This window comes from Passer montanus, unplaced genomic scaffold (assembly GCF_014805655.1).
Source record: "Passer montanus isolate IOZ18808 unplaced genomic scaffold, ASM1480565v1 scaffold20, whole genome shotgun sequence".
Classification (NCBI taxonomy): Eukaryota; Metazoa; Chordata; class Aves; order Passeriformes; family Passeridae; genus Passer; species Passer montanus.
The window spans coordinates 5,151,073-5,295,251 of NW_024366592.1; the positions used below are offsets into that span (position 1 = coordinate 5,151,073).

At 40.9% G+C, this 144,179-nt stretch overlaps 1 protein-coding gene across 1 annotated transcript; it reads left to right on the plus strand.

Moving 5' to 3' along the window:
• Nucleotides 1–4,284: 4,284 nt before the first annotated feature.
• Nucleotides 4,285–93,415, plus strand: ATXN10 (ataxin 10). Its single transcript, XM_039708249.1, has 11 exons — nucleotides 4,285–4,370; nucleotides 8,761–8,952; nucleotides 10,380–10,462; nucleotides 30,023–30,119; nucleotides 31,009–31,173; nucleotides 40,827–40,907; nucleotides 47,456–47,621; nucleotides 51,284–51,392; nucleotides 53,113–53,282; nucleotides 76,012–76,075; nucleotides 92,666–93,415. The coding sequence occupies exons 1-11, from the start codon at nucleotides 4,285–4,287 to the stop codon at nucleotides 92,851–92,853; spliced, it is 1,401 nt and encodes a 466-aa protein (XP_039564183.1). The 3' UTR covers nucleotides 92,854–93,415.
• Nucleotides 93,416–144,179: the final 50,764 nt, after the last annotated feature.

The window sequence follows — 144,179 nt, forward strand, 5'->3', positions numbered from 1 at the left end:
TAACTCATATTTCACAGGTGGAATTAACAAATTAAATGGACTCTACACCGGCAGTGAATAATACAAACTCTGCAGCTGAATGCTTTTAGGCTGAGTTCTACTGCCCACTATTTTACCTCCACTAGATGTCAGGCTTTTGACAGAGCTGGAGGGGTTTAATCTCCATTTCTTAGTAGGAAGCTGGTCAGGATGACAGCTACAATTCTCCAATTCCAAGCACCAGCACTAGCCCAAACCAGGAGATATTCTGAGTTGCTAGATGGGTTTTTCTTGCTCTTCATTCTTTTGTGCCTTGTTTTTTCCCTGCAGCAAATTCCTCAGCATTGACAAGGTACACCAATGCTGGTAAATGGGAGCACTTCCAAGTAACGTGGGATTCCCTGTGGCATTTCCCTTTGCTCCTCCATTCATTGGCTTGACACATCTGTTCAGGAAGACTAAATATTTGGTGAGTTCTTCAAAAATATTCAAGCATGTGCCTCTTCACTCTCTGAGAGCAACCAAGTGATGGGGAGCTTTTCAGTTATTTCTGCTCCCTAGCAGGGATATTTATTTCTATTTTATGGGAATGAGATACAATTTCAGAGAGTATTCCCATCTCTCCAACAGCATCTTTGTGAGATATCTGAAGGAGCCAGGCTGGCCTCCAAGCTCAGCAGACAAATTACATTTTCCAAGCAACAGAAGGCAGATGGCACTTCCAGGACTTTACACAGGATTTTGTAAGACTTTGCTCACAGATGCTAAGCAGTGGCTCCACAGTCCCTAAAAGGTGAGCTTCCCATGTGGAGCTCTGCAAAAGCAAGGAGTCTGCTGGAACTCCCTGTCCTGTGCCACCGAGTGACTCCATGGAGGCACAAAATCCTGGTGAGCTCAGCATAGAGCACAGAGGTGATTTATGTGCACTGGCTTAATAGCACCTTTTTTTCTTCAGCTGTCTGGGCTGCTGAAGTCCAGAAAAGCTATTGCTGCAATGAAAACCAGGAAAAGCCAAGATTTGCACATGAGAGATGAGACCTGATTGCATTTATATGGGAAATTTAGATTATATGGCACAACTGTCACATCCAGCCCCCATTCCACTGCTTGTGGGAGCATTTTCACACTGGCTTCTAGGACTTAAAGTAACACTGGATAGTGGAAAAGGTCACAAGAGGAGACTAGAAACTGCATGTTCTCACCTTCACAGTCCTCCTGGAGAATCCTTCTTTACCACAAAACCTTAAACAAGACCTGGGAACTTATTTTTTGTCCCTGTGCAGCATTTCTGCAAGTTCATTGCTTACTGCCACATTCCCCACATCCATTTTTCCTTCAGCCTCATGACTGGTGTCAAGGGCAGCCTGCCTTGTGGAGAGAGATGTCCTTCCTTGCTTTGTGTATGTCCCTGCACATCCCTGTCCTTTTCTACAGAAATTAAACTGTGGTAACCAATTTCTTTCCCCTGCAGCAGTGTCAAACTATATACCACTCACTATCACAGAATAATGGGTGGTTTGGGTTGGAAGGGACCTTAAAGAGGATTTAATTCCACTCCCCTGCCTTGGGCAGGAGCACCTTGCTCTAGAACAGGTTGCTCCAAGCCCTGTCCAACCTGACCTTGAACATTTCCAGGGATGGGGCATCACCTGACACTCAAGAAGGGGTGGAATCAGTGACTTTAAGGTTTAGTTTTATCCAAATTTGTATTAACTCTGTAACAAGGACATTCTCTATCCATGAGAATAAATTTCTAAACAGAAGGAGGCCTCTCCCTGGCACCTCGTAGCATGGGAAAAGCTGCAGGATGACACAAGTTAACACACACAAGACAAAACCCTGACTCTAAATTCTACATATTATAAATCAACTGGTACATGAATTCACATGCCATGAAATTCCCCAGGCTACCAGGGAATTAGACTTTGGGTACCAGATACCCTCAGCAGCATCTCTTTGACCCAGCTGACCAGGGCAAGGATAGTGTCTTTCCACATGCCTATGCCATTGGCTGATATGATGAGGATAATGCTGATCCCAACAAAAACACTCCATGCAAATGTGGCATAAAACCTTTGTGAAGGGCAGATGACAGTCACAAAATTCCTCATTGCCTCCAAAAATTGGACTGCATCTAGCAAATGAGGCAAGAGTCCCTGCAGTGACTCGGAGCCTGACAACTGTGCAGCTGACAGCATTTCATCTGCATCTCCTTCTCAGAAGACATCATTCCTTTCCAGGACAAAATGCAAGGGCTTTGAACATCTCCTCTGAGGCCTTGTGGGCTTTTTTTTTTTTTTCCAGATGGAGGGATTACTTTCTTATAAAGAATTAAATTTATTTATGATATTACATAACAAACGAGTGACACATAAATCTCAACATCAAAAATAACTGCTCTTTTATGGCCTTCAGACACATGTGTAACACCTCACCTGAAGCCAAATAAACTCTGCAGTTGGCTTCAGATTGCAGTAGTTATTCCTGGGTTTGAGACATTCTGCAGTATCCATTTCATATGGATTCTGATTCACCTCTGGTGTTTAAAAAGATGGTGCTACCTCCTCTCAGATCTGCTCTTCCTCATCTTAATATAGGTGTTCAGAATTCCTTGGCAAGGTAATTTACCCAGTGTAAGCAGGAAACTGAGGGCACGATGGCAGGGTGTGCTCCACAGATTTAGCAACAGAGGCTAATGAAAAGCATTTTTTCCAAGTGCATCGATCAATTTCACTAGATACTATTAAATAACAGAACAAAAATAAAAGCTTTTGGTCTACAGCTTCAAAGCTGTGTGGGCTAAGTCATACTTAATATAATGCAGGCCCAAAATAAGAGTCAGAAAACTAGTATTTATGCCGGAAACATATAAAATATTTATGCCGCAGGATTGCTTCTTTACTGTAAATTTTTTCCAGAGCCCAAATTCTATCTTTGTCCCCAATAAAAAAGGGGCACAGTCAGTACACCTATTGTGATTGGAACAAGTGGCCCTCTCACAAAATTTGAGATAGGAGGGATTGACATCTTTGACCTGCTTTGCCTCCTGCAGAGCCAGTATTTGCTGGAGTGGGGCAATTGTCTTCCAGAGTCTAAGACAGGTCGTTCTGTGTTTCCAGCTTCAAACACTGTTGCCTCAAGAGCATAGTCTATCTCTTAATTTGATGGAGAATTCTTTAAAATACATTCTGCATCAGTTTATTTTCAGGTGTGGTTGGCTCTAGGTGGAGTGTTTCTCTTTTTGTAGCTCCCTAAAGCTGTGCTAAGAAAAATAAATGTTATTTCAGCTCTAAACTCTCTGGGGGAAAAGCCGTATCTTTAAAGGATCTGCCTGTTGTTCACAGAACTAGGCAGATCAGAGGAGCTTGAGATACAACATCATGAGTAATCTGGAAAAAATTATTAAATTTTATAATCTATATAAGAATTGGCTGGATGGTTGAACTCTAAGGGTGTTTCCCCTGTGAGGATGGTGAGGCCCTGGCACAGGGTGCCCGGAGAAGCTGTGGCTGCCCCTGGATCCCTGGAAGTGCCCCAGGCCAGGCTGGAAGGGCTTGGAGCAGCCTGGGACAGTGGAAGGTGTCTCTGCCCAAGGCAAAGGGTGGCACTGGATGGGCTTTAATGTCCCTTCCAACCCAAACCAGTCTGTGATTTGATGATGACTGTCTAATAAAGCTCTCTATAGTGTTTGGCCACAATTAGTCTTTTTTAACTATTGGAAGCTGATTTCCCACCCACACACATACAGATTAATTTTTCATACATGTTTAGAAAAAGGTGAATGATATTTTTAGAAAATAAATATAAAAAATGTAGCATTTAATTTAAAAATGTTTTAAATCCTGAAGTCAAGTAGTATTTACTTCACAGAATCACAAGTCTGGCACTGGGAGGGACCTTAGAAATCATCTATTTTCACATCCCAGCCACAGGCTGGGAAATCTGTATATAATTCTGATATTACACCTGAAATAATTATCCCCGCAATTTATGTATTTTTATATTAATTTTTGTTTTGTTTAGAGACGGGTATCCCCAAGAGCACCCGGGGCGCTGTGTGGGGCGCGCAGCAGCAGCAGCTACGTGACGGGAGCCGGCTCCGCGGCGAGCTTCCTACGGGGAAAAAGGCGTGGGGGAGGAAAGGAAAAACAACGGAATGGGAAAGACAAAGGAGCCGGTAAGGAGACATTAAGGAAAGGGAACTCGTCCCTCAGCCAGAGCAGCCATTTTCCGGCCGGGCCCGCGCCCCTCCCGCCCGGCGGGGCGGCGCCGCCGCCATTTCCGCGCGCGGGGGCGGAGCGGGCCATGGCGGCGGCGGCGGGAGCCCTGCCCGCGGCCCGCCTGGAGAGCGTGCGGGCGCTGTCGGGTCTGTTCCGGGAGGCGCAGCCCAGGTAGTGGGGAGCAGGGAGCCGCGGTGCCGCTGCATGTCGGGCGGGACTCGCCTCGGCTGCTGCCAGCGTGGTCCCGCCCCTCGTGGAGTCGGCCGCGGGCCGGAGCAGGGGCTCTCCGCTCCCCCGTCGGGGTGTGAGTGCAGTCCCTTCGGGGAGCTTCTGCACCCCCAGCCTTCTCCTGGGGCTGTGCTTTTGGGGGTGATCTGTCCCTTCGGTCCTGCCCCAGGGGGTCCATGAGAGTGCCCTGTCCTTGTGCCTGGAGCAGGGAGGAAAGGTGTTTGTCTCTTAATCGTGGATGGCATAAAGTATCCTGGGGATGCAGAATGGCTTGGGTTGCAGAAAGGTTAAAGCTCATCCCATCCCAGCCTTGCTGTGGACAAGGACACCTTCCACTATCCCAGGTTGCTCCAAGCCTTATCCAGGCAACCTTGGATGCTGCAGGGATGGGGCAGCCACAGCTTCTCTGGGCACCCTGTGCCAGGACCTCACTGCCTTCTCTGGGAAAGATTCTTCCTAACATCCACTCTAAACCTACTCTGTCCGGCTGAAACCATTGCCCCTTGTTCTGTCACTTCAGGCTGGTGTAAATAACCTCTGTGTTCCTTGTAGGCTCCCTTCAGGAGCATCATTTAGGTCAGCCCAAAGCTGCTCTTCTCCAGGCTGAGCACTCCCAAGTTTCTCAGCTGCTCCATCTGTCTAAACAACTTGGTGCCTTCTCTGGATTCTCTCCAACAGCTCCATGTCCTTCTGATGCTGGGGACCCTCAGGCTCAAGGCAGTTCTGCAGGTGGGGTCTCACCTGGGCAGGGCAGAGAAGCAGAATCCCCCTCCCCTGCTGCCCACGCTGGGGCTCAGCCCAGCACAGGGGGTTCTGGGTTCCAGCACACCTGGCCAGGGCATGGCCAGATCTCACCACCAGCACCTCCAAATCCTTCTCCCAGGGCTGCTCCATCTCCTCATCCCCAGCCTGGATTGATCCCAGGGGTTGTCCTGATCCAGGTGCAGCACCAGCACTTGGTCTTGTTGACCAAGTTGTTGACACTTGGCTGTGTGATTTACTTGAGGCTTCCAGTGCCTTTAGTTGATTTCTTTACGCTTCCTTTACTAAGCTACAAAAACCAGAAAATGGTTTTATTTTGTCCTGGGAGTGTTGTGAGGATAAGTATTTTAAAGGCTTTTTAGCAGGAATGGAGTTGTGCAAGTACCTAAAACTTGTGGAAATACAGAATTGTAAATTTGTGGATTTGTTCCCATCATTCCTGACTAATTCTGTGATTTTTTTGGAGTCCTGGTCTTTTGAACACAGTTTCCTTACTGTTTCTAACTCCACGTTTGCTAGAGTGGTATCTTGTAAGAGTTTCAGTTTTTAACAATCAAACAGGTCTTACAAGGAGTGACAGTAATCTTTCTTTTGGCATGGGTGCAGGAATTCTGACTCTTTGTTTTGACTTAACAAGAAATTGTGCATGTCTTCCTTGTCCAAGAGCTGGGCTGCTGTACCCTTTGCCTCTGCTTCCTTTTGTATTCCTGCAGAACTTGATGTGGAAATGAAGGACAGGTGGCAATAGCAAAATGTGGAGCTGCTGTGGAAACAAAAGTTTGTGTAATATTCACAAAGCTGTTCTGGATGGATTTCAGGGGCTGTTTACTATGCCTTAAATTCATTCATTTCTGCCTGGAATGATTGGCTTGAGCAGTCTGGATCTTCTTTCATAGTGTTTAAGAGACAGATTTGGAGTTCTGTCTCTCAATGATGTAAAAAAATCAACATCTCCTTCCACATTGACACCGAGGACAGACACTTCCTTGTGTACCCTACACTTGCTCCATTGGGACACGCAGGTTTTCATCTTTGTGTTTTACTGAAAATGTCTTAGGTTTTCTTTTACTTTCAAGCTAATTTTAAAAGAAAAATTATCACAGCAGCTCACCATGCTTCTGATCCAGTGTATGACTAAAAGTTCTGTTCTGCTGCATAGCTCTGCCAGGAGAGTGGAGCTTTTCCAGCACAAGAATAACTGTAAGGTGTCCTTTTACCCATTTAGTAACAAAAATGTGCACAAAAGTTCTTCTGGCTTCTTTAATGCCTGTTTTACCAATTTAAATAAGTGAATGTTGTACAGTAGCATGTGTTGCACTGACCACTAGGTTCTGTATTTTGCAGTTGTGTCAGGAAGTTATTGGTTTCCTGGGATAATCCAACAAAAGGCACAGGCTGATATGAAGGAACTACAGTGGGCTGAGTGGTCCCATTTTAATGTCAGAGTTTAAGAACTTGGAACAGCTAATGGTTCTGCTCAATGTAGAAAGCACTCCCTGCCTGGAGACTGTACTCCTTACCAGACTGTAGCTCTTCTGACATTTAGAAAAACTTGTCTCTGGTGCATTTCCCATGGGGATGTGGTAAGTCTGCCACTGAGTCTTCTCTTGGCACATCACGAGGTGGCAGGAGCTACACTGCTTCTTGAGAGTTGAAGGTCCAAGTTCCATGAATATATTTTCTGCAGTCTTGAAACCAAAACCAAATTCCAAACTTTCCTTCTGGTTGTGTAAGCTCCACTGCTTTCTTTAAGACTGAGGGCCAGCTCTGCTTTTGGTCATTGGTTATTTGTGCCACTTTGGTATTTTTCCCTTCAGTATTGCACCACTGTAAACTGTAGCTTCTTCCCCGTTATTCTCAAGTGATGCAGTGGTGGGCTTTTTAATGTTTCAGTGTAGATGGAGGATGTATAAATAAATGTATTGGTCTTGATCAGCTGTGAGGGTGCAGAATAAAATACATACTTCCTGGAGATCTGAAACCTAATGTTGTGGTAATTTAGTGACATTTGTGTACCTTGTCTTTCTTTCTGCACTCTCCCTTCTTTGTGAGTCTCCTCCACACCCTAACAGACCTCAACACTGGAGACACTGTAATGTCAGTAAGATGTAGCCTAGCATAAAAGTGTCACTATTAGAGCAACAAATCTGATAAGGAGCTTAGAAAATGTGAACGCTGAGTAAAGATTAAGAGAGTTTTGTTTAGTCTAGGAAAGAAAACATGGCAGGAGCAGAGGTGGGAAATAATGGCTCCAGTCCTGTCTAAGGGTGTGCTTAGGGACAAGGTGGATTGGCAGTGTTTGGTTAATGTTGACCTTGATGATCTTAAGGATCTTTTCCAGCCTTGCTGATTCTGTGGTTTGATTTATGGACGTGATCACTTACGAAAGATGAGGTAGAATTTCTGATTGTTCAAATATGTAGGTATTTGAGTGATCATCAGAATGCAGGTAACACCTTCTCACCCAATAGTGTTTGACCAAGAGGGATTTTAATTCTCCTTTAGGAAGTTTTCTGTGCGAACATTTTGTTTAATGGTACTTTACATTTCCTCTCATCTCACTTCTGTTTGATCCTGAGTACAGGACAAGTCTATTTAAAGTTCAAGGAGGCTGCATCTGAATTTCCTTTTCCTGACCCTGGTCAGAAGTATTGGACAAGCAGATTTATTGAACTTCCCTGTAGCAGTGCCATAAACACTCTCTGGTGTGGCTTTTCTCCACCAGCACTTGGTATCAGAACTGAGTAAGCAACATTGGTCATGTGCTGCCCTCATCGCTTTTGTGGGCATAAAATCAAGGCAGAGTGTGAACAAATAGCTATAGTTTGGAAATGTTGTTTATCTCTGTGTGACAGATCATCTGCAGATGTTTGTGTCAGTCCTGGGAGGCTGGTGCATCTTCAGGGAGCAGCAGCATCAGCTGTCATCTTGAAATTGTCATATGGATTTCTGCATGTGCTCATGGTTTGGTGGTGCTGTTTGCCTTGGTCCAGGTGCTCCTGGAAGTGGCCTGGTACCTTCTGTGTTGGGTAGCTGTCTGCTGAGGTGGGACAGAGTTGGCTTTTTCCCTTGACTGTGATTCACACACTTCAGGATGGTGCTTGTGCAGCCACCAGCTTTCTCCATGACCTGTGTCCCTCTGAGGAAATCTGCAGCAGGCTGGAGCTTCTGATACCTTATTCTTCTGAAACACCTATTGCTGGACAGCTAAAATGTGTTCATTACCTAAAGCAGCATGCAGTGTCATGTATAAACCTCCCAGCTGTATGTATTAGGGAGAGTTTTTTGTTTCCTTTTCATTAAAATTCCAAAGAGCTGTTGAAAAGTTATGAGGAATACTAAGGCAGCACCACTCTTTACAGCTCCTTTTCTGAAAAGCTGATGGGAGGATTGTGTGATGTTTTTGTTCCTTCTACTTAAAATTTTGACTATGAGTAGTTAAATACTCAGAATAGTTAAAGATTGCTGAAGAAACATCTTCAGGTTTAAAATAAGAAGTGCCAATGTCTTATAGGCTTTTTGGTAGGAGTGCATTTTTATTTTTTCTTCACCACAAATTTATGTATTTCAGAGAAACTGCAGAAGAAAGTGTATTTCGGGATGTCCTGGAAATCCTGACCAGCACCTCAAGTGCCATTGAGCAGAGCTGTAAGGACTCCTGTGGACTGGCAGATCCAGACACCTGCCTGCTGCTTATAGCAGAGTGCTTCAGGTGTCTGAGGAATGCCTGTGTGGAGTGTGCCAAGAATCAACATGTCTTGAGGTACAGTCATGAACCCTTTTAGCCCATACCAAAGTACCACCTTCTGATGTTTCTGTGCTTTTATAAAAGAGATTCTTCCTTTACACTGTTCTGTTGGTTGATTTATTAACTGGCATTTCCTGCTTGATGGAATCACTTGAATTCAAATATGCAAGAAACAAAAATAGCTGGCCTAATTGTAGATCAGTTTGGGGCCCTGCTCAGGAACAGAACTAAGTGTTTGGGTCCACAACACAAGTTGATTACATAAATGACACAAGCCTGTTGGAACCCTGTCTGTAGAACTATCATTTTTTTCTCTTTCTGTAATTTTTTTATAACATAATGAATAAGTAAATGGTCTTAATAATTAATAAGAATTAGTAAGTCTTTTAAGGTTCATTTAAATCTGTCTGGCTTTCCTGGCAAAACACAGCATGTAGAACTGTGCATATTGATCCTGATGCATATATACAGGCAAGTTGAGGTTAAAGGACATTAAATCAATCTGGTTCCTTAAGTTATTTAGCCACTCTATTCTTTGCCTGTGTCTATTGCAACTTGGAAGGGATGCTTGTGATACAACCAGCTGTAGTTAGTGAAAACCTGACAGTCTGGTTGATGTTTTTAAAAAACCCAGCAAAATAGCAACAAATACCCTCCTTGCCTGGATGCCCCATGAGAACCCCAAACCAACCAGCCAACAAAAAAGGTGCCCCAACGTGACACAAATTGGTTATTTCAAAAAATTACTGGGGACTACAGTATTAAAAAATGGCTTCTTGGGACGTGTCAAATTTGATTTATTGAACTAAATGTAGTTTTGACGTGGGACCAAGTGTTACTTTCTGTGCTGGGGCAGAACTCTGTTAATGCCACAGAAATTGCAATGCAAATAATTCTGAGAGTCTACCTATGATTCCTCCTTAGTGGAGAAAGGATAAATGATTACTTGGCCTTTTCTGCTTCTCACTGAGAGTTGTGTATGTTTCCTTTTGAGCTGGCCCTGTTGTTTTTTGGTAGCTGTCACTAATTGCTTTGTTGGCATTGAAAATCCTCCAGGTTTATTAGGAAGTAAGATACATGACTTTTTCTGGATGCTTGACCTCCAGACAAAGCCAAGTTTTAACAGAAATAAAGCTGTTTAAATTATAGGAATAACTTGCTAATGTTTAATGTCTGATAGGAAGAATAGCAAAAAGGGAGGAAAGGGTACTCAGTAAATTGGTAAAATGCAGAATGATGCACTAAACCCCTTTGATCTGCTTGTGATGGTAGTAATGTGGCTGCTGGTAGGGAGGCAGTAATGTAGGAGAAACTATTTTTGTTTCAAAGGTCCTGAAGATGCTAAAGATTTCCTGTTAACTTCAGTGAAAAACCTTCTAAATTTTTTTGTGTGTATTTCATATGAGGTGAATTACTGTGTTTTATTCCCAATTTAATACCAGGAACTTGGGTCTCATCTCCACATCTGTCCATTTGATAAAGTTGCTTCATGGAATAGAAATCAAAGAAGAATTGTTACTGACTGGTAAGTGAATGTATAGCCTGCACTATATTTTTACACATGTGGTATGATGGTCACTTTACTGATTCATTTGTCTTATAAATAGGCTTAATTTTTTCTTGAATTGCAGTTAAGAATTGGCCCTCTCTTAGACTGCTTGAAAAAGTTCTCAGCCGCAAGTCTAGTTTAGCTGTATTTTCACTGAACTGTTCCACATAGATTGCTAAAGGAAAGATATTTGTAAACTGTTTAATATGAAGCAGAATAATTGGGTTTTATAAAAGGAAATGTTCCTGTAGTACCTCCATTCAGAATACATTCTGCTGTTTTACTGTCTTTTTATTTGCTGATACTTAAGATAATTTATCTGATTCAAGGAAGCAAATTTTGGCTGTGACTTCTTAAAAATTATTTTTAATTTTCATTTGGGTACCATGGTGGCTGGCCAGTCAGAATGGTATCTGCCAAGAATTAAGTAATGTTTTGAGTAGTGTTCACATTTCCTCAACAGGTGAATTTTTTCTTTCAAGGCAGTGAAGAGAAAATGTGACCCTGTAGTACTAGTGGTAGTTATTGCTACTGATTTCACTGGATATTAAGGGTTTTCAGCAATTCTCACAATCTGTGTTTCCCTGTGTGTGCATGTGGAGCTTATACATTGGACTCCAGTTGTGACTGTCTGGGGCTGCAGACAGTAGAGCATGTTTGTTTTCTTGTGTGTTTGTCTTATTTCTTTTCACTCCTGTTCCTCATGAGGTTTTTTGCTGGATTCCTGCTTCTGCTTTTCTGCTGTTCTGTGAAAGCAGGTGAAACAGCTTTCATGCAGTTACTTACCCTCAAACCCCTTTATGAAGCTGTGAGGAAGCAGAGAAGTCAGGAGGCTTTTGCTGCTATGTTTGGCTCAAAATGAAGCCCTGTGGGCACATGAAGGTATTGTGCTTAAACCAGGCTCACTCCTGGACCTGTTGCTGGAATCCTGCTGCCAGGGAGGGGTTGGTGATGCCAGCACAGCCCTTTGGTGTGGGAGGAGCTGGACTGTAAGCTCAGTGGGTGGCAAAAAGGGCTTGCTCAGTGACCCTAAAGAGGAGGAACTGATGGCACACAGGAGTGGCTTTCAAGCCATGTTACAGGAAGGACTGGAAAAGGTCATGGAGGGCAAGTGTCCTGCCCCCCCACAGTTGTGAACTGCTTGGCAGACCAGCAAGATAAAAGGAAAAGTGGTGGGTGCCAAAATGTTGCTGCTGTCCAGCCTGTCATTGTCCATGCTGGGGACTTGGAGAGCACTGAGCTCAAAAAGCTGTACTGGGGAAGTGGGCTTGTCACCTTCAGCCCATTCAAAGCATCAGGAGCTGTGGTGTAAGAATGCCACCTGCCAGAGGGGCTGCCCAGCTCCTGCAGGAGAGGGAGCAGGGTGTGCTCACTGCTGGATACAGGCATGGCCTGAGGTCTCCTTTGCCTTGGTGGCTGCTGGCCCGTCCTTGCTGGTCTGCCACATGTGTGTGCTCTTCTGTGCTCATGGGTTTCAAGAAGAAGAGGGAGTGCTGTTGAGCAAAAAGGAAGGAGGGTAAACCCCACTAATTTATCTGCTTCAGGCACTTTTTCCTAGCCAGAGGATGGTGTAAAAAAACTCTGTTTATCAACACTGAATATAAGGGTGGCATTGACAGGACAGTTTTTAACAGGATTTCAGTAGAAGTTGTTTTGTGACTGTTACTCTTCGTAGCCATCCAGTAAATACATCAGAGTTATAACTAAGATTTGCTCTATTGGCCCAGAGTAGGTGGGTCATTTGATGCTGTAAGTAGCATTGATCTCCTTGGGGAACCTCTGTGATGAGCACAGTTTATGTATTCCACTTATGTTAGTACAACAACAAAAAAATTGTAGACAAGAAATGTTGCTAATTCCTTGCTGAGTGATCTGATGAACTTGGTTGTAAGTGGAAATTAATGTTGTGCTTAGAGCACAGGTTCCTTCTGCTGGGTTTACCTCAGAAGTTAACAGTTCAGTTTGGCTGTTAGTTGTACTGAAGTGAATTGCTAAACTGGACTTGCACAGCCCTGTTGAAACAAAAGAGACCCATGAAATTAGTAAATGGTACTGTATGTATTAACTGTAATTCTGTATCATGATTCTCCTCACATTTCATACAGGAAATCAGGTCACAGGGGTAGGGTAACAAGTGTGTTTTGTTCTTGCAGATAATTAGGTGTTGAGTAGTTCAGGTTGTTCATTTGGGTGTGTGTCATTTCCTCCCTCAAATGGCTGCTTGGATTAGATAATCCTTCTTGGTCCCTGTGTATATTCTTAAGGTTTTTAAAATACCTTCATATTGCTTCCATAGCAACAAAGTACAAGGAGGAGGAGGCAAGGCTGTACTGCAGGGTGAACAGCACTAAGTAATGTTTCAGATCACGTTCATGTGAAAAATTCCTAGAATGAATTATTGTAGGCTAAATAAACTTGAAGTTGCAACATTATCGTATTTACAAAGATGAGACTGAAAATTCTTTCTGCAGACTGAAAAATTCATTTAACCTGATCTATGGCAGGTTTACACTCTAATCCATTGGTAGCTGCTAAGGCTAGTAAATGAGTGGTGTGCTAATTTTTTTAAGAAAGTTCAGTGTAGTACAATTTCAAATGGGTAAAACCAGAAATTAAATAAAAGTATGTATTGTTTGACCACTGATGTGACCAGTGTGATGGTTAAGGGGGAGCACATGATCAAAGAAACAAAAAAGGAGGTGTTGTGCAAAGTGATATGACTAAAAACTGTTGCTAATATTTATTCAAATAAATATTCTGTGCTATGAGTAATACTTTAAAAATAGTTGCCCAAGGGTTAGATACATGGTTCATTTGCCTTATCAATTCAGTATATTTACTGAAACAACTCTACTGCATGTTTTAACCATACATCTTACTTTTTCATTTTTCAATGCTTTAAAAAATGAGATAAATTACTCCATGTTTGTAATACTTGTCCCAGCTAGCTGTGGAAAATGTTACTGTTTTGATTACATGATATACCACTAAGGCAGTGGGCCAGAATCCTTGAAGGTGAGTTAGAATGTCTGTCCTGAAATAGCTCTTTGAAACTTCAGGCAGGTTGAAAAATAGTTAATTCATACATACAGCATTCAGAGATTGTTCAATCCCATGTACAAGCCAGATTTCCCTTTAATAAGAGTCTCCTTTTATTTTTTAATACTTGCATTAAAAAAACCCAAACATTTTTAGTAATTTCTTTTATGGTATTGCTAGAGTTACCTGTTTGTCTCCACTCTTCCTCCTTGCTTACTTCCCATGTTAATTTGAGTTGAGCTTCATTTCCTGGTTTTATTTCCCATCATTGCTTACATAGTAATCTGTGATAATCTAAGACATTCTTAAAACTAATCTTTTTTACAGCTAATCTGTTCTGAGCAGTGTGTATTTTGTACTGCCTGGAGAAGGGAGCCTGCTCTGAGGAGCTGAATGAAGAAAAGTGCCAGGCATTTCCCAGGGATAGTGTGCAATGATGCTAAGCAATTGATTAGCAGCTTGTAGCCCTTCTGTGACAGATAATTCACACCTATTTGTAAATGTGCCCCCTGTTCTTACTGCTCCAGCAGGCCTCCCTCTTCCATTGTGTGAGGGATGAAATTTCTCAGTCAAGGAGAAAACAATTTGTGTACTACGCCTCTTGGACAGTATCTAAAGACTGGACTTTGTTCCAGTTAAGTTTGCTTCTTAAAGCTATACATGCTGAAAATCTAGGAAGCAGATGATTGTGAAGGGAGGTAGTTAATGCTTTAGATTCCAGAGCTTGCATATTCCAGGTGGGAAGACAGGCAAGATGATGAATGCTGCCCCCTTTGCCCAGTTCAGAATTAATTTGGATGGGGATTGAAGATGCAGAAGCTGTACCTGCTCATGCAGAAATGCAACATGCAAGGTCTTCTGTGTTTCTTAATTGATTTGAACCACAGTCTTCCAAAAAATAGCTAATAAGATACTCAGTTATTTAAGTCTGAAGGAAAAAAAGGAATTCCCTGCAGGATATAGGTTTAATGGAATTTACCAAGTACCCTCTCCACATCCCTTTTGTTTTAGCTATTTTTTTAATTTGATGAGTCTCTTCATAACAACCTTTTTTTTTCTTTTTCCTGCATGGGTATGAAGACCAAGAACACTTGACAGAGGAGCAGCTGATGAAGCTGCCAGATGAACTTTAACTGAACTTAAAGCAGACCCAGATCTCTTAAGAGCTCAGAAACAATTCAGTATGTTTGGGATTGCAGCAGACATAGGAAATATCCTCGTCAAAAGCCCAAGTAGCAAATCTCCTTCACGTCACAGCATGTGTCTTGGTTTGACTTTATAATGCTTGTATCTCCATTCATCTGTTTAGCCCAGGAATAAGTTTTGCACCTTTCAGACAGGTTCTGAGAGCAAAGGGGGAGAGAAGAAGCAGAGTTTGTTTTCAGGGACTGCACTCACTGCTCCACATCCTGCTGCTGGACTGTGCTGTCTGCAGATGGACAGACAGCAGGACAGGGCTCTCCTTGGCTTTTAGTTAGTTTTTAGCCAGCTGAGGCAGAGAAGTTCCCTGGACTGTGGTTTTTCTTTTCCTTGGACCTGTTCAAAGCTGCTCTGCCCTGAGCACCAGCAGAGCAGTGGCAGCTCCACCTGTGGCCACCGGGCCGGGCTGGGCCGTGGCATTTCCAGCCCTGAGGGGCTGATCAGAGCCTGAGAGAGCTGAGCCACAGCCCACCCAGGGACTGGCTGGGTTTGGCATCTCTCTGGAGCAGCAAGAGCTTTTATTGTTTAATATTGTTCATTTTTTTTTTGTGCTGGTGAATGCTTTGCCTGTTAAATAAACGGGTTTTCTCCACTTTTCTACAAGGAAATCTTTTCCTGAACTTGTTGGGGAGGGACTGCTTGAATCTGCTTTCTAGAGGAGTCCCTTTGGAGGTTTTCTCCCAAATTTGCCCTAAACCAGGCCAGTTTGGTTGTAGGGTTAGGTTTTTTGGGTTTTTTTTTTCCTTTTTCTTATGGCAAATTTTAAGTTTTCCATTGGAATGCAGCTGACCTTTGGGAATGTACATTGAGGTTTGTCGAGATGATGGATCTTTAGATTCCAGAATGTGAGAGCTGGATTTAGGATCCCTCTCCCAAGTCTGTAAAAGCCCCAAACGATAGCCTTTTGTATCCTTGGTAAGTTGAAGCAAAGATATGCCTGTTTTGCAGCAAGCTCATGTTCTATAGGCAGTGTCTCATCTGATCCTTTCATTGATTCCCACCCCAGCTTGGATGGAAGGAGCTTTAATGTTTTTGTTTGTAAACAGGTCTTCTCAAACCTTTCACCACTTCCAAATACTGCTGATTTTGAATTCCAATATAATTGCTTAAAAATTATTTATCTGCCAAAATGTGTTTTTGTCCTCTTGGGTGAAAAGGTACTGAATGCCTTGTAGCTGCCCTGCATGAGACAACTTGTGCAAGTTCTCTGTATGAGGGGATTGTGCTCTCTGAGCAGAGCTGGGCTCTCAGCTGCAGAGCTTGCCTGAGAGGTGCTCCAAGCATCCTACCAGTATTCCTCACGTCCAGGCTGCTGGCACAGGTATTGTTATTGCTCTGCTGTGCTGATGCCAGGCCTCCGTAGTTCTGAGGGGTTTAAACCACCCAGGGAAAGCTGGATAAAAATGTGTTAACATGGGAATCATGGAATGATTGGGGTTGAAAAGACCTCCAAGATCACCATGTCCAGCCTGTGACTGATCCCCACCTTGTCACCCAGACCAGAGCACTGAATTTCATATCCATTCATTCCTTGGACACCTCCAGGGATAGGGACTCCACCAACTCCCTGACAATGCCTGACCATATTTTCCATGAGGAAGTTCCTCCTGCTGCCCAACCTGACTCTCTGCTGGCAGAGCTTGAGGCCATTTCCTTTCATCCTGTCCTTGTTCCCTGGGAGCAGAGCCTGACCCTCCCTGGCTGCCCCCTCCTGTCTGGGAGTTGTGGAGAGCCAGAAGTTCCCCCCTAAGCCTCCTTTTCTGCAGGCTGAGCTTCCCCAGCTCCCTGAACTGCTTCTCATCAGACTTGTGCTCCAGACCCTTCCCCAGCTCCATTCCCTTCCCTGGACATGCTCCCAGCTTTTCAGTGTCTTTTTTTTTTAGGTAAAGGCCCAGAACTGGGCACAGCATTGGAGGTGCCTCAGCAGTGCCAGCACAGGGGACAGTCACTGCCCTGCTCCTGCTGCCACACCATTGCTGGTACAGAATGTTTTTGGTACAGAGTGTTTGGAGCCTGTGTTTATGTCATAGGCACTGCTAAAGACTTCCTCTTAACTTTGATGAAAAGCCTTTTAATTTTTTTTCATATATTTCATATCAAGTGAATTATTGTGTTTTGTTCCCAATGTAATAATTGGAACTTGGGGATATCAGCCAAAAGCTGTGTCCAGGTGTGCTGCCTGTTAGAGCAAGGTTTGGGCTGTTCTCTGCTCATCATTCTACAAAGTCCAGAAATTTGGTTAAAATGTATTGGATTGTAGCTTGAATCTGTGAATAGGAACTTGACCTTGCTTGCAGTTTTCTGCAGTGTGTTCAGGTGTAGTTAACCAGCTACAGATACTCTCTTCAGAACAGAACTTACAGCATGCCTTTAAAAGCAGTGATGAAAGATGACTCTATGTAAATTTATTAATACTGCACTTATTATAGTAACCTGAGCATTTTCTGGTAGGAAGTTCAGCAGCATGAATATCATATGTCTAACACCTGTTCATGCTTCCTTTTGTGAGGGAGGATGTGTGGGAAAATATGTGATATTTTAAACATTTTTCAAGTACTACAAATGCCATGTTCTTATAAGGGAGCTATAAAAAATGTTCCTTCCTTTGAGCTTTTTTTATTCTCCCCCCCCCTTTTTTTCCCTTTTCCTCTCTCTCCATTTTCCCTCTCTCCCTTTTTCTCTATTTTTCTCTCCTCTTTTTTCTCTTTTTTCTCTCCTTTTTTCCTCTTTCCTCCTTTTTTTCCTCTCTCCTCCTTTTTTCTCTCTCCTATTTTTATCCTCCTTTTTTCCTCTCTCCTCCTTTTTTCTCTCTTCAGCCACCTTTTTTTTTCTTCTCTCCTCTGTTCACCAGGACCATTAATGTACCATGGATCCATCCTCAGTCAGTGTTGTTGAACTGCTCCAGCTGTTCTGGTCCTGATTGGTTCTCATGCATGTTTTTCCTTCAGTTAATGAAAACCCAGTTGTTCTTGAGCCATGGGTGCTTTATGGGTTGCTCATGGTCTGGGAAGAAAGTGCCTTGGGAAGTGTTTTGTGATCCATTAGTGTGGAGAAGCACTCTGCAGATGAGATATCAATGAGTAACCTTTGAATTCAGAACTCTGTATAAATAAAAATATCACTCCTTCATAGACACTAACAATAAATTTTAAAAAGCATAGGGGTGTGCACGTGCTTCAGAAATGACACGTAAGGGACCTAGGCCTATCTGTAGTTTCCAGAGATTGTTTCTTGCAAAAGCCAAATGGGATGGAAGCATTTCATCTTTGATGAAGTAAGAAGACAAAAGCTCCCCTGAGATCTACAGGAAAACATCACAAGACTGAGCAGAGAAGGATACTTCGTTTTTTTGTAAGCTTTTGAAGGTGAAGACATGCTGGGTTTCAAAAGCCACTAAATATGAGCTGTAGGTGCTTATGTAGGACTAGAAAATCACGTTGACATTTTCTCAGGAGAGATTGCTGAGAGTAAATGGCAAGAGGAAATAAATTTCTGGCTGCTAAATTGGATACTTTCTCAGTTCTAAAAAGTTGTTAATTCAAAGTACTTTTCAAAGGTTTACAGAAGAGGAGATATTTAATCAAATGTTTTTGTTTTTCTGAAGAAGAACATGAGTAAAACAGGGTTAAATTGTTATGTTTGCAAAAGTATTCCTGAAAACAAAAATGAGTGAATTCCAGTGAAGTGATTTCTACATTTTCAGGAGGGTGTAGAGGAAACAAAACTTTCAGTTCTGTCCTCACTTAGTGAAAAAAAAACAAAAAAAACCAAAACAAAACAGGAGATGTTTCTTTGCGCTGACCTTTTCCACTACTGCACTCAAGGATTGGCAGTTTGGAATTACAGTGGAAAATCAAGACTGGCTAATTTTGAAGGTACAGAAGAGCAAGGGAAGGAAATTCTTTCAGACCTGCCAAAGCACACGGAGTTGCCTTTCCTGTATTCCTTCTCAAATGGGCAGCCATGTGTCCTTAACTGTTTACTGTTTCATGTCAATATTTATTTATCTCTTTATTTTCTTCCCCTAGAAGAAAAGGGGACGAAGCATTCCCCTAAGGCTATGGTCCCCTTAAAAAGATTATTTTGACAGTAGGAGAAAGAGCTAAAAGTAAATACTTGGACTTTTGGAAATGAATTGGAGTGGTACCTTTGCAGAACCAGTGAAGAGAAGAATCTGGGCATTTAAGGCTTGGTTAGTTTGAAAATCTGAGCATTAGAGGCTTATGTACTGGCATCACAGTCTAACTAGCTTTCATCTATTCTTGAAATTATTTGAAATGTCTGGTCAATCAGCAAAATATTTAAAATCAGCAGGAAAGAGGAACAGAGTGGTCAGGTATGGAACCTAAATGTTCTTAAATGAATAGCCAATACTGGCCAAAAGAGTCAGCTCTCATCTCTTTTGCTTCCCTTTTATCTCTTGTCCAGTATTTTTCATTCTTCTGTTTTATTCTTTTAAAAAACTGCATTTTGCTTTTGCTTCTTTTTGTGGTTCTTTAATCATGTTGCACTGAATGGTTCAATTTACAAATTACTGCTAACGCTTTCTATATAAAAAATAAATATTTTAAAACTTGCTTACAAAGTGTGGTGGAACAGAGGTAGTAACTTTTTGCTAGACAGACGTCATGGCAGAGCTCACCCAGTGCGTTGGGGGAAACCATTGTCAAGTTTTGTTGTCTATAAAAGAGGTCTGTAAATGTCTGAGCAAGTGTCTTCACACAGGTTTGTTTACAGGGATTTGGAGAAGGTGTAATTTCTGAATTGTGTCCTGGAGACTCTCACACACAATAGCTACTAAATTTAAACCAACAGGATTAAGGAAGGAAAGTCAATCTTCCCTGTCTTCCCACGTCAGTGCCCCAAATATTTATGTATGAAGGAGGAGTCGCACTGTTTTGTTGGAGGTCTTGGGGGTGTTTGTGAACAAACAGAGTAAATTATTGTGCTGCAGATTCTTTTGTGCTAGTCATATTACTTTCTGATTTACATGGAATGAGTGAGTGGTTATCAAGTTTGCATCATTTTAGCTGTCATACAGTCATCATGAACTGTTGATAGGTGACAATTCTCAATTTAGGTTCACATTAGCTTTTCTTCTGAGGGAGAGAAGGAGGGAGAAAGCAGGTCCTGAGTCTACCCACAGTCCATGGGATTAATTCCCAAAAAACAGCATGAAAGAACCTGCCTCAGTTGCATTGAAGAAAATAGAATTTTAAAATCTGCACTACCATTTATTTTTGTATTTGGGGTTTCCTTTTGCTTACAGCTAGCATAATTAAGACTACAAACAGCTTGAATAATCCAGCTGCTAACTTAAACAGACTTTTTTTAGACATGGGAATAAAGGACAGCCCTGACCTTAAGAGTTACCAGTTTCAGTGTGTGATCTTTGATTTGTCTGTTAGGATTTTTGTATGGGGGACTGGTGCCAGTACTTTGCTGCCACTGTTAAAGTAAAAACTATAATTACATTGTCAAAATAATATTTATAGTATTTTCGGGGAATAATTGTGGGAGTGTGATGAATATATTATACTCATCAAACTTTTATGTAAACATAAGCATGAGTTTTTTATTTGAGTTATTGGTGTTGTTTTTGGCCCTTGTGTTTTTCCAATCTGTAAAAATAATATTGGGATTTTCATGGTCTCTAGCATTTGCAGAGTGTGTACCATAACAATCAGTTGATATGCTATCTGGTAGAAGTAAACTGCTAGTTGCACTTGTATTGGGATTTTGGTTTCATGTTTCCATAGCTTAAGAAAATCCTCTGTTTTTTGAGTTTTGCTATCCCCTAATTACTATAGCTCAGAGGATTTTGCTGCTTTACCAAACAGGAAAGTTTTAAGTAATTGGTGTGTTCTTTTGTACAGTTTGGGGTTTTTTGTTGTTGTTGTTCTTCCTTTATGTTTACCTCTTTTTTTTTCTTTTTTTAAATTAGTCTGAGTTCCTCTTAAAAGTGAGTGTGAACATCTCCCAGAAATATATATGGTGAGAAGCAGTTGTGAGGTTTTCTAGCAACAGGCAGTTGTCCTTTGGCTGGCTGAAGGTACAGGCAGAATGTGCTGCTGGTCACTGGCAAGTTACCAGTGGCACAGATGCTCCAGTGCTGCCCTATATGCAAGTTTTAACTGAACAATTGTTGTCTCTGCTGTGTTTTGGTGAATATTGCCCCAGATTTTTAATTAACTGGCTTAGAACAGTTCACCTGCAGCAGGGATTCCAGCTGTGTGACTTCATGTTCCCAAATCATGTCAACCTGATGCAACCTCCTGTGGACAAGAACGTTCTCTTGGTTCTTGTAGTTTGGTCCAAAACTCATTGAAGGCTGTGGAAAGACTCTGGTTTAGGTGGGTCTTGGTTCAGGTCATTGTTCCAAGACTTTGTGCTTTGGCCTTTTTGCAGGAACTCCAAGATAGGGAACCAACCTTCACACCACTTCCAGCTGTCTGTGAAAGAAAAAGAGCCAAACCAGGACCAAAACCACTCAGACTGATGAGTTGTCCTGAGTTGGCAAATACAGAATTCTCTTTAGCTCTTGTGCATGTAGTACTGACCCTGCCTGCAGTGGTTAACTCTTGCCCCATCCACTGGGAGTTCCCACACTTGGATCTTGCACAGTGCCTACAGGCACAGCTCCCTGTGCCCTGCAGGTCTGGGGTGTTTGTGTACATTTGTGCCATACAGCAGGAACTGGGATTTTGAGTAAATGCCAGGGTTACCAGTGTTTACAACCTGACACGTCTCTGTAATGCTGGCTCTGACTTCTGGTATTAATATGGGAACTTGATGCATGCCTTAATTTCTTTTTTCACTTTTTAACATTTGGAGTAGAGTGGGGTTTGAGAGAGTTTAGATCCACTGAAGAAGGGCATTGTAGGATCCATTGTAGGACCAGGGACTCTACCTAAATGCAGCACTTTATTATCTTAATGGCAAAAAAAAAAAAGGAAGAGGGACTTCCAACTTCCAGCAGGGTTCAGATCCTCATTGCTACAGGCAACTGTAGTTGTAGGCTCTTGTGTCCACATATAGTATGTTCCAATTTGCTGTGTTTGTCCCTATTAGTCCCAGGGAAGGCTCTCATCTCATTTTAAAACCTTTTCCTAACTCTGGTTTGAATGCAGTGATTCGTGGTAGTGGGTTTTTTCCTACTGTGGACTTGATTCTCTCCCTGGGTCTTGCTGCTTCTGCAGTAGAGGTCTGATTTAGAATCACAGAATGGCCTGGGTTGGAAGGGACATTAAAGATCATCTTGTCCACACCCCCTCCCGTGGTTCCACTATCCCAGGTTGCTCCAAGCCCTATCCAACCTGGCCTTGGACACTTCCAGGGCTGAGGCAGCCATAGCTTCTCTGGGCAGCTTGTGCCAGGCCTCACCACCTTCACAGGGGAGAATTCCCCTTATGGCAGTGGGAAGCCATTCCCTCTGGTCCTGTCAGTCCAGGCCTGTGTAAGTTGTCTTTCTCTGTTTAAGCTGTGCTGAACTGAATTATTTTATTGTCTGTGTATATGTGAGTATAAAAATATTTTATTGCAGCAACTTGTGGAGGCACAATTTGAACTACAGACCAGGTCCTGCCTAATGAGGTTTGCCTGTCAGGTACTGATGACGTGGTTGGCATTGTAAACAGACTTTGAAATAGTGATTTAAAAGCTGGTGCTTTCCAGCAGTTTGATACTTGTACTGATGGTCAGAACTGTCCTTCTTATGGTACTCATGGAAAGATGTTTGGATTGCTGTCCTGGGAGGCAGAGGCAGTGACTGTCTGAGTGTCAGTGTAAATAATTTTGTTTCTTCTAGGGGAGAGAGTAACCTGAGGAAATATCTCTAAATCAGAACAATTTGTAGGTCAATGGGCTGCCCTGGTCTGATTGCTGGTACAGCTTTTAGACAGTGTGTAGAGCTAGTTTGTTTTTTTCCTGCTCCTGCAATTTGGAGGCTTTCTAGTATAGCCTGCCAAGATGTTGCTGATTTATGCCACATGCATAGTGGTTTTATAATGTGGACTGATATCCACTTGGAGCACAAAGGAAATAGGAGTTTGCTGATGTCTATTTAATTAGAATGGTTTCTGGTTACTTTGGTTGAGGCTTGAAATGAATGGTAATGCCTATATTTCTGTGGATCTCTAAATACAGTGTTCTGTAAGTCCTTTCCTTCCTTCCTTGCTCTTTAGTGTCCCCTACCCAACCCCAGCAAATAATGTCAGCAAGATTCATAATGAGGCAGGTTTCTGTTCTCCACAAATACATGTGAATCAAACCTTGCAGAAACGTCCCTAGGTTTAAGATGGTCACAATGTTTTTTGCAGGGACATTAGGATCTCAAGATAAAAGTGGGAAGAATGGGGCAAACAAACCTTTTAATTGCAGAGAGCTTCCTAAAGACAGAGCATCATAAATTTAATGCAGGGAGAAGAAGCTTTTTTCGCATGTGCTGAGAGGAAGTATCCCTTTTAAAGTCTCCCACAGTGGTCCCAAGGTTTTTCCTCCAGGGAGAGTGAAGATGGAAAGAAGATGGAAAGAAGCTAGAGGAAGATCGGGGCAGAGGAAACAATGGGAGGCGTCTGTTGCCTGTTGGGATAAAAATCCAGGTGGTTATAAGTATGTAGGAGTTACCCATGTCATTCTCTCAGCCATTTGATTATCACTGCCATGGCACAACTTCCATACTCTCCAGTTACAGGAGCATTGTTCTGGTGGAAAAGAGGGAGTTGTCTAACCTTGGCTTCCCAGACACAAAGCTACAAAACTTTTATTTCCCATCCTGTAGCACCCTTTTTTTGCTAGCAGCTTTGGGCTTGGAGAGAAATGTGTCTCTCCCTTTTTGTGAAGAAGTTGAGGGAATACTGCCAAGTTACATGATGTGTAGAGACATCAAGAAGGTTTGTGAGACACATGGAGCTCTTTCCTTTTCCTCCATCCTCTGGGCATACACCACGTGTGGTACAAAAGGGACCATAATGTGGCAATGAGAACAGGCAAGCTGCCTTTACAGGTATTAAAGTAAATGATAATGCCCAAAAAGGTTAATGCTAAAACAGTTGCTGTACATGAATGTGGACATGCAAGTAAAAATACTAAGTGTAAGTTTGCTAGTAATTCTGTATTCCAAAAGGACTGTGGTCCATTTATTAGCCAGGTACAGAATATAAATGGTACCAGTAAGTGGGGGGAAGTCTGATACTCTCTGCACAGACTTAGAGAAGAAGACCATTCAGCTCTTTGAGGGCAAATATAAGCACTTCAGTGGAAAATCTGGGTTAAATGAAACAACATACACTGTATGCTGTCAAAAGTAAGTGGAGAAATTTGTTCATAACCTTGGTTAGTACTTTATGTGTTAATAATTTTTTCTTCTTTTTTTTTTCAGACCTGTGCAAAGTATCATGTAGGAGGAGTGTGTCTCTCAGTCAGACACCACTAATAGTGCATAGTGGGTGGCCAGTCCTTCTTATTTTTCTTGGTTTCCTGGTATGGTTTAAGCCTGGTTTGAGACTCCCCAGTACTTCAGACTTGCTGATTTCACTGCTGCAGGACCTTTAAAGAGACATTGCATTAGATTTAGGCTCAGCTTTTCAGCTAATTCAGGAAGAAGATTTTACATCCTAAAGCATGCAGAAATATAATAAAGATAGTTCTCAGGTCTGCAAGGACTTAAAAGTGTTTCTGCAAGGACTTAAAAGTGTTTCTGCAAGGACTTAAAAGTGTTTCACTTCATGTCAGAGAGCCATCTCAGGCTTGTGCTTTTGCTACTTGTGGGGATGTAACAAGAGTCCCATTTCATATGCCTTTAGATTTTAATAGATAATTTGTTAAAGGAATGAGCACATTTATGTTTACTTTTTAAACTGAAATGATGCAATTAAAATTACAGGAGATAGAGAAAATTGTTCTAGTGCTGTATTTAATAAGCCTTGTTAGTGCTTGTGAATCAGAGTTGGTTTGAACCTGATCTCAAGAGGTCTGTCAAACTGACTCTTAGTAAATGCACACTTTATATTTTAATCTCTCATTATGAGACCTGTTGGAACTTAATTTGCATCAGAGGCTAATTTGATGTGTGGTCTGATGGTTTCTTCCAGCTCCCTTCTAATTTATTTGTAACTCCATGTTTTTAATAGCATGGCAAGAATTTTACTTGTCTTTAAATCAAATTCTCCTTTTAAGTCAGAACAAAGTGTTGATGTTTTGCCTAGACATTTATCTTCCAAGAACACAAGGGTTGTCCAATCAATGCATATAATGTTTTTTTTAAAATTAGAGTTGGCACTTCTAAAGGGAAAGAAAAAAAAAAAGAGTCCAACTTGGTTTCCGAGGTAGAGGAGATGTTGGGGAGGGTGAGCAGAAACTTAATAAAGACAACATTCTTGGTGTTCCACAGATGGTAAAAATGGGTTACTAGTCTGCACTGCAGCAAGTGCAGTAACACCAAGGTGGAAATATAAAAGGTAGCTAGACAATAATTTCATTTACAGCAATAAAATACTAAGTACTATTTTAATAACATTAAATGACAGAGCCCATATATGTATTGTACATTCAATTTCAGTAGTCTAGACAGACTGTTTTCCAAGGAAAATACATTTTCATCAGTATTTGTGGTATGATTCATGGTGGTGAAGAGGCAAATAACTCTTTATGACTGGAAGTTGCTTTAACTTGCAGCCACAAGGAAACAAGTCAATGACCGGATGGTAGTGGTGGAAACTCACATTTTATAGTAATAGAGGTCTACACCTTATGCTGAGTTGGAGGTTTTATTTTTCCGGGACAGGCAGTTTGTCACAAAGCATTCTGCCTTTATGTACAAACAGCCAGGGCTGCTCTGCAGGACGGCTCAAAGCCCACAGTTCAGATTTGCAGAGCTCACAGCCCACTCTGAAAGTGTGCAGGCTCTTGGGAGCCTGGGATGTGGTCCCAGGATTTACCAGGCTTTGTGTCTGCCCCAGTGCAGAGGGGGCACTCCAGCTCTATTTTTCCTGTGTTGTTACTGGTTGGAGCATTAAGAGAGATGCAAGTTTGTAAGTCTTATGTTTGCAGTCTGACAAACAGTGTTGTACAGTTTTGTATGTGCTTTGGTTGGATCTATTTTATATCTCTATTTGTTTTATAATTCCAGTAAAGACAGAGGCTTTTACTCACAACTATCACTGTGTTGTCTGGCCCAAATAAAGAGAATGGAAATCTCTTAGGACTGTTTTAAGACTCTACAATTGCTGTCAAGGTTTTTTGAAATGATTGCTGAGCATGTTTGTGGGCTCCTGTTGTAACCACGTGGAACAGAAGTAAAGAAGTATTGAATTTTGAAATTCTAATGCTTAAAGTGTTTGTCTTCAGAACTTCAGGGATTTTAATTTTCATCTAATACACAGTCTGATTCTGCAAATGGCACTGCGGAATGATGTCTTTGTGTGGACTGGAGCATCTCCCTGCCAGGGAAAGGCTGAGGGAGCTGGGGCTGTGCAGCCTGAAGAGGAGCCCTAGCTGAGAGGGGCCCTCAGCCCTGGGTGTCCCTGTGTGCAGGGAGGCTCAGAGCAGGGCCCAGGCTCTGCTCCAGGGCCCAGCAATGGCACCAGAGCCACGGGCAGGGACTGATCCCAGCAGGTTCCACCTGGACATGAGGCAGAACTCCTGCCCTGGGCAGTGCCCAGGCACTGAACAGATTGTCCAGAGAGGGTGTGGAGTCTCCTCACTGGAGATGTTCCAGACCCCTCTGGACACAACCCTGTGCTCTGGGATGGCCCTGCTGGAGCAGGGAGGTGGGACCAGCTGGCACCACTGTGGTCCTTTAGACCATATCAGGTAATTGCTGAATGAGATCATGTCAGTATAATAATTAAATTAAAAGCATGCACTGGAGTCTGGCTCAGTTGTTCTGTGATAGTAAGGGATGGGAAGGAGGAAAGGGAGCTGTGATCTTGAAGGTACTGAACTGCTGGAATGCCTTTAAACCATCTTCATACAGGGCCATCAAGTATCAGCTGTCTCACCTTTGTCATGGGTGGCCTTGAGTGACTAAATGTTCAGTTTACATGTATGCAAACATTTAGGTACCAGAATTCCTCAGGTAAAGAGTCAGTGTTTCTGCGTGTACCCTCTGCCCTGTTGTGTAAAAATGTTATTTTTGTAGAACCTAGAAAAGTCTCCTTAAGTCATTGCAGACTGGTTGTGAAAGCAACATGTAATTTGTGTATTTGCTAAAGAACACCTGCTTTTACAGGAGCTGTTGAAATCTTGGTGAGGGGAAATCTCTTCAGCTGCAGGGTTGATTTGTGTATCAGAAGTTACATCTTGGTACATGCAATTTCACGGTGGTTGACCATCAGGTTAAAAATACTCTTCTTGACCACACACAGAGTAACCTTTTTTTAAAAGTAAAATTCAGCTATGCTGATAGCTACAGAATTGTTGAAGAATATTGTTTTTAGCTTTGTAAAAGTCTATACATTTTTGGGGATAAGTGAAATTGTCTTTTTTTTTCCCCTCTCTTTTTTGTTTTTCTTTTCCCCTCCCACCTTTCAGAAAGCTCATGGCTTATTGGTTGCATGGCAGAATGAAAGTCTGTCTTCATCAGCTCCTACATTTTCTTGCTTTTGTTGTAAAGACTTGGAAGGGCCATGGAAGGAAATTGTCTCAAATTGTGCCTGGGAAAGTTCACATTAGATATCAGGGAAAATTTCTTCATGGAAAGGGTGGGCAGGCATTGGAATGGGCTGCCCAGGGAGGCAGTGGAGTTACCATCCTGGAGGTATTCACAAAAGGTGTGGATGTGATACCTGAGAACATGCTTTAGTGGTAAACATGATGGTGCTGGGTTGATAGTTGGACTTCAGGATCTTACAGGTCTTTTCCAAGCTTAATAATTCTAGTTATGTGATTTTATGATGAAGAAATTCTTAAAGAGGAGAAAAGCGTATTTGCATCGTACAGATACCCAAGATGCTTCAGTCATATGTTGTAGCAGTCAAGTCCAATAGAGGTAAAACAGAAAAGAAAAAACATGGAAATTGAATGCTAAGAAAAGAGTTCCATAGTTTGAAATGTAGTTTATACTACAGTGTATTTTGGCAATGTTTGCATTTTTTAACACACACATACCTCGCTGTAAGTTAACTTCTCTAGTTGGATTTTTGGGGAATTTCTTATTTAAAGCATAAATACCATAGTATAGATTTTCAATGCTCTGTCAATACTGACTGTCTCTTGGTAGCTTGGTGCTAGGCTACTACATTTTCCATGGAGTTATATTTGGAGAGAAGCACTGCATGAGATATTTAGTATTCCAAGACCACCACCTGTGGAGTTCTGTGGGGGAGGTGTCAGTTTTTTAAACACAACCATACAGATATTGTTGTGATGAGCTACTCTAGGTGTGGTATGATGGCTTTTCATGCTCTTTGTGCCTCTTCATCTGTGCCTTTCTATCTCTGACTGCTGGATGTGGTGTGTGACCTGGACCCTGTGCTTTGCTCAGCTGCCTTGGTGCTCATTGCTGTTTGTGGAATCACATCTTCCAAATTGCTAAGATTCTTCATGTGAGAGTATTTGTATGCAAAATGTTGCATTATCAAGGCATCCTCTTTCTCTGCTTAGTTGGGAATAGATGTGATAGGTTTTGTCTTACAGAATATCCACTTGCCCATATATTGACTTGTGTCCTCTAATTAAAAGAAAAATCCTAACTCTTACTGGTTAATAATAAGCATTTTGTGATGAAACTGGTTTTCTCTACAGGTATATCCACAGAATTGTCACTTTTTCCTGTATCTTCCTTCCTTGTTCAGGACATCACTGTTGGACAAGGGCAGTGTTGGTTGGTTTCACAAATATTGAAATTCATAGCCATTTATTACTGTGTTCATGGCATTTCCTCTTTGGTACAGTAAGAATGGTAGCTTTACAGGATCTTGAACATTTTTCCTTCATCTTTTGGACAGACTAATCTCTAACAACCAAGGTGTAATAGCTGAAAAAGGTCAAGCAAATTTCAGGGAAAGATTGGTTGACTATATTCCAATCTTCTGCTCCTTTGGGTGACTTTTCTTATTGCTATATAGGTAAGGAATTCACCAAGGGAAATAATACCCTGTTCCTAGGATTTACTGCCTAGTTTTTTGGGTTTTTTTTCCTAGCAGGGAAGTATTTCCATAAAATGTCTGCTGGCATGCCCATGCTTGCTGTCCTTCAGAAACTCCTTGGTCAGCAGGATGGGAACCAGATGGGTGTGAGAAACGGAAGCACAACGATGAGCAGAAAATAATAAACCAATACAGATGTGCAGGGGGAAACAACAGAAATCTGAATAACTAGAGGAGAATATAGTTCAAGATGCATTATGGGGAATACATAAGTATTTTGGGCTTTTATATATATATATGGCCAAAAACAAGTTAGTTACTTTTTTCTAAGCCCAAGTGACCACTTCTTAGACTTGCTTTCTTCTTGTTCTCAAGAGGACATATGCCCAGACCTGTTTAGGAAATCTGGCTGCCAGCTCTCCAAGAGGCCTAATATTAGATGTGCAGAACCTGGCAATACAAGCCACCTCCATCTGTATTGGGCTGTTGTTTGTCCTATCTGTTAAACTGAGTTTGAACATGTAATTTCACGTTTCTTTGCCAACTTATTAATAAGGGCTAGGCTATTGAGAACTGTTGATAAGTGTTTTAATTTTGTGAAGTCTTTGGGTTCATGCTGTTTCTTTATGACTTTGCACTTTTTGGTGGCTGCTCTAGGATATTGACTTGTGTGGTGAAATATTTTCTCATATTTTAAATCTATATTGAGAGGAGGCTAAAAGAAATCCTTTGGAATAAGAACAGAAATCAGCCCTATTAAAATCAGTGTCAAAAATGGAGGCAGAGCTATTTGGAGACTTGGCTTTCATTTTTCTAGAATAGAAATTCTGGGATAGAAGGTATTGAGCACATCATAATCATCTATAATGGCCTGTCCAGCTAACCAGAATATAGTGAGAAGCAAGAACCCGTCAATTAGTTCTTGTAATCACTAGTAGCCAGTGTGTAATACTCAGACAAGTCTTGGGTGTAATTCTAAAATACTTTGTAAAATTATTTGTATTAGAAGAGAAAATGCAAATATTTATGTACAGTACCTTTGAAATACTGCACCTAAAGCTTCCTGGAGATGGATTCTGCAGTGTGTATCTGGAATATTGAAATACGTAATTTTTGTGAAATTTATTAGTTAAAATTTACTTAGTTTAAATTTTGTGAAATCTATTATTGCTTTGAATTCTTGTTAATATATTTTCTGGATTTCTTTCAGCTCTTCGTTGTAGTCTTCAGTTTCTTGGAAACATTGCAGCAGGAAATGGAGATTCCCAGAATAGCATTTGGAAGTGTGCTTTCCCAGATCTCTTCTTGTAAGCATGGATGCGGGTTTTTTCCTAGTGTCATTTCTGTGGTTGTATTCACATCTTTTGTACATGGTAGTTGTGCCTTTGCTAGCACCATGAAACTCTGAAAAATAACTTTGGTGAGAATGGGCTGGTTGAGACCATATCCTGTAGATGTTTTTTGTTAGTCAGCCGCAGGAGTCAGACCCTTTAAAAATCTGCTTGTTCTGAACTATCAGTAAATAGATTTAATTTAACAGAAACTGGAAGAAAACTATTTTGAATTATGAGCTTCAAACATAAGCTTTATTTCAGACATGTTTTCAAGTAGTTACACTCATTTGCAAGAACACAGCATTTTCCTTTCTCATGTTGCTGCTGTGCAGATCTGTCAGTATTGGTGGATCAGATGTAATCTGTAAAAGTTCCTTAATTTTCATCTCTTTCAATCCTTCCATCCCCCTTCTAACCTCACCAGAATATCTTCCTGGGGATTTGATGATACACATGTAAGGAAATATTACATAAACTATTTTGTGCAGACGCATGACAGCCCTGTTGATGTGTTCAGCCAGATTTTTTTGTAGTGAGCTGGTAACAAAGGCACTTTGATTCAATTTGATAATCATTCTCATGGGTTTTTGGAGCCCACTTGTCAGCACTGAGGGTAGGAAGATCTTGCAGTAAGAAAAGCAGTTCCAATTTAGCATTAGTTTTGTAAACTTCCTGTAAAATTTGACCTTCAGCTGTGAGTTGGATGTATTTCCTTGCAGGTGACTTCTGTCCTTCTTAGGCAGTGACAAACTTGTGGTTCTCTAAAAGCCAGCAAAGGACAACTCAGCAAGCTCAGTGCTCCTCGCCTGTTTTTCCAGGGTCCATTTCAACTTGCCCTTAACTCCTTTATTTTCTCTTGAAGGACATGTCTGACATACAGTGATGAGAAAATTGTCACCTACTGCTGCATGGTTCTGTTCACCTGCCTGAATTCAGAGCGAGTGAGAGACCTGCTGGATCCTGGAAACTTGACTGTGGCTCTTCATGTCCTGAGAGTCTACAAAGAACAGTTGGATTCTGAGTGGTCGTATGTATTGTTAAATTTCCTTTTTCCTCACCCGTTAATTAGGTGTTTTTCTGGTGTAAATCACCGTGTTAAAATGTCTAAACTTGTGACACTGCAAAGTAGTAAATGAAGACCAAATTAGAAATTAGTAGTTTATAAAAGAGAATTTCCATGGTAGTTTCATGACTCTTTTGATTGTTGCTAAATTAAGACTCCATTTTTTGTTGAGGACATAGGAATTTTCCAATCATGATCTGGTTTTCTTTCATTAGTGAAATGGGGTTCTAGAATGCAAACTAATTTATACTTGTGTGCTGGTTTGTGGAGATTTTAAAGTTAGCACAGAATAGTTTCACAGACAGGTCATGCTAGGAAGACTTGTATGTCTGTTTCTTGGGAGTGCTACATAAAACCTGGGGATTTTCCTTTTTTCCTTTTTTAACATAGCCATTTTCTACTTCAACAATATAAAAATGACTTCAACATGAAGTCATTTTTATACCAAAACAGGGAAGATTTTTTTTGTGAATCTTCATTTCATACTTTAAGAGCACCTAATCAGTGGTTTTATCCCTCTGAACTTTTGTATTTTTTACTAGTGGCCATTCTTCTAAATATTGTTGTCAGTTATGCCTTTGATAAATGTGCTGCCCTACATAGCAAGGGTGCACATTCAGCTAATTGTTACACCATTTCCCCCTTCCCAAGGGGAAAATAATTAATTGTATGTTTTTGTAGGATTCTTTTTAAGGTTGTGTTTAAATTAAGAATTTAATTAGGAAAAATTGTTGGTGTTTTAGCAGCGATATAGAAAGTCTCAACAAGGACTTAAGATGACTGAATGAAAAGTAAATGTCATTTTATAGTTTACTTTTGTACTGAAAAAAATTAGCCAAAACTTGTTTGTGACTGGGCTTCTTTAATGGCAAGGGCAGTTTGCTTATGACACAAGTAGTTTTCAAAAATCAAAATCTAAGTTTAGGGTCAGACAATGAGACTTCTGTTTCAAAAGTGCCAAACCAAGTCCTTAGTTTTGTCATCTGTCAATAACCCATGTGTAAAGTTGCTTTTCAGATAATTATCCTCATTATCCTTAATTTTTGAAATTTGTTTTGACTCAGATACCAAAGTCGTAGTGGCAAATTTATGTTTTGAAGGTAAATGCAGAATAAATGCAGCATCAAAATAAGTGCTGAGGGATGCATGTCCCTGATCTCTCCAGTGTGAAGTAGAGTCAGTTGATGTTATGATGAAAATGTCTTACCTCCTCTGTGGATGTTTGGTGTGGGTGGGGAATGGTCTCTTTTCAGGGTAGTCTTGAAATGAAAAAGGGGCAAACTCTTAACACTGAAAATTTGCAATTGTACTTGAACTCTCACTGAAGTACGTCTGCATCCCAATAGGATTGCTGAAAGGAATTTACATGGCTGTGGCATTTGCAGGGAGTCAGTGTCTTGTTGGAAATGTTTGGGTCTCTTGTGCCACAGCTGGCAACAGTGCTCAGTAACCATTCTGTGCTATTATATGACTGGACTGAAATACAGATTATTCTTGGTTATGCTCAATGCTTACTCACTGTGACTGAAATTCAGATGTTCTTACCTAAAGTTAAAAGTACCACTTAATTCCTGCCTACCTTCTTGTCTCTGAGCTGGAGCATCTGATTGCGTGTTACAACAAATCAGAAGTGACTGCCACATGTGTGTGTTTATTCTTCCTCTTGATTGGGCTTTCTTGCTGACAGTTGCTGCTTTTAGGTGTTGGAACTCTTTGTTTGAATAACTAGGCAAGTTTTCATCATAGGCAGAACTTCTATTCATTATTTGTGCACTGAAACGTATGAAATTAATATTAACATAACAAAAATTGCCTTAGAACTTGAAAGAATGAGAGATAAGAGTTCTGTGATGCACATCTAAGTGTGTTTCTTGAGTGATACACATTCTGTTAAGTATTTTTGTGGCGTGCTGCTGTAGCTAAGAAATAGTTAATGAAGGAGGAGGTCAGTTTTGTAAGGAATGCCCTGGTCAAATTGTGTGTTCAGTTCTTCTGTGATTATGTTTCTCTGGATCAGATGGTCTGAAAGCTCACTTCATTAAGCTTGTGGTTACTTGTCAGCCGCAGAAATGCTTCTATCTCTGAAATCTGTGAAGCTGAAGAATGTAATACACACTTTTAATAGATATTCTAATGATTTAAGAACTGATGCATCCTTCTTTCTCTTTTAGAAACTTGATCTTCTCAACAGCTCCAGGATTATTTGCATATTACTGTCTTTGTAATTTTTAATGTTAAATGCTGAATGGCACATTAAATAATATTAATTAACATATATTAGACAATGTATTTTTACATTGCCACTAAACTTCTATTCAGTATGGATCCTCAGCTTGTGTCAGGCTAGCAGTCCTGTAATCTTGAATGCTGGGAGCTCATCTGAGGTTGCTGCTGCTGGTCTGACTCTCAAGAGCAATGGCCTGAGGAAGCAGATGGTATTGAAGTTCTGAGATGGTATATAAGTTCTGAGGTTCTAAAATATATTTGTCTGACTGGCTCGTACCCCTTTGTAGCTGGCCTTGTGGAGAGTGCCCAGAGCTTGCTCCTTTGGAAGGTTGCAAGGTGTAAGATGTTACACAGTGTACTTCAAAGAGGAAGGCTTTGCAAAGGCACGAACTCTGCAGAACCAGTTTTGCTTCCTTTCTTGGATCTGATTTCTGGCATACCCTAATTAACTGATCCTATCTCCTCCATTGTTCTTTGCTGTGCAGTTGTCTTCTAGAAAACATGCTGTTCTTCACAAAGTAAGCTGCTGTCTCCTGAACTCTTACTGGTTTTTCTGCATCTTTTGTGTCTCCTTCTTCCATCCCTCTCTTCCATCTTATATTTCTATTCAAAGAGATAAGCGTGGTTATCAAGCCCATGTGTGACAGTAATTTATTTTCTGTGTATCTTCCATCTTTCTGAAGTGTCTCTCATGATACACAAATTTAATTCTGAACTGTTGATATAATGAGTTGGATATAAAGAATTGAAGGATGGTTTGGGTTGGAAGGAGCCTTAAAGCTCATCCAGTTCCAACTCCCTGCTGATAAGGACAAATAGAACTGAACAGCATTTTACTCATTTGTTAAGGATAGCAGAACAGAACAACATTTTACTCTTATCAAATAAGAGCAAATATAGCCTTGGAGAAGCAGACAAAACAGAATTCATGCAAAATGCAAGCAGGATGCCAGCTCAGCTCTGCAAGGCTGACAAAGTGGAAGTTAATGCAAAACAATGATACTGCACTTGCTCAAGAGTGGGGGTCAAGGAGCAGCCACCTAAAAATGACACTGGGTGTTGAAGACAGACCCCAAAGAACCATCTAAGGACTTCCAGTAAGGGGTGTGACTGTGTCAGATAAAGTCAAGGAAGTGGAAATAGCTGATGAATATGTAATCGGTGTATGATAAAAGTTCTGTTCATCTAATGCTTGGGGCACTCAGTTGAAAGAAGGATCCCCCTGGATCCCCAGTGCTGCCATAAAGAATACCTGCTTTCTGATACTCAAACTGTGTTAGAAAGTTTCTAGTGGGCCAATTTTGGTATCAGTGTCATGAGCAGGGACACCTTCCACTATCCCAGGTTGCTCCAAGCTCTGTTCAGGCTGGCCTTGGACACTTCCAGGGATGGGGCAGCCACAGCTTCCCTGGGCAACCTGTGCCAGGGTCTCCCCAGCCTCATAGGAGGAATTTCTTCCCTATGTCTAATCTAAACCTCCTTTCTGACAGTTTATATCCATTCCCCCTTGTCTGTCACTACAGTTCCTGATGAAAAGTCCCCCTCCAGCTTCCCTGTAAGCCTTTCAGATGGTGGAAAGTTCTCTGAGGTCTCCACACAATCTTCCCTTGTCCAAGCTGAACAACCCCAACTCTGTCATCTTGTCTCCATAAGGGACAATCCCTTTATCACCTTTGTGGCCTCCTCTGGACTTGCTCCAACAGTTTAAATGTGTTAGTGTTTAAATATCTTAAACAAATAAGCAAACTTGCTCCATAGGCTGATTCTTGTTCTGATGCTGCTTGCTTTCAACAGACTCTTCCTACCAAAGGATGCCATCAGGAAATTGGACACATCCATCCTTTAGGAAACAAAGCTGGAATATAACTGACTATTACTGTTCAGTAACTGATATGTATTTTCTACTCTGTTTCTGTGTGAATCCTACCAAGACCTGAAGAGCCCTCTGTTACAAATTCCTATGCAGTTCCAAAGAAATGGTCTGTCTTTTTTTTTTTTTTTTCAGTAATAGCTTTTTCTAAACACATGCAGAGAGCCTTTGGCTCTGGAAGATTGTGGAGCCTTTCAAAAATTGTTTCTCTGTGTTTCCATCTGCACTCACTCCCTCTTGGGTTTATGTTAATCAGTAGCAAAGTATGTCACACAGTGTGGAAGGTACAGTATTGAGAAGAGAAACCAACAGAGAATGCCACATGAGATCTATTTTAGAATGTGAACCTGGAAAAATATGTGTTTTTTGACGATAATTAGGAAAAAGTAGTAAAAAAAATACATTGTAATTTGTCCTAACCAAGATCAATGTGTGTTCTACAAGCTGTTTATTTTAGAAATACCTTGGTGGCTCCATTAGAGATGAGAGTATAGCTTGTGTCATCAGTTTTTCCAAGTGTGTGCATGGGGCAGTTCAGCCAATATGGATAGGAAAAACAGGTTGTATTTTTGATTCCTGAAGAGCAAAGTACAAAAATCCTCCATTTTAAAATAAGAGGCATAATGTCCTTTTTGGCTTTCAGAAAACTGATATTAGGAGTGTGGTCAGCTGTTTGGCATTGAAATAAGTTTTGCTGAACATCCACTTTCTCTTTTTGAAACCACAACTCAATGATTACTGTAAAGATTAGGATGTGGGGCTACCCCTCCCCAGTTTTTTGCCTCTGGGTTTTTTGTCCTGGCTTATGGAAATACGTGTGGACAGAAACTGGTACTCCTGTGGCAAGGAGTCTCGCCTATGGGCACAGATTTAAAGGCAAGGATAGAACTCTTCAGTACTGCTCTTTTTGATTAATTGGGGTGTGCGGGTGTGTGTGGGGGGTGGTGAAGTAACTTTTTTTTTCATTGGGCTGGCAACTCAGTTTCTTCTCTCGGACAGTTTGGGATGTCCTCCACCCCCTTCTTCTGTTCTCCAGAAAGTAATTATTTTTTAATTCCAGGAAAGTTGAAGTTAACATTGCAGGTTCCAAGTTCAGCTGTGGTTTTAAATAGTACTGACACTTGGAAACGTTTCCTTAATTTTAGATATCTGAGTAACTTCTACTTTCTATTTGCAGTAGCAGTGAATTGGCACAGATTTCCTCAATCTTTCAAAGCTCAGCCTCATATATTTAATTATCTTGTCACCTCTTTCTTCATGTGTATATTGTGGAGAGGGGGCAGCAGCAAGTGCTATTAGCCATTGCTAATCATCTTCCATTTATTTCTTGGTAGCTCTTCAGAAAAAAATTATTTCAGTTTTACATACAAGTTAGATTTAATCGCTGTTTAGTGCCTTTCTGATGTAGCTGTCAAATTCAGTGGGAGTGTCTTCTGAATCAGAGAAATACTGCACATAATTTGAATTAAGTCTTCTAGACCTCAGAGTTTACTTGCTGGGGGCTATCATGGCCAGTAGGGAGGATGCTTTCATTGGGGAATGCCTTTGGAAGATGGAGGGATGCTCACTGTTGTGCTTGGTTCAGCACAGGAGAGGAGTATTGTGATGTTTGATGCTAGGACCAAGCCTTCCATATGAAAATGTGTTTCTTTTTCCTCCTTCTGAGAGAGAAGTGCTGGTGTGGGAATGGGGTGAATTACCTCTTTTCTAGTGAATTTATGATAGCACACGTTCCATTTGTTATTGAATAGCTTTATACTTTTAATTGTTTATTTAAATGGTTTTGGTAGTGTTCTTCTATTCTTGTACAAGGATGAAATATGTTTCTTCTAAAATGTGCTCTGATTCCAAGTAATTCCTCATGAGGCATATTGCTTTTTTAGCATCTAAAAAGGCTGGTGATGAGAGTTTGAAGGTTGGCTGAAAATAGCTGAACTTTCTTCTTTACTTTTCTTCAAAATGTGGATGATTTATTACATTTGTTTGTTAAATTACAGTAAAAAGATAGCTATTTGGTTCTTACTGAATGTTTTGGATAGAGTGGCATTATTGTAGGGTGATGAAAAATGCTTTTGGTTTTGAGATTGAGAAAGAAGGCTGCTGATCAAGTAGAGAATTGCCATGTCTTGTTCTTTCTACTTGGAAAACATGTGGTGTTGTCTTCCTCCTTTTTTGAGACTGAGGAAATTGCTCCCTAAATTTGCTAATGGGATAAAATCAACTTAATATGGAGCATGACATTTGATGATAAAGTTGATTGCTTACTCCTAGCTTTGATTGGAGCAAGCTTAGTGGCCATCTGGAATATACCAAGTGCAAATGTAGCTCATACCACTTTGTCTTGGCTGCTTTGGACTTCATTTTGGTACAATACAGCCCTTGTGCTGTTTTAAAGTCTTTGAACATCTCCTCCTGTATTTATCTACTATGGAAGCACTTGATTTTCTTAGGATTTTAGCCAGTTTTTAAAGAGTTGAGAAGATTGGCATATTTTACACTATTCATTTCTTACTGTGTTACGCTTGCATAACAGCTTTAATTGTCACGATTTCCTTCAGTAAATTACAGTGGTCTTCAGTTTATTCCAGTGGTTCTGCTGTTGGCCCCCAAAGAGAGTTTAAATCTCCTACCAAAGCCTTTTGTGTGCATTTGAAATGCCATGTTCAGTCAGTAACCCAAAACTGAGTATCTTTTTATATTTCAGAATTGTAGATGATCTTACTTTTCCTCTTCTTTTCCCGTGCCACAAATGAAAAACAGGAGTGCTGAGAGGACTTAAGATAGTACATTGAATTTGCTGCATCCTTGCTTAGCTACCCAAAAGTGCTAGGCATGGTGAGGGAGTTGGAAGTGCTTGACTCCTCTGTTAGTTCTTCTGTTATCTCTGGGTGATGATGCTCATGCTCTGTTCTTCATGGTACAGTAGTGCAGAAAGTAGATAAGGTAAAAAATATTTATTCACTTAGATACAGAAGCAGATACTTCATAGAATCACATGCTGGTTTGGGTTGGAATGGGCCTTAAAGCTCATCTCCTTCTACTCCATACCATGAGCAGGGAGCCCTTCTATTATCTCAGGTTGCTCCAAGCCCTGTCCAGCCTGGCCTGGGGCACTTACAGGGTTGGTGCAGCCAGAGCTTTTTGTCTTCAGAGGTGTTGCATCACATCATGAAACCAGAAGGTAAGAATCAGAAATTTTAGTGTTAAAATATTCCAAGCTCCTCAAGCAGTAGAGGTCTGGTCCACAGAATGTGCAAAATGTGTGTGAGGAAAATACAGGAGCACTGACCCAAGGGACACACTCCTATCTTCCACATAGCAATAGTGATCAAGAACATGAACCTAGTAGCAGCAGATCTTTTTCTGTGATAATTATTGATCACTTTTTAATTATAAGACAAATAGGCAAGAAGGTTTCCTCAATGTAGTCTTAAACATGAAAATTAAGCTTTAAATTAAATAGCCCCAGTTGCAAAATAGAAAAATCGGGCTTCAGGCTATCTCCTGAATGCACTTTTTACTCTACTGCATTGTCAGCTGAAATTTGTACGTTCTTAGGCCGAGTTCTGTGTTCTGCACAGCACTGATCTGTGCTATTTTCTTCTGCAGCTCCACACAAACGTTTGTGGTTCTGCTTAAATCCATGGAAAATGAAGTTGGTTGCGACGATTCCGAAGGTTTGACTGTGGATGACTGGGAGATGTTAGGAACTAACAGGAGCTGTGGAAGAGTTGCCCTTGACTGCCCTGCTGATGGCTCAGCTTGGGTGCTACAGCTGAGTCTGTGCAGCTCAGTTGGATCCATTCATGTTGCTGAATTTGAGTCTTCGTGTTTTTTGAAATTTGCATTGAAAAACTCTTGGATCAATGCTACACTCCTCAGCATGCCAGTTTTAAGTTAATGATTCCTTACACCTCTGCATATTTTTTTTCATGAATGAATGTGCAAATATCAGTAAAAAGAAATGCAGTAGAAAATAGTTGTTCTTCCTCCCCCTCTTAAAAATGTCAAGTTTTCAGTAACTGAATCAGATGCTGGCTAAGTCCACAGTTAGGATTAGAAATATAATAGCTATTAATCTTTTGGGCCTCTTATTCTCCTGTTTGCCCAGTTGGCATTGAGCATTTGTCCAAAAAATACCTAGTTGCAGCTGGAAGGCTTCGTTGTGATCTTCTTATTAGCTTTGTAATAGATTATGGCTATGCAAAATAAAGGCTGTCAGCAAAGGGAAAACTAGGGAGGAGGTGGAGGGGGAGTATTGAAATCTCTTGATTTTAGTATTATTTTAGCTGTTCTTTCTCTGTAACTTCATCAGCTCAGGGGATGCTCTGAGACTTCACTTGTAATTACTGTAGCCTAGACAAGCTTTAAAAATGCATCATGTAGTTTTAGTGTACCTATGCACCATAAATATCATTGCTAGTGCTCCTGGGGATGTGATTTGAAGAGCTAAATACTTTTGCCTACTTTGTTTTTTTTTTTCCCATAACTGGGATTATGAGTCTGGGTTGAAATTAAATGAGTGTCACCTGCTGAGGATTGCTGTGGATGGTGCTTGGGAGAGCAAATAGTGAAAATACTGGCATTAGCACAAGGCCAAAGCTGACCATATTTTCCAGAGAAAGTATTAAGAAGAAAGAATGAGCCATTGCCGGTTTTGGATAGATTGTTTTTTAAAGAGAGTATTTTTTGAGGAAAGTTGCTATCATAGATCCCTTGCAACATTTTAGTGAAGAGAAAGAGGTTTGTCAGCTTTTAGTCATTTGTTGGTCTTCTTGTATTCCAGACAGAATATGGTGTGAGAGAGGGAAGGTGATAATTTATTACAGAATATCCTTCACTGGATTTTGACTGGCAAGATCCTTATGTTAAAGTTGGGGGTGTCTTGTGCAGGGCCAGGAGCTGAACTCCAGGATCTTTGTGTGTCCCTTCCAGGATATGAGACTCCAGGATTCTATATCTACCTGCCTTGTAAAGCAAGGACTTAGAATTGCATCTCTGCTTAGGTCTCTATTACACAAGGACAGCATGTTTTTGAAGTTGAGAAAAGTATTTTGCTGCTTGCGTCTGACAAAAGTTCCTATTTGCTTTGATGCTTTGTTCGATTGCCTTTTTAAAAGAAAAATCAATATATTATTTGGGCACTTTTTTGACTGTTTGGGCTTACAGACAAAGTTGTGATGAATAGAATAATAATTTTCAAGTACTTTGTCTATGCATAAACCATTGGATGAGTGTTTCATCGTTTGAATTGTGGTGTATATAGCTAAGACTCCAGCCAGCTTTCTTTCAAGCATGTGAGTAAAAGTGTGCTGAGCTGTTGAGAAATGGTCATTGCTATGTTAAGAGAAAAACTGCAGGACAACATGCAATTATTTTGTGCCAATTTGTACCTATTAGTGAGTAGGACCAAAAGCACAACATGCATTAATCTGCAAGTAAAACTAACCAGCACCATTTGGAGTAAATGTGGATACTGCTTTTATAGCTCCAATAAGACTTTCTTTTTCTTTTCCCTTAGGTTCCTGATTGTTACAGAACATTTGCTGAAATGTCCAGAGCTGGTAAAAGCCCTCTATGCCAAACTGAGCAATCAAGAAAGGTAACCCCAAAACCAATGCGGCTTTTAGTATTTAGCATTCCATATAGAGTATCCTGTTCACATGATTGAAAAACTGTGTGGTTTCATAGTTGGCACAAAATCTCTAAATACATGTTTCTATGTCAGTAATGGTTTTAAATTGGTTGGTTAACATTACAGCTTAGCCACAACTGGCAGTGATTTATGTAGGGTTGCAGAATCCAGGTTGGCGCCATTACTCGGTAAAGAAATACTTCACACACAAAAAAGGACAGGATTTCATGCCTGGGTCTTGATTTCATAAGAGCACCACACCCTGCAGAGTTTTACAGCTCGATTAGAAATGTCCTCAGCTCTTCATACTTCTGTTGTTATGTCCAGAAATTAAGAGGAAGCCTTTAAGAAGGATGGAAGTGTGTTTCATACTGGTTAGCAGAACCTCCAAAACACAGATGAGCAGATGCCTGTGATTACTTAGTCTTTAATGTTTTCACTTTTGAAAAGCTTCAACAAACCTTCACCTTGAAAAAGCATTGTTAGCTTCCTTCAAGTGTTTGAGTAACTGTGTGCTGAATTGATGGGAAATGGCCACTGCTATAATGGAAAAATGCTCATTGTTTTAATAGAGAATTGAGGGAGATTAAATAAGATATTTTATTAAGACAGTCAAATTTGGGAAACACTGCATGAATTCTGCAGCTCCTCCAACTGCTTGAAGATTTTGTGGTCTCATTTATGTGTTTAATGAGCATGTGCCTATGTTTTTCTGCATCCACCTAGGGAAGCTGCAAGTTCCTCTCTAGTTTTGCAGGTGAAGGACAAAGCACTAAATGAAACAGTGCCTTTGTGGTTTTTTCTGTGTTTTGTGTTGCTTCCAGTGTTACCATAGGTCAGGGTTCAGGAGATTATAAGAAAACTGAAAGGATATCAGACAAAGAAATCATCTGTTTGAACCATAAATAAAATATCATTGCTGTATAGGGGTGGGATGGGATGGGAATGGGAAGGAGGGAAATACTGTTTCCCTCCATCATTCAGGATGACCAAGTGGGAACAAATCTAAGCTGTGTGCTTCGTGTACTGGGAGGTAGGTGCTGTGCAACTGTTCTAAGTGAATGAGCTAGATTGAATTCTTTTGGGGAATATAATGAATGGCATGTTTTCATAATGCCTTTGAGGATAGTGTGGGCTGGGTTCAGTTGTACTTAAAAGTAGGTGTAACCAGTTTCTAGAAAGGTCTCAGTATAGTACACATTGGTCATCAGATTCCTCACCTCAAAGGCTTTTGGTATAAGCATAACAGAGATGATCACAGGGGATCACCAGTTACAGCATATCTGCTGAATTTATTATTAATCCCAAGAGTTCTGCCGGTCAACTCCATTAAGTTTTTCAAAGACATAATCACAGTACAGTGTGTTATGAATTGGACCCTGCTTAATTTCCTGACAAACATATGAAGTACTGTGAAATAATCTTTTTGCATCCCAGCTATAGAAGAATACCCTGCCTTGGCATCTTCTTAGGTGGTGTTAGTGTATTTAAGAATGCTTTCTTTTGAGATACATGAGGAGACAAATCCAATTCAGGTAAAAACATTTTGACTGTCATGAACTGGAGAAAAAAGTAGCCATAAACCCCAAAGCATAGGGAATTCATTGTTTCAAAGCAAGATGAGAAGTCTTCACCACAAGCTGGATGTCCAGTGAGGCTGACCAAGTCCTATAAATGAAGAATGGTATTGAGGTGTCTGGGGAAGGCAGCTGGAGCTCATTAATGCGTGGTAGCACTCAGTTACAGTGTCCTCTGTCATGCACATTAAATACAGGTAGTTTAAATGTATTTGCTGAAATGAAATTAGCTGTGCTGAGGAGGTTTGTGAATATGCCCATCAGTGGTGACTCCCAAAGCTTGCAGTTGTCTGGGATGCCCGGAGTGTAAGTGGCTATGCAACTGCAGTTATTTGCACTATTCACATTATTTGCACTATTTAAAGTATTTCCTGCTGTTGAAATCCAGTGCATTTGTGTTGCAGTGGCCATGGTGCCTCCCTCAAAGCAGTTCTTGTACAAGTGGATTAGCAATTTGAATTTTCAGTTAAAATTCCTGACTTCTGGAGAATTTTCTCTTTCATTTCCTAACAAGTTTAATGTGTTGCATGTCTAAGTGTGCAAATGGCCTGAAACAAATCCTGTGTTAATGTGATCAGGTTTTTAGTGGTATTCTGGCCTGGAGAAGTGCATGGTTCTGTGACAATGCCTGCTGGTTCTCTGGAAGGGATTACTGTAGAAGAATATGGCCATTGAGGTAAAAGAGTGTAGGTTCTTGAATTCTTTGCCAGACTTGAGAGTTTCCTGCATGTGTGTGCAGGTATTTGGCAGAAATATTAAGAAAAAGCCTGCTTTGCATTCATCCAAGTTAGCCTTGAGCATGGACACACTAAGTTCATGCCTTGCTTGTCTTAATTATAAAATTCTCAAAAATGAGCACATCTGTTGCTGCCCCTTCCAAGAAGGGGTTTTCCTTTAGTTAGCAGCATGAAAAATTGCAGCTGAACAGCTTCATGTGTTTTTAAGATGCTCAAGTACTTGAGCATCCCTGGGTTTGATTTTAGTGCTGTCAGGTGAAGTGTCCTGAGTGAAGGATGGAATTGCTGGAATTGCCTGCCAGGAACTGGGCACTCAGGTCCTGTAAGCAGCACCACTTCTTGCTAATGCTCAGCTACAGGGCTGCCACTGTCAGTGCTTGGAGTGGTTTTGTTCCTGGCAGTGCTCACAGACACCGAGTAGCTGAAGGTAGCACTGGAATACAGTTGCTCACAGATTTACCAGTTTTCATTTAATATGATGCTTGCAAGTATCATTTGAAGATGAAGGAAGTGAAGGTTTTGAGGAAGGGCCTGATTTGTCTCCTGGAACCATTGCTGTCAGGGAAGTGTTTCAGGAAGGAGAAGCCTAAGTCACAGAGGAAGAATGTCCCAAGTGTCTGGCCCTTGCTAAGAGGTTATAAACAAACCACATTTGATGCAAACATTGTTTGATGCTAAGAAAATCAAGAGAATTTTAAACTGCTAGTTTTAGGCTTAGTGGGGTAGCATTTTATTGGGTAGTAATAAACTTCCTGATTTAAATTGCATTTGAATTCTGTTATTTACAGGAAACAGAAGTTTGTTTTACTGATGACTGCAGATACCTTATAGTGGCTGTTATAAGTTTATGCCAGTTTAGTTAGCTTCAGGAAGAACTGGTTTAAATTCGGCTAGTGGGGGAAAAAAACTGCAAGAGATTCACAAAAGGTCTCCCTCAGTAGTGCCTAAAGAAGAGGAAGATGACATGGCATGATTATTTCCAAACAGAAGTATAATAGTAAATGTAATACACAGAAATGGATTTGAGATACTGAACTGAGTATTGCAGAAAGTCAGCTGGCACTGGCAGTTGTCATCTTTGTTGTTTTTAGCTGCAGGCAAACAAGTAGGGGGAAATGCCGTCATTTGAGTCAATGGAGGTTAGGAAATGGGCAAATTACATTGTCTGGGAGAACTAACTTGGAAAAATTAGGGTGAATCTTGAAAGAAAACTGAGAGAAACAATAGAAAAAAATAAATGTAAGGGAACTTGCACCAGAACAAAGCACTGCACTCTGAGGAAGCTACTGGCTGAATGGCAAGACTTGCTTGAAATTCAAGGAAAGAGGGGCATGTCCTGAATTACTGTGCCTGGAAGAAAACTCAGGAAAATGGTTGGACTTGAATGCCTAAAGAGACCAGAAGACTTCAAAAGAAATTACATTCAGGTTGTGATTTAAAGAAGGACTGCAGTTGTTGAAAAAGGCATCCATTCGTATTGCAAGAGGAAGAGTAGAGCAAAAAAATTTCCCTATTTGCATCCATTTAATCTATTTAATGGGGTTTATGGAAGCATGGAGACTCTCCAGCTTGTTTATAAAAGGATTGCCTGTCAGTTTTAAATATTTAGTATTTGGGTTATAGGTGCAAGAAGCACTGATAGAATCCTGTCAAGCAGAAGATGGTATTTCTTTTGGGTTTGCATGGCCTGGTTTTGGTAGCAGGGGGATTACAGAGGTGGCTCCTGTGAGAAGCTGCTGGAAGCTTCTTCCATGTCTGGCAGAGCCAATCCCTGGCAGCTCCAAAGATGGACATGCCACTGGCCAAGGCTGGGACAATTAGAAGTGGTGGTAAAGCCTCTGTGATAACATATGTAAGAAGAAAGAAAAAAAAAAGGAAGGTTTTGAGCAGTTGTAATTGCAAGAGAAGAGCAGAGTGAGAATATGTGAGACAAACAGCTCTGCAGACACCAAGGTCAGTGGAGAAGGAGGGGAGGAGGTGTTCCAGGCACTGGGGCTGGGATTCCTCTGCAGCCCATGGCACGGAGCATGGTGAGGCAGCTGTGCCCCTGCAGCCCCTGGAGATCCACCTGCAGCCTGTGGAGGAGACCCATGCCAGAGCAGGGGTGTGCCTGTGACCCTGTGGGAGGCTTGTGGAAGGAGGAGCCCACATTGGAGCAGACTGGGTGACCCACTGCAGCAGTTTGAAGAGGACTTCACCCATAGGAGGGATTCACACTGCAGCAGTTTGAAGGGGAGTGTTGCCCATGGGATGGACTCATGCTGGAGAAGTTCATGGAAAACTGTCTCCTGTGGGAGGGACCCCACGGTGCAGCAGGGGATCAACTCCTTTCCCTGAGTAGCAGGACAAACAGTGGGTGATGAACTGAGCATAATCCCCATTGCCTGTCTTCCTTCACCACTGGGGTGGGAGATAGAGCTGGGAAGAGAGGAGTGGGAGGAATGTGTTTTTAAGGTTTTATTTTACTTCTCATTATTCTGCTCTGATTTTATTAGCAATAAATTTAAGTTATATCTCTAATTTTGAGCCTGTTTTGCCCATGACAGTGCTTGGTGGGTGATCTCTCATGGCTCTTATCTAAACCAATGAACCCTTGGTGAAGTTTTCTCTGTCCAGCTAACGTGGGGAGGAGAGGGCAGGGAAGTGAGAGAGGGGCTTTGGTAGGTGCCTGGCATCTGATCAGGGTCAGCCCACTGAAGTACTGGAATAATTCCTTTGTTCATCAGGTCTGTATTCTCAGCCTGTGTTCTTAGCTGAGCATATGCTTGAAAGATTCTAAACTTGGTGAAAACTGACATGTCAAGTCTAGCCCTGTGTCGGTGGAAAATGACAGATCTATGGGCTTGGGTTTTGTATGGAATGCCAAATGGGAAAGCCTTTGGTCAGTGTGGGTGTTGGGGAGCTGGACTCTGGTTGTTTGGAGATGGGCAGGGTTACCTGGCTGTAACCTGCAGGACAAACAGACAGTGAGGAGAGCCCCTGAGAGAGGCTGCTCCAGCCTCCTGCCCGGAGTCTGCCCTTTGCCAAGCGTGCCAGCAGCACTTCTGTGCTGCTGTGTTGAAAAAGCTTTTTGTCCTTCTTCAGCTAATAGTTTAATGCAGCTGTATTAATGACACTGAGAACTGAGTTTAGCAAGGACTAAGTAGCTGTTTTGTGATTAATAGAGGTGGATTCTTGGAGGTTAATAAAGCAATGACTGAGCTTTTTCCACAGAAAAAGACATTTCTCTTCCTCTTCTGACAACCTGCTTCATAAATTTAAAAGAAAAAGCATTTGAGCTATTCCACATGTTTAAATTTGGTTGTTCCATCTGAATTTCAAATACTTCACTGGAAGAAGATCCTGAGCTGGCTTTTGAATTCATTCAGTAAACAGTGCTTTCACAGTTTGAGGGAATGGCAGTGAGACTTCACCAGTCCCTGTGTGCTGGACTGGAGCAGGCACCATAGGAGGGCCATGTCCAAGTCCTACTTCCACAAAATGCTTCTAGTTTGCCCTGACAACGTGAAAGGACATTGGCAATAAAATAACATTAAAGCTGTTAAAATCCCAACCCAAGTAGATTTCACACAGCAGCCTCACTGTGTATCTCATTACTTGCCAACTTCATACATTGAATATCTCTGACTGCTACATGAGTGATTAACTTGGATTTGCTTAGTCCATCTAGTAACAATTATAAAATGACTGTAAAGAACAGAGTGTGCATATCAATTTTTAATTTCCCTGTTTGGCCTCAGAATTGGTTTGGGGTTGTGGGGGAGAGTTAGTGAAGGACTGTGAGCAAGGCAAGGGCTGTGAAAACCTGTGTTTTTCAAACAGAAACTGTCAAATAGTCCGTGCTTATTTTGCTGTGCTTAACAGCTTGTAAGAGGTGGTTTGCTGGAAATTTTAGATATAGGGAATGTGCAATCTCAGTAATGTTAGGACATAAGAAAATATAATTGAAATAGACTTGAGAAAAGTATTAACTGTCTGGCCAGATTGTATTAATTGAATGATGAATTAAATTAATTCTGTACAGAAAAAAAACCCAGCAGACAGAAACTGATTGCCAGTATTCATGAGGCTTGTTAATTTTTAAAAATCCTCTCTGTTACTAGCATGATAATTGTTTTTATCATTTTTCACTACTGCTTATTCTACTGGTAATTGTATGTGGCTCAGTGAATCTGACTAACAAATTATTTTCTGTCTCCAGAGTTACTTTGTTAGAGCTGATGATGGTGAAAGTGAGTGACAAGAACTCAGTTAGCAGTGAAGAAATGAGTGTGTTTGTGAGACATGCTGAGTTCCTTGCAGACTGCTTCCAAGAGAAATGTGGAGCTGTGCTCAAGTTAACTGCTACAGCAGATGCAGAAGATGAGGTATGACTGATAACCATTTAAGTGCTTGAATTTGATGGGATAAATCCTCATTGCCACTGTTGCCCAGGGGGACACACAGAACAGTGTCTTTTCCAGTTTATCTTGGGACAGCAGTGGCAGAGCACACAGTAGAGTCTGTAGAACAGCAGCCAACTTTTGCTTTTAATTTGAGGATGGCAAAGGATATGGTACATTAAAATAAGTCTACCCCATTGTTAAATATTTCAAAATCTAAAAAATGTCAAGTTGTCACATATTTGGATATTTTATTATCTTACCAAGGATCACTTCTATAATTTATTTGAATTGTCAATTGTGATTAATTCTAATTTAAAAGGGCATGTAGTGACAGGGCAAGGGGGAATGGCTTCACACTGACAGAGAGTAAAGATAGATTAAAAGTTAGGAAGAAATTCTTCCCTGTGAGGCTGGTCAGGCCCTGGCAGGGGTTTCCCAGAGTAGCTGTGGCTGCCCCATCCCTGGAAGTGCCCAAGGCCAGGCTGGACAGAGCTTGGAGCAACCTGGGATAATGGAAGGTGTCCCTGCCCAAGGTAGGATGGACTTTAGGGTCCCTTCCAGCTCAGACCCTGACCTGAGCTCAGCTGGCCAGAGCATGGTGCTGATAACACCAAAGTTGTGGGTTTGATCTCTGTGTGGACCATTCATCTAAGAGCTGGACTTGATGATCCATGTGGCTGCCTTTCAGTTCAGAATATTTTGTGATTCTGTGATGACCCTATGATTCAAATGTGAACCAAAATAAAAATATTTGTTCTGTTCATAGATGAGAAGCAGTAATATACATGGAGTCAGAATAATTTTATTTTTAATACAAAACTTATAAGCAATAGTTTCACTTCTAGAAACTCTAGAGTAGAAGCATCATAAATAATTTATTATCTAAGTAAAAACAACATTTATCTTAAACACTTTTATATGATAATGTTAAAAAGTGTTGGACTTGGTTGTTTCTTTGGTTTTTTTTTTGTTTAAACAGGCACAGGAATTTTAAAAGTAGGTTTGAGACGTGTTGTGAAAAAATACCATAAATCACTTTATGGGGAGGTGGTAGTTGGATGTGTTAAAAAAACCCAAAACACAAACCAATAAGCACACAATCTCTTCTTATCTGTCCAAGAAACACAGCCTCCTCCACTGCCCCAGCTGTTTAGTCTAAGTTATGTCAGATAACTTGACTACTTCTGGAAAAGGTACTAACTTGGCAGTGAGAGGACATACACTGAGACAATTGCATCTTTACTCTTTTTCCCCGCCATCCTTTTTTTTTATTCTTTGTGGTTACTTTCCAAACAACTTTCTGTGGTTTCAGTTCATGGAAAAAAAACTATTTGTTTGCACACCAGAAGGAGGTCTCTGTCCAACCAGAGGGTGCTGGGACAGCAGTATTGTGAATATTACTGCATCACTTGCCCTGCTTGACACTGACTTCTTATTCTTCTCTCACATAAACAAGAGGTGTAAGTTGAATATCACTGTTTGGCAGGAAAATGGGGCTTATTGAATAGACAGAAAATAAAAGTCCTAATAGATGAATAAATGGAGGGCAACATGTGTGCATGCATATCTGTGTACACATTGTACACAACATATGTTTGCTGTGGGAAAAGAGAAATGCCAGTCTGAATTCATAAAACTGTTCTTTTCTTGCAAGAAATTATAAAGAATTGCACCAATTTCTCCTCATTTGTATAAGTATTTTTAGGGTTTTTTGTAGCAGTTGTATTTAACTGCAAAAAATGTGGTTGTGCATGTGGAGTCTGTCATTAAAAATGCTTCAGGCAGCATCTGTGATGCTCAGCTTGGCTTTGCTGTGGCCCACAGGCCAAGTGCCTTGCCCAGGCCATGTCTGTAGTAGTAAGCTGCCTTCGACTCCAGAGCTCTGAGGCCACATTTAAAAACTTTTGGGAACAGTTCTTGGACTGGCCCTACTCCCAGAATGTTGTCTGGGTGTCCCATGCACTGTTTAATTTGTTATGTGTAGACACTGCTTTGTTTTCTTAAGGAACATCAGGTCTTGTAGCTTGCATCTTAAGCCCATGAGAAGCTAATCATATGCTTTTGCAGTGCTTAAACCAATGTTTAAAATAGCTTTTCCATTTGAAGCCTGACTTGAGCAGCAGTTTGCTTGCACTAACTTTCAACCATACTTGCAAAATAAAACCCTTCCCTGGACTTAGTTCATCTCTTTATAAGGAACAGGTTTTCTGCATCTTTCTCTAAATACGTTTATTTTTAAAAGTCTTCAGTTATTTCCTTATTTACTTTTCAGATTACATCTGTATCAAGATGTCTGTCAGAGTTCAAATTATTTTGGGTTTTGAAATTCAAAAGGAAGTATTTTCCTTTACTGCCTTTCTTTTGTACAGGTGGAGGGCAAAAAAAAACCCAATTTGGAAAATCAGCAGCAGGGAAGGAGCAATTTTTTTGAACCTAGCAAGTTTCAAATATATATGAAAATTTGGGAGTTTTTTTTATGGTTTTTAAATAATCTGTTCCTCTTAAAAATTGTGAAAAGCTAGTTACTGTCTCTGAAATGCAGTTGGGGTATTATTACTTTGTAACAGGACAATGGCTGATGTATTTAGAGTCTGCCTTTGTGCTGATGAAAGCAGATTATTTAATAATTTAGGACAAGACTTGCACTTTCCTACACCTGTATGGGTTAAAAAATAAAAATACAGCTTTAGTACTTGGACACTATAGCAATTCAGTGTTTTCAAGGAGCAACAAATGAATATAATTGTACTACTTAATTACTGAACACTGTTGTTGATAATTTGAACAACATTATATGGATCCAAAATACTACACTATTGGTAAGTAAACCTTTTTTTTTTTTTTCCTGGACCAGACAAGGCAGTAATAGTTGCTGTGACCAATGTCTGAGCCTTTTCATGGCTACTTGCAGTTTATGTAACAGTCCTGGAGTGGGATCATCTTGCAGACACAGCCTGGCTTTTGAGCAATATGTGGTGTTCCAAATTCTGTCATGTGCTCTTAAGGTATTTTCTGTAAGTGCTGGATTGTCATTATAAGCAGGACCAGCATATTCTGTGAGAAAAAATAGTTCTCTAGCTGAATAAATAATATGCAAATGAAATTGTGTCTCGTACCTAACCAAAATGCTGCATCTCTGATGGCAATCCTATTTACCCAAGAATAATGTAAATTCTCACAGCCAAAGTTTGTTTGACCACAGAACTTTACAGAATTCCTGTGGATAACAAATTGGTGTCTTGCAGGCGGTGTTTGTGTCTTTAAAGTGGAACACTCAGACTGAATAAACTCAAAGAAAACATTTATACAGAAATAATTTTCTCAGCTAGTAATTTTCTGTATTTCTGCTTTTGGAAGCTACTGTGTTTTTGTTAAAATTTTATCCGTTATGGCTCTGTTTTGGTTCCCCCATGATTTTTCAGGCAGATATAACACTAACTGTAGAAAATAAATTACTGCAATCTAATACGTTATTGTTATTTTAGAAAGTTGCCCTAATTTTATATAAATTTATTCTTGGCAGTATGGAAGACCTGCACAGAACCTGAGGAGCTGAGAGTTCCTGCCCCCTGTTTTCATTTCTGAGTTTATGTTTTTATGATAACCTTCATAAGCCATTTTCAGAAATGCAGTTTTCATTCCAGGAAGCACTGGTGACAATTCGTCTTCTCGATGTGCTTTGTGAAATGACCTCAAACAACAGCCAGCTGGAACATCTGCAGGCATTCCCTGGTTTGCTGGAAACAGCTGTAGGTGAGTGAACAGCCACAAGGCTTAACTGTTGGTGCTCAGGGAATGAAAACATGTTTTTCATAACTGGTGGTCATTCTAATTCTGACCTTTGAATGAGACGGTGGAGTTAATCTGCATTTTCAAATATTTGCTTTGTTCCTGGAAGTTTTCTGCTTCTCCACTTTCTCTGCTGGCCTGTGTTGCCCAGCAGAGCCTGGATTCAAGTGTCAGCAGTGTTCTTTTCTTACCGAAAATGTTGCAAGGGACAGCTGCTTCCTACGTTCTTCCACTGGCTGAATGTGTAGAAGACTTGGTCCAAAAAGTAGAGAAAGGACTTTTCTTCCATGCCTATTCCCTTCTGTTTCCCAAATTTCTGAAATTTAAGTGCAGTTTGAATGTTACTAACCAAATCGAGTGACTTTTAAAGGTCAGCTTTAAAGAAGCTAAGAAATAGCAAGGGATGGACTGTACACAGAGAAAGTTATGCCAAGATATTCCAGAGGTGCTCAAGGGAGGAAGGAGGGGTGATACCTAACATGGCCTGTGCTTTTTTACATCTTAGCACTTTGAGATTGAGCTATGCTACCATTTTGTGAGAAAATTGTAAAAGTTTGTGTATTTTTGAGACAAATAATTAAAAACTGAAAAATAAAAAGGTTGAAACAGCTGTTAGTGGTGACTCTTTTGAGATGTTTGGAGGGTTCTTCTTGTAAAAAAAACCCAAACAAGCAATTAAAACCAAATAAAGAAAATACCTCCAGCAACAACAAAAGAAAAACTTAAAAAGCAACCAAACCTCTATTTTTGGTGATGGGTTCTTAGATTTATGTCTTACAGTAAGATGACTAACAACAGGATTTATTTTGTGCATGTGTGTGTGTGTTAAGGAAACTTGAAGCTGATTAGGGGGATGGAGCAGCTCTGCTGTGAGGAGAGGCTGAGACAGTTTGGATTGTTGAGCTTGGAGAAAAGAAGCCTTCTGGAGATCTAATTGTGGCCTTCCAGTACCTGGAGGGAGCCGACAGGAAAGATGGAGAGTTGCTGCTGACAAGGGGCTGTTGTGACAGAACAAGGGGAATGGCTTCAAACTGTTAGGGATTGTGAGGGTGGTCAGACCCTGGCACAGGGTGCCCAGAGAAGCTGTGGCTGCCCATCCCTGGAAACCCAGACTGGATGGGGCTCTGAGCAGCCTGGGACAGTGGAAGGTGTCCCTGACTATGGCAGATGAGGGAAGATGATCTATAAAGTCCTTTCTAACCCAGACTGTTCTGCAGTTCTGTGTACTTGAAATTTCTCATCATGCTACAGTGTCAGGAACAGGCCGAAGAAGAGAGGAAAAAGTGATTTTGTGGTTAGTATGTATTGCTGTGACAAATTCAAACTACAGGAAGTTTTCTAAAAGTCTTGGTTTTAACAATATATGTATGGTGCCAGAATTCTCAACAGCCTACAAATTCTGACTCTTTAGGTGGACATGGATAGCAGCAGCCTTCAGCCTTCATGTGTGAACTATGTAAGGGTGTAAAAAGTGCTCAAAAATGCCTTCTGACATTGGGCTGGTCTTTTATGGTTGGTTATATTAGCCCAAATCACACAATGAGGTAAACTTTCAAAGTTCTTTGACATGATGTTGAATATCAGACGTGATGTTGCTTAGCGTTGAACTCCACAATTAATAATAAAGCTCTGTGCCAAGTGAGACTGATTTTCTCGTGGTAATGTATTAAAATGTTTTCTCTAGATACCCTGAGATTAACTCACCTTGCTGGGAAACAGGCTGTAAATATTTTCACTGCCACACATGCTGTGACAGGGCAGGAGGAAATTTCACATCCAGCCGTTGGGTTCAAATCTCATCTCATTCGTTTGATTGGAAATCTGTGTTACAAGAATAAGGAAAACCAAGACAAGGTGAGCTTGTCCATTTTTCTGGCAGAACTCTGATGTGTAAACAGATGCCTGACTATAAGATAACTGAAGTGTATTGTTGGTGTATAAATTGATTTGTAAATTGTAGAATTGATGGTGTAAAGGAGCCTTTTTTTGTTGTTGTTGTTCGTATTAATTACTATCACAATTATGCTGACTTTTTAATAATAATGTAATGTTTGCCTGCCTACCTTTTGTTTCAGCCCTGGAGAATGCAAGCCAATGCCTAATTCCTTTGTGATTTTCCCTTTTGCACTTTCGTTGAAAAGTTTCAAACTAAATTTCAACTTCACTTTTGAAGAGAAATTGATGTGATTTGTTGCATGAACTTAACTTTAAATCTTTGAATTAGTCTAATGTTTTTTCTCCCTTTTTTATGTCACTGTAAAAATGGAGGTCTGCCTTTATCAAATCACTTGAAACCCTTTATCTTATAATTCCTATATAGAAAATCAGTTTCGTTTTCCATGGGGAAAAAGAGTAAACAGAAGCAAGCTTTAAAGATTTTTTTTTTTTGAGTGATAGAAGATGTGGCTTTCCTCCAGGATTTGTTAGACTATCGTAGTTTCAGCAAGAAAAACACTTCCAAAAGTGTCTTTGTCTGACAAATTCTAGTAATATGATCCTCTGGATGGGTAATATGGGAATGATTTTCCACTTCCTCATTCATATTAAGAGTATGTAATCAAAGCTTTTAATATGTCTGAAAATATTATTAATACTATTAATCACTTTTGCTTAGCTGTGTCTCTGACCCATTATGATGTAATATGTGTTTGTGGAAGTGAAATACATTTTTGTGGAATACCTAATGATAGCAGAGGGGAGGGGGTTGCTTTCATTTTGAAAGGGTTGATTTACAGCTTATTGTGCTTTTTGCTAGGATTTTCAAAGGCCCCTGGAGCAATTAAGCATGCAGGATTAATGTTTTCAGTGGAAGTTGGGTATTAAGTGGCTGTAACCTGCCTGAAAATATTATTGCCTTATGCTGTCTTAAAAAATATTTACATTCTGGTGTGTAATATCATGGTACATTACTTAAGTGCCATTGAAACTTCAGAAATGCCAATTGTATCATACCCTGTTTTCACCTTCAGTTTATTTCATATATTTGAGTTCAAATACATGCACTTGCCATTTGTAAGGCAGTTTTCATACATAAACATGTGTCTATGAGGACAGGACAAGCAGCTGCTATCATTGCACAGACGAGAGTTCTAAGATGAGTTCAGTGTTCAAAGTGGTGCATGGCTCAGACCTAGAACTGGGTTCCCACCTCTCTTCAGACTTGTATCTCACAATATAGGTCTGATTTTGTATCCCTTACTGGATTTACACAGAGTTTGCTGTCTGTATTCAGTCAAAAGCAAGGTAAAAAGGATAGGTTGTGGTTTATGTAACAAGCCAAGTGGCCAGTGCTTGTGAGGGACCTTGGACTTTAGTGGCGGCCACTGCTCTCCTGTGACTTAGAGGAGTGTGTGGGCTGGGGAAGCAGCTTTCTCCCAGGACAGCTTGGATGGGTGCCTTGGAGGAGAGGCTGCATGGCAGGACAAGCCTGGAAACAGCCTTCCCAAAGGCTCTCCAGCAGCACTCTTAGAATTCAGGCTCTTCAATGAACTGAGGTTGTTCATAGTTGTTTTCTCTAATATTTTTCCAAAATTTCCAGTCCCAGTAGAGCCCTTTCTCCAGTAACAATGCTAATGAATTAGTGAATGGAGTAATAGCACACTGCTAATAATAAATAATAAAATAATATAGCCCCTATATTTATAATAGGGGCTGTGTATATGGGAGGGAATATATAATTGGAGAAAAGGAGGTTGTGTGGAGACCTCATAGCAGCCTACAGGGAAGTCAGGGAGGAACTCTTTACCAGGAATTGTAGTGACAGGGACAGATCAAAGGGAAAGGGCTTCAGACTGACAGTGAGTGGGTTTAGATGAGAAATTAGGGAGAGATTCTTGGCTGTCAGGATGGTGAGGCCCTGACACAGGTTGTCCAGAGAAGTTGTGAATGCATCATCCCTGGAAGTGTCCAGACTGGGTGGGGCTTGGAGCAACCTGGTCTAGTGGAAGATGTCCCTGCCCATGGCAGGGGGCTTGGAACATCATTGTCATCTCTAAGGTTTATTCCAGCCCAGGCAATTCCTTGATTTTATTCTGTAAATCTGTAATACAGCCTTAGTGCTTGATGTTGGTTTGCTGAGTTGTTCTGGAAACAAAAGCAGTCCCCAAAGACCTCTGGGGTTTGAACAGTGGCTTGGGGCAAGCTCACCATGGAACAGAGTTGGGTCACTGTGTCCAGGAGCTCTTTCCTGAGTTGAGTGACACCCAGGCTATGTGCCTGCTTGGGTGGGTCCTGCAGTGGGAGTCTCCAAGTTCAGTGGGGCAGATCCACTGCATGGGGTGCAGGTAACAGAGCTAAAGCTGCAGACTGGCTGGAGAGGGATGATAATCTCTGCAAAGGCTGCATTTCCACCTCTCTGTTCATGGTCTCCACCTGCTATAGCAATAATAAATACAGGGGTTTAGTGCACTGGTTTGTTGGCAGTAGAGAAAAGTCTTGTAATGCTTTGGAACAGAGATACCCTACTAATGCAGTATTGCTTCTTCACTTTCTGTTTAAAATCAGTCTTTGTTTTCAGAATGCATTCTTTAATTCCTTTCTTCCTCACAGTTTAGTTCCGCTGCTGTGATAGGTTCTTAAGATTCAAGGGAGTGGGCAGACCCGTGAGCAGTTACTAGCATGGTCTTGCCAGGTTCAATGCCCATTTCCATGTTTGGCAAGGCTGGATAGGTTGGTATATATATTTTTTTATTGTGTTTTGTTTTCTCTTTGGACTGACCCATGTTGGGTCCCTTCATGTCCTGAGTTGCACTAGCTCTTGAGCAGGAGAGAACAACAAACCAAAGTGCTGTACTTGGAACACCAAAGGATAAGCTCAATCCGTCTTGGATCTGCCAGGAGCCTGTGAGGGATGTGCAGTTCCATTCTTTTTTCCTCCTGTGTAGGAGGAAAAGCTGTCAAGAGTTACTGTCATACATGTGTGGTAGTCCTCTGGCTTGTGTTGTGTTACATCTCCTTCAAAGATGCATTGTATGATTTTATCAAATACTCTGAAAGGAAGGAGGTGTGTTCTCAGACTGAGCAAGGGGTGGTGGTTTTGGCTGGTAGGTGATGAATGAAGCTATCAGATGGGAAAAGTGAAAATTCTTCCATACTCACCTTGTTGGACTTGCCTTCTAAACACCTCACTTTTATCATCCGGACAGAACTGATACTGGTTTATTGGGGGAAGGCTTTAAATAGTTATTTTCCACTCCCACTTAAAGAGCTATGACAGGATGGATTAATTCAGCATATCCTGTTGCTTTACTATAGAACTGCTTAATAGAGAGTAAAACTTATAAAAGAAACCTAATGAATGAATTACAGAGGTTATAGTTCTTTATTGTAGAAATGAAACAAATACAAAACAGCTCACAGCAGTTAATCTGCACCCTTGTTTCTGAGTTCCTTTACAAGAATCATATACGTGGAAGGGAAGATGACTGATCTATACCTTATTGTGACATCTAGCTCTGCACAACCTTATTGCCTGTCCCTAAAGCTGCCAAGGACCTTTTAGGGACCATGGATGCCAGTGAACTCCATCATAGCATCCTAATCTTGGAATCTGTTTCTTTGGTAAAGCTGTTCAATTGTTCATATATGGGAAAAAACTAACTATCTAGTTGCCTTTGGTCCTGGCACCTTCTTACCTAGGTAGAGTCACTGTAATGAGATGAACAATTTATGAGGGATAATTTTTTTCATGTGCCTGTGTTTATTTGAGGTGGTAGCAGTGCTTGCTGTAATGCTGTAATGCTGTTTTTTATCAATGCAGAGTTGAAAAAAGGAAGTCTTCTGGGAGGAAAGGGAAAAGAAAAAAATCTTCAACTGTTAAAATTAATCTTAATAAAAGTATAACATATGGATACTATTTAGTGTATCTAAATTAGCTTGGATTTATATGTATATATAGATCTCTAAGCCAAATTGTTTTATATGACACTGGCTTCCTAATTTGAAGACTGTTCTGCCTGAAAATATGAACAAGATTTGACTTGTTTGGAATTCAGTTTTCAATTCCTTTTTCTTTCATGAGGGCAAGCTGTGCAACGAATCCACTTAGTTAGCAAAAGGTGCCAACATCCATAGATCAAACTGTGACCACTCAGATCCTCAACTTCATCTTCTTGCTGTAGTGATTATAAAATAGACAAACTAGTGTTAAAGACACATGCTTTGTTTTTGCACAGACACAGAATAGTTTGGCCTGCAAGGGATTTTAAAACTATCTTGTTTCACCCCCTGCCATGGACAGGGACACCTTCCACTATCCCAGATTGTTCCAAGCCCTGTCCAGCCTGGCCTTAGACATTTCCAGAGATGGGGCAGCCACAACCTCTCTGGGCAACCTGTGTCAGGGTCTCATGACCCTCACAGGGAAGAATGTCTTCATAATACCTAATCTAAACTTTTATCCTCTTTCAGTTTGACCTTTCACTATACTAAGTTATTTAACAAAAGGTTCTTTCTCACCTAAGGTTTTTAGAAAAACTCCATGAGGTTATCTGTTCTTCTTCAAGATTAATGTGACTTTTTAAAAATAATTATATTCTGGCATAGGAGGATTTGAAATTACTTGCAGGGAAGATCATCCCACATTTAACTGCATATGCTGTTCAGAGGTGGTGGGGGGAGTACTAAACCTCTCGGATTTCTTAAGTAGAAACTTGCATCATTGTGATTTCACTTGAAAGCTTGATCATACAAAGAATGGAAAGTTAAAAAAGGAAACAAGCTGGCTCTGTGTGCATTTCCAAAGAGTCAGTACCAACTTGTAGGCTTTCTGGCTTCCTTTTGACTCTGGATGTTGGTGGGTTTTTTGAGCTCTCTTTGGTGTTGAACCGTATCATCATAGTGGTACAGCACAGGACTCCAGCCCTTTTTAAAGGAAGGCTTGGTGCAACAGTGTCAAACAGCTGTTTCCAGACCTCTTTCAGCACTTACTTAAGTGTTGAAACTGCATCTGTAGCATTTATTTTTCATGTGCCTGTTGAAGGTGTAAAATACTCATTTTCCCAGACAAAAATCTAAAAATAAGGTAATTGACCTTTATAAGAGTTCTCAAGAGATTTCTGCAACTTCTTTCCTGGTCCAGCAGGCTGAGTAATAGTTGTCATAGCTGTGGTAACTACTTCAAACATGAATCAAGCTTGGTATTCACCAAAGGGTTTTGTGCTGTTGCTCTTTCCTTTCTTCATCTTCAAATGATTCTGTAAGGTGTGGATTATTAAAATTCTAGTCACTTGAGAAATCTTTAGAGATACTCAGAGATTTTTTGTTGTTACTTGTATCATACTCAGTGAAGTGAAGAGCACCATATCAACTAAAAACATTTTACTAGGTGGTGAAGAACTGAAATTTGTTTGGAGTACACAATGTTAGAAGAACTTACTGAAGTAACACCTTCTGATGTGGTTAATACTTTTTTTAGAGAGGTTCAGATCATCTAATGTACCCTGTATTGCAGGAAAGGGGTTTATCTGTGGTTCCTGGGGTTTGCCAGTGGTATGGATTGCTGGAACCAGGAACCCCATATGTGGGAGAGCATCTGCCTTTCTGAATGCTCTGGCTCAGATCTGAGCTATTAAGCCATATTCTTCCCACTTTTACTGATATCAGATACAAGTGACATATTTTCCAGTATTACAAGAAGAAGTTTCATCAGTTTTCTGTGTTGTTTTTCATTGTCCTAACCTAAACATGAACTGAATTTCACCATCTTCTCTAAACAGCCATCCTGCATACAATCTCTTCAGGATGTTTTGTTTATTGGGTTTTGGGTTTTTTTTAAAGCTGCACCAGACTTCACAAAGGGCTGATGTTATAATGCTGTGTTGAATGTGATCCTTTTTGGATATACAGCTTTCTTCTCTTTCCACTTAAAAGAGGTTGTGCTGGGCTGATGTTACAATGCTGTGAGTGTTGGTTGTGATCCTTTTTGGATATATAGCTTTCTTCTCTTTCCACTTAAAAGAGGTTGTGCTTGCTATTTTAATTACCCTGAGAGGCACAGGAATAATCCCTTTTTTCATCTGTTTCCTGAGAAGTGACTGTGTTTTGGTTACTGTGAGATACTAAACTTTCGACTTATACCTTTATGACAATCATGAAGTTTATAGGAACCAGCATAAAAATAATATTATTTTCTTTTAAGTGTTGAGATTTGGCCATCACTGCTTACAATGTAGCTCAGTTCACATTTTGAAATAAAATAGTTTCATGGAGTAAATAACGAAGCATGACATGTGAAGGACGACATTTTGTGGTGAATTTACTGCAGTAACTTGGTTTTAGTGGCATTCAGGGTGAGGAGAGCACCAAGGAGATGCTGTGTGTAAGGGGGTGGTGGAGGAGCCCTTCCCAGTCATCAGCAAGCTGGATGTTAAGCACATGCCACTGAATTCTGCTACCAACTTTCCCACCAAAACCAGAGAAGCATTGAGCTAGACAGAAGCTCACAATGTGCTGCCAGTTTCATTTTCATCACAGTGGGGTGCAGTTGTTGACTCCCTCCCCTGTGACAGCTGTTACCAGGCTCAGTAGAGGTGTGATGCCATGCAGGCTTCAGCCCAGCTTTGCCTTGTCAAAAAGCAGCTGTCACCCCACCCTTCAGTTCTCTCTGCCTGTGTGACCCTGAACCAGTCTCAATTCTGTTACCAGTCCTGAAAATTAGAATTATAGAATAGAATCTCCTGAGGTAGAAGGGAGCCTCAAGAAATCATGCAGTCCAACTCTTGGCCCTGCCCATGACACCCCAACAATCCCACCCTGTGCCTGAAAGTGCTGTCCAAATGCTCCTGAGCTCTGGCAGCCTTGGGGCTGTGACTGCAGTCCTGGGGAGCCTTTTCAGTGCCTGTCCACCCTCTGGGGGGAAAATATTTTCCTAATATCCAGCCTAAACCTCCTCTGACACACCTCCAGCTGTTAATTAATTGTTCTCTAAAACTCCTGTTGAAGGATGTGGGGCCATATCAGAGCACCTAGTCTTCAGACAGAGACCAAGCAATTGATTTTATTACATTTCTTCCCATTTTTCCTGTTTTCAGAGGAACCAGAAAGTGTAGACAGTCATCTGCAGATTTGAATTTCTGCCATTGGGTGATGCTGTTTGTTCTAAATTGTAGCCCTGCAGGATTCTGCTGCTTGCTCTTGAGCATGGCAGTGCTTGAGCCAAGTTTATTCATGCCTGTGCCTGAAGGAATCAAAGGACTGGTCTCATTTTTAAAGAGGCTGGGGATGAGATTGCACAAGTCCATGTAAGCAAAGGTTCTTCCCCTTCAGCTGTTATTTGCAGAACTCCATTCAGTTATCTTTTCTGCTTGAAATGTGGGCTCCTCAAAGAGCCCTGATGTTATAAGAGGGTTGCAATAATATAAAAATAAATGGTGGTCACTTCTGCATGCTTTTATCAACTAATTTAATCTGCCTGCTATCCTCAGCCAGTGATTGGAAGAAACCTACTTAGCTTTTTATGTAAGCAGTGGTAGAACAGGTGACAAGAGAAGACCTTGCAGTCTTTAAGGAGATTTTAGAAAAATATCTTCAGTTCTTGCATTGTTTAAGGGCTTCATAAATATTCAGGATCTTCTGCCTGTGTTGTGAGAGAGAACAGACTTAATATTCCTTTTACAGTCTATTGATATCTTCAGCATGCTAATTCACATTAACTGTGCTCTTTGAAAGCCTTCTATTCTTTAACCAAAAAAAGTTCAGTATTTCAATCAAGAAGTGACAAAGAGCTGCCTCATTCATGAGTATTTAAATGTTTAGAACTGTGAGTCTCCAAGTTTGCCTCATAATTGCAGTCAGTCAGATATGTTCAGATTGTTATGGCAGAAGTGGTTTGCTGGAAGGATTTCAAAGGGACATTGACCAAAGATCTCATAAAGACACTGGAAATACAGTTGGGTTTAAGTTCCTTGAATGGAGCATGGCCTATATTTAGATATTGTAGCAGTGGGAGCAAGATCAAAGTATGTCAAGTCATCTCTGTGCTGAAAGTCAGAGCACAAGGTATTGAATTAATCATTTGCTGTTTGAGAAATGCAGAATGAGGTAGATACACAAAAGCCAAGATGATGGCTTGATTGTATGTATTAAGATTTAGTTAATTAAAGACTGCTGGCAAGATTCCTTCCATCTTGCCCTGAAGCATTTCCAGTGGGTAACACCACAAGTCTGATTGCTTCCATCACATATGCTGGCACTAAACTCTTCTCTAAGGAAAGAGAAACCTGTGCCACCAGTGTGATTTTCCTTCTTGCTCATAAGGGGGTCACTCAGTGGGGCAAGTGAAAGCATTTACTGAGAGTCACTGTATGTTCAGATCCCTGAGGGAGGCTAAGGAAGCAGACGGCAGGCTGGCATGTATTTTTATCCACCTTCCAGGACTGATGTAGTCTGCCATGGACTCTGCTTGGAAAAACAAAGTGATAATACACAGTATGCCCAAACAATCCCTGTTTACAAGACTCACTCCCTAAATTTCAGATACGTCCTCACAGTCTGGAATTCCAAAATTCCAAATTCCTTTGTCAGCAGTGGTAGAATGTCTGTGTGTGTACTGGGTGTGACTGAGGTGAGCTCTCAGCCCTTCCAGGGCTGTGCTTTGCATCAGTAGCTGTGCAGGTGTGATGGCACAGCAGTGTTTGGGCTGCTGCCCCTGACATTCCTTCCCCCACCAAAGGGCAGGGCAGTGGGCAAGGTGCTGGGAGGGGACACAGCCAGGCCAGCTGACCCAAATTAGCCAAAGGGATATTCCATATCATATGATGTCAGCTCCTAAGGGAGAGAGGAGAAAGGGGGGCATTTGTGATTCCTCAGTGTTTGTTTCCCAGAGGCATCCTCACATGTACTGAAGCTCTGCTTCCCTGGAGGTGTCTGAACATCACTGCTAATGAGAAATAGAGGTTGACTTTTTTTTTTCTTTAGCTTATGTGCACACAGATTCTTGCTTCATTTTCTTTTACTGTAATAAAACTGCTGGTTTTCTCCATCTTATTCTCACCCTGCTGGTTGTTCTCCATCTTACTCTCTCCTGTGTCCCATTGGGAACTTAATGGGCACCTGGCACCAAGGCAAGCTCAACTGCTGCAGTGTGCTAGTTCCAAATGGATGAAACAGGTGTAGGAACTCTTGGCAGTTGTGATCATTGGGAAAGGGAGTGATAGAGTGACTTAATGGGCACCTGGCACCAAGGCAAGCTCAACTGCTGCAGTGTGCTAGTTCCAAATGGGTGAAACAGTTGTAGGAACTCTTGGCAGTTGTGATACACAGATAATGAATGGTTTTGACTAAAGTCATGCTTTGCAAGACACAGCAGAATTCAAATTCAGTATAATAATTATTGCAGAGTCATTCTGGCTGGTTGTCACAAATGTCCTCTGAGGTGGAAAAGCAGTAATCTGAGGAGGGACAGAAGAAAGCTCTGTCTGATTTTATTTGCACTTGCCTTTCTGTCAAAATTGTGTTCTTGTCTCACTGTTCTCATTTATGAAATGGAGTATTTCTCCTAACTGAAGAATGAGGAAATTGATAATTAACAGAAGTTAGATATTTAGGAGCTTACTTGCTGTGTTATTATATATATATGTATATCTATAGCCATGTGTGCATGATTTATATATATATATATATATAGACATGTGCAACTGTGTAGATATATAATATGGAAATAAATACATGAATACAAAAATTGAATATGTACTTGGAAGAGAAGAGTAGCCAGCAGGTTAAGAGTGGATTCTTCCCCTCTACTCTGTTCTGTTGACCTGAAGGCAGCTGACAAGAAGAATGGAGAGAGGCTATTTACCAGGGCCAGGAGTGACAGGAAAAGGGGGAATGGCTTCACACTGACAGAGAGCAGGGTTAGATGGGATATTGGGAAGAAGTTCTTCCCTGAGTTCTTCCCTTCTTCCCCTTGCTCAGAGAAGCTGTGGTTGCCCCACCCCTGGAAGTGTTCCAGGCCAGGTTGGTTGGGGCTTGGAGCAACCTGGGATAGTGGGAGGTGTCAGGGGGTGTGGGCAAGATGATCTTTAAAGGTCACTTTCACCCCAAACCAATTTGTGAGTCAATGTGCATACATACATATTTAAAAACATACATACACATGAGCTCCTCAGTTGCTTCAATGTACTGCTCCAGGAAGGCTTCTCTGGGTAAAATTGAGAAGATTGGTATTACTTTTGGTTAAAACTAATTGTATTATACATCTTTGATTTACTTCCCTTTGATAATCTTCCTACAAAGCAGAGTTCAAATTGCATTATAAAATACAGTGTGAAAGAGATTCTCAAATATAATCCTAATTACTCTCTTCATTAAGAATCATAAATGTTTTTCTGTTCCTGGGAGAAAATTTGCACTGTTGAATTAAAAAAAAATACCATAAATATTTTCTACGTAGCTTGATGGATCATTTTTTTATTAATTGCAAGATTATATCTATTGACATCTCTTAATGAACTTTATTTTAAAATTAGTTCTGGCACAGTCTTACTGATGCGAAAAGGAAGAAAGTAAAATGACAAAATATATGACAAAATCATATGAACGTGCATGGTATGAATTTACAGAAGTTGGAAAGTCTTCCTTTGCAAGCCAGCAGTACTTTGAAAAGGGCAAGTACAAGAATGCACAAGTCTTGACTGGTGTGTGTAGCCCAGGATGTGATTTAGGTCATGATACAAACCCTGGGAATGACAATCCCCTGGTGACAGTTTCCTGTGGAACAGAGTGTCCAGCCCAGGGGATCTGTGTGCAGTATGAATGGATTTAACCAAGGCTGGTGCAGTATTTTTGTTGCTTTTAACAAAAAATGTAGATAGTTTACTGCCTCAAAAGTAAAAATAACCAGTGTGCTTCATTTCAGTCTAATGATTTTTGAGGTTTTATGTGCAATATTTCAGTTTGCTTTAATATTTTTACATTATTACAACCTGACTGATATTTGAAGTGCAATATTGAATTGGCCAGGTTGGACAGGGCTTGGAGCAATGTGGTCTGTGGAAGGTGTCCCTGCCCATGACAGTCAGGGCATGAATTGAGAGGAGCTTTCAAGTCCCTTCCAACCCAAACCATTCCCTGATTCTATGATGAGGATTAGCTTCATTTTGTAAAGATAGAATTTTTTCTGTTCTTCATAAACTAGAATAAGTATTGAATATAACTGTCTCTCCTCTATGTTTTTTTACATGTTTTAGCATTACAGTCAGCTTTGGTTTGACATTAATCTTACCTATAAGAAAATAAGAAGGATTTAGATTTGTGCCTGGCTATTACTGTTCTAAAGCACAGTTATGGAGCTCACTGGATTCATATTGAAGCTGGCAACACATGTTGAATTTTAATAAGGGGAAGTTATAACATTTATCTTCAAATAAATTTTTTCCTGTCTTTTTAGAAAATGAGGGGTGCTACCCATGGAGCTGTTCAGGGCTTGAAATTTTACATAGGAGAGTTTCCAACTTCTTTAAAATTCTCTTTATCCTTTAATCCGGGAAATGTGTGATTGTGCTTTGGAATGATTGAAGGGCTTTGGAAATATTGAAGGGCTTCATTTGGAAATATTGAGCCTTTCTTTCAGGCAATTATTCAGCATTGTAGCTAATAATAATAATGATAACAATAATAATAAAGAAAGCAGTGCTTTGGCTGCAAACAAAAATGCAAACAGCTCAGTGTAATTAGCCATAAATTGGTAGGTTCTCTTTAACCTGCATCTGACTTTTGTTCCCTGCTACTTGAATGTCACTCCCTCAGGATTTTCCAGCCAGGTCTGTTAAATTGTCTCAGCTCTGCCTGCTCCCCTCAGCTCCAGGAAAGGAAGCAGAGGCAGTTTGAGAGGACACTGACTACTGCCCATTCTTTGGGAACCTGCAATCCAAATGGAGCATTTGGTGGTTGGGAGTGTCACCTCTTAGTTCCAGCTCTTGAATTATACAGATTCATGAGCACCTTCCCATTCAATGCACTTTTTAAAAAAATGCTTTTAGAATTTGTAGCTGCTGAGGAAAAAAAGAAAAGCTTCTAATTCCCCTACAATAGATCAACCTGGTGTCAGCTGATTGAGGTTCTGATTCAAGGCTTTTTCTCCTCTCATCTTCTGACCCACCATTACTGTCAACCTGTTCCTGCAGGCATTTCTATAAAAGTGTTGACCTGCTCCTTTGAAAATCAACTTCAAATGAAAGTTTTTATTATTAAACTCCTATAGAAATTTTCTTTCTTTCTAAAAATAGTAAAAAATATTGAATTACAGAAACAGAATTCAAAGTTTTTTTAAAAAAGTTTCTAGTTTTTATGGTCGCATTAATTATGGTGCAAATTTTATCTATAGAAATGTACCCTCAAGCTCTGTCCATATGAGATTATTTTTTTCTTGTTAATGGACTTGCTAGGAGGAGTTGGCTGTACTTGTGTAGCTTTCCTTTAAATAATTTTTAATAACATGATGTATATATACTTAATGTAGACTAATGAAACAGTCTTGAAACAAGAACTCTTTTTATTTTTCAGTTAAAATATACAGTCTTGTCTTTATAGGCTGTCATCAAATTAAAGATCTGTGGCAAGAAATAAATAACAATAAAAATAAAGCAAAACAGAACATTCAAAATTGTGTAAACAATTGGCTTAGTGCTGGAGTATATATATACATGCCTTGTTTAGTGCAATAATATCTTTAAGTAAATTAGGCCTATGAAAGGATACATTTATTATGGAGTTTTTAAAACATTTTGAACAACAGCTTGGCAAATTTGAAAACCTAGAATTTTGGTTGTCACAAATACAGGAGCTCAGCTAGAAATTGGGAATCTTATTTTTGTAGTACCTGCAGTTGTTATTACCAGACTACAAGACATTTAGAGGCACAAATAGTCAGAAAACCCTCTGGTAGTTGTAATTTAGAGGCAAATTAAGAAACAACTATGCAATCTCCTTGTGTACAGCTTCATGTATAATCTCGCTCAGTAGCCTGAGGCATTAGCAAGCTTTCAGCATGAAATTTAGTGCTAGAGCATGCATTCCTGACTTTTTGTATATCATGCATACCATATATATGGCTTTTATAGACATATAAATCACAACATCTGGAGTCTTGTTTTCTAAATGTAGAGTTGATCTTAATCTCAACAAGGTGGCTAAATTTATCTTAATAAGAGAGTCTGATCCTGTGCAAAGGTTATGCTCGGTGGATCATTAAAAGGAAATGTGTATTCTTAGAATTTCAGGTAACTGCAGAGAATAATTGCTCAGCTTTCTGTAAGTCTGGATTGTCAGCAAAGAAACAGTGTCAGTGTCACATGAGGGCTGGGCCAGTCCGTGGTAGGTACAGCAAGTAAGTGTTTGAGGGACCACTTCTAGCCTCGAGGGCAAATTTCAGAGTTTGGCATGGCTCACATGCACATCTCAGCATTCTCCTCTTGCTCCCCTCAATCTTCTCCCACCAAAGTCAAATCACACAAGTGCCTTTCCTTCCCTTGGGCAGGGCCCATGGCCTGCACTGTGTACTCAGCAGTTCCTGAGTGTTGCCCAGAGGAGTGGAGCTTCTCAGGAGCCAGCAGCCCCAGGGACCATCTGAAAAATGCCAAATTCTGGCATCCCAGCTCTGTGTCTGCTTGTGCACTCAGAAACTCTGCTGAAGTGAGCTGCATCAACCCAAGTTTATTGCAGCCCTCACACTTCACTAGTGTATTGTTCACTTCAGATGAGGTTGATTAATCTTGTCCTTCTTTCCACCTTGTGTTCCACATCTCCTGTAATGGTCGTTGTAATTTTTTTGATCACACTGGGAGGGATTAGACCTTGGGTCCCATTGGCTTGGGCAATGGAGACCTGCACCTCAAAATGTTCTATGTGGGTAGACCTTTGGCAGATCATTGCTGGTTCATTTGCTCACCTCTTGAATCACCACATGTGGTTTCCAAGCTGCAGTGTGCCCTGCTCCCGTACTAACGTCATGACTGTCTCTGGTTCCTAACCTATCCAGTAGTTTGTTTTCCTTGAAAATAGTTTTCATAATAAAGACAGCTCCCAGCTCACAGAGAGGTTTGTTAAGTAGTGTATTTATCTGCTTGTCCAGGCATTCAGGATCAGCAGTGGTATTTTAGAGTGCAGTTGGGCATTCTCTGAGTCCTGTCAGGAGCTGCCAAGGGAGCTGGAGAGGCTCAGCCTGGAGAAAAGGGGGCTCAGGGGGGACCTTCTGGCTCTCCACAACTCCCTGACAGGAGGGTGCAGCCAGGTGGGGGTCAGGCTCTGCTCCCAGGGAACAAGGGACAGGATGAGAGGAAATGGCCTCAAGGGAAAGTTTGGGTTGGACATCAGGAGGAATTTCTTAATGGAAAGGCTGGGCAGGCGTTGGAAGGGGCTGCCCAGGGAGGTGGTGGAGTCTCATCCCTGGAGGTGTTCAGTGACAGGGCACTCAGTGCTCTGGTGGGGATCAGTTGCAGGTTGGATTTGGTGATCTTGGAAGTTTTTTTCAACATTAATGATTCTGTGGATCTGAGCTGTGTTATGGTGCAAGTGGACCATGTAATTTGGTGTCTTCAGTGGTCATGGGGGTGCAGTGTAAGGTGCAAGGATTTATTCTGCTTTTATTTATTGCCATGGTTGCAGATAATTGCTGAAAGGGGGAAAATACTAAAGTGTTATACTACTGTGATCTAGGCTTGTTTTCTGAATTATTTTGTGGTTTGGCAGTTTGGGATTTTCCAAAACTATAATGGAAAAGACACAAAAACTTTGTGCTGCCAGAATCACACTTTGTAAAAATTGTCAGTGGAAAAACTCTCTGTGAGTTACTTTTAACTGCAGTTACATCAGCAAAACGGGTTGCAAATATCAAAAATGATGACCCATCATAAAAAGATCAATATTCAGATTTCTTTTGCAGTTGAAAATGAAACACCATTACTGACGAAATCCTGGAATCATCAAGGAATTAATCCTGAATATATAAAATGTGTGAAAAAGACCCCAAACCAAAGGAAACCCCTTTGTGCTCTCAGTGTGAGAAACATTAAACTTTTCAACTTTGGTTAAGCTGATCAGAGTCATAGAATCCCAGAATGATTTGGGTAGGAAGGGACCTTAAAGCTTCTCTCATCCCACCTCCTGCTGTGGGCAGAGACACCTTCCACTGGAATTATATGTCTCACATTGATTTTTACATTTTTAAAAAAATCCTTGTTGTAAAGTGAAACTAAGTGAGAATGTTAGGTAATGCTGGATACAACAAAAGTCATCATTAGAGCGTGGAAGATCCAATTGGCATTTATTTTTGCTTGCTGAATTCAGAAATTTCCAAGTAAGACTGGTAACCCTGGATGTTGGGAGTGGAAGCAATTTCAGAATATAGTTGTGTTAGTGATGATATAAGTGGCCTCCGTGAGAGTGGTGCATTCACCAGAACAGGACGTGGTTTTGAATTGGTTTGCCTCCCTTTCCGTTCCACCCACTTTAAGTTGAACATAGCTGGCAGTTTTTGAGGATTTCAGCTGGACTGTGTGTCTGGGAGCAGTGGAAATGTTGGGAGAAGCAGAAAGGCAGGTGTGCCTGCTGCTGGGGAGAAATGAAGTCAGTACCAAAGCTGGCCTGAGTAGCAGAGCAAAGTAACAGTCACAAGGCTGTGGTGCCCATTTTTGTCTGGAAGAGTGTGTGATCACTGGTGTGGGACACTAATGAGGAAATCTTTAACAGGAGCGTTCAGTAGTTATCTGTTTTTCTGTCAGTGTCAGTGATTTCCAAAATCAGGATTTTTTAATGGATTGTCTGGAATTCTGCTCCAAAAGAAAAGTTACTCTGATGCAATATAAAATGTAAAGCAGGAGAGAACAAAACTTTAAACAAATAAAAATATCCCCAAAAAATAACAAGCCTGTACACCCAACCCACAAAACAAAGTCAGTTTAATTCATTTAACTCATAAAATGCTTCTTAAAGCCTGACATGAAAGACAAAAATACTGTAGCCACCAAAACAGTGGCAGCTTGCCAGACTGACTTGGAACTTCCTGTTTCAATGGTGATTAAAAAGGCTGAATGGTATCATGTGATTTGTTGTTCAACCTTTATCCCTGTGTTTTTTCAGAACTTCAAAGTGAGAAGTCTTCAGTTTTCACTTTGCTTTAGAACTAAATAAATTTTTTGAAGTTCTGATGGTCTTGCAGAAGTTGTCTCATTAGTCACATAACTAATTCTTATACTTCATTTCCATCTGGTTTCTTTCTGGTCTGATGACAGACAAGAGAATTAAAAATCAGTTTTATAGCAGTGGTTGGAAATCAGCAAACTAAGATTGTCTCATTACTGGGTTTCGTGGACTGAGAATAGGAGAGTGTGTGACTAATACATAAATGTGTACAGTGGTGTTGATGGAAGTTTGTACAAATTCAGCTGATTTGCAGGCAGTGCTGAATACTGCATGATGTTTAGCACCATTTTTCTCTCCTGCTGCCAGGATGGGCAGAGGCTACACTAGCAAGTGTTGTGTGTTTCAAGCAAAATGAGTCTGTGTTGGACCTTGCTTTATCCACGTCCAGTCACAGATGTAAACCATACCAGAGCAAGCAGCTTGCTTCTCATGGCAGCTTCTGTTTGTTGTGGCTTCTGGTTTAGAAGCTATATGTAAGAGAATGAGGAAGGCTGCATTGTTTAAAAAGCAAATATTCCAGCTGTGTTACTGTCTCTTGTGGGAACCTATTCTGAATTCTCAAGTGTTTGTATTATCACCTCAATGGATGGAAACTCCTGCATTTTGCTCTTGGAAAGACTAGTTGAATAAATGATTCAGCAGCTGAGTTAGCCTGTTACCCTCTCCTGTCAGCTGGGCACTCTGTATCTGCTTGTTTTGGCTCAGTGTGGTGGTGTGCTTGGAACCTTCATCTTCCCTTCCTCTTCCATAAGGTCAAAACCCTCTTTTTCTAAACTACTTCTCTGAGGAAAGCTTTAGGACATCACAAACATATCCCACACTTAGATTCTAAGATTTTTTTTAAACATTATTTTTTTTTCTCTCCATGAAAGAGGCAAGGATCTCACTCCACTTTTGGGACAGTTGAAATCTCTCCACGAAAGAGGCAAGGATCTCACTCCACTTTTGGGACAGTTGAAATAATCCTCATGTCCCTCTGGGAAGTAACGCTGAAAGAGAGTGAGTATCTTTAAAATCAATGTAGCAGGAGCAACAGATTTTGTTGCCCTGATTTCTGAGTTTCAGACATTAAAATGTTAAATCCATGCTTCCCTAGGTGGTGTAGAGGTGGAAGAGTGTTCTGTGGATGAAGTGGACATGAGCCAAGTCATTGATACTGGTGCAAGGGGCTCTCAGAGCAGCTAAGCAAGGCTGCTGTGATGTCCTGGAGAAGGGAGCCTCTCCATGAGGATTTCAATAGATCTGCAGAATGTAGTGAACTTGTGTCATAGACTTGATGGCCACAAGCCACAGCTGCCTGTATTCTAAACCAAAGTGCCTGTAGTCTGCCATAGGCCTTGGAATCCAGCAGCACGGAAGGCCTAAAGTAATCTTGGTATTTTGCCTGTGTATATCTCCTGTCACATCTGCTGCTTGGAAAAACAAACAAAAAGCCCAAAACCAAGATTCAGAAATGAAAAAAAAATGAAGTAACTTTTTTCAGTATCATCATAGATGCAGAGAAGCCTGTTTGGAAACCTAACAGCTGCTGTGTTCCTACTCTTATTAAGCTCTTCTGTTACACACATCGGATGCTGGATTCTGCCCAGATGTCCAAGCACTCATTAACTCTTTGTTGAGGAGGTCTTGGAGAAAAATTGACTCTTGTGAGTCAGCCTGTTTGGTGTCAGGGTCTGAAGGATGTATTTCTCACTACAGAAGTCTCCTGTGGTATGTTCAGAAGAAGTGAAGCTTAAAAATGTCTTTAATGGTGGCCAAAGGCTGGCATCAAATTCCCAGTGTATATTTCATTGGAATCCTTTTCTTTGGCATAATTTAATATTCTGGTGTGATTTTCTGTCTCAGGAAGTCATGCAGACTTAGGGACAGAAGGTTTGAGAAGGTTGGAGCCATTCACCTGTCCAGAGCAGGACCAGGGAGGGTGTTCATGGCTAAGGTTTGTTAGGTCATTTGCAGAGACTTGGAATATTGGAGTCTGCTCCAGGAGTCTGAGACTTGTGTGTCAGTGTATTGCAATGCTTCATTCACCAGTACCAATAATAGATGTGTAATGTGAATGGTCTGTTCTGTAGGCTCACTGCTTCTTGTGGATGTGGATAATAAAACGTGCTGTTTTCCTAATTAAACGTTGCTGTGTTCACCAACAGGCTTCTGCTGTAGGTTAACCATGTTGCTTATGCTCTTTTTATAAACTTTATCAGTTGTGGGGTTTAGGCCTTACTTGTATTCCTTTTTTTTTTCTTCACAGTCAGTTCAGATATTTTCTCAGTATATTAAATGGAACAAAATTCTTACTTTTTACTCTAGAAAACAGGAAGTTGTTTCCATTTGTACAGTTGGAGAATCTTTTTTATTTTCTTTAAGGCATTAATAGTTATATGAGTTTATAAGAAGAAATTCACAGCCCTACCTAGGCACCAGGTGCTGCTGCTCGAGAGAGTTTGGGCACTTTGAGCTGTGTGACAGAACTGAAAGCATTACAAAGAGTGAAGGGAAGGAGCCAAGTTCATAAAATTGTGAAGTTTGCTAGTTGGATTGCTCCCAGAAACCTTTTAAGTTCCACGATAAGAGTTAAAATTTAATACTATGGAGATAAATGTGATTGAAGACAGACTTCTGTCTGTACAGTTGCTGGACCTGGCGACTGTAGTTGCATTTTACAAGATGCAGGCAGAATGAGCAGCAAGCACTGTCATACTCAGACAATTTGCATTTTTACCCTGAGCTCAGCTCCATTGCTGCTAGAGGGAGAGATTCAATAAGTACTCTCAATTAATTTATACTTTTCCTGGGCTCTGCTGGGAATGATTGTGTTAATGGTAATTATTTCTGTGTACTTCATAAGAAAGCACTGTGAGATTGTCAGGAGCAGTTCTGTTTAGGCACATATCCTTCACTATGCTACTAACATTGTTTATGTATTGGTCATAAATGTGACTTCTGCAAGACAACATAAATTGTCAATTTTTGTCTGTATTTTTTTCATTGGTTATCAAGAGAAAAAGAGTAACTTTCTCCTAGGGGCTGATATGTCCCAGGTTATCTCAATTAAAGACTCTATCATTCCTTGGCTTTGGAAGCAGTAGGCAAATACAGCCTTGGGCTGGTTCTTCCCATGAGCTTTGTTTTATATTTGTATAGCACCTTTGCTTACATGAGCTTCTTTTTAGAGGCTGCTTTGAATACTTAAGATAGATTATTAAATTTCAGATACAGAAGAAGAGAAAAAAAACTGACAGTCACTGTCACTGGGAAAGCCATTTTTCTCTTCAGTGTAATACATTTAAATTTCTCTTACTGGCATGACACACATCTTCATTGTGTTTTAGAAGCAAGTGCAGTAAACAAATGACATCAACATGAAGAAAGTGTGTTGAGAAAGTAGGCTTTTTAACTGGCTGGAATGGATACCTGTCTTGGGATGCTGGATGTTCTGTGTTTCTGCTATTTTAGAAAACTGTTTCAGAAACTGACAACATTAGGGCAAGATATTCATTACTGACTTGACAGAACCACTAGAGATCATTAGCACAGAGCTGGATTGTTTAAATTGTAAACTTGTCTTAAGTTACCTTGCAGCTGCATTTTCTGTTTCAGTGTAGTTTAGAATACAGTATTATTCCAAACTACACTGTTCTTGATAATAAAATAACCTTGTGACTTTGTTACAGTCCAGTGCAGTTCCCTGTTATTGGCCAACTATGTTTTCAGTAATGTAAATGGAGAATAGATTTTGTGATTTTTTTTTGTAACACGGGCCAACATGAACAGTTCTGTTCACCAGACTCCACAACTGTCCTATTCTTTAGTTTCTGTCTGTAATGTCTTCTAAAATCTAGACAGATTACAGGCAGTTTTGCACCAGCCACAAATGTTCTCTTCACAAGGTACTTTCACACCGTATTTAAGGTAAGATTAGGGTTTTGTGCAATATTAATTCCTCCCCAAGCCCTGCAGAAGATCCCTGCAGAAGCTCTGCTGGCTTGCTCTACACTGGGCATTTCACAGACAGTTCTCTTCAAAGCAAAAGCTCTGAGAGCAGTAATTAATTGGAAGAGTTCCCAAAGCCCTTTCTGTTGGACAGTGTAGTTCCAGTGGATCCATGTAAGAGGTTGAGGTGTAAGACAATTTCTCAATGTTTTTTGAAAATGTGCTGGTTTGGGAGGAAAGGAAATGAGTGCAACAGGGTTTGAGAGACTTTCAGCAATGCAGGTGAGACCCTGGGTTGGCAATGATTCTTCCCCCTGACTGCCTGTGGCACTCTTGTTGCACAGGTGACTGCCATGTGCAGAGCAGTTGCTGAACTGGCTCACATTACAGAGCACAAATTGTTGGTTGCCATAAAATGCCTTTTCAGTGGAGGTTCAGGAGCAGCTGGCATGGACTGCAACTTTTCTAATAGTGGTTGCTCAGGGTTTGGCCTCTTCATCTCATGAATCACTTGGAGTATATAGGTTTGTCTTGGGAAGGTACACTGTAAGGTTTTTCTTCTTGTTCCATTTCCCTATGTAGTAAGTCATAGGTGACATTTCAAAGCTGGCATTGTGGTGACAAAGCTGTGCCTAACTCCTGCAAATTGTATGTACAGTTGAATTGCATGATGTTAAAGAAACTCCAAGGGGGGAGGTGCAATGCAGTGGTAGTTAGCAACTTGTTTTTTCATGAAGGTATCACTGAGGCTGTGGTTTGCTGCTGCTGTTCCCACATAACTTTGGAGGAATCTTCTCAATTTCTCGCAGTAACTTTTTGAAGTGTTGATGGATCCTAATTAGAATTGTACTTTCCCAAAATGCTTACACTTTTAAGTAGACACCTCGTTTGAATCAAACCTGGAGCATATTATTGCGTGGTTTGTTTCTGCTGACAGCACTTGATCCCAATTAATTTCTACTGTTCAGCATTTCACTGGTGGGAAATAAGAGGTAGCATTGTAGGCACATCAGAGTTTGGCTACAGCCTGAACATCAAAGAGCCAGCATTTCCCAAGCATGTGCAAGTGCTGTGTTACTTAAAGGTCAAGCTTTGAAGTATGATACTGTGCATGGTGCGTGGCCTTTGGAGAAAACACAAACATTTAGTGGAAAGAATGGATATTTTTAAACTTGTATTATTAACTGTATTTCATGTAGGTAAAGTTAGACATGTTAGCACAGATGTGCAAGGTGGGTTTCAAGACCTAACAGTGCTCTTTGCTTCTTATACATGTGAGCATTGCCTGTTTGTCTGTCACCGCTGATTTCTCAGGTAGCTTGGGACTCTGCAATAACATTATCTGAAAAGGAACTTAAAAGAGGCATGTGCTCATCTTTCTCTCTGAATTCAGGTTTATTGATCCATAGCCTGTTTGGGATTTCACATCTGAATCTACTCGACTTGCCTCTCTTATCACAAAACTTGTAAACTTGTGTTTCAGAAAGCTGATGATCCTGCAGTGTAAATTTTGAGATTTATTGTTTTCCTTGGTACATAAAAATGAGTCTTGTTTGGGGCAAAAAAGGTGAAATAGAGAACACCATCATCAAGCTACGGCCTAAATTGACATTATGTTAAATTCCTTTAACTGGCAGTTCTTGGTTTGAAATTAAATTTTAAGAAATGAAAGAACTTAAGATTTGGACAAGTATAGCTTGGCTATGACAGAATGGTTGAGGTTGGAAGGGACATGTGAAGCTATAAATATGCATGTGTGATGTTACAGGGTAGCTTAGGAGTCTACATAAACTTCTTATGGAACATACTTTCCATAAGATAATAATGCTCCATGTTTATTATTAAGATCAGCTTGTGCCAAGTGCTTGGTGAAGTGTATGTTTATGAGTCTGTTAGATTTGTATGTTGTTATCTCATGCACACACACACACACACACAAATGTAGCAGTGCAATTCATGAACTCCCATGTGTGTGTATGCACAAGGAGCTAAAGACACCAGATCTATCTTTGCTCATTTGCCAGTAACATAAGGAACATTTTCTCAAAGGAAAAATGGCTCTTACTCGATATAAAGAGTTTATGCTGGGCACATACAAGTAACACATAGCTACTGAAGGTACAGTAGATGTGGTCTCATGCAAACTTGTGTGTGTAGGTGTATTTTTCAACTTCTTTTTTTTCCTATTTTTTGCTCCACGGTTTTTGGTGGTTCTTCCTTCTGGAAGCAAGCAGAAGCTTTAAGTGAGCATAGCTTATCTGGACCAGTGTGAGAAACAGAAAATACCTCAGTCAAACCCTTGCTAAATGAAGGGAGAATATGAAATTGGTGCCTTATTGTGTTACTGTTTTGTGATACTCATGCTGAAAACACCAGGTTTACTCTGCAGTTCATGTTAGCATGTTTAATATTTTTGATTAAACAAATATCCCTGTTACATATTTACATATTTCTTGCATGAAACATTGTTAGTATTGTTGAGACATCTGTTAAATAAAACCTTTTTGGGTTTTTTTAGGTGTATGACTTGGATGGCATTTCCTTGATTCTGGACAATTGCAGCATTGATGACAACAATCCTTGTATCCTTTACAAAATAATTCTGTTTATTGAATATGACTCATGAGAAAAGGTGTGGGGGTTTCATGGATTTATGCAAGAATTGCTTTCACAGGGTATCTAAATGTAACTGGCCTCATGAGCTTCCAGGTTATATTTAAATAGTTCAGCAGTAAGCAAGGGCACAAATAGGCTTCCATGAACTGGATTCTAAGTAAGTTAACTGTGGTTATATTCTGTTTCCTAAAATAATAAATATTACTGGTTGGCAAGTGCCTATTCAAAGAGCTGTGTCAGAAATCTGAATTCAGACTCTGGTCATCGTAGCAGATTTTAGAGCTTTTGCTTCCACTGAAATCTGTTCGGGAAACTGAAATAAGTATCTTATCAATTCTCTACACTTGTTAAATCAAACTGGGGAGCTTATTCTAAGCTCAGAGACAAGGCTAACAAGCTGTTAGGAAAGTGTGTACAGTTGAGAAAATAAATTATGCAAATTACTGAAATGTTGGGGAGATTTTAATATAAATGGCATTGTGCTTCATATTAGAGATGTTTTTTCCTGGAATTTAGGAGCAGAAACTTTCAAAAATAGATTGCTATTAGAGGGAAATAATCTTTTATTGAAGATAAGCACTTGTTAAGCAGAGTTATCCATCTCTTCAAGTAATACAAGTGTGTTCAGTGACTGAGCTGTGATTTTATGTTATCTAATCATGTTGTTAAGCAGAGTTATGCATCTCATATTATTCAAGTAATACAAGTGTATTCAGTGACTGAGCTGTGATTTTATGTTATCTAATCATTATCTCTGTGTAAGTTTCTGATAATTGCATCTGGAAATGAGATGTTTTTCCTGTACAGAGTCATGTCAGCTTTTTTATACTGAACACTTGAACTAGATTTTCAAATGATCATAGAAGAAAAAACACATTCTTTTTAGCAAGTATAACAAACAAAAGTAGTAGTGAAAATGTTTCACATTCTCTCAGTTGTTTCCTGCAGAACATCATATACATATAAATATATCCTAAAATGATGAAATAATGTAGATGATAGCACAATGTTAACAAACTGTGTGGAGGAACAGTGGGTGGTAAGTATCCTTTGAGTTATTCAGTTTGATGCTTTGTATCCACAAGTTTTACATCTTTGGTATTCCTGTGGTTTGAGACCTGACAGTGCACTGAGTGGCAGAATTGTATTTCCATGGTCCAGATCTGGTAATGGGCACTGCTGGATGTGGTGGGATGGGTCGGGAAATTCACCTTTCCCAAAGTGGAGAAGCAGCCCGGAGAAAACCTAGCAAGGAGTTTCTGTCCCAAGTGACTCTTCTTTGTTGGACAGTACAGCTGTGCAATCACTTCTGGGATTAATCCTTCATTTTAGCTGTAGCAGAAGAGAATAAAATTGGAGACTCTCAAAGGGTAGACTTGTAATTTATGGTCTCAAATGAAAGGAAAATAAAATACCATGAGCAAAGTGGAATGTCTTGTACCTTTTGATACAGGCTGACATTTTATGGCTATGCCATAAACTTACTAGAGAATAAAGCTTTGTTTACTTGGTTTTTAAAAGCATAATAACACCTCTTAATGTGAGCTTTCACCAGTGATCTATGCAGTATTGGGAGATATGGAAAAGTGAGTAGCACGTGGGCATAGGGAGGACTTGCCTGCTGTGACAAAGTTTGCTGCATCAGCTTCAGGAGTGCAGCTCCTGGTGATGCCTTGAGTTTTAGCTTTCATATTCTTTGGTGCTGCCTTGTTGTGTGAATCTGTACTTCATATGAAGTGTTAGCCAGTTCTCTCCACAGGGTAGTCAGACAAAACAATCTTTTTCCAGCCTGAGAACCAAGGACAAGGTTGCAGCTTTGGGCCCAAAAGTGTGAACAACTGGGAATTGAGGAGAGCAGTCTGGGAGGATGGGACTTCACAACCTGAAGCTGTAATTGGACAATTAACCCCAATAGGTAAATGGCCCAAAACTTACAAAAGTGTGAGAACTCAGGACTGCTCATCAATCTTGGGTCCATCTTGGGCAGCACCATGACGGGGCTCTTGTACTGCTCAAGATGAAGGCCTTTGAAGGCCTTCTAATAAATGCCTACAAGTTTATTTCTTTATAGTTTAATTCTTCTTTAGAGTTTATTCCTTTAACTCTGTCTAGCCTTTGTTCCAGGTCAGCCTCTTTAGGCATCACTGGCTGTGGCTCTGTTTACTGTTTTGACCTCTTGCTATTCCAGGTGCTCTTGTGCTACATGAAGGTAATGCTCCCCTGCTTCTCTCCTGCCTCTAACATGCCTCATCTGCTGCCTTCCCAGCAGGTCATTCACAGGGAAGCAGAGGACAAGTTTGCAGTTCAGATCTGTCTCTACTTTCATCTGCTTTGCAGCATGTTCTGCTACTTCTGGACACCTGATGCCTGAATCCATTGCACAATGTTTCTCTGCAGAGATTTGACAGTTTCTTTGCCCTCTCTATATGCTCCAGTCCTGCCTGGCACAAAGAAATCCCAGAATCACTGAATGGCTAAAGCTGGAAGGAACCACAGTGGCTCATCCTCAGTTTTCCAAGGTGGGGTGGAAAGCTGCAGGAAAGAGCTCAGCACAGCTCTTGAAACATGGCTCCTTCAGGAAGTCATGTCCAGAAAGTTCATTTTACATTCTTATTCCTAGTGCCTGTTTTTGTGGTTTCAGGCTGTGTTACTTGGATTTCTCCTTGGATAAAGCTGACTGGAAAAGGTTTCACCCAGAATCCTTTGATATAATAACTTCTTAGATTTCTTAGTAAGTCTTGGTAGATGCACATTTTTGTTGAATCTGTTTTGGAATCACCCAAGCTCTACAGTTAAGATGTCGTTAAGTTTTCTCCATTTTACTAGAAAAGTTCTGCCTTCAAATTACACATACAAAATTTTTCACCAAAAATGTAACTTTTGTGGTAAAAGTAATAGGATATTTTTCTGGATGGAAAAAAAATAACTTCCCTAAAATGTGCAATTTATCAGAGGAAGCTGGACTGCCATGGTAGATGTTAAAGGAGCTCTTTATTACATTTGAGAGGAAAAATTCTTTGATAAATCTTTTTATTTGTAGCATATGGAAGTATACTGAAAGAGGAAATGGGTCTTCTCTTATCCTAAATTAAATTCCTTTGTAAACCTGTCATTACCTTAAAATTGCTTTCTTTGAGATCCTGAACAGTTCTTTAATGTGCATAGAAATACCAGGGAATTTGTAGCTCAGCTGACATGTTTGCATTGCTGTAATTAATTGTTTACATTCATCCTTCAGTCTGAGTTTGGAGAACTGTTACATTGTCTGATTATATCTCAGATTTGCAACTTCTACATTTATAGTAGCAAACAGGTTTTTTCCTTCAGGATATTTCATGAGTGAAAACAAACAAATCACCGCTCTCATAGTTACAGACAAGAAGAGTATTATGGACAGTTAAAAACAAATTTACTGTACCTCTGTAATTATTTGAATTGGTATTTTAATTTTCCAGCTACTTCAACTTTTCATGTAAATGCAATAGAGAGATGCTGAAGGATGCCAGATTTTCTGTGGCTCTTAAGTTTTCAGTACAGGACAAAGGTAAACAGAGTGAGACTGGGGAGAAGCAGTTCATTAAGAGTTAAACTTCAAAGAAGGTTTAATACCACTTTTTCTATACCTGTTAAATCTTCCATGGATTGGCTGTGTCCTAGTCATAACTCTCCTTCTGTTTCAAAGGAAAACAGGGTGTTTCAAAATGCAAGCAGAGTTATTTGCCTTTAGATTAAGGAGAGATTCCTGTATGAGCTAATCTTTATTTTTGAAAATTCACTTTCTTGTTCTGCTTCTGAAAAGTGGGAACATCCTGTCTTGCCTTTGTAACCTGTGCATAAAAACAAATAAATTCAACCTGCTAAAGGATAGAAGAGAGGGTTGGAGATGCCTATCTGGGTAATACCAGTAAAAAATTTACTCCAAATCCTGCTTGTCAGGTTACTTGTGTTGAAAACGTGTTCTAAATTCAAATCTATTTTCTATTTTGCTCTCTGAATCATAATTTCTCTTCTCTGACTGGCTCTATCATCAGACAAGAGCCTTTCCTTTTGTTCCTGCCTTTCACCTCATCCTAAGCTCTTCCTGCTCCTTCCAGCTTCATTTCTGCCCTTTCACAGGTTCCATTTCCTCAAGGTAAACATGAGCAGGGAGGTCAGCCTGTTCTGATCAAAATACTTTTGACCCCAATCACTCAAAAAAAGGTGCTTATGAGAGGCTTTAAATAAACTGACCTGTTTATTATTGAAGACTTTTCAGTTTACCTTAACTAAGGTGCTTGGTTTTTCACTGCTTCCTAACATTTGTTCTCATGAGTAACACACACAGATGTGCCTTTTTTTGCTTTTCAGTGGCTGCCCATAGAAATATTTATTACTATTTTGGGGAAAAAATATTATCCAGAGTACTGCGGTATAATAGCTGAAAGTCAGTCGTGAACTGCAGTTTTGAAGATGGAATATTCTTGTTTTTTCAGGCTGCTTGCCAATGTTACCCTTTTGAGATTCTTGTAGGTGTCTCAATAAATTGATGTTGTGAATGTCTGGATTTAATCAGAATGACCTTATGTAAGTATCTATTTTATATAAACTGTTAATTAACACAGTTTTCTATTAGCCAAGAAATCAGTCGTACATGAAGAATATGTATCCTGCTGTGAGGATATATATTTTTATATATACACACATATGTTATATATGTGATCAAACACCTAGCAAGCTGTGTTTTAGGAGTAAGAATTTTCAGCATTTGAAAAGAAAAGCTTGATATGGAAAGGAAAATGTTGATGTGAATATCCATACACAGATCCCTTAGTATGAATAATGGATGAAAATGTAGAAAGAGTAAGTTAATTTCCAGATACTCCTTCCAAAACTGCTTCTATTATATTCAGTCATCTGAGAGGTAGATTGAATATACTTTTGACTTCATGGCAGCAGCAAGTATAATTGTGGTTCATGAAACTGCCTAAAGCTGGAGGAAATCAACTTGCTATGGTCTACAACAATGGCAGTTTGTTTTTGCAAGATGCCAGCAAGGACTTTTGGGGGAGCTGACAGACATTTTTATCTAAGTTACAGAGTGCAACCTTAAACAGGCCACATGCTGTAAAACAGCCTCACTACTGAGTGGGAGCCAGTAGAAAGCAAAAATAGGAGAGTGAGTTGACTTTTTAGAGTGAGCCCTCACAGAGCTGAGCATTTTCATGCATGTGTGACTATCCCACGTGTATTGCTGAGAAAATACAGCACAATGTCACTTCAGCAATGGTTGCCTTTTTTTGGAAAGCTCATTTCAGGCACTGACTGTGCATTAAGAAGTTTGGTGTGACCTATTTGATTCTGCATTTTTATAAGCATACAACACATCACGTTATTATATGATCACTGCAAAGGACCCACTGATGAGAACTGTAGTGGTCTCCTCGTGCCCAGTGAAGTTCTGCCCACTTGGACAGAACTTGGCCTTCCCAACCCAGGAAATGGAATTACCATTTTCCTCCTCACAGTGGCACTTGGCTTTGCTGCACAAGTAAATTTGAAGGCTACCTAGGCAGAGGGGGAGTGCATTCTTTGGTAGGTCACAATTGATTTTGCATTATTGTTGGTTGCTCTGTGTCATCCAGGGATGACAGAGAGTGCTGCAAACATCTTCCTTTCTATCAACCAGTGCTGAATGTGTCACTGTGATTTAACAAGCAGTGGTTGAGGTCAGCAGCGGAAGAATGGGAGTTGTCAGCACAGGTTAAGAACATAAATTAGTTTGCCTGAATCCTTCATTGATAGAGCCAAAGGCAAAATAAAATAACAGCAGAGTGGAAGCCAGCTCTACCTCTTCTCACTGGCACAGGGTGCCCAGAGAAGCTGTGGCTGCCCCATCCCTGGAAGTGTTCAAGGCCAGGTTGGACAAGGCTTGGAGCAATCTGGGATAGTGGAAGGTGTCCCTGCCCATGGGATTAAATGAGTTTGGAACTAGAGGTGGAGCTGGTTTGGAACTCAGTGACCTTTAAGGTCCTTTCCAACCCAAACCAGTCCATGATTCTACTCTGTGATTCCACCATAGAGGGAACTAGGAAACCAAGAAGTCACTGTATTGCCATGCTCCAGTTCAGACCAATTTAATTCCTGAGAATTGTTTTTAAAGAGAGTGGAGGATTCCTGCCTTGTACACAAACCTGAGCTCTGCCTGAATGTAATTTTAAGGTACAGAGAAGAACTGGTCAGACGAGAAGCTGGAACAGGTGCAAGTGTGGTTATTCATTGGGCAAGAACAGTCTGAGAGGGGCTTATTTCTTTCACCTTACTCAGTAGATGAAATCCTGCCCTGTTCTGCAAGTTGCTGTGAATTTTTATAGCTCAATTTTGTTAGTGGCTAAGGGAGACCAGGGCCCTGCATGGGTTTAGGAGGGAATCCCTGTGTTGTTTCAGGGTGGGGCTTTAGCAGGCTGGTTTTTGAAGTGACTCCCAAAAGACTTCAGCCAAAGAGCTATTTCCAAACACTACATTTGGTTGTACTTGGGAAGGTCACCTGCCTACCAGTGCCTACTGCAGTCACTACCTATCAAGGGTACTTTTTACACTCTTGAAAGAAGCATTACCAGATTATCCAGCATTGTATTCTCTTACATCAGCATTAATTAAAAGATATCTCGATTCCAAGTAGATTTTTCAGTGTATTGCCTACAGAGTCCTGAGTGGGATTATTATAAAGCTCCTAAGGGGGAAGAGCTGAGTGCTGCTCCCTGTTGGAAAGGGCACAGAAGGCATTCCACGTATAACCTAAGCTTGTCTTAAATCCCACTAAACATTGGCTGCACATCCCAGGAGTTGGGATAACACAGCTTCCATGTCTCCACTCATTGTTTATCTTTTCTGGATGCTGCAGACTCTTCAGGGCAAAACTCATTTAAAGGTGGAGAACCAAAGGAAAAACCTACCACATTAAGCATATTTGGTAGATCTAAATTCTGATACAAAGACTGTAATTCTCAAGTATTTATGGCTAGAAAATATTTATTTTAAAATGAAAGAAAAATTACAGAGTTTTCTTGTGAGATGTTACATTGCTAATTCTGTCTTCCACACTGTTCCCCAGGAAAACTTTTCTCCTGTCAAATGCAACATTCTCCTCATATGAAAAATACTTGAGACCACAGAAAGAATGCAGTGTGCAGAACAGAAACAGATACTCTGAGAAATTAAAGGGCTTAACCCTTTTTGTCTTCCAGAAATGACCACAGATCACACTTTGTGTTTTATCACTTAACAAAATTACAATTTCTAATTATATATTTCAGGTTGCTGATTGTGTAATTCCTAAAATTATTTTTTTAGAGCACCTGCAGGATAATTAAAATACTGTAAATACTTAAAATAGTTAATAGTTTAAAAATATTGAACTTCAGAGTTTGAGGGGAGGGGGTGGTGGTGTTAGTAATTTCCTTGAGAGTTTCTAAAATGCTAACACAAATTTGCAGAGATGTGAACATGAATCTATTCAGTATCTCATTTCTACCTAGCTATCACCATTAAGAAACGTGATGTACAGGGTCACTGTAAAAGCTGGAGGAAATCTAACAGAGCTATACAGAATGTGAGAAGGCCTTTTCAAATGTTACATTCTAATATTTCTAATCCCTTGTGAGGAGTAATCTCTGTAGGCACCAACTCATGCATGTAAAAGTGAGGAATTAAAGTTAATAACTCTATTTCTAAACCAAATATTGTCATATTTGTCCTCTTCTCTAATCCTCTTGGTGGATTTAAATCCATGACAGGCTTGAATTCTTGAAAAAAAACAGGTCTTTAGTTATCAGAAGTACCTCAGAAAAGAAAATCACTGCTTTTATAGCTCAAACAGCTTCCTTGATTTTTCTGTACACTTACTTTTGAAAAATTCCCCTCTGGGCTGAGATGGAGCACTAGAAATTTGAGAGCTAAAGATTTTTGGTTTTTTTAAGTAAAGCTAGGAGTGGTTCAGAAATATTGTTGAGAATGGAATGCCTTCTACAACCACCTTATCATATTTCAGTCTGTCTTCTTGGCATTTTTTCTTGTGCATACCTCCAAAGAATATTTGGATGTCATCTGACCAATGCTTCAAATAATATTTTTATTCTGACATTTTTCTGTTGCCCTATTTTTGATTACTGTAATTAGAACAGTTTTATCTTCAGCTGCTGAATGTGTTCTCCTGTGTAGCTCCTTCCTGAGCCTTAAATTTGTTACCTCTCACTTCCTCAGATCTTTGGTTAAAATTTGTTCTTTAGATTTGCAAATGGTTTTTAAAACCTAGCCTTTCCTTCCTCACTCAGATACATTTGCAGTCCTTTCCACTCGCCTTGTGGATTTGTTCCTTTCTTTTGGAGTGTGGAGATTTCCTCAAGGAGATGCAGCCATTCCCTGAAATTGTAGACAGGATTGTGGCTAATGGCTATTTTGCTAAACAAATAGCTGGTTATAATTTAGTTGCATCTTTCAAAATACCCATTTATTTAATGGTTGTTATTTTTGGATGCACACTGGGCATCATTTGGTGTCTGTGACCATGGAACTGGAGTTTCATTTACCTTCAGTGTTATGATTATTTGTCATAAAGTGACATTTGAAATGACCATAAGCAGCAGGAGGGGAGGTATGCCACATAAGTTACTCAGAGACCCTGAATCAATAAAATACACATGTACTGTACTGAAAGATAAGGTGGCATAAAATGCTTGTTGGATCTATATAAATGCATGGATCTCTGACATTTCTAAACAGAAAAAGAGCTTCAATCCAAATTGTGTCAGCTCAACTCATCATCTGTCTGAGAGTGGTGAGTTATAATTAGCTTAACCACATCTCAGGCATGAATTAGATTGGATTTTTAAGTGTAGTGCCAAATTTCTGAAAGTTTTGTTTGACTCCTGTAATTGCCATTTAAAAGAATTTTAGAAAAGGTATTTATTTCTGTACATAAATACATATTAAGATATTTCTGTGTAAAGGTGGAGCCTTTTTTTTTTCTATGTCCCAGGAAATTTAAAAGGACTACAGCCTGCCTGATGATCAGTTTGTGAATAGTTACCATCCCCCTGTGCTTCATTGCTTCACAGTGTTTGTGGTAGGTTTTAATAGTAATTTGATGCATAAGTTTCAACCTAATGAAATGTTGCTTTTTTTTTCTGTAGGGAAGAGAAGATAAAGCAAGGCATTTTTAAGTAAGGTAACAGCAGTTGAAGCTTTTTAACATACCAGCCTGCTAACTCTGGTACCGCTTACAGATAGCTAATAGATTTAGTTATGAACTCTTAAAATGGAATTATTGGAAAAGAAGGGGCTGAAAGAACTGAGTATTCTAAAGGTGAAGTACTAGCTTGAGATCGATCAAGAGTGTGATTCTTTCTGTTTCAAAACCAGATGATTTGTAGCTGCTCATAAATTATGGGTTTCTATTAAAAATGTAAGTCATAATTTAAAAAAAAATTGGCAGCCTAAAGCAGCAAAAAATGAATGTGTCATATTCTTGGTTTTAAGCTAGTATTACAAGTCTGAGTATAGGGAAAAGGAAAACAAGCTGGAGGTTATGGCTTAATTTTTTTTTTAATGTTCTGTAAGTTTTGGCATAAGAGACATTATAATAAAAATAGCCTGACAGAGCTAAACATGTCATATGGCTTTTGTAGCTCTGAAGTGCTAGACCCAAATTTTTTGTTCAAGTTCATAGTATGCTAAGATGTTCTGGTATTGGGTTTTAAGTCCCACAGAACATGAAAGGCTACACATAGAATATAGATTAAATGTTTAGTAGGCAGGCATTAAAAGCTGATAGCAACCTGGGTGCATAATACTGCTCAGAACTGTTAACCCAGAAATACCAGTGATCTAGGGAGAAAAATTCCTCTGTGACTCTAGTTAAGAAATGTCCCAGTAAATTTCAAATTTCTGAAGTAGTACACCGGATTTAATGAACATAATTTACCATTTAGCTGGACATCACTGACATGAGGATGTAGTTAAAAATGGGGAAGCCTTGGAGCTTAAATGATCCTCATTTACTGTCAGTACTGGACAGTGCTGAAAAGGTGTGAAAATGTGAAAGGCTGGAGAGCTTGGACTCTGCTTCTGGGAGCACAGTAAATATTACATATACATACATATTCATAATTATCCATTCGATATACAGCAACTGGATATTGTGAGCTGTTGTTTTTCTCTTTCTGAACTACTCACAGCCAAAGGGCCAGGAAACTGTGCTGTACCTGTAATCAGCCACATAACAAGTTTTGGCAGATTTTATTACTTAGTTCTGGTGCCTGCCCTTCCAGAAGGATGCTGAAAAAACACAAATTGAGGGAAGAGACACAAAAATTTTGCAAACCTTGGAATAAGTCTCTTGGTTTCTTTCTTTAGTTCATGAAAAAAATACCAAATGCTGGTTATGATCTGGGAATTTTTTTTTTTAAATCTATGCTGAAAAGCTGTGTTTGGAAACAATTCTAAACAAATCAAAGCCAGAAATAAATCACAGGCTGTAATGAGTGAGATATTTGCCCACTAGGAAAGTTTATTTAGGGACACAGTGAAATCTTCCAGTTCAACACTGGAAGTTTTTCAGAGAAAAGGCATGAAAGCATCTTGTGCATGGAGCAGAATTGACAGGCTTGATTTCAAGAGGAGCTGACCTTTGGTCATCTGTGTTTGTGCAGAAATGTTGGGCAGAAGAGGTTTAGTAGTCCATTCTGGTCTTCAAAATATATTTATTTGCCATAGATACTTAAATGGATGAATTGTCACTGAAAGTCATACATGAGGGTTAATGTGTCTGTGTTATGTTTAATGTGTCTGGTTGTGCAGAAGGTGTAAGTCCCATTTTAAAGAAGCCTGTGTCCCACAAGGCACACTTTTAAGACATGGATTCTTTATTGCAGATCATGGGTAGACTGCTCAGAGAGTGAGATAAATGCAAGTAGCCAGAAGGATGGTGTTTGTCTGCAAGAGAAACTGGAGTATCCACTACTGGTGTGGGAGGATAGTGAGGGCTACAGAACTGGAAAAAGTACCTAATGTACAATTATTTTGTGCTGTGGATGTTTCCTGTTGTCTGTAGCCTGTGAATTACAGAGAATATTGCCTCAGCATTGAAGCTGTTCTGGTGCCTTTAAACCAAATGGTTTTGCCCATTTGTCTGTTCTGAGGTGGTGAGGTTTAAAACCTCTGTCAAAGCCGTGTTCTGCAGGGCGGAATTCGAGCTGCAAACCCCAGTTCAGGTTTTTGGGGATAGGCTTTCTGTCTTTACAGGAATATTTTGTGGAAGCAGCTTCCCTTGGGGAGGGCTGAGGTGAGGAGTGGAGGGGCTGCCAGTTCCTCATGCCACACGTGCTGTGCAGTGAAGCTTTGCTGCCACGCTGTGGTGGAGATGGAGCCTTGTTTGGTACTGGATGGTCCAACCCTCTGAGTGATCCCTTGGGCCAGCTGAGAGTGGCCCGCAGCAGAAACATCTGCTTTCACTTCCCCAGTGTTACAAATCCTATCCCCTGAAAAGTGTGATCAGGAATAAATACCTCTGACAGCATCCAGCTCTGTGTTTTGGAGGCTTCTAGACTGGATGGGTTGTGCTGCATCAGCTCTGCAAGAGCAAAGTCAGACAGAGGGGGGAGGAAGGGACATTCCCAGCTTATATTCCCAGTACTGCCCATTATTGAACCCAGAATGTGGTGACTGCACTCACAGGTGATAAGAACAGCTGTGGAATAAATGAAAATAAAGGCAACTGAAATATTCTAGACTTTTTTTTTCCTACCTTCTAGGCAAAATATTTTAAGTTTGTATAGGATGAATTCCCGATGTTTTCTGGTGCTGGTAATTCAATGCCAAGTATAAATAGAGTCTATGGCACTAATTCTAAAAATATAAATTGGCTTTTGAAAATAAATAAATTAAGATAAAACATTTAATTTGTTACATTTTCTGTTGCTACTTTTATGGTAATGTCTTAATCACAGGTAGAAAGTCACATAAAATATAAAGGAGTTACAATTGCTCTGATCTTATACAGCTTCTAGAACTTCATTAAACTACTAAAACCCCAGACAGAAAGAAACTTGCGGAGCTTTGTAAGCAGTTTGGCTGATGGTGAGGATCCAAAGTCCTGGTGTGTGGTCACAGTTATCACAGCTCCTAACTGTGACAAACAGCTGTGGGAGTTGGCTAGAGACCTCTTTCAGAGGTAGGAGGAATTATCTTCAAGGTGCTGTGGATCAGAAGTGCTTGAAAGGACTGAAAGGCTGGAAAGAAAAATGGTTTATGTCTTTTCAGTGTGGTCCAGTCAGGTCTGCAGGTGGAAGTGACTCTTAAGTGATGCTTCAGTATTTCATTCCAGTCTGCAGAGGTTCTAGTGATAACTGGATTACTTGTTGAAGGCCATAAAGAAATATAATTATTGTACAATACAAATACTTTATTTTCATTACCTTTGTTTTTTAGTCATACAGTCCTGTTCTAGAATGCATCTTAGAAAAATTGGGTGGCTTTGAGAAAGGGGTTACATAAGCAGCCCATTTGATGAGGGTTCCAACCTGTGAGTGCTGGCTTCCTTAATAAGGTTTTGTATCTCTTCCAGTATTTGATTAGAATGTAGTTGCTGTTGAAATAATAATAAATTTGATTTAAATTAGGTAATGGGATTGGGCAAAGAATGCCCTCTTTTTTGCATAAGAACTAACTACTCATAAGGAAGAAAGTTCCTAACTAATAATTTAGTTATGGAAAACTGACTGTAGTGCAGGAAACAGTCTAATTGAAAAAAAAAAAAAGTCCCTGTACTATGTAATAAATCAAATTCTTCACTAATAATGTTACATTTAGAAATCCTTTGGTATTAATAATTATGAAGGGGACTTAGGAAAACAGATATACATATTTCATTCTCCTTGTCATCCCTTCAGTGTCCTGTATTAGTTAATGATAATTAACTTCTGAAACTTGCCTTTTTCAAGCAACATACTTCCAAGATTGCTTGTGCATTGCCTTTTATCCACCTCATCAGCTTCCAGCCTCATTAATAATGTTTTCTGTTCTCTGTCGTCCATAGAATCCAAATTACTTTGTGTAACAATTATTTTGGGTCCTGGTGGCTATAGTGGGTTTGTCAATAATGTTTAGTTCTGATTGGACTAAGAATGAGAAGGTGGAACACTTTCCCTGAGGAATGGTCTGTGTGTCCTCCTCTCCAGCAGTACTGGTGAGCGGTTCCTGGCAGGACATCCTTGTATTTTCACACCCCATTAAGCTTACAAACCAGCCACTGTGCTCTTGCATTGACTCCAGCAACCTCTTGTAGCAGAATCCAGCTGAAAAGAACTGGGAGAATTGTGAAAAGTTCCCTTTGCAGTCAGTGACAAAACTTAAACAGGATTTAGTGGCGTAGATTTTCATGGCTTCCAGATAGTAATATTTTTCATCCTTAAGGGACAGTTTTCTCCACCTTTCTTCCTTTCTCTTTGTGTTCCTCCCTTCCTGACAATTGAAGTTACGACCCAGAGGACGATTTTAAATTTTAAATTGTGGAATTAAGATGTTACTTAGGTATGGAAGACAGGGCGAGTTGATTCAGTTTTGTTACTTGTATATGTCAAAATGGCATAGGAATTCCAAAGCACAGAGTACTGAAAGATTTTGGAAAAGTGTTGCTATAAATGCACAGAAATATTTGTTTTCAGTCCCTAAACACAGATAGTCTAGTGATGAGGCTTCTGCAAAATAAAATGAATTGTTTTCTTCCTTTTCTATGGCCTCTTCTCTGTGACAGAATATCATAATCTTCACTTCTCTATAAGATTAATTTATTTGAGAGTATAATATGCCCAACTGGAAAAATCTAGACGAGTGTGTGCAATCAGATCTGCTGTGCTTGCTGTGTTGCTTCTCTTTGGTGCAGTTTCACGACAAACAGGCTCATGCTCGTATTTTTAGTAACTATGGCAACTTTAGAAGCTCTCTTTCTAAAGCTGAGCATACAATAAAGTGCCGAAAGTGTAGGTAGGATTAGAGACTCTCGAATATGTTTAATTTTCTCTCTGTGTCTCTGTCTTTGGAGAGGAGCAAGAGGGTAATGTGAGTATTAGCTGGGGACTGGCTTTAATCTTTGCAGACACTCAAGTCTGCCAGGGTCTGCTCCCAGCTGTCCAAAGGCCTCATCCTTCCCCAGCATGCGAACAAGGGGATGATGAATATTCATGGCTGTGGTCACAATGGAAAACCTACCCACAGAAAGGGGTTTCTGAAGGAGTGAAAATGTTATTGAAACCATTTTGCAGCTTCAGCTACAGTAGTCAGTAATGATAAATGCCACAATGGTGATAGAGTTCATAAGATAATGGGGATGTCTTAGATATTATGTAAGCATGAATGGATCTGGTAATAGGAAAAGAGCATTTGCCTGGGGTTTAGCAGCGGGTTTGTGTTGAAGAACATAAAGACTATAGTAGCAGGATCATTCTCAAGGCTAATACACAAAAGTTTTGAGAGTACTTTTTTTGTCTGTGTGGCACTTTGTGTGACTGAGAACTGTCAGTCTCTGAAAATTGCTGTTAATATTACAGAAAATATGCTTTTATGCAAGTGCCATATTTTGTGCAGAAGCTGTGTTTTAGGAGCACAGCAAGGAAAGTCTGCTTCTCATCCAGGAGCAGAGCCAGGCAGGGTGGTAGGATGTTTTTCACAGTCCACTGGGAGAACTTCGTGTTACTTTTTGGTTCTCATGACATGCCCTAAATCAGGCCTGGAAAAGACCTGGTGGGTGTCAGCCTTGGTTTATCTGCATTCATCAGCTTGCATGCTTTGCTGGTCTGAAATCTGTTCTCACCATTGGCACTAATGACTGAGAGTCTGCACATTTATGATTTTATTACTTTGGCAACTTACTGTTTTATATAGTCAAATGTAATCTTCAGTGTAAATACCAAGTTTATGTGACTTAAATGTAGATTGGCGCTTGTCTTTTTTACTTAATTCTAGTAGTGATGCACTGATAGAAGAGAATATATTGATATTCTCTGTTGTGTTCACCTGTGAAGGCTTTGATGAGATGCATAATTTGTTTTGGTACTAATTTCTCTCCTCTGTCATTACCTCACATGGGAATTTTTTTGGATAAAGAAGGTGTGCAGCATGCTTCCTGACAAAGCCTAAAGAGGTCTATCAGGAAAAGAAAAAAAGCTCCATAATAGTTAGTACTTCATTATTTTTTTATTTTTAGTTCTGGCCTTCATGAATTTGAAAATAAATATAAACTGCTACAAAAAGGCTAATTTACTGACACATGCCAGTGCAGGGCTGTTCCCTTATGTTTATGTCCAAGCTACTTTTCATCTACTCTTCTCTCTCTGCTGAGGTTGTGTAAGATTGTTTAAGTCCAGTTCCTCTCTTCTGTTGTTTTGTCTGAAGTTCCTCTCTGTCTGAGTTTTCCCCTCCTGTCACCCTGTGGCAAATGCCCACAAGAACATTTATCTCTGTGCTTAGATGCTCCCCAACCCAAAAGACGTCAAGGAGATGAGTAAATTATGCATATTCTTCTGGATGTGAAGCTACATGTAGTAAATAATTGGTGCCCTGCAGGCAAACCACTCATGGGATTCAGAAAGGCTTGGCTCCTGTATGGGTAACTTGGGAAAGATTATATCATAACAACTTTTCAGCTGCAGAATTGGGACCAGCATCTCTGACACTTCATAAAAGGAACACTGTAGTTCACTTGGAAGATGCCTGGCTGATAATCCTGGGAATTTAAATCCTTTGTCTACATCCCTGACATGTGCCTCAATCCTGGCCTCAAGGGACCACCTTGGGAGGTGAATGAGTTGCAGCTTGTGCCCATTTAAACATCAGCGGGAGCTCCCTGCCAGTGATCATAGTGTCTGGTCTCCTGGCAAGTGTGTAAAAGCACCCAGGCATAAAGGACTGAGTTTAGGTAATCTTAGGAGTCAAAGAAGTTTAAGTGTCTCTGATATTATTTGTGCTATTTTCAGATATTAACCTGGATAAGTTGTCTTTTTCTACATCTCTTCAACTTTAGCAGTGAAAATAATAGTCATCTTTCCTGTACATCATGTACAGCTTATTTTGTTTACCAGTGCTTGGAAGTGTAGTGTTGAAGTGTTCAGATCATAAACAACTGACTTATTTTTTATTTAAACTCACTAGGAAGATCATTGGAACATTTCAACTGACTGTAATTTTGGTTTAAAATTTGGTTTTATGTCTTTTTAATTCCTACAGTTTATTTGGTTGGGGTTTTTGTTTGCCTGGGGTTTGTTGGGTTTTTTTTACTTAATATAAACCCTAGTAAATTTGAGTGAAGTTTAAGGGCAAACCTCTTTTAAAATTAAATTGCCTCATATGCAAGTATTTGCAGGTTCATTGTCAGCACTTGCGAACGTCTTACTTGTTCAAACCCTTGATTTCTACTGCTTTCCTGAGTTTAAGAGTTTGGGGGAGGGCTGGGAGAGGTGAATGCAGTAATAAACCAAAATAAACAATGTTTCATCTTGAAATCAATGCTCCTTAACTCTGGCCAACAGTTGTGAGCCAGTGGGCAGTTTATGCCATCCGGAACCTGACGGAGCAGAACGAGCAGAACCAGGCGCTGATCGCGCAGATGGAGCGCAAGGGGCTGGCAGACAGCTCTGTCCTGCACAGCATGGGCTTGGACATCCAGCACAGAGATGACAAGTTAATTCTGAGGTCAACCAGGAAAAAGCCCTCCTGAGCAAAAATATTAGCAAGAGACTGAAAAATTATTTCTCTTTTAAAACATTTTCCCTTGCTCAGCAACCATTTTTTTCAGATTTAGTCCCAGAATGTTGAAAACGTTTTGTTTGTTCTCAGAAAAGCTGCCAGATGATGCTTCTGCCTCCTTTTGCTGTAAATAAAAGGTCACCTGTGTGTTTTCTATGTACCTGGGTAAATCAGCTTATGAAAAAAGGTCCTTCTTGTCAGTTGGTTGGAATTTCATTACTTCCATTTTCATCAGCAGAAGATTGTCATACATGCAGTATCGACTTGTCATAATTTCCTTTGCTGAACCTGGAGATAACTATTGTTAAAAAATTCTTCAAAGAGCTCCTTTGCAGGCTGCCTTCTCCCTGTAAAAGATCTGTGTTGAGTCAGGGCTAAACAAGCCAAGTTACTAATTTTCAATCACGGGACCTAAATATCTCTATTTATATAAGCATCAAGAGAATGTTGGATGTACTTAAATATTTAGTGAATTAAACACAACATGGCTTTTGTCCTTTTAAATTATTAGTAAACTGTCTTTTCTACCTTGATACCTATCAGTCTTCATGACAAGTATATTAAAACCAAAGCTGAAGCTGTTGTGGCAACAGATGCTGCATTCCTTTGCACTGGGGCATGTCTCTGTTTTGGAGACTTGGGTGTTTGTTTGAATGTTATTTGTTCCTTTGGAGGGTAAGTCAGCCCACTTTCCTTTTATTTTGCACTTCTCATGGGTTTTCTGAACTTTGGCAGACTGCTGAAGAGGTAGTTTCTCACTGTGATTAATTCTAGCAGTTTCTTTTCACCCCTCTGCCTTTCCAAAACATTGACAAAACTCATTTCCAGTTAATTAATTCAAGAGAGGCAGAAGAATAGAAGGCCCTGCCTCTTCATTTTGGGTACCCTCCTATATTGTTGTTGGACCCTGCCACTGTGGAATGTGGCATGAATGAGATGGGGGAGAAGGGGGGGTGAAACTGGGGGGCAGGGGGAGGAGGGCACAGTTAACTCTGTGTGTGCCACAGCTTTGCCCTGGAAGCCAAGAAATGTAATCCCTGCACAAGCAAAATGGGAATTACAGCTTTATATTGCTGGTACTTGTGTATGGTAACTGTAGTTGGTTTATCTTCAGCCATGTCTAACTCAGAGGTCTCAGAAAAATTCACATGTTCATGTTCTTGTTGACATGTAATCCCATGCTTAAACAGAAAGGCAAGTTCATGTCCTTAAACTCCATATTGCATGTAAACAGACCTTCATCCATGTGCATGAGCTTTTGCTCCTCCAGCTGAATTTTTTATTTAAAAATGGAAGAAAGTACACATTGCTTTGGGAAACACATTGTGCTGCTTAAAAGTGATGGTGAGTAGAGCTGGGCTGCTGAGGTCATTTCAAGTTAACAGAAGGATGATGGTGTCTGCCATGCCAACCTGATGGGACTGTGGAATTGACCCAGTGGGATTTTAGACACCTGTTGGTTTTAAAGGCAGTGATACAAAATTCCTGTCCACAGCTGTTTGTTAAGTAAATGATGTCTGAAAAGGGATAATGGCAATAGGAACAAAGACTCTAACTCTTATTTCTTTTACTGACTTCTTTCTTAAAAAATAAATAGGGGAGAAAAAGGTTCTTTGCTTTAGCAAGGAGTTAATATGAATATAAGCAAATTGATTTGTTTCTAAAAAACAACTTGACTGTATTTTGGTTGTTAAAATTGTGTTGAAGTGCTGTCATACACAGGTAGGTTTGTTGGCTTTTGCTGTCTGAATGGAAATGTGATTATGCTTCTTCTTGAGCACGTGGTTTCTCAATGATTTCCTTAAGCCTTAATGATTGTGTTTAGGCCAGAATTAATTTAGAGTTTTCATTACTGTCACCTAAGAATTACAGCTGGGTTTGTAGGGGGTTTTGCTCTTATCTCCATAACACAGTGGAAGGTTCATACTCTAGCACCTAAATGGAAAAAAAAAATAATTCTGCTCTTACAGAAAAATAAAAAAGTGGTTATTTGGAAGACTGCATCATTCAACTTTAAAAGGAAAGAATTAAACTTTTGCTAGCAAAGGAGCATCAAATATGACACTATCTGAAATAAAGTGAAGTTGTTCTTAATTTGGTAATTAGAAAAATACAAACACTTTTATTTTAGTGCCACTACTTAGGAAACTCATGGTAGATAATTTAACAAAGTGAGGGGAAAATTATTCTGAACAGAAAATGGACTTTCTGTGTAAAGAAAAAAATGCAAAGAATTTCCTTTTATTTAGGGTGATAAAGAGTTAAAATCCTATTCACAAAACAAATCCAGAGAGAACTTTGGTTGTGGAAAAAGCAGTGGGAGTCCCTTTTCTTTTTAAGCAATGAGGAATGGACAGGGTGGGGTTTTTTTAACTTTATGGTTGTATACCCACCAATAGAATACACACGAACCCATAAATATAAGCCAAATAATAACAAACACAAAAAAGATTAAAAGAGTTTTGTGTGTTTCAGTACATAATGGAGTAATAGTTGTGTTTTCTAAAAGGGAAATGTAGGGCTTTCATAGTGGAGAACATGCTGATTACTGTATTGTGAGTGGCTGGCTTTTGATTTTCCAGGATGGATTAATTCTCGGAAGACAACAGCTTCCCTGTCCTCCCCCAGTGGAGTCCTGGTCTCCAATAGACTCATTTTATATGCTTGGGGATTAATACAGCACAGCAATCAGTCATAAAAAGCAAGCTTTAGTGAGTTTGTAAAGGGGCAGAACAGGCAAATCAAGTCTTGTGACCATCTTACTGCTTTCGAGTGCTTTCAAACAATAGTGATCAGATTTTTTTTTTCTTTTTTTTTAAGGTCCATTTGTTATTAAAAGAGAATAGGGAGCTGGTTTTTCATCGTAAGTGGAAAGATTCTAGAAGAGCTTTCTGGCAAATTCTGAGAGATAACCTGAAATGTTAACAAAGCTCTGAATATGCTTCTAATAATTTAAGTGATTTTTGCCTAAAGTGCCTGTAAAATATGCTTTTAAATACAACCAAAAAAAAGGAGAAAAAGTCACAGGCAGTTTATGCCATTTTCACAACCTTTATTTAACAGTCAGTTTGTATTTTGAGGTTGGTGTAGTGAGAACCAAAAAAAAAAAGTCCACTTGGTTTGCAAATGAGAAAGTACTAAAAATATGGGGCTCTACCCAAAATTACCCTCAGCTTTTGTACGAAGCCTGAACTCTGTCATTTGTATTGATTTAGAAATCCCTGTCTTCTTAGTGTAGCCTTCTTTCTGTTAAATGGGGGGAGTTTATGAAGCAATGCAGAAGAATTTTAGTGAGACTAAGAACAATTTTAGTAATTGTTCCCTGTGAGGCTGGGCAGGCCCTGGCACAGGGTGCCCAGGGCAGCTGTGGCTGCCCCTGGATCCCTGGAAGTGCCCCCGGATGGGGCTGGGAACAGTCTGTGACAGTGGGAGGTGTCCCTGCCCATGGCAGAGGGGACTTGGAACTGGGTGATCTTTGAGGTCCCTTGCCACACAAACCATTCTGTGATTCCCTGGACTTTCCACCTCCATAAAACCCCCTCGCTCGGTGCGCTCCGCCGGCTCCCTGCGGTGCTGTCCAGGGTCCTGACGGGCTTTCCCCTCTCTTTGGAGCTCTCTGGAACAACCCTCTCCATGTCAGCAGCCAGTTCCAGTCTCTTGAAGCTTGGCCAAGGCCAAGCAACCGTGGAATAACCATTCCAGTGGAGGGGTTTCATGCTGCTTTAATTTAGCTATTCCCAAGATAAATGAGGGTAGTGAATTTTCCTCTTGTATAATCCAGCCTGAGCTTCACCACATTGTAAGCTCTGGAAAACTTTGCTTTATACACTGGAAGTAGAGACATGGGGTCTGAGCTTCTAAATTTACTGAACTGATGTTCCAGTCATGGATCCAGTGTCTGTACAGGACATTTCCCACAGCTGTTGCCCCTCACTAGGGTGGTGCTGGCAAAAGAAGGCAAGAACTGAGAGACTCCCTGCATTTCTCTCAGACCTGCCTGGTGATGTCCATCAAACATGGAATTAGGCAGAAGCAAATGTAGAAGGCATGGAGCAAATAAAAGTGGATTCTGGGGTGAGAGAGGGAGGAGTTCAGGTCCCAGAGAGAGCTCCTGGGAGATGGAAAACACATTGTCAGCCAAATGAGAGAGTCTTGTTAGTTTGCATCTTCCTTCTCTGGTTACTCGCAGAAATTTGCTGTCCAAAATGTATCTTTTCAGGAAGAGCCTCCCCTCTCCAGACTAAGATAAAAGTGTTGTCTTCTCTCACCCCAAATTTCATTTGGACAGAATTGGCATTGCATTGCTTTTAATTGCCTTGTAGAATCATGAAATCATTAAGGTTGGCAAAGAGCTCCAAGATGATCAAGAATACTCTGCAGTTTTGCTCAGCATTTTCTGCAGCCTTACAGCTTACTCTAAAAGTAGTATAGAATTCAGAGAATACCTAAATAGTTAAAATATTTAAATAGGAAAGGGAAAATATACAAACAAATTAAAGAATTCTAGTTTTGCGTGGATTTTCATGGGAAAGGAAAACAGAACTGGAGGTAAAGACCAAGGTAAGCCCAGAGTATTTAAAATTAACCTCCTGGTTTTTGGCTGCATGGCATCTCATCTCATCTCAGTTCAAAAGTGGAGCTGATTCTGCACTGGTAATGACATGGAGATGTCACAGAATTTCCTGAGCAAGACACACTGTAAGTTGCACTTGGTTTTGTTTGAATGTAAGATGGCTTCCATAACACGTTTATGCTAAACATTAAAGTTTCCTTTCATTTTTGAGTACAGGTAAATATTCATGTAGAAACATAATTGCACAAAAGGGATTTGTGTTTGATTTTTTTAATTTTGTCATTCAGGAAGTATTTCAACCTGTTTGTCCACTTGCAGAATTGTTACCCAATGCCTTTAGTTCTGTAATAATTTAAGAGTTCTGAAAATTTTCGTGCTTTAGCATACATTCCTAGTCAGTATTTGTTATAAGACAAACAGTCCAGTCAATTATGTGTTTTTTTGTGATGTTCTTAAAATAATTTCTTCTCCTGCAGTTTTGAAAATGTGACCAAAGTAAGCACAAAAGCCGTGTTGCCTAAGGGAAAAAGTCTTGATAAAGCTCTGAAGTGGAAGTGCATTAGTCACAGAGGTGCCTCACCATGGTAGTGTTAACTCTAAAACATAAGCAGAACAAATGGTGATGATCACTGTTCTACTGCACACCTTGTTTCAGAAATACATCTTTATGTAGTATTCATAGCACAGTAATAAGGAAAAAAAAATTAAGGTAAATTAAATAATCCATACCAAGTCCTCAGTCTGGGTGGAGAGGGGGTTTTCAGCTGTTGTGCTGGGCAGTTTTGGTTTTGAAATTGGGTTTACTGGAAGTTATAGAATGGTTTGTATTGGAAAAGATCTCTTAAGACTATTGGTTCCAGCCATCCCCCCAGTACTGCCAAGGCCACCACTAACCCTGTAAGTGCCACATCCACATGGCTGTCAAACCCCTCCAGGGATGGTGTAGTGAACAAGTGAAAAGTAAGGAATGTTTCTCCAATGCCTCTCTGAATATTAAGTTTTGCAAGTTAGTTTTGAACTGCCTCTGACAAAAATTTTAGCAATGGCTTTATTTTAGAAAATAAGGCACCCTCTTTGAAGGCCATCAAAATCACCTGTTGGTCATCAGGTGAACAAGCAATAAAGTTTTGATATATGAGAAAAGCAAGCAATAAACTTTCTCATGCATCAAGGGAACTTTGCCTGGATGCCAGTGAACAGCAGCCAGCGAACTTTAAGGGAGCACAGATGAAGTTCTCCCCAGACAGGCTCTAAGGCAGGTACAGCAGCCAGTGAACTTTAAGGGAGCACAGATGAAGTTCTCCCCAGACAGGCTCTAAGGCAGGTACAACATAGCCACTCCATGAGCAAGTGCCCAACCTGCAGCAGGTTGCAAAACCTGCAGAGTGTCAGGGTCTTTGCTGTGTGTGCTGTTATTTGCTGTGCTGCTGCTCCTGTGAGGCTGCTTGTGCCCCACCCTGCTGGTCCTGCTGGCTCACTGGCAGCTCTTGGAGGGACCTCACTGGGCATGGTTGTCCACATTGCACTCCATGAGCCAAGACTGGACTCATGGAGGTGGTAACCCCTTTCCTGTGCTCCTTGTAATTGTTCTTGGCATTTTCCTACTTTGCTATTTTATCTCTTCCTTTCCTTCTTTATGAAAAAAAAAATGAAGCTGAATGGTTGCTTTGGATTCCAACATTTAAGCTCATTTGGGTTTTAATCTTGTTTCCCACTATGCTGAGAACTTAATTCCTTCCTGCAATTTTAGACTGGGGCAAAACTCACCTGTCCTCACCTTAACTGGATCAGAACAGATTCTACCACTGCCCTGGGCAGCCTGTGCCAGGGCTGGATGGCCCTTTCCAGGAGGAGTTTTCCTGAACAGCCACCCTAAACCTCCCTGGCACAGCTTGAGGACATCTCCCCACGTCCTTTCTCTTGTCATTCAGGAGAACAGCCCAATCCCAATCTGGCTGCCCCTCCTGGCAGGGAGTTGTGGAGAGCCAAAGGTCTCTCCTGAGCCTCCTTTTCTCCAGGCTGAGCCTCCCCAGCTCCCTCAGCCATTCCTGATGTTCCAAGCCCTTCCCCAGCTCCGTTCCCTTCTCTGGACACTCTGCAGCCCCTCGGTGTCATTCTTGCAGTGAGAGCCACAGCAGGCTCCCAGATCCACAGTGCCTCAGCAGGGCAGCACAGTGAGCTCTTTAAGGCTGCTTATGAAAGTATTTGGCTTTAGTGATAAATCCTGTGCCTATTGCTTCTTTTAAATGTATTAAAACACCTTTGACTAGGAATCGGTTTAACACTGAGCATTTGCATGTTCTGTCTTGGCACTTTTCTCATGGAACAGGTCATGGAAATAGTGTACATGGGCTTTTTTGTGGGGAGTTGGGGGAGAAGAATCCATTTGCTGCTTCAGATTACCTGTATATTAATTGTGGAGGAAGTTATCTGCATTTGCTGCAGAACTATTGAGCTGTTAATGTTAAATGTAAGAATTAAAGTGTAGGAAGGGAAGAGCATGCTGGAAGAATAGATAAGATAGGTTGGGTAAAAAAGAAAATCCCTAGAAAAAAAGAGATCTGAACACTTATAGAATCAGAATGGTTTGTGTTGGAAGGGACCTTAAAGCTTGTCTCATTCCACCCCCATGCCAGGGGCAGGGACACCTTCCACTATCCCAGGTTTCTCCAAGCTCCATCCCAGCCTTGGGTACTGCCAGGGATGGGGCAGCCACAGCTGCTCTGGGCACCCTGTGCCAGGGCCTGCCCAGCCTCACAGGGAAGAATTTCCTTCTAATCTCTAATCTAAGCCTGCTCTCTTTCAGTGTGAAGCCATTCCTCCTTGTCCTGTCCCCCCATGTTCTTGTAAATAATCTCTCTCCATGCAAGTCCAAGCTAAATGTGACTTAACAAAAAAAGTTAAAGCAAGCATTGCAGATCAAGGCACTGTGGCAGGGGAGAAGTAGGTTTTTACTTCAGCAGAAATTTTAAAAGAGACAAAAAAGCAAATTCTGAAAGTATTGATAAACCATTTACAAAACCACATTTTCCCAGACAGGGGCTGTAGAATGGCTGATATTTCTGTTCCTTGCCCCCTTTATTCTGCACCATGCATTTCTTTTCTTATGGACATCACAGGCTGTGCCTACTTTTGATTAGAAGTGATGCTAATTTATATACACAAGGAGGGGAGGGGGAAAGGCAGTGCAATAAATGGGCAAACACAGATAAGGAAATAATGGATGAAAATGCCCAGTTATTTCCTGAGGGTAAAAAGCATCCTTAGTGACTCCTTTGAGGAGCCTCACCCTTAACTTTAAATCTTCTAAACTGGGCCAACAGGCTTGAGCATATAATTTCTGCCCCTCACCAGGGGTAAAGTGAGTGCATAACACTGCAACAAATCACCAAGGGATCTTACTAATAGTGTCATTAAAATTACAGCACATCCCTTGTCACTGTAAAAGTTTGTGTGCTGTGTAACTGTTGGCTTCACTCTCTTCTCCTTGTCTTGCAAACTCTTCCTTAGTGGAATTGTTTATTGCTACATTCAGACAGACCTTGGCACCTCCTATCAGCTGCTCTCTAGGCCAACACTAAATTTTGTTTTAGAAGCAGGTTTTTTAGCCACATATTTTATAAAGTGGTGCAATTCCAGTCTTTGCCCCAGGCCCATGTTTGATGATACCAAGATGTGTCTGGAAGAGTTTCCTTCTCAGTTCTGTGTATTTCTCATTGCCAGGGCTTTTTCCTAAGTTGCAGCCATCTGTTGTGAGCCTGCACTCCATGGGTTAAAGTTTATTTTTATATTAAGACAAGCTTTCATTATGTTTTCCCCCTTTCCCCCTGTGTCCCACCCCCCTAGTTTGGACCTTTAGGCTCTCTAGTTAAGCTTTTATGGTGGCCACAAACAGGTGCTGGCTTTACAGAGGGTCTCATTCTGCAGCTCCCACTGGCATCCCTGGCCTCCTGAACTCCCTTTTGCTACCTCCTTCCCCCTCAATAATTTTTTATGAATGATAGCTTTTCAGCACCCTGGGAACAGCTTGTCGGGAAGAACACTCTTTGTGGGGTGCAGTCAAATCCTACACATTTCTCTGAGGGTTTTCAGTGAAAGGGCTGGTTCTGTGCTGCAGGTATGACGTGCCTGTGGGCTCCCCCTCCCTGCTGGCTCCCCCACCTCCTGCTTCTGTGATTCACTGTGATAAATTTGCTTTTTAATAATGCTGGTGGACTCTCGCCACAGGTGCTTCTCAATTAAAATCCACTTTGTTTAAAAACTGAAGGCTTGTTTAACTGAGCCCCTGGGGAGAGTTGTCGGATCCCAGGATAGGTGACACAAATGGGTTGGTGACCCTCTGGGGCTGCATTGAAAATACCATATCCTGGGGTACCAGAGGGCAGCGTCACTCTGAAAACAAATCCGCACATTTGAGAAACCCCGGGACTTGTCGTTTCACTGTGGGGCCTTTTTAATCCATCTTTTAACATTTTGTTTTGTTCCTGCTACCCTTCTCACACCCCCTCCCCCCCCCACCTTCTTTCTAGTACTGATTTAGCTGTTTAGAAAATACAAAGGTAAAAGGAACATTTATTTTTTTTTCCAAGAACAGTATCTCTTTTGTATTCTAAAGATATTTGTGAAAAATTAATTGGAATGGCAAAGCAGGGTGTGAAAAAATATATTTGGAAAAATAGAAAAAGCAAATTCAAAGTGAATTACTTTTAATTTTCTTTTTAAAGAGAAAGGAAAATGTACTCTTGAGCGATCTGAACTTTTCCCTGCCTTCTTAGACGTGTATTTTTAGCATTTTGAATACATGTAATGTTCTCAGATATTGCTTACCAGAGCACTTTGAAATAACTACAGAGGGTGGATGGGATGACTCAGGGGACTGGTAATTGAGTGCGGAGCCTTTTCACCTCCAAGCCCCCAGTTTGAACGGAGCCCAAGTGGAGAGCGACCTCGTGGTTACCCTCAGATGGGTGTTTAGTGGCCTGTCTGAAGTGAGTTGGTGGTCTCAGTCCAGCTCCTGGCAAGCAGCTCCCACATCACAGCGACCACGGCCGCGCTCGGTGCCAATTATCAGCCGGGCTGGCAGTGCCGGCAGCCAGGGGAGGATGGAATTAGTGAGAGCTGCTCCTGCTGCCCGAGGTGGTCCCTGCAGCAGCTGGCTTTGGTGCTGTCAGCCCTGTGGGATGTGTGTGCCTGCGCTCTGGGGTGGTGGCAGCTCCCAAGGGCTGAGCTGGGTCCCTGTGTGGGTTTGGTTTTGCTTTGCCTCTGCAGGTTATCAGTCCCTCGGTTCTAGGGCATCTCTGTGCATGGGGATTTCCTACACACCCTTTGTCAGTCGGATTTGTGCCTTGACGTCTCTGCTAAGCATGCCAAAAAAGAGATTATTTACATTTGTGAGTCCAGAGAAGGGAATGGAACTGGGGAAAGGGCCTGGAGTGCCAGGAACAGCTGACAGAGCTGGGGGAGCTCATCCTGGAGAAAAGGAGGCTCAGGGGGAGCCTTCTGGCTCTCACAACTCCCTGACAGGAGGGGGGTAGTCAGGCTCTGCTCCCAGGGAACAAGGGACAGGAGAAAAGGAAATGGCCCCAAGCTGTGCCAGGGGAGGTGCAGGTTGGACATCAGGAGGAATTTCTCCACCAAAAGGGTGATCAGGCACTGGCAGGTATGGCCCAGGGAGGTGGTGGAGTCCCCATCCCTGGAGGTGTCCCAGGAATGACTGGATGTGGCACTCAGTGCTCTCTGGGTGACAAGGTGGGGATCTGTCACAGGCTGGACTCAGTGGCCTTGGAGGTGTTTCCATCCTGGATGGTTCTGTGACTCTGTGATTTGAGCCATTTGTTTGATAACATTAATCACACTTCGGTAACCATCAGCTCCCAAAGTTTCCATGCCGCCCCATTATTTTGCAATCCTCTTTCTTAAGTGGTTTTACATTTTATCTCTGAAGAAGTTTGTTTGGGGTTTTTTGGGGTTTTTTTTGTTGTTTTTTTCTGAAGCTAAACTAAAATGTACTCATTTTGAAAGTGGGAGGACAAAACAGATAATTCTTACCCTTTAAAATCCCTTATAGCTAAAAAAAAATAAATCTTGCATAAATTTCTTTTATTTTGGGAGTTTTAGAGTACAGAAACTCTGAATGGAGCTTTAATGGATTTCAAAGCACACAGAGGATCCCTCTTCTGGCAGTAAGATTTTGGGTTGATAAACAAATCTTATCTGTGGCAATCTGTCTGCAAAATCATGACAGTTTTCACATGTTAAAGAAAAGTTGAAGTAAATATGGTTTACAACATTTTCTGCTGTAAGACAGTTCTTTCCAAAAATGGGGAGTTCATTTTTCACACTCTACATTTCATTCAAGGGAACAGAGTAACACAATTCTAATCAAAATAGAGTGGGTTTTTCCCCAAGTACTCAACTAAGTCCCTTAGAAACCCATTTTTTATTTTTTGCCCCTGACTCTTAATGTTAACTGTGGTTTCTGTAAAAATAAACATTTCCTCAAGGTACTGGCAGCTCAAATAGAGATGCTGAAACTGAATATAACAGGAGTGACGTTATGAGGATTTTTTACCTCTAAATGACTGAAGTGAAGAGCACAAATAGAAACAATGTAAATTTTTAAGCTTTGATTAAGCTTAAAAATTTAAGCTGGTATTGGTAAAATGGTAAGGAGGATTTTGTATGAAAGGAGTTCTGAGTGTTGCCTGTTGAGGAGGACAGGGATGCAACTTTTGGAATCTGTAGCTTGGTTGGGGTAACTCCTGCTGCACACATCCAAGGAACTAGTTAGGTTGATTTCCTCATTTTTGGTCACTCACTGATAGATCATTTGGCCAGGCTTCATGGGGAAGGGATAGATTTGGGCTGTCTTTGCAGAATATGGTTTATTTTTATCCAACAGGAAGGTATGAGGAAGCAGGTGGGAGTCCAGCTTTCTGGTTGGGAACAGCACTGCCAGAGATGAAGGGAAGCCTGGCTCAGGGCTTTCTCTTGTCTTTTGGACAAGCTCAGGACATTAACTCTTGGAAGGGTCTACAGGGATTATCCCACGCTTGGTGTCTTGAGCAGTCCAGAAAGAGGCAAAAATAATTGCTGTTTGCAGGTCGAGATTAGTGGGTAAAGCCAAGAAGATGTTGTAAGTGATTTGCCTCAGTGGAGAAACAGACGTGTCCCTCTTCAAAGCTCAGGCAGGAGGGAGGACTCTGCATAACACTGCCCTGAAAACTTGTCTTGGAGCACATGTTCAGAGTGGTGGAAGTGCTGTAAGTCTGGAGGAGATGAAGTCTTCTGAATAATGATGGTTTTCTGGAGGAGGTGATGCTTTCTTCTCAAAAGGAAGGACATGGAAAAAGCCAAAGTGGAAACAGTTGGCAAAGTCACTCTGTCTTGTCTCAAGAATGTCAGGAAGGAGGCCTCCAAACAAACCAAAGCCCTAGGAGTGGGGCTATCACTGTTTCTTCCTGCTCAGATAGAATTCTTGTTCGAGGCATTTCCAAATAAGGGTGAGGAGCTGAGCACTGCAACCGCAAGATGACAGTGCAAGGCTGTTGAAACCAAGACTCCTTTTTCTTTCTACTTAAAATAATCCATGTCCAGCCATGAATCGAAGTGCCTCTGTAACCTGCCTAGCTCCAAAATAGGCTGACAGAAACATATACAAATCCTCCTGGAAAAATAAATTATGAGAAAAGCTTTGGCTGGAAACTCCAGAGTAAGAATGATTAGCGAGTTGCACCGTTGACTTAACGTGATTTTAATCATGGGCTAATTGTTCATCTCAAGACTAAAAATGCCATAATGTGTGGGGTGAGCACAAGGCACATAGAAATTACATGGCAAAAGTAGCATTTGCATAATATGGTAAGAGTAGAAGCAAAAAAAAATGAGAACAAGGGGTAGAATTTCCTGGCTAGTATGAATTAGCCTGAAATCAGTGGAGCTTTACTAATCCATACCTTTGAAACCCTCCCCTTCAGCATGCCAGTGTTACAGCAGCAGTGAGCCATGGGATAGTTGTTGAGATGCCTCACTGAAGTAAAAATCAAACCACTGTGCTGCTGAGGGAAAGAGGGAAAGAACAATTTTAGCATGTAAGATTAGGGCAGTGCTGTCTGGGTGGGACCAGCCTGGAGTTTGCCAGTACTTGAGCCCACTTAGACTTTGTATAAACTTCTAAATATTCGAGAAAACTTTCCATGATGTTTTGATTTCAAAAGCTATCTGGTGGCCTAAGTGCCCATACCTAACAATTAAACCAATAAATTCAGAGGCCAGTCTTTAAAGTTCAGAGCTTCAAATGCTCTCACTAGTGCATTATTCATGGGCTTGGTTTTTCCCTTTGATATCTCTCTATGGTGTGATCTGTATAGCAGAAGAGAACCCACATCTGTCTGTTTACACCACCCTGGAAATTCTTGTGGGCAAACAAAAAAGCCAACCACAAATTGGGCTGGGCTACCAACAAACATAGTATCTGGAGTGCCTCCACCCACCTGCCATCAGGCAGACTTCTAAATCTCACTTGAAATGGGATAAGTCAGATCAGGGTGGGAGGGAAAAGAAGAGGGAGGGCTGGGGGGAAAAAACTAGATTGAAAGACTAAGCTGAAATTAGCAGAACTAGGAATTTTGCTTTTTTTTTTCACATGGAGTAGGTCACATGTGGGCCTGAGCTGAGCATCATGGCATGGCACACATCCTTCAGTCAGATCCTTTGACTCATTGTGGGGTTGAGGACTGAACCCATTTGTGCTAAAAGGGGACAGGTTCTTCTGAGCTGTGTCTTGAGGGAAGGTGAACAGAAAACGTCCTGTAAACCATTTTAAAATTCATGAAAGATTGTCCAATAGGACACTGGGAAAGGTTGTCAATTCCTGTTTTGTTTGAACCACTGGGGACTCCGGCCATTCTCACTTTAGCTGCAGGGTCTCTTTACATTGTTGTGGGTCTTATTGGAGGGAGTTACAATTTCCATTGGCTTGAGAAGCTTCCCAAAGCTTCCAGTGATGACTTCCTGACCAAGGCTTTTGCTCACCCAGATATTTTCATGTACCTGAACTAAAGCATTTGGGTAGTGTTCTCAAAATCAATGGAAATAGTTACATGCTCAAAAGCAGGCATCCACAAAGTTGGATCTCATCCTATGACCCTTTAATTTGTGGGAAGTGTGGAAAAGACTCTGATTTATTAAGCTGATCCTACACGATGCCCCTCAATTTGCAGTGGTCACAGAGTTTTAATTGTTATTTATTTCACACTAATATCCAATCACTTGGATGTTTCACCTTAACTTGATTTATGACTGAAAAATAAATCCATGGTGGAGATGAGGATTTCATTGTCCATAAATAGCTTTTCAGTCAGGTTTTACATCTATTTCTGAGGCTTTAATTGTTGGTGAGGTAATTTCTCCCCAGTGCAGATCATCTCGTGTGCTGGAGTAAACCACGCTGATCTTGACTCGCCTGCTTAGAAGTTTGTTCATCTTACAGATTTTATTCCCTGAATCTGGGGAACAGTTTTTCCCCTTCCAGTTGTGTTCAGTTTTCTGAGAAAGAGGTGCCTTGTTGACTCGTCCCGACTCTCTCCCTTGTTGTGTTTCTCCTTGCTGCAGGAGATGGCCACAATTCCTCCATTTCGTGCAAATTAGAGGTAGTGCTAGGGTCCCTGGCAAGTTCCCAATACAGGTCTCAGATGACTTAAATGCTTCCCATGGGTACATTGACACATTATTGAGCAATTACATTCTCTTGTGGCAGTCATCTGTGGAATAAGTAAACTGCCTCTGTGAGCCCCATGGTGATATCATGCACCATAAATGCATGCCTGGCCTCCATTGTGTCAACAATCCCTCACGCTCTCAAAGGCAGAAATGCCAGTATAATTCTCAAACTACACTGACTAATAAACAGGTTAGTTTTATTGCTTGTTTCTACCTTGAAGGGCAAGATTAAATTTAATTTATAAGGCTGCCATAAAAGGAGAAGTCATATGGGTAAGCATGAAGTGATTATTTGTTTATTCACTCTCAATTTATTAATTTGGGGTTTGGGGAGTGAAAAGGGAGGCCAGAAGAAGAGAGTGACTTACATTTAAGTCTTATTTTTTTTCTTCTGGCTAGGGGAAGGTTGGTCATGAGGATCAGTTTCTCATCAATAACTTTGCCAATACTATGACATACATTACTGATAACTCCCAGATCTGATTGCACAAGCAGAATATTTATGCAACAAGATGTCAAGTAACGCTGTCCTGAAAATTAGGAGATCCTTGATTACACAGTGTAGTGTAAAGTTAATGGTGTAATGAGTCTTTTTTTTTCTCTCCCTTCAAAAAATTTGTGTCTAAACGTTTTGTAAAACTTTGAAAACTTCCAAGGATGAAGTGTGACTAAAAAGGTGTCATAGCTGCTTGTGTACTCATTAATACATTAATTTTATTTACATTTATTTACATTAATTCACATTATTTACATTAATTAGCTATCACTAATGAGACAGCCTGTGCTTTGGTGCCTTTGTGTGTCATTCAGTGATGTATGGTTGAGGCTGATCTCTCTCAGCCCAGCACAAGGGGAGTTTGGGCTCCCAGCACTCACAGCTCTCACCCACCAGCACCCCCAAGTCCTTCACCACGGGCTGCTCTGGATTTTTCTGTCCTCAGAAAAATGTTATGGCCAGCAGGTTTGTTGAAGCCCAGCACTCCTGCCTGAATCTCCCTGAAGGTGGATGTGACAGCACGGGGTGTCCTGCACACGAGGCCACTGGGGTTGTTTCCTGTGGATCTTTGTTGTGGCTGGGGGCAGAACGCAGATCCCAGGGTGCTTTTCAGGGTTGTACAGTATTATTCAGTCTGGTTGAATGACTACCCTCTGCTTTGTCATCAGAGAATATTTATGACCGTCGAAGGAAGGCCGAGTTCCTGGAGACGGGATAACGCATGGCTTTCTGCTGCCAGACACAGAGTTCCTTTCCGTGGTCACACCAATGTTTTTTCATACTCCCACGGACACCACAACTTTTTTGGATAAGGAAGAAGATGATGGAACACAGATGAGGGAAAGAAATGGCCTCAGAGAACTTGGATACGTGGGGGTATTTTTACCCTTTGGGGTTTTTTCTTCCTGAATTTCAATGAGTGACTTATTGGAAACTTCTTTGGGTTTGAAGTGTTTTTTTTCTTGTTCCACACACACGAAACTGTTTTGGGTTGTTTTGTTTGTCTTTGTTTATAATGCAGCTGAGATAGGGTGACTTGATATTTTTAAAATAGAAAACTGATGCCTTCTGAGGGAATAGGCGGAAGAGAGGAGGACTTTACCAGCTGGAAAAGTCCTATGGGTCATGCCAAGGACAACTTGGTGCTGTGAAGGTTGTGCTGGATATGGCAAGGAGGATTTGGTGAGCTTCTATGGAGGCAAGAGAAGGGCTGCTTCTCTTTGGGTGCCAGATCCATTGCTGGTTCTCTAAATGCCAGATCCCAAGGATCCCTGCACCACAGCCACATATCTCTTCTGATTTATTAACTGTTTTTCCCCCTCTTTCTTTTAAAGCAAATTCTAAATTAAGCTTTCCAACCCATGGTATTAGAAGCTGTCAGGCACTGAATGCCAAGCAGGTGCCTTGAGTTTCACTCACTGACATCCGGCTATCCTCTATTACTCAATGAAAATAAACCTAAAACAAAAAATATCTTGTCTTGTTGGTGAGGTAAATGAATGGGATTACAGATCCAGTTTTTTAATGCTCAGCATCTTGTCCCTTCTCATTTTGATCATTGCCAAAGCCCACAAAGCACTGGGAGTTTAGGAGCATCTTCTAGAGCCTGTGATGTGCTGGAGGCTGCCCAGCACACCCTGGAGTGACAGCAGGTTTTCAGAGGAAGAAATTGTCAGCGAGCTGTCCAATGTGTTGTGGAACAGGAGTATATGTCAGTGACAGAGTCTCTTCCAGGGAATACCAATCAAATGAACAGTGTGAATTTCCATAAGAGGCCCCTCCCCTGGATGCCTGTTGGGAAAAGCACAGTGCTGTTTTCCTTGTTGTGAAATTAAATTAGTAAACACTGTAAGGCATTCTACTTTTTCAAAGCCATCACCCTGGGGATAACTCAATAGTTTGAAAGGAATATTTCCTTTTCATTTCTATGTCTATGTTAAAAGTGTTATATGCTAATATTGGCAAGTGATCACTGTAGGGTAAGTCTCTGTGATGGTAATCCTCTTTCCCTTCTCTGCTGTCATTGCCATTTCAAAGCTTCCAGACTTTGCTGTGGGAATTATTCCAGCTGGAGACAGGGACTAGAAATTAATGAAATAAATGCTGTTGTTTTGAGATTTCTGAAAAACGTGTTTGCACTGCTGCTGATGGGTTCAAACACAAATTTGGATATGCTTTGCTGACTCCTGTAGGTGGACTGAGAGAGAGGGAGAAGGTGGCATTGATTTTGCTTATCTATTTTCACTTAATTTTGATTGTATTGTTCTGAAATACTTGAGGGTTCACATGTTTTGAGAAGCTTAGCAAAGGTGCACTTTGTGCAGATGCACTTCAAACATCAGCAGATGAGCTCCAGGAAATAATGTTGGACAGGGCACTGTTACAGTCATCCTCTCTACCACTTCCTCTCAAACTGATATAAACAGATGCATGGTTTTATGTCCTTTCCCTTGGGAAAGGGAGAACTCTGAGCACAAATGATCAATATGTGGCTTTTCCGTGGTTACTTGGGAAACTTCATCCCTGAAATCTTTTTTAATCACAAGACAGGATCCAGCATTTTGTTTTTCATCTACTGTAAGTTATAGAATCTGGACAATAGGAACAAAGCTGGATGAGCTGGTTTATGCAACAATAAAATCACATATGTGTGTTTGTGAAAACTAAGGAGTTCTAAAAAGGAAAATAATCACTGCTTTAAAATAGTGATTAATTTTAGATTTTTGATACACTGTAAACTTCCATATTCATTTACTGCTCCTTCCAAACATTTTTTATGTTTTATTTTTTTCCTTCAGCATTTTTAGCAGATTTATGGAAGCTGGATTTGGTGGCTTCTGGCACACCATGATTTCTCTTCACTTAGGAAGGCCCTAAGTGAGGCAGTCCTGTGAGAACACAAGGTGCAGTGGCTGTTCTGTGGTGACCAGTGCCAAGACAGGCTGGTGTGCAATTCCTAGATTGTATTCCTGGTTGTATTGCAGCTCTGGACAAACCACACCTGGGAGGTTTTGGAGGGCACAAGCCTGGTGTTTATTTCCCACTGACAATGGACATATTTCCCATGCAGTAACATGCGTGGTTAACAGCTGGCTGTATTTTTCAGAATCCCTCCCATACAGTCTTTCAGTTTCCATGTTCTCAGTTATCCCAAATAAAAGGTGAAGGCTTTGGGGTTATCTTCTTTGGGACTGAAGCTCTGCAAAAATATACTTGGAAATATCCCTCCAAGAGCAGCAGCAACTCGTTCCTACGGCTGGAGCTGCTGGGCACCAGGTGAGCATGGGCCTCCCAGGCTGGGTAAGAAAGGGGTTCCTGAGCCACAGCTTCCTTCTAGACACTCATGGGTGGGTGAGGCTTTGCACACCTTGCTGCCAGATTTGCAGCTTTGGCAAATAAATTGTGAGGCAGATTGTTCAGAGGGCTGGGGGAGGTGGGAGGTTTGTGGGATGGGAGAGAGATGGGATGTCAATGCTGTGTGTCTGGGAGATGCTCCTGAACCTTCCCCCAGCTTGGAGGAAGGGATAAGACTTTTGAGACCAAACATGGGGGTTGTTGGAGGTGAGAGCTGGTGTTTTCCAATGGTATTGAGGGTAATTTTAACAACGCCAGGTGAGCACAAACACTATTAGAGGTACAAAATAATAGCACTAGGCAAAAGGCACAATAGCCTCACCATGGAGAGGAATTGGGAGCTCTTGGATCAGTTTTTGGCTTTGCCACAGACCTCCAGTGTTACTTTCAGGCAGTCACTTAATCTCTGCATCCACCATCTGTGAAGCAACCAGGCTTGGAACAGTTTGTGTCTCTGGAAGCATGTATCTAATTCAGCTGTTATTATCAAAGTTAAATATTAAAGAACTGTTGTGTTGTCATAGGATAAAACCATGCCACACCATTTTCACTGTGAACTTTGTTCTTTTGCTATTGCATTTTATTTACATTACATTTTTTCAGGAAAAACAGTGTTTTCACTGCATAAAAGCAAGTTAGGCAGAAATTCATGATGCACGTTGTGCAAGCTAGACTTGTAGATTTGATGTCTGACACTAAAATAAGAGATGCATGTTAAATGCCACTAGGAAGACTTCAGGGCTGGTTGTTCAATAAAATGAAGCACAAGTCTGGGCATTGAAAGAAATAATATAATAATTTGTAGAGATCAGCCTTCCAAAGGTGTTTGGAAAGTTCCATAACTTGGGTCTCACTGTAGGCACTCCTCATCCCCTTGGTGACAGGCATGCTGCTCTGAATTTGTTGTTGAAATTTCCATTAATATTCTGTGTCAGACAAGGAAATAACTTAGATAAAATCAATTTTCAAACATGTTTCTTCAGGAAGGAACTAAAGAGCAGCCCTGAAAAATATCTACTGGAATGGAAAAATTCTGATCTTTGGGAAAATAAAGGAACTTCTGTGTGAGAGGGAAAACGTCAATACATTTGGAGGACAGGTGAGTTTGTCTGCCAAACTATGCAACCTTCAAGTCTGTCTTTGAAAGTGCACAGTCAGTTTATGAGGAGGTGCTTTCAGTTTTAGGAAGCACTGGTAAATGTCAAAACCATTTCTATTTTTCACATCATGGAACGTGGAATCTTCCTGTGACAATTGGCAATTAGTCCATGTAGGGGAGAGGATGAACGGCAACTTTGGAGAAGTCCAGTTTGGGCTTAATTGTGTCATTTTTCACGTCATGGAACGTGGAATCTTCCTGTGACAACAGCAATTTGTCCATGTGGGGGAGAGGATGAACGGCAACTTTGGAGAAGTCCAGTTTGGGCTTAATTGTGTTTTTCAGTGTTCATTGATACTATGCAAGGTGCTAATTGTCTAGTTGAAGTCTGGAGTAAAGTAACTCCCCAGTAGACTGTAACTCCCCAGTAGACATCTACAGGGATTTGGGCAACCTGGGGCCATCCATGTGCTGTTCAACCACCAGTTCCCTCAGTCCCACCCTGCAGTGTCTTTGGTCTAGATGATGAGAATTTCTACAACATAAAGGCAGCTTCTGAGGGATGGAACCCCGAAAGCCACATCTTTTCTCACCCTCCAGCCCTAAGCAGATTGTAATAATAACCCACAGGTTTTTACAGAATTTCAAATATTTCACCTGTGTTGTACCTGCATTGCCACATGCACTGATGTTTCATCCCTGAAACATTTCTGCTGCCCTGTTAAGTATCCTGTTTCAGCTATCTCAAATCACTTTTTTTTTTTTTTTTTACCACTGGGTATTTAAAATGTTCCCTGAAACATTTCTGCTGCCCTATTAAGTATCCTGTTTCAGCTATCTCAAATAACTTTTTTTTTTTTAACCACTGGGTATTTAAAATGATCCACAGACTATTTCAGATTGGTTGTGAACAACTCCAGAACAATGTTTTGAGCAACTTTTGCTCCAAGATCTATAGGATAGGCCACTTTCTGTAAGCTCCCAAAAGCATGCCTGGAGCCTCCAAATCAGGGAAAAGTATTCACTTGGAAAACCTTTCCCTTTTAGTGGAAAAAAAAAAAATCACCCATATTCTTTGGATGGCCTTCTGTAATGCAGCAACTCTCACAAACCCCTAAACCAGAGACCTCCTCCAGCTTCTGAAACAGCTGCGTCTCTGCCTGGTTGTGCTCTTTGATGGTTTGGTGCAGCTGTCACAGAGCAGAGCCTTGCTCTGAGGCACCTCCTTATCCCTCCCTTGTCTGCTGGGACAGATGAGGCTGGTGATGTCTCTAACCTACCCTGAATTAGTCGTGTTCTTTACTGCAGAAGCATCTTCAACAGCACCTGCTGGCATAGGTTGTATTTTGTGTTATTGGGGTTAAATCAGCATGTCTGGCTGTGGTTTGCATCATTCTGTGTAAACTCAGGTCTTTGAAATCTAAAATGCTTGGGATGTCTTGCCTTTCTTTCAGTGAAATTGTCAGGAAGGAAATACTGTTAAAAAGGAGGCATAGCTTAAATTTAAGGCTTCATCTGAGGTGTGCTGCCCTGCAGGTTTTCATGTTGAGTTGCACAGCCACAGACTTTCAGCCACGCACAGCCCTGCAACAAGTTAGACAAGGGGCACTGAGGCCTCTCCTGCAGGAATCCCATTCCAGGAGAAGCTTGGTTTGTGCAGGAATCTCCCAAAGAAGTAGCAAAGTCACTGCTTCTTTGTAAGGGCCTGCTAGACTTCTTATGGTAGTAGTGTAAAAGGCTTTGGAAATGCATATTATAATGGGTCATGTGTGATCTAGTAGATCTTTTCTGCCTGTTTGCCCTTATACATGTGCTGAACTTTAAGTGCCACTTGACACTTAATCTATACTGTCACACAGAAGGCTTAATTTGAAGTTACTCATTTGAAGATCAAACTATTTTAGTGCCTGATAGTGTCTCTGACAGTAAAAGGTCACAGAATAATTTAATGAAAAAGCTAAAGCAAAGCACTAATAATACATGATATCTCACCAAACCCACAGTCACCTCCCCTGCAGCTGTTGGATTTGCAAAAAAAATAAAAAGCCATCAAATAATGGATTAAGGATGCTTTCCGGCCTGAAAGCTTTAAGTAATACACCAATATATGATTCTTAATAGGAATATCATCATTTAGAAACCTAGCCAGCAAGCACTGAATTAATCTGTTTTTGTTGTTGTCATTGCAGGCTGGCAGTAGTTCTCTCCAGATGTACCATTTGGCACATTAAGCAATTCTTTTCTTAGAAGGGGAACCTATGTTTTTGCCATGTAATGCAAAACACCAATGGAATCACTACATAAGCAAAATGCCAGTAATGGTACAGTGGTGCAGCCACAAACATTGGTATGTTAATTTTGTTTTATTTTTCCTAGTGTGTCATCTGTAGTACTGGATTTTGTATCAGGGCTATGGCTGCACTGTTTAGTATCAGATTTTAAAGTGTGTTTTCAGCGAGAGATTTAAGCTACAAAACTAATGGTTAGGGGGTTTTCTCTACTTAATATGGATGTAACTATAATTTTTGCTTGATCTTTGAGACCAGGCCAAATTTTCCCCTCAATTATAGCTGTTTTGTCATTCACTGTATGCATCCATTTTTGATAATGGTACCCAAATACACTGGAAGGCAAGTAGTCTACACTAAGGCTGTGGCTTATACATAAATAATATATGAATGCCATTGCTTCCTAAGACTAGCTAGGCCTTAAAAAAAAAAGAGAGCTGAGAGCTGGTGATTGGGAAGCTTCCTCTAGATGATCATTTAGAGACTTAGGGTGGTAAGAAAGGATTTTTCACCTGGGATAAATGATAACAAGTGTTATTATATATGTTATATCTATAACATATGTTATATCTATGTTTTAATTTCCATTTCTTGCAGGTGAAGAAAGAAAAGGAGCAAGGACATCCTTCATATCCCTCTGCCACTCTTTATGTACATTACAGTTTCTTCCCTTTCCCCTGCCTGAAGCTTCCTATGGGATGAGCAGCAGGACAAATCTTCCTCCCAGTCTTCCTAGGGAGGAAAAGGGGACTGGCCAGGCAAATCACACTTTTTTTTTCTTGGCAGGGCTGGGCTTTGCACTGGGGGAAGGTTTTCAGCTGTGACACACTGCCCTGCCTGACTGCCCAGCCTGACCCCTGGCTTGGCTTCTCTGGGGTTTTTCTGTTTCTTACAACAAATGTCCTGTAATTCAAGCTTTGTGTAAGTGGGGTCATGCTCAGTAGAGTTTCAGTAAGCAGGTTTCCTTCTAGTTAATATGAAAGGTGTTTGGTTTTTTCTTGCCATTCACCAGAAATCTCACCTTTATTCCTCCTGTGTTAAATAAGTCAGTTCTGGCTTTGCCTGTCCATGCAGTCAGAAAATTATATTTTCGGATTATTCTGCCCCTGCCTAAAAGCAATGGAAAAGCAACAGTGAAAAAAAAAAAAGAGTGATTTCTCTCCAAGTTTCTAATTAAATGGGGTTGTGTGGCCTTTCCAGTTTGATTAACTCTGTAATTAATAACGAACAGGTGAGGCAGGGTAGTTACTCTTTGGGTTTTTCTGTCCCATGAATGCTGGGGAAGGATGCAAGGAAGGCACATAGTTGTGAGAACAGTTTCCCTCTCCTGTTGGTACAATTCCTAAAATCTGGCCATGTTTTAAACTCCTGCAAAGAGCAAAATTTCAAAATTTCATTCTTTCTCCTCTAGGAGATTTCTGCAAAGAAGCTAATCCTTGGTCCTGCTCTGCCACTGGAGGGAAAAGGACAGTGTTAGTGCCCTGTTTCAGTTTTTCTATTTTCTTTTTTTATTTTTTATTTTTATTACTCTTTGAAGCAAACAAGTCAGGGCAAAAGATGGTTTTGAAGGTTTGCAACTACTATTGAGGCTGAAGTGGAGAGAGCCACTGCAGTAGTGCTGTGAGCTCAGCCACGTGGGTCCAGCATTGAGGGAGAAAGGGATGCGCATTTTTAAAAAGACACTAGCTAAATGTTTCAGTATGTATTTAGTCTTTTCCTACTCCTATTTGTGTTGCAGGAAGTGATGCTCTGCTACCTCTGGGGTACCTGGGGTGGGGGGATTGAGGTAGACTATGGGATTACCATGGGACTGTTTCTTCTTTAAGGCAAATAGGTTAAAGTTAAATATGTTAAAGTTTGAGTTGGTGTGTGAATGAAACTCACAACACTGGCACTGCTTTACTCACCTTTGTTATCATTAGGAGTCCACGAAAGAAATGTGGATTAGGCAATCAGCCTGTGGAAGACTTTTCCCTGTGGCACAACAGCTACTCTTCTTGTTTGCTGTATTTTCATAATAACTGAACTTAACATACTCTCCATTCCAAAGTTCATTCCATTTCTTCTTACTTTTCTGTTAGAGGTGGCTTTTCACACCTGGCTGTCACCCAAATTGCATGTTGAAGGCATTTTTGAGGAAACTTGAAGTTTTAGAGTGTTAATAAAGTTCTGCCTGCTAAAATAAAGTCAGATTGGTTCAATATTAATGTAAAAGAGTAGGTAAATAGTAAATACAGAAATATCAAAACAAATATAGATAAGTTAAAAATTAAAATAGATCATGAAATGTCACCAACCTACCTGTGCTCAAGGTAGGTTGGTGACATTTCATGACCTATTTTATTCTTTTTACTTTAAAATTATGCAATGCCATATGCTGAATATATTGAGCTGCCCTTCTTCTGCTGCTGTTCATGTATTAGAGGATTCTTCTATAGTATACAAAATCAGGTTATGTTCTTTTCCTTCAAAATCTTCCTTGAACCTGCACCTCAGGACTGCCTACAAATACAGTTTTGTCTGCAGTTTACTGCAGGTGCTTTTACAAAGCTACTCTTTTGTCTTTTGACTGTCTGCCTGAATATGTGTCTCCTCTCTTGACCTCTTTATTTGGGACTCCTCTGAGACAAGAGCCTCATACAGCACCTGGATCCTTGCCCATAATAATGCTCACTCTCTACACTTCCAACAGCACATGGTTTTTCCTAACAAGAGTGAGTCCTTTTCTTAACAGCGGAGTTAGGTTGTTCTTTTCTGAGATTAGTCTTTTATCTTGGTTGTTGACTTGGTATGTTACTAGAGCTTTGGCACCAAAGCAGTGTTCCCTTTCATGGGTTTTCACCTAGAAAGGGATGTCCAGCTCATTGGTAGGATGCACCTGCAGCCTCTCCCCTTTGCCTCACACCTGTCCACGTCTTTGTCCAAAAATCCCGAGGCTGTTGCACCATGTGAAAAATGTGGTTGTTGCAGGCTTGTTCTCCTGAGTTGTAGCATTACGATAGGCCATGATGTGAAGATTGAGAGGAGAATGATTCTGGTGCTGATTCCAGACCCACTGAGACCCAGAGGGTGCATTTTCCTTTGATTTACATGATCCTCTGACAAGTATTATGGTGGCATGTTGTTGGAAACAAGAGGAAGGAGAAGAGAAAGACTGGGAGAAATGCTTGGACTCAAGGCTCATAAGGGTTTTTTCCCAACCTAAATGGTTCTCTTTAGTGAAACCTTGAAAGGCTTTTCATAAATGAGCAAGGAAACTGTGTTCCAATACCACCAAGACAACCTTTACCACTTTTTTTAAGATGTCTTGAAGCACATATGAAATTCAACTTCACATCAGTTTTTACAAGACTCCACTTTAAGTTAAAAGCAACTCTTGGGTGAAGTTGGATTTGATATGAAGAATGACATTATGTAATCACACAGGAAAGTACTGCTAAACCACCAAAATATATTTAAAATACTTTTCTGAGTAGATTTCTTGCTAATTATACTATATAAATTTAAGAGTGGAAACTTTGTTTTTCCTTCATCATGGCTTGCACGTCTAATATTTTGCACTGAGCTTTGGAGTGCAGCTGAAGTGCACCTCTCCTTGTAAATCTGTTTCTGATCTAATCCCATTTTCTAGTTAAACATTTCAAATGAAATATACTGAGCAAGGAAAAGAGAGCTACTTTGTTTGGGGTATTCTATAGGCAGAAGATTGCCTGAGGACTTCCTTGTTGACTGTACCTTATCTTGCTGTGTATCCAGGAACAGATCAAGTTGAAGTGTAGGTACCTCAAGCTCTGTTTAATTTTCTTTTTTTTTTTTTCCTCTCCAAGTACATGGATTAGAGCTATAAAGATGTTGGTCTAAGTCACAAGGGTTTTGGAGACCGGAAATGCTTGATTTCAGTAGTTGAATTTAAAGTTATCTGAAGGTAAATATTTCTTATCTAGATGGTGTGTAAATTGTGTATTCATCTGATTTCCTTCCCTTACTGGTTATCATTTTCCTTTGGTGAGTGGTTCATTTGGCTTCCTAAGCAGAACTAGACAAACTCCTAAATCACTCCAAGCTTTCAGTGAGCTGTGTCACCTTTCTTTTTTATTTTCTTTAATCATTCTTTTCATGCTTCCGGAACAAGCTGAAGTATTGTGAAAGATTTCCTATCATCTTCTGTGTGCCTGTCTCAAACTTCATACCTCAATATTCGGTGTGTTTGATATTCAGCTGCCTTCTCTCTCATATTGCATGCATGGGGGGGTTGGGATTTCCAACATGACTGCAAATGCTACCTTCCCAATGAAATGTTGCATTGAATTAAAAGGTACAAACACTGGAATTGTGAATATTGGAGTTATGTGCCCTTACCAGTCTGGGGACCTGTAACCTGCTGCTGGAAATTCTTATTCAGGTTTCCCAAAGATAATACCTTGCTGGAATTCTCTGATAAATGGCTATTGTGTGTTGCTAAATAGTTTGTAGAGCTCAAAGCTGACTAAATTCCAGTGATAGTCCCCGTTTTGAAAAAGGATGTGTGTGATGGGTACTGTAATTTTATGGGCTTTTTTGCAAGTACCATATGTGGATATTTGTTCTAATACCAAGTAATTATAGCAATAAATGCCATTAATAGATCAGTTAATTCAATGCTTTCTACTCTGAGAAGTCATTTGGAAAAAAAATTCACCTTTCCTCTATACCATTATCACTCCATAACACACCATTATCAGCAAATACCTGATAATATATCCCTACATGCTTGCTGTTGTCAAAGAAATTAATATTTATACTTTTATTGCTGCAAGCATTGCCAGAGTGTGTGGATGTCTCAGTTTTCAATATGTCTTGGCATTTTTAACTATTTTGCTACTGTGGATGCAAATCCTCTCTTTAACTTAGCATTGTTCTGCCTTGTGGGAAAGAGGGAGTTGTCCACATAGGGTTGAAAGCAGGGTTTGAATCCTGGAATTTCTGTTCCCAGTGGTGCCATGCAGGCAAAATGAAAACCAGCTTGACTCCTGTCAGTGTCCAGGTGAACTTTTCTCAGCTTGGCAAAACATCAGTACTGTGTTGCACAACAGATTGGTATGAGGAAGGATTGATGCACTAATGTCTCCAGGTTGGCTGTATACTTTATGGTCATACAATTAAAATGTTTTTTTTAAAAAATAATATTCCCCCAGAAGCACTAACTGGATCTTCTTACAATCCCTGCCTGGTCTCTGCATGTGCAAAGCTGATGGTTCTGCATGGAGACACTTGTTTTCATCACAACTCTTGATGTCCTTCCAGAGCCATTAAATTAAGAGCTGGCATGCCCTCCTTTGAATACCCAAGTGAGAGATGGAGGAAGGAGGTGGAAGTTTGGTACCATCCACACACATCTCAAATCATTTAAAAGCAAATTTGGAGGGATTATAGCAGCCAAGAATGTAGGTGCAGTCTTGAAGTCACGTGCAAATACCACTGCTTTATAGATCTGTCTTAAAACTCTGACCATGCTGAAGTATTAATTTAGTGGCTGAGAAGCTTTGAAAAACCTCAATTTCCATGTCAGCTACATTAAAAAAATGGGGTCTGTCCTCCGGTTCTGTGGCCTTTTGTACTATTTTTTCTACATGTTAGGGATGGTCTCCACTGCTGCATGACCTTCCTGAGCAGGAATATTGATGCACTTCCAGTTAGGCTAAGGTAGTGATTCACTTTTTGGTGGCATTTATGCAGTCTCCCCTGCCAAAGTTGTGCAGCTGCTTTGTATTTCATCTCGGGAGTAGCGTTTCCTTGAAACCAGTCTTCAGGAATCCAGTGTATAACTTGGAGAGGGGGAGGGTATCCTCAATTTCATTAAAATTATATCCAGGACTTCTGTGGAGGAAAAGTCTTGGAGAAAGGGGAGAAGCCAGCGTGCCATTAATGAAACATTAGATTCCTTGCAGAACACTGCTTTCCTTGCAAGGCAAACCCCAAAAAGCGGAAGGAGTCCTCCTTGAGTTTCTGATTTCTGTGGCCCTTTGAGCTGATTTGCAGCAGTGAGAAAAGGTGCCAATATCTTTGTATTGTTTGGCAGAGAAAAGATTACCTTGTAACTCATCTTGTCTGGCTATGGCCTGGCACTGGATCATGACCAGGTTGATGGCAGGCTGACAGTTTTAAAAGAATATGTTGGCATTTTATGAAAAGGGAAGTTATTACACTTGAAAGGAAGTAAAAACAAAACCAGAAAACCTACGCTTGTCAGTTTTATGGCAGAGAGGCTGTAAAAATTCTGGCATGTTACTTCAGCCAATCCCTGCAACAAATTACTGAACTAAATTGATTACAAAATCAAAGATGGATTTACATAAGCATTTGTGTTTTAGTTACCCTGCTCTTAAAATGTGTCAGACACTCAAAAGAGTCAACCCCATGCCCCTTAGAGTTAAAATTAGTTTACAGCCTAAATTTAGATGTGTAGCAGCAAGAAGGGAGCATGGAAAGAAAAGAAGAGCATGGGAAGGGATGAGACCTCCTGGGTCACTGGCTCCAATCCCTCCCAGTCTCAGGAAACCACATTGTCTTACCCTCTTTCAGACTGTGTTATGGTCTTCTAACATTCTGTTGGATAATACAAAAGATGGGGAGTTAAATTTACAGATTTGTCCCAGTTCAGCATAGTTTTTGTCTGTCTCTGTTAACTGCAGGATTGGCCCCACGCTGAGGCTTATCACGAGTTTCTGCTGGTGGGCTCTGTTTTACTGCAGGAGATGTGCCAGGGAGCTGGGCACTGTGGAGACAAAGGCAGCAGCATTAGTGAGCAAAGTGTGAAGAACAAGGAGGATCCAGGGTAGCTCTTCCGGCAACCAGGAAGAGCATGAACTTGGGAAATAATGTTTCCAAACATGATCATTACTCTTTCTGTTCCCAAGCTGCTGTCAGAGTAGTGAAGCAGATCACTTTGCCCTGGTGAAGCCTAATCTGCAGTGCAGCCTAGGGTGAGCCAGGGAGGTTTGGGTGCTGTGGACAGGCTGAACAGATGCCTGAGGAGCCACATGCTGTGCCAGCTGGGTGGCATTGCATTCCCATGCTAGCTCAGGTATTCCTGTGCTCTGCACTACAGGTCCCTGGAAGCTCCTTCTCATGCCATCCTTCAAAACCCTTTATTGAGTATCTTCATCTTCATGCTCGTGAGGGAGTTCCCTGTGTAAGTGAGGGCTACAAAGAAGGCTTGCTTGGTGATGCCATGGCCTCAAAAGCAGTTTTGAATCATTTTGTTTTGTCAGTCAGAACTGTAAACTGCAACTGTATGACTTTAGCTCCAGAGAGGGGTTCCTAGCATTATAGCATGTTTCTAGTCAGGCCACATAGCCAAAGAAAACGATGAAACCAGACTTCTTCTTGTGGTCAGAAAGAAACAAACAATTTGTTTTGATTGAAGGCTCAGTGCTGTAGAGAGGCCTGGAGTTCCGAGCAGCTGCACAGGAATTACAGAGATATGGGCTGGTGCTTGAGAGCACAACTTACCTCTGTCACAAGCGAACCCAGGGCACGACAAGGGGCTGGAGAGCTGAGAGCAAGGCTTGGAGCTGAGAGACACAGAGAAATTTATTGCTGAGCTGGAGAGCTGAGACACAGAGCTGTCACTTCTGGCAAGGGAGGTCTTGGCCAGAGTGATCTGCTTTTCTTAATGCCAATCAAGATTTTTTGTGTGAATTGCCTGAGTAGATGTAAATAATCTGGGGGGAATTTTCTACAGGAGCTCTGGCTCCTGTGTTGGGAAGGAACATCCTGATGGTGGGAGCTTTGGGTCAGTAACACGTGCTATTACACCTGTCTGTGGCCAGAGAATCTGTCACTTATGGCTCCATCCCTACAGTGCCTGCATCCTCTGGGCAGTGCAGCCTTGTGTTCTGAGGCTGGCAGCTTTTATTTCATTCCTTCAGGTCAATGCAATACTTGCCCCATCACAGTTATTCAACCCAAGAAGGTCCAATGTCTCCTGTTACATAAAGCTGAACAAATTTTAATACATTTTCTTTAGGTGCCGAAAACAAAATCAGTTGGGTTTGGGATTGAACTCAGTATAGGAAGCATGTTTTTGGTGTGCTCAGATTCCTTCAAGGATTTTAGACCTTAAGACTCCTCCTAGTATGTAGCTCCCAAACAGGTTTTTCCATGAGAGAAGAATAAAACCTCCCTTTTCTGAGGTTTCAGAAAGTTTTCAGTCTTGTGCTAGTATAGTGGGAAATACTAAATATTACTTAATAATTATTACTTATACTTGTATTACTTAATTATAACCCATACTACTTATTTATTGGCTTTTTCCTGAAAAATGTTTTGTCTAGACAATGTGTTTGAGAAAGATGTGCTCAGATTTAGAGTCCAAATGTCACCTTGAGTGCATTAGATGCTGAGGTTCAGACTTTGCCTTTTATTGTGGGTTTGTTGGGGAAGGTTTCCTAATTCCTATTTTACAGATGGGAAATTCAAAATGCTTCTTAACCATTCAGGGGTATTGTTAAGATAAATATTTGAGGGGAAAAATTGGTAATATAGAGTCACAGCTGACATATGGTGAGCACCCCAATGTCATTTGTCAAAATCTGTAGTTGCTTCACAAAAGCAAAGGTGAGTAGAAGAATCAGAGCTGCCATTTAAAAACGAGATTTTGCCTAAAGCTGTGTTGAAACTGCATCTTGGGAATTTGTGCGAAAGGGATTTCTGCAGAGCTTGTTGTTGAGGAAATCTTGCGAGAAAATGTGATAATTTTTTGCTTTGAAGCCCTTGAGAAGAACTAAACCACGAAAAAAATGAAGTTTAGAGTCTGAGTTTACTTTCAGAGCTCTACCATCCACCAGCTGTCTGTAAGTCAGTCAGGCAGCTCTCTGTTTATCCCTGTAAATTTAGGTGGTGAAATATGGCCAAGGGCAGCAAGAGCTGTGGATGAGGATGGGAATTGCCTGGCAGGGCCACCTTGCTGCTCCAGAAAAGCTGTTCAAATAGAGATGGGCTGGGGCGATGTCACAGCTGGCCAAGATGAGCATGGGAAAATGAAATATTGTGACAGGAGATACAGGAGTGACTCGGTGTGCTGGCATTCCTTTCTTTTCAGGGTGAAGACATGTGAAAGGGCTTGTCACTGACAGAAAGACCCTCTCACATTCTGTGGTGGTGAAATTTTCATCCTCCAAATAATGTCACGAGCTGTATGTTTCAAGTAATTTGTGTACACATAATGTTACACCACGGGAATTCAGCATTGTCTCCTCACCCCACAGCCTCAACAGCTCAGAAATCTGCTGGTTTATTTGGGCAAAGGGTTGGGGATTTCTTATTTTTTAATTTTTAATGCATGTGTCTGGTAAATTGCATTTCCTTCTAATGTTAAATTCTGTGCAGGCTGAGATCCTTCTATTGTGCTTGATTAGCTGAAACTCACGGATAAATCCTTAAAAATCTTTAAATCTTTTCTAATTTCCATGGAGTGACTGCACTAGGGGATTAGGAATCTCATCTTGCACCTCTAAGCGTCTAAGCTCAAACTTTTAAGTCAGTGTAAGCAAAGCTCATTCCTGAGAAAAACTGAAACTGAGGAAGAAAATAATAGTATTTCTAAGGAAAAAAATGCAATATACAGTGGGTGAGTTTATCCATCTGTATTCAACATGAAACCCTGTGTTGATTAGGGGCTTTGTGAAAAGTTGATTTTCCAGTTCAGCAAAACTTATAGAAAAAACATTTGCTTCAGGTCAACTGCAGCTAGTTGCCCTCCCTCTCACTCATTAAAATGAAAAGCAAGTGTTCCCACTTCATTCAACGTTTTTGATCTAAAGCAGAACTTTAGAGCAGAGCTTCTCCCCGAGCTTGGTCCCGGTCACTGGACTCAGGAGGATTCTTAATTTCTGTGGTTACAATGGCACTTGAGGTCACACATAACCAGGCCCCAAACTGAGGAACACAATCCAGGGTCCCAGCCCGTGATGGATATCTAACCAATGGAATGCCATGGCTTGAGGAAATAGTTTTCATCAGTCCCTTGAGAGGAGGAGCTTCACTTTGCCTGAGATAGGCCAGATGAGAGGATGTTGATCTCTAGCTAATGGAAGTGTCCCTGTGCTGGCACTGCTGAGACACTGCAAATCCATGGGCAGTTCTGGGCTCCCCACTACAGGAAAGACCTTGAGGGGCTGGAGCATGTCCAGAGAAGGGAATGGAGCTGGGGAAGGGTCTGCAGCACCAGGAGCAGCTGAGGGAGCTGGGGTGGCTCAGCCTGGAGAAAAGGAGGCTCAGGGGAGACCTTCTGGCTCTCCACAACTCCCTGACAGGAGTGCAGCCAGATTGGGATTGGTCTGTTCTCCCAAATAACAGGAGACAGGACATGGGGAAATGGCCTCAAGCTGTGCCAGGGGAGGTGCAGGTTGGACATCAGGAGGAATTTCTCTTCTTCAGTTGGCCATTAAGGAAAATTTCTTCATAGAAAGGCTTTTCAAGCATTGGAAAAGGCTGGCTAGAGAATGGTGAAGTCATTATCCCTGGACATATTTAAAAGTCATGGATATGGTGCTTGGAGTCATGGTTTAGTGGCGGCCTTGGCAGTGTTTGGTTAACAATTGGTCTTGATGTTTTTAGAGATCTTCTCCAGCCTAAATGATTTTGTGATTTATAGAACAGAACACTGCCAAATAGCACTGAGATGCTGTGTTAGCTTCTGACTTGGTAGGAGGCATCAGTAGACTGGATTGACTGTTGGAATAACTTTTCCACATGGCCATAAATTGACAGTTTAATCACAGTGTTAAGGAGGGTTTATTTTTTCAGTAATAACTTTGGTTAATTTTATTATGTGTTTCACTTTTTGGTCCAGCCATCTTCAGTGCAAAAAGAGTGGCTTCAAAAATAGAAGGGAGAAGGGGCAGTAGTTTGTCGAGCCCTAGGAATAGTGCCCTGCAGTGTCAAATCTTACAGCACAGGCCAACCAACATTTTTATGGTTGTTTTTGAGAAACCTGCCTTCTGCAAGTTTGAGAAAGAGAGCTCTGCTCATCTTCATGGTGAAGCAGTGGTGTTGAGATGGTCTTGTCACATGCAGATCCTTTGCTCTAGATGCTTTGGGGTTTGATGTTGTGCCTGAGAAGGTATGAGATCATCCCCTGATCTCATACCATCTGTTTAACAGATGGGTGTGGATGGCAAGGCTAATGGTTAAAAACCTGGCTCCACTTAGGTCAGTGGTATCAAGATCTTACCCACGATTGGAGGGGGAGGAAGAAAAAAAGTGTCCAAAGATAGGTCTCCTAAATCACTGCTGGGAAAGCCTGTAGGCTTTAGAGCCTTGTTTATTTACCCTTCTGTCGTTTGGCTGATAGTTATTTGTGCTTGGCCCTTGGACAGAGTATTTGATCTTTATGGCTATGTCTGTGTGATTGTTGGTGCAGACTATTAATGCATGTAACTGCTGAAAGATATGGAAGAAGTGCAGATTGTATTTCTGATGGAACTGTAAAAATTATAAACTTAGCTGGTATTGGTCAGAATCCTGTTTGTCCATGCTCTTCTGTAAGGAATGTAGCACAAGTATCAATCATGTTTATTGGCAAGTCTAGGTGTTCTGTTTGCTGCACCAGACCAGGTGATTAGGTTGTTTTCTCGTTAGCTGAACTGCCCTCTTTTTTTTATTTCTTTTCTTCTCTTTAAACACCCAACACCACATACATCATCCCTGGATTTCTTTAACCCACAGAATACAATTTTTCTACCCTCACTGAAATGCTAAAAGTCTGTGGACTGGAACATGGCTGGGTGGGGCACTATTCAGTTTCCAGCCTAAAATCCGGCGATGGCTCCTAAAATACAGACCTCAAGAGATTAAACCCAGCTGTTGCACAGGTGCACTGAGGCTGTGCAGCGAGGAAGTTTGCCCACTTATAAACTTCTGCCGGCGTGCGTCATTAAACCAAGATATTTTTGGATCTCAACTATATACTTTTTGTTTTTTTGATTAGGCAAGGCAAGTGGTCTTCATTAAAGCCACAGGCGGCAGAATGGTTTCATCTAAATTCTCCCCTGTAATTGCAGAAAGACAAACACAAGTCTCATAATGCTCTGATTCTTCCCCATCCAGCTCATTCAGCCATTTCTATACTTGGGAGTAAAGCCTACAGAATCTTAATTGTTTGTCTAATCTGACACTTCATCACTTCACTGAAATGGTATATGTGGAGTTACATTTTATAGATTTTTCTCATTGACCCTGAAAGAGCTGTGATATCCCATTAGGAATACAGTAAAGGGTCTAGAGAGTCAGTCCTGTGTGGAGCAGGTCAGGGAGCTGGTGGGGCTCAGGGTGAAGAAAAGGAGTTCCAGGGGGATCTTCTGGCTCTCCACAGCTCCCTGACAGGATGGGTGTCAGGCTCTTTTCTCAGGGAGCAAGGGACAGGACAAAAGGAAATGGCCCCAAGCTGTGCCAGGGGAGGTGCAGGTTGGACATCAGAAGGAATTTCTTCACTGAAAGGGTGGTCAGGCATCAGCAGGGGCTGTGCAGGGAGATGGTTGTGTCCCCATCCCTGGAGGTGTCCAAGGAGCAGCTGGACGTGGCACTCAGTGTTCTGGTCTGGGTGACAAGGTGGGGATCAGTCACAGGCTGGACTCAATGACCTTGGAGGTCTTTTCCAGCCTGAATGGATCTGTGGTTCTATGGAAAGCCCCAGGGAGTAAATGTAGTAGAAAAGTTGCTTTGAAGAAGTAGTGTGGTGTGTTTATCTGAGTGAATTCACGTGCAGACCCAGACTTCTCTTGCCTTTGCAGAACTCTGTAAATAATGTACAACAAACAACTGCCCTGCAGGCAGGAAATAGTGACTACAGTGTGCAACTTACACACTACAGTGTGTAACTTACTTACTTAAGTTACACACTGTAGGGACAAATGGGATGGTCACTCCCTGGGGCTCCCCTGGCTGCTGGGGGATCCCCAGGTAGTGACAATCCCATTTGTTCCTACTGATTCCAGCTGCAGGTGTGACTGATAGGCAAGAGGAAGAAAAACCAATCAGTCCCCACATGTTTTTGTTTTATAAAGTCAATTCTCCTAATGTGTGCAGCCAGTAATGGTAGGGCTAATTGTAATCTTTGCCATAACTCTTCCTGGCTTGAAGACAAAGCTTGTCACTTGCAATGACCCTTCCTCAGGTGACAGCTACGGTCTGGAGGCAAAAAGCTTAGCACTTCCATAATGACTAAGAAAGGAGGGAGGTTGCAATTTTATGCAAGGGTTTCCATACCACAATGTGCTGCCTTTCTGATTGTTGACTTGCTCCTGAACAGGACAGGAGGAAAAAGAACATGTCTCTGCACAGGAATCCCCTTGAAATTGTGTATTTTACATTAAATACTTCTCTTGGTGCTTCTCCTGGCTAGAGGTTCAGTCTGCAGTCCTGTTTTTCATAGCTACTGACATATGCATTGTCACTGAATTTCTCTGATGGGATTTTTTATCTCAACCCCAAAGCCTCCTGCATCAGTGAGGTCTGCAGTTTAATTGTGTGTTTTGGAAGAAAGCATTTCCTCTGTGTTTTTGATCTTATTATCTGATCATTGCATTGGAGCTACATTTGTACTGTATTTGGAAGCAGGCTGTTCTTGTAAGTTTGACTTTAATGGGCTCCAAACAGAAGATTACCATGCTGATTCAATACAGATTGTTCTGTATTGTCCTGAATGCTCAGGAACATTTTGCAGTTCCTGAAATGTCTACTTCCAGGCTGAAAATGGCAGCACAGCAAGGCATTGGCAATGGCATTTCCACCCAAAAGGGCACCTAAGTCTTTAAGCTGCCGTTGTCTGAAGGGGAACTTGGTGCAGAAATCCCATCTGGTTTATTTATATTCTTGCAGAAAAAGTCACCATGAGGAATAGATAGAATGCCTCAAAAGAATCAAGGCTTCTATTACTTTTCATTCAAAAATAAATGCTTTAAATGGGGTTATGAAGCAGGAGCTCACTGCTGGGGTCAATCCTCTCCTTGAAGGCTTGAGGCCTGATTAGCTTCAGGCTCTTAAATTGTGCACACAGTTGATACAGCAATTAATGGGATTGTGATCATTGGCTTCAAGTGCATTGAGGTGATCCCTAATGTTTCTGAGGTGGACATTAGCAACCATGGAACTTGAACTGTGTAGAATTTTCACTTTTGCTATGAAGAGGCTTTCAAGAGCTTTTCATTTTAATGACGTCTCACTTGTTTACCAAGGTCTGTTTTAATGTGTTCCATTTTAAAATAGACTGATGTATGTTTTTTAACTCTTGCTACATTTATGTTACTGTTTATTTCACTGTTTGCATAAATCCATCAGTCTTTTTGCTGAGAATACAAACTCTTTTACCTCTCCTCAGCTGATATGTGGTTGAATATCTATTGTCCCGTTCATAAGGGACTGTAGAATTGAATTTTGTTCCAGTCCCACAGCTGACATTCTGCTATGGGCTGTGGATGTCAACAATGTGAAATTTAAAAAGTGGATGAAAACGATTGTAGGAACATGTTTGTTAGGGTTACTGTATTATGCAGTAGATTTCACTGCAGGACAAAGCTGTTATCAAGGTGGAATTTATTTTGAACTTCAATTCTTCAGAAAGTAACCTATAGATAAAGCTGTGATAGCATAAAAAAGTAGATAGTTTTGAATTCATTTTTGCAAATGAATGATAAAATCAATGCCATAGTTCTCATAGGGGTTGTTTTCATGTTTTCAATGAATTTGATTGAAAGATGATGTGGGTCACTCTAGCTTCCCTCTTCATGGCTGATATTCTGCTGAGATGCATGTGGCTTTTCACATGACTCCAGTCTCACTTTAGTCGTACCACAAACTCAAGAAAACTATTTTTTTTAACTTATTTGTGTTGTCCTCTAAATCACAGAATCGTAGAATTGTCAGACCTTAAAGATCTTAAAGGTCATATAGTTCTAATCCCATGCCATGGGGGTATCAACCTCTACTGCAACTGTGCTAGGAAAAAAAAAGCACAATTGTTCTGATTTTATTTAATAAAAGCTGCAAAGTCCAGCACAGGTGATTGAATTCCCAGCCTTCTGCCAGTACCTGAAGTGACATCCACACTCACAGCAAAAAACTATTAATTTCATTTGGTTTTTCCTCAGATATTCCTATGGGGAAAAGAAACTTATCATCTCTAGTCCAAAAGCACTTGTGAACTTTTTTTGAAAGTTGGTGGGAAATCCTCTTAGTCCTTTGGGTTACAGGACAGTGAATTCTTTCCTTGCCATCTGCAGCTTTGGAACACCTGAGCTGGGAAGCCTGTGCTTGGCATCTGCCTATAAACAAGAGTGCTTCTACTTCTTTTTGTGTCTGTCTGTTTGCAGAGCAGCTGAGAAGGACTTTTGTCTTTCTGTGTATGTGTATGACTGAAGGAGAAAAGGGCAACTGGAGTAAAAGGCAAGGAAGATATTATTTGCAATTTTTCATTTTATTTTAGGCTTATTTTTTTTAGTATGGTAAATGTAAAATCCATACTCTGATCTGCAACTCACCATTTTCTATGCTTTCCCTTATTTTTTGTATTTCCCTTGAGATCAACAGTATCAAACTTTTAAATACACCTTCATACAGAAAATTTTTTGTACAACAAATCGTTTCTCTAGCAGCTATTTTCTGTGGGAAGATGGTTACATTCCAAGCCATTTAATTTAAAGTGCAGTGCCTGAGATTGCTTTCCTTGTCACCACTGCCTAGTATGAGGTTCTTATCAAATTTTTTTGAATAGTAGGTGAAGTTATTGTTTCAAAATTAGTTTGACAAACTTGTTGAATTTGGACAAGTGATTAATATGTCCCAGTTTAAGCCAGCAGGGAATTTATACTGCTTGTCCCTGGACTTCCTTGTGTCAGGTGCTGTTCCCAACTCTCCATGCAGCTGTGGCATTCCCCTTCTGTCCTGACTTGTAAGGACCTCTGATACTCCAGCCCAGGCTTTCTCTTCAGCAGAACTTTCCAGTTGTGCAGGACTCTATGGTGGTTTTTCACTGTTGACAGAAGTCCACGAGGATGCAAACCACCAAACTCACATTCTCACTGTGACCTAAACCAGGATTTGAACTGAAGTCCCTGGAGGTGAAAAACCAGGCTACTAACAAGTGATGGGAGAGCCTCACATAGCTTGGTTCAGATAAAAAGCTTAATGTTTAGCTTTTCTGAAACCATTCTGGTCCAGAAAGCAGCATTTCAGTCCCACGAGAGTAGCTTTTCTGATTCATTGCATAATGAGACTGGGACTCCATTTCTAAAACACCAACAAAAAAAAAAATCTTTTTTTTTTTCACAATGATTTTGACTAAAACCAGTGAGAAAAGACATGCATACAAACATTAAAACAAAGGAAAAAACAACATTTAGAAGGCCTCATGTTTTGCAATCTCAAACATTGGGTTTGTTTTCTGGAAAACACTCTGGAAATGTTTCCTCTTACTTGAAATTTTGTTTTACCATAGTAGTAAGCCTCAATGAGAGAAGCAAAACTCTGGTCCTTATGCCAGAGGGGTCTAGAAGAAGGACTGGGTTTAAATAGACATTAGAAAAAGAAACTAATAGTAAGAATCTGAATCACTGGGACCAGACTGCCTAGGAAATGAGTGTCATTTCTGTCACTGAACATGAGTGGCTAGATAAAAGTTTTGGAGAACTGGAAAATGTATGGCTGATCCTAGGACAGGAGGGTGCATTATAAATTGTCTTCAGATGGTTCCAGGATGTTTGATTCTGTAATCACTTGTCTGATGCAACAAAATTCTCAAGTGTATTAATCTTCATGTGAAAATATCATACTGAAAAACCCCTATGTCTTAAAGATCACTCATTATTTACTTTATTTGGCATAGCTTAGCAAAGACTTCCCTGTTAAAATCGTGGCAGCCTTTGCTTCCTGGGGCTTCATTTTGGTCTTCCAGAAAACCTTTGCACAAAGCACTTGGAAGATGCTAATTGACTAGTAACTATATCCTGAAATTGCTGTTCTGATTTTAACCCCAAAAAAGTGGTTTATTTTGCATCCTGAAATGATTAGGAGGTTTTCGCTTCCCTTATTCTTGATACTCAAAAGTTTAAATGTGTGTGGGAGAGACATGCAGAGGAAGAACTGATGATGTGAGAAGTACTAGATACAGCTACTGGAAACAGTGGTTCCAGTAGATGAGACCCACTCAGATAATAAAAATGTGAGTCAGCTCTCACTCATGTGCTAACAGAAAAGTCAAATTTTCTCTAACCAACTGTTTTTTTCAATTTTCTGCATAAACACAATGATGCATCAGGATATGTCTAAAAATAGTTCCTCCTCCCATGAGGGATATATCCACAAACCCTGCACAAAACCACTTGTGCTTCTCAAACACAACTACTGTGCTGTGAAGCCGTGGGTGAGTGAAGGGGCTTGGTTAAGATGAGTTTCAATCAAACTTTAGTTAAAGCTAAGCAAAAAAAAATTTATATAATATCTGTTCTGAAGGGAAGCAATGAGCTGAATGTGCTACCATGGTTCTTCCATTTAACATGGGTTTGTCAAGTCTCACACTGCTCATTGGTGTGATGAGCTTCTCTGAGTTTCTCCTATTTTTGCTAGTTTCTGGAAGTGCTGTGTCCTTCTTAGCAGAACTTTTTTGCTTTCCCAATAACTATTAAAAGTAATTAAAAGTTCATCTGAGCTGCATAGTTTCATACAAAAATTTAATTCAGCTGAATTGACATATGGCAAAAAAAGGTGACTAGAGCTGTTAGCTTTGCTGTGGTCAGCTCGAGTAGGAGCTGGCTGAAAGGGCAAGATAATATTTGAATGGAATGTAGGAATAGTGGTGTTACACTGGGAAGCAGGAAACAAGTTCATTTTTACATTTCTGGTTTTGCTTTTTAGAAATCAGCTGTTATATTGAGCTGCTGCTGTGTAGCTTGGTGAGAGAAGAAACATTCTGACTGTCCCCTCTTTCTGTTGCAATATTAGCTGGGACTGGTTGAAGTGCACACAGGTGGTGATGCTGCTGTTGGGGACTGTGGCCAGGAGTTTTAGGGTTGGCTGTGGAGCTGGACACACAGGTGGGAGACACAAGGCTGGAGAGGATGTGACAGGGCAGCACTGAGGTTTGTCATCGTGTGACACCCTGCTTTCTGTGAGTCACTGAGGTCAGTGACAGGCTTTGTGCTCTCCTCTAGAGGAGTTCCTTCTGAGGACCATCAGGATGTCAAAAATCAGGCTTGGAAGGGACATTAAATTCTTCTCATCCCACCCCCTGTCATGGACTGGGACACCTCCCAGGCTGCTCCAAGCCCCATCCACATGGTCTTGGACACTTCCAGGGATGGGGCAGCCACAGCTTCTTCAGGCAGCCTGTGCCAGGGCCTCACCACCCTCACAGGGAAGAATTTTTTCTAATATCTAATCTAAGCCTACTCTCTTTCAGTTTGAAGCCATTTGCTTTGTCCTGCCATTCCAGGCCCTTGTCCATAGGGGGAATTTCAATAGTCAATAGTTTCTCTCCACCTTTGTTCCCTTCAGGTACTGGAAGGCCACAATGAGGTCAGGTTCTCTTCTGCAGGCTGAAAAAACCGAATTCTGTCAGCCTTTCCTCACAGCAGAGCTGCTCCATCCCTGTGGACATCTTGGTGCCTCCTCTGAACGTGCTCCAGCAGCTCCATCTCCATCCTGTGCTGGGCCCCAGGGCTGGAGACAGCTCTGCAGGTGGGTTCTCCCCTAAGGGTACCAACTGCCCCTGAGTGACATAAACCACTCAGTAAATTATAGAGGTTGTTTTAAGCCTGACACAAGGAGCTCAGCTGCCACAGCTTCACTGAAAATTACGTCTCAGAGGAGCTGTGGTTTTTTACACCTGCTCAAAACCTGCCTTGTGAGCTCCACAGCACTGGGCATCCATCCTGCAGCTGGTGTCTCACACACAGACCCGGGTGAAAGCCCAATATTTCTGGGCTTTCATAAATCCTGGTGTCAAAGTTCCATCTTAGATTCCTCTTGAGTCACGGAAAGCTGTATTCTTAAGAGGGTTAGTTCAGTACCCTACAAAAATGAGTTGTTGTGGTCTAAATTAAGTAAAAATAGGCATCAATTTTGTCTTCTGAAATGACATAATCCTGCTCCTATTTAAACCACTGTTGGGATTGAGGTGGACTAGAGCTCGATGTAAAAAAAAAAGTGCTTTCACAAATCCCATCCTAAATACAGAAGAAGAGTTAGGGGTGTCAATGTGGTGCATTCTTGAAAAGAAATAAAAACCAGAGAAACCCATTTGAAGTATGACTTCAACAAATCCTGTAATTTTGTGCAAAGAGGTGTTTGACAGATATGTACAGTTCCTAAAATGATAACTTCAGCATTAAACTTTGAAAGATTAACAGTAATCTTTTACAAGTTAAAAAGAAAATTCTGGCTGGGCTTTTCAAAGCTGTTCTAAACTTTAAATATAAAATAGTAAGTGTTGCATGGGTTGTATTTTGCCTTAATCCTCAAGTGCATAATCCTGAAATAAATTTTGAGCTAAGTCCCCTGTGACCAGAAATATTCCTTTAAACACTAGGGACTGAGCCAGCTATAGTTTCATTTTATGCCAACTAGCCAGATGTATTTTAAAGAAATAAAATTCTATTCTAAGAAAAATAAATTCAAAACTCTTTACCATAAAGTCTAAAAAATAAAGCTAAAAACCAACGTAAACTTTATTTCCACAACAGCTTAGAGTAAATATGAACAAAATCTGTGTCACATGGGATGAGAACTGATGTTTGTGCATTGCAGGGGCATTGTCTGATCAAGGACCAGGGCAATTGCCTGGGCACACACAGGAAAGAAATTGCTGAAGGGGTTTTATATTTGATAGTGGCATCTCCCTTTGTGTATAGCACTGAAGCCTTTTTGACCAAAAACCACGGAAATTTTTGCAACTTTCATTGCTTGGCTGAGTTTCAAGAAGTTTTGCTTTGAGTGAAAAGCTCTAAATAATGAAAGAGAAGCACAGGACTTGACAGGGTGTGATTCTTAGTGCAGTGAATCTGAGTGCAGGGAGGCTGCCCTGGCCTGGCACGTGGGTCTTGGCATCACTCACAAAACTGGCTCCCAGTTGTGACTCCTGGTAGTGATTCACAAACAGGGGCTTAGAACTGTGCTGAAGTTACACCCTCAAATGCATGTTGGTGCCCTGGCTTTCTCCCATTCTCCTTCACCATTCTTTCCTTGTATTCCCTTTTCTGTACTCCTCTGTTGTGAATATCCCTCCATTCACAACCCCTTCTGCCATTTAGCATTATACCAGCAGAAAATTACTGCAGGAGTGACTTCCATAAAGCAGCAAGTAGACTTGAAATCAAGGAACAGTTTCAAAGATGGGCTTGTTGTGCTCCTGTGAACATATCATAAATGTAATGAGGGTTTGGAATACTTTGACATATGGCATAGGGGTAACCTCATCGTTACCCACCCACAGTGACTCTGATCCTGGGTGATCTCATTCCATATCCTCAGTGCAGTTCTGGCATGTTCCCTCTCTATGGAGGGGGGAATAGGGAATGACCTTCCTTTGAAATCCTAGATGTATTTACATGAGACCATGCCAAATGCATTAACAAGTGGTGGAGTGGAAACCCTGAGTGAGTAAACATGGTCAGCCCAAACATATGTAAATATATCTAAAATTTTGTAGTATATCATGCTTTGATTTACACCACAAACTATAGGAGGAAATTCCAGGGCAGTGAGAATCTACTCTGTTAATTTACTTTTAATTGGTATTTTGTCATGGCACAGCATGTCACGCTCTCAGGGAACTTTTAAATCTCCTTTTTGCAAACTAGATTTGGTTGAGGTGGCAGCCCTGTTTTGTTGTGACTGACATGGCATTTCCTCACACACAGTAGCATCTCCTGGTGGTGGTGATTTGTGATGTTGCAGTCTCCTATATCCCTATATCTGCTGCACTCCTGCTCAGAGGAAAAGAGAAGGCTGCTGCTACTAAGCTTGAAGCAGATATTTGGCCGAGTGCTTCCCTGGTTTTGGACGGGCGTTCCTCCTTGGAGCAGCATGCCTGGGCTTTGAGAGGCACGTTGTGATGAGTGAACAGCTATATGAGGAACTTTCAAACTTTAAATGGTATCCAAGGAACCTCCAGTAATAAGGGCTTCAGCTTCTACCCACAAGTGGTCCTGTGGGAAAACTGGTCTTTGGGTTTTATTTCCTGAAAGGAAGGATTGTATGGCAGGGCTGGGGCTTCTGGGTCTGTATAATCAAGGCTCGGCATGATGAATTGGATGTACTGGCATCTGTTCTGTGTGCTTTGTAAGGCTTCCAATAAAATATGAATTAAAAAGAAATATGCTTCATATGCCTATATGGGACATATGGCAGTTAAAGCTTTAGATATGGCATTTTTGTTGAGTTAAAAAGGATGTGTTAGAACACACATAAGTTGTACAGTTCTTACAAAAAACAGAGGGGCAGGGAAAATTTAGGAAGCCAGTCAATGTAGATCTAACCTTCAGTGGGGGGGATTTTCTAGGGTGCCAGGGTTTGCTTCAAGCTTAGAGTACCTTTAAAAGCTGAGGCTCCACACTGCATCATGTTACTGCATATAATCCTTCAAAGAGGGCAAGGTGTGAAAACAAGCTAATAAATGTATAAGGGCTAAAGGAGGAATTTTACAGATCAGAGTCAAGGTTGCCAACCTTTCCCCACCACAAAACCCCAACATCCCTCTCCAGGAACTCAACCCAGAATATTAGTTTTGGATGACTGCCTTTGCAAGTCAGTTCAGTGCAGATGAGGACCCGCCCCCATTATCAACTTCCAGTCCTTCTATGAGTGCAGAAAAGGAAAAAATAAAAGATGAGGCTGCAGAAAGATTTTGGTCTGTGATTGATTATTCAGCATTGTCAATGTGCCCTATCTTTCCATTGTGATAGTTAGAAACACGATTAGGTAAATCAATTGTTTCCTATCTTGCTTGTGTTTTGTCCCAAAGCAAAACCAAACAGTCACTTTTTCTTCCTTGAGCTTTCTGCACATGAGCTCCTCCAGATGCCTTTTATAGGTTTCTGAAGGAGCTGCAGACAGAACTGAAAAGGAGAGGGCTCTTCCCTGGGAGGTGATCCAAGGGAATATTTGTGGAAGATACTTCACAAGCTATGGGTAGCTTATGAATCCCCTGCCTCAAATTTATGAGAGGAATTGAACAGGAGATGAAATGCTTTGTAACATGATTTGGTTTCAGTCATTCCAGCTGATCATGAGCTACCCACTGTTCAGACTGGCTGCTTGCAAGGGGAAGATATTTCCCTTGAAGGGTTTGTATGTTCAGTGCACTGGACTGACAGAAAACAATTTATCATCATTCTGTGCCATCTCCTTGGAGACCTTTCTCTGGTCCCAGCACCATGTGGTCTCTTCCACGTGGTGCCTGTGTTTCTGTTCTTCCTGAATCCCTGACACTGTGAAACTTCTGTGTTTATTCTGGTTTTCTCCTGGCCCAGAAATGTCCTTTCCTGCATCTCACCTGGGACATTACTAACCGTAGCAGCACTAACCCATATTCCACAACTGGAAACAGTTTCCTGGGGACAAAGACCAAACGCTGCTTCTACTTCTCTGTCTTCTTCAGCATATGGGTGGGCTGGAGCCAGAACCCTTTGAGGGAAAACCTCTGAGATGGGAAAATGTTTGAGAAGGACCTGAGGCCCCTGCTGGACAAGAGGGGGGACAATGAGCCAGCAGTGCCTGGGGAACAAGAGGGCCACTGGAACCCTGGGCTGCATCAGGAAGAGCAGTGCCAGCAGGTCAGGGAGGGATCCTGCCCCTCTGCCAGCCCTGGGAGGCACAGCTGGAGAGCTGTGTCCAGCTCTGGGATCATCAGGACAGGAGGGACATGGAGCTCCTGGAGCGGGGCCAGCAGAGGCTGCAGAGATGAGGAAGGGCCTGGAGCATCTCCCTGCCAGGGAAAGGCTGAGGGAGCTGGGGCTGTGCAGCCTGGAGAGGAGCCCCAGCTGAGAGGGGCCCTCAGCCCTGGGTGTCCCTGTGTGCAGGGAGGCTCAGAGCAGGGCCCAGGCTCTGCTCCAGGGCCCAGCAATGGCACCAGAGCCACGGGCAGGGACTGATCCCAGCAGGTTCCACCTGGACATGAGGCAGAACTTCTGCCCTGGGCAGTGCCCAGGCACTGAACAGATTGTCCAGAGAGGGTGTGGAGTCTCCTCACTGGAGATGTTCCAGACCCCTCTGGACACAATCCTGGGCCCTGTGCTCTGGGATGGCCCTGCTGGAGCAGGGAGGTGGGACCAGATGAGATCCCTTCCAACCTTACCCAGTCTGTGATTCTGTGTTAAAAGAATACAAATTTCATTTCTCTTTCAGAGTAAACAAAGAAAGTGCAACTAATTTCTAATAGTGCCGATGTAATTTATGGCAATGCAATTTCTGCCAGCTCTAAGGGCTTTTGCTGCTGAAACGGACAAGTGAAAAACTGTGTGAGGTGAACATGAACTCCACATGAACGAGACTGAAAGAGAAACAGAAAATGCTTCAGATTGTTTTATATTGAGGCAGAATTATGGGGGTATATATATTCTTGGGTGCCCGGTCAGAGGCACCTGGATGCCATCACAGTGCACACTGTTATTATTTATTACCTGTTCCTGTCTCTGGGACAGCTCTCCTCCCTGCAGCCTTCTTGCCAGAGGATATGGTAGCAATGGCTCCAGGCCTTGCCAGGCACAGCTCAGCAAAGCATACATATGACCCCATGAAACCAAAACATACTCTCAAAGAGCTCTTGTACTCCAGGCCTTCCACTTCAGGAAGGATATTCAATTTCAAAGTATATTTACATATTTACTATAGCACTTCCAAGAGCAAGGTTTTTTTTAAAAGGTTACAGCAACATCTGTTTGCCTTTGATGGAGACAATTCCTCTTGCTTATGTTCCCTATGCTGTTGAACTTCTGAATCTTACAGAAATCTTCACCATTTTAAACTATCTAAAGGTTTGATAGGTTTTGGAGTAAGTGGTCGGAATCTAGTTGGCTGCAGAATACTCATAGGTGAAACTAACAACACAGCAGTGCACTTTTAAAGCCCTGTGCTTCTTAAGTGTGTTGCATTTGCTAAAGTTAAAGAAAAAAGCAAAGTCTGACTATATCTGTGGCTCATACTATGCTGTGGGTGATACGTGGCAGTACAAAAGTGAGTTTTCTGGTTGCTCCATAGCAGTGAAGTGGGTGAAAGGTGGGGAAGAAATTCAACAGTCAAGTACCTTTGTGAATCCTTTGTGGAATCTTCAGTGTTCAGGACTCATGAGTCTAACAATAATAAGGTGATTGGATTAAAAATGCGAAACGCAAAATATGAAGCTGGCAGGGTTGAACCTTGGACATAAACACTTGTTACACTTTTTAGCTATTTTTTGCAGCTATCTGGTTTGGCAATACATTTTTCTCTAAAAATTCCTAGTGGATGTAAAATGTATTGACATCAAATACTGTGAGATGTGTCGGTGCAACTCCACAGAAACAGGGTAATGCCAATTAATTTTGTTTGTTTGACTGTCAGCTATGCAGTGTTCACCTGAATGTAGGAATGAACTTTATAATAATTTATTGGAGTATGCTAAAATGTGACACAGTATTTCTATGTGATTAAAAAGCTACAGTCATAAAACCCTCACAAAATATGAACTGGTTTGAAATCTGTTCATGAAAAGTGAATGCATCACTCTTACCTTCACCTCAGCTGCTGTTTGTTCTGTTGATAGTTAAGCATGAACTTTGGGAAAGCTCCTGTTATCCTTGCTCCCACCCTTTTCTATTTTGTATTTGCCCTGGAAACTCTCTTTCAGCTGGAAGTAGATGTGGCACAAGAACAGGATATTCTTTGGGGAATTACAGAAGAATAGAGCAGAAAAGTTGGACAAGTTGGATCCAGCAGTCAAAGGAAAAAAATAGCTTAGGACAACCCTTGGGGTTTCACCACCCCTTTTCAGCATTCATAAAGCTGCACATGAGTTTTCCAAGTTGGGCTTGAGGGGTCCCTCAGGCCTGCAGGGTCCATGAGCTCTGGGGATGTGATTGGTCTGACAGCAAATGCACAACTCTAAGACAGTTGTGCTTTGATACAGAGGAAATGCCCTTTCTGGAGTAGAGAAATGTGAATCCTAGTCCCAGCCCTGACTCTAACTGCAGATGCCCAGAGGATGGATTAAGGCTCTGCTCTTCACTTTAATGAGAATATCTTGGTATAAAAGTATAATCTAGACTCACCATTCCTCAAGCTGTCCCAGCTTTAAAATGCATGTGGCTACCAGACCTCATGACTGCTCCTAGTTCATTCTTCAGGGAAGTGTAAAAAGACTTAAATATTTTGTTTATTTGTTTTAGAAATTCTTTCAGTGAACATGGAAGAATGTAAAAATTGGAAAAATGCAGAGAATTAAGCTAAGTCCTCCCAAATATTAACCCATTAGTGAAATTGCAAGTATGGTGGGTTTTGCTGGTAGGTGCTAGAGTGAAAGCATAGGTAGAAGTGGGGAGAAGAACCATGATTTTAGGTTTATTCCTAAAATATTTGTGTTTTCAAGAGGCAGTCTAGAGCCAAGGATTATATATTAAGATATATGTTGGAGGACCATACCTACCACACAAAGAGCATCTCCCTGAGTTGGATGGTATAGCTCAACAGCTGGGAAGTTGGAGCATTAGCTATCAGCTAATTAAAAAACTGGAGGAAAAAATAAAAAAGAAATGCCTGTTCTTGAAAGAAAGCTCACCCAGGGGTGTTAATACACTTTTCCGAGGAGAAGGAGGACGATGATGTTCTCCTCTTACTTGTTCAAGGCATCTCTTTTTGTTCCTTCCTGTATTCTTGAAGGCAGTATAGGTGATTCTGTGTCTTCCAAAGAGCTGTAATAGTCTACAACTAAGATTTGCTGGACTTTGTCTTTGTAATCACTTCTCTCTTCTAAAAGGAATGAAGAGGAGATGCAATTTCTGGTAATATCTGAATGAAGATCATTTGGTACAGTGAAAGTTCTTTATCCCACAGCTGCAATTATCTTAAATAAACAAAACCTTGTGGGTTTGTCCCATAAAAAGGATTTCTCTGATTTTCTGTGTGCGAAACCATCTCATTTGAATTATACCAGGGATTAGCATGGGAAATGTAATGCAAATGACTGCCTTTTTTTTTTAATAGATCAAAACGCCTTTTCAGTTTATGAAAGCCTTTTTCCCATAATTGATATTATTCCTTCTATTTCTTCTAAGTCCTTAGAGGATTATGAATGTCAGTATTAGAATAAAAGAAAGATTGCTTTAGATAGTTTTATGTTCAGGGCTCCGTTCCAAAGGAACCAAACTCACATGGAGATCTTTGAGAACTCGATTAAAAGGACATGATGAAAATAAGGTGGGGGTGAAGAAGAAAAATCTACAAATCAGACTCAGCATAGGTTTCCAGTACAGCTGACAGTCAGTACAGCTGCACTTTTGGTCATTACAATCCATCTGGAACATCCTAATGACTGTAGCACAACACTGATTCAAGATTGTTTTCACTCAACACTGGTGATGTGATTCTTTTTCTGACTTCTGTGAAGCTTTCCAGTAATTCAAGTACCATGATCTTGTCCTAGATTCACACAGGACAGAGCTGCAGGGAACCCAAGGCATGGAGATTGTGTCCCTCTGGCTGCAATTTGTAACACCACAGTTTTTTTCGGACTCAGGAGCAGAAGATGCAGCTTTGAAGGACAATTCTTAGTGTATAAAGTCATATTACTCCAGTTCCTATGGGAGAAGGTGTTTTCCCATATCACAGAGATGATAGCAAACCTCTCACCTACAGCTCAGAGAGAAGAGAGCAGTGGCTCTTTTAAAAGTAAAGAGTTTTCTTATTTTCTATTATGTAAATGTTAATTAATGCTTTTAAGATTAAATACAATATGGTTTGGAATCACACCTCCTATCGAAAAACAACAGTGAGTGTGCTTGTAGAAGACCTTTTGCCATTAATTTTAGTAGACATATGGGAAATGTCCTAAACTTGTACCAGTCAGCCTACAAGTTTTTGTTGGCAGGCAGAGATCGAGATTAACATTTCCACCAGATTTTTTTGTGCATTGGCCTTAGCTACCTTAGATTAACAAGGAGAAAGGTGGGGATGTGAAAGAAATCTAACCAGCCTAATGCAGCAACTTACAGCCTCCATCACAGATGATGACAAGGTTACATCTAAGGGTAAATTTTTTTAATGTCTAGTTTTATGTCAGTTCAAGACTGAGTGACAACAGTAACACAAGAAAAAAAAAAAAAGCAGCAGAAGATTTAGAAGATTTCAGGCTGTTGACATTAATTTAGGCTTTGGCTGCCAGAGTGTTTTACACACCCACCAGTGCTACAGAGCCTGATGGAGAGGAGCCCCGTTTGTTTTGTGGGAGCATTGCTGTCCTGTTCTCATCTCCACTCTCCTGGAGGCCTCACAGTGGTCAAGGTGCAGCCAGTGCCAGGTGATGCCATTGACTCATCCAGTCCCTGTGCAGTGCAGTCCCTGGGGGAGGAGTGGACCAGGCACACAGTTGTTGCTGGGCTTCAAAGGAATGCTCCTTTCCCTTGCTGGTGCTGCCCGGTAGGACCATTGGGAGGGCAAGCCTCTGTTGTTATACATAGTATTGATACTGGGATAAATGAAATTAAAGTAACAAACAGGGGAAAAGGCAGGCTGGTTGAGAGCAGTGGTTCCCCAGCATCCTGCCTCCAGCAAAGGCTGGATCAGAGGCTGGAGATAAAAGTAGAAGAAAATATAAAGTGGGTTTTTGTTTTTGAATTAACATGCCCAGGAGAGAAGTTTCTTTCAGAGTCCCCTAATGAAGGAAGGAAAATGATGAATCTGACTCCATGTTCTTAGAAGGCTAATTTATTAATATTATATTATATTATATTATATTATATTATATTATATTATATTATATCATAGAATGCTATACTAAACTATACTAAAGAATAGAGAAAGCATACAGACAGAAGGCTAAAAGATAATAATGAAGAACTCGTGACTCTCTCCTCCAGAGTCTGACAGCCTGACTGTGAGTGGTCATTAAGTAAAAACAACTCACATGAAAGCAGTGAAACATGCACCTGTTGGTAAACAATGTCCAAACACATTCCAGAGCAGCAAAACACAGGAGAAGCAAATCAGATCATTATTGTTTTCATTTTTCTCTGGGGCTTCTTCCCAGGAGAAGAATCCTGGGCAAAGAGATTTTTCAGAAAATATGACAGTGACACATGTCTCAGTTTGGGGTCCAGTTAGAAACTGAGAGTGTTGGGAGCATCTCAGCTGCCATCCTTGTAAAGGTTCTGCTGGCTGGCTCAGGAGTCCTGAAGCTGCAACTTTGCGTGGCAGGAAATGGTGCTGTGCAGGGGTAGTTTTGAGGAAGGATAGATCAGAGAGGACACTGGCTAAGAAGTGAAATAGGTGGTCTCCAATTTTACAAATTTATTCTGTAATCACAAAAGTGCTTTTCATGGTACAGTAGTCAAGTTAGTCCTGGAAATTAGCTCCTAAATTAATATAGTCCAGTAGGAGCATTTCCACAGCAAAGCTTTTCCCTGCTGCTGCTCTATGAATACTGGGCCATGTTTTATTTTCCCTTGGGCTGAAGTGCTTTTCCCTAAATGTCCATAGAGGAAATTGTGCCTCAATAATGTTCAGATGATTTAGCCACCTCAAGTGTTGATACCATTAAATCTGTGGAATGCCATTGGGTTTTGAAGCTGGAGAGCTGCCAATCCAGAAAAGGAAAGAGTTTTGCTCTACAGCCAGGTTAACAATCCAGGCTAACCCTAAAAGTTAGTGTTTCACAGACTTAATGGTAAATATATGAAATATTTTAAAATAGATCTTATGGTGGTGGAACTTACATATATTAGATGAATGAAAGTTTGGAATCCCACTCTGAAGCAATTTGCTGCAGTCCAGAAATAGTTAGAAACTGAAATTATGGAACTGTGATGTGGCACTCACCTACTTCTGGTATCATTCAGAGGTCTTGTAAGTGTATTTATTAGACCCTGCTTTGTGCCATGTGGACTCCTTTTCACATTTTGATCCTGCACCATCTGATTTTACCCAGCTACTTGCTTTCCAATGAGCAAATTATGTGACTGGTGAAGATTTAAACTGCTCATGGCAACTTGAGTAATTGCTGCCAAATGATGTGGATTGCCAAATGATGTGGGTCATAAACAGAGGTTAGGCATTCTTGTCAAGATCTTTGAGCCCACAAGTGAGAACCTGTAATTCTAATTTGCTATTTAGGAGCATGAAAACAAGATCTATGTTTTCCATAAATCTGGGCTTGCACCTGAAAGCTCCTATCAGAAGAAGCCTTTTACTCCAAATCTTTGAAAACTAAAAACCAGTTAACAAAGTGCTCAAATAAGAATTTAGGAAAGGAGAATTGGGCACCTCTTTGGGAATTTCATCTCTGAACAGAAGGAGCTTGGCATAAAACCACCCTGACAATGACTCAGTGCAGTCTTTCCCAAACGAAGTGAAAGATGGCATGGAAGCTGGCCAATGTGAGATCAAAGCAGCCATAGCAAGGCTGCAGAGAAGTCAGCTGCAGATGAGAAGCAGAGATAAAAAGCTTTGCATATTTTTGTCTGAGGTCCTATGAGCTTGCATTTATGTGGGTGAGTATCACTGATTTTATAATGAGTCACTAGAGCAGTTGAAGGAAATTATTAAATGA

What these genes read in the sequence shown, in the direction of transcription:
- ATXN10 (XM_039708249.1), top strand. Translation starts at nt 4,285, where the DNA reads ATGGCGGCGGCGGCGGGAGCCCTGCCCGCGGCCCGCCTGGAGAGCGTG. An exon ending in GCTTTCCCAGATCTCTTCTT is followed by an intron (nt 30,120 to 31,008) that starts GTAAGCATGGAT and finishes TTTCTCTTGAAG; the next exon opens with GACATGTCTGACATACAGTG. An exon ending in CAGTTGGATTCTGAGTGGTC is followed by an intron (nt 31,174 to 40,826) that starts GTATGTATTGTT and finishes CTTTTCCCTTAG; the next exon opens with GTTCCTGATTGTTACAGAAC.